General features: G+C 38.9%; 3 protein-coding genes and 2 long non-coding RNA genes across 7 annotated transcripts; 2 read left to right on the plus strand and 3 right to left on the minus strand.

Moving 5' to 3' along the window:
- Nucleotides 1-5,152: 5,152 nt before the first annotated feature.
- On the minus strand, nucleotides 5,153-7,987 carry LOC137473167 (uncharacterized). Its single transcript, XR_010998632.1, has 2 exons — nucleotides 6,244-7,987; nucleotides 5,153-5,373 (listed from the first exon to the last, which is right to left on the minus strand). It is a non-coding gene; the product is annotated as an uncharacterized lncRNA (long non-coding RNA).
- A 1,958-nt stretch (nucleotides 7,988-9,945) lies between these two features.
- Nucleotides 9,946-19,466, plus strand: TMEM33 (transmembrane protein 33). Its single transcript, XM_068188969.1, has 8 exons — nucleotides 9,946-10,037; nucleotides 10,129-10,193; nucleotides 11,477-11,571; nucleotides 12,002-12,189; nucleotides 13,153-13,220; nucleotides 13,961-14,094; nucleotides 15,983-16,066; nucleotides 17,463-19,466. Exons 2-8 carry the CDS (start codon nucleotides 10,137-10,139, stop codon nucleotides 17,590-17,592), a joined length of 756 nt encoding a protein of 251 aa, XP_068045070.1. The 5' UTR covers nucleotides 9,946-10,037; nucleotides 10,129-10,136; the 3' UTR covers nucleotides 17,593-19,466.
- On the minus strand, nucleotides 11,058-19,720 carry LOC137473166 (uncharacterized). The gene is made up of 2 exons (XR_010998631.1): nucleotides 19,580-19,720; nucleotides 11,058-11,578 (listed from the first exon to the last, which is right to left on the minus strand). It is a non-coding gene; the product is annotated as an uncharacterized lncRNA (long non-coding RNA).
- Nucleotides 19,721-28,465: 8,745 nt separating this feature from the next.
- On the plus strand, nucleotides 28,466-59,529 carry SLC30A9 (solute carrier family 30 member 9). 2 transcript variants are annotated; one of them, XM_068188954.1, is made up of 18 exons: nucleotides 28,466-28,694; nucleotides 30,523-30,699; nucleotides 33,052-33,114; nucleotides 35,852-35,951; nucleotides 36,739-36,831; nucleotides 37,056-37,138; nucleotides 38,164-38,222; nucleotides 38,930-38,997; nucleotides 40,315-40,417; nucleotides 42,223-42,278; nucleotides 43,593-43,728; nucleotides 44,155-44,194; nucleotides 44,630-44,701; nucleotides 45,159-45,266; nucleotides 46,191-46,356; nucleotides 51,736-51,865; nucleotides 54,672-54,785; nucleotides 56,272-59,529. In XM_068188954.1, exons 1-18 carry the CDS (start codon nucleotides 28,598-28,600, stop codon nucleotides 56,314-56,316), a joined length of 1,710 nt encoding a protein of 569 aa, XP_068045055.1. In that variant the 5' UTR covers nucleotides 28,466-28,597; the 3' UTR covers nucleotides 56,317-59,529. The 2 variants fall into 2 exon arrangements, with proteins under 2 accessions (XP_068045055.1, XP_068045057.1); XM_068188956.1 differs by lacking the exon at nucleotides 28,466-28,694 and adding an exon at nucleotides 29,687-29,814.
- Nucleotides 59,530-67,280: 7,751 nt separating this feature from the next.
- BEND4 (BEN domain containing 4) lies at nucleotides 67,281-98,456 on the minus strand. Of its 2 annotated transcripts, none has more exons than XM_068188958.1 (5): nucleotides 97,933-98,423; nucleotides 89,109-89,675; nucleotides 77,729-77,820; nucleotides 74,215-74,455; nucleotides 67,281-71,001 (listed from the first exon to the last, which is right to left on the minus strand). In XM_068188958.1, exons 1-5 carry the CDS (start codon nucleotides 98,294-98,296, stop codon nucleotides 70,784-70,786), a joined length of 1,482 nt encoding a protein of 493 aa, XP_068045059.1. In that variant the 5' UTR covers nucleotides 98,297-98,423; the 3' UTR covers nucleotides 67,281-70,783. The 2 variants fall into 2 exon arrangements, with proteins under 2 accessions (XP_068045059.1, XP_068045058.1); XM_068188957.1 differs by having other exon boundaries at nucleotides 70,860-71,001; nucleotides 74,286-74,455; nucleotides 97,933-98,456.
- Nucleotides 98,457-144,179: the final 45,723 nt, after the last annotated feature.

Below are 144,179 nucleotides of genomic sequence, written 5' to 3' on the forward strand. Positions count from 1 at the left end.
TGTGAATTTCAAGAGGACAAGCTCTGTGACCTGCTCTCTGTCCATATTTCAGGCTGCTAGCTCATCAGTGCCTCAGGTCCAAAGCATCCATGTGCTACTGAGGAAAAGCTGATCTCGAGATTATAGCTGACGAATGAGGTGCTGACTTCCTTGGTGCCCAAAAGAGATCCAAAAGGAAGCCAATGACTGGAAACTCAGAGAAATTTGAGAGACTGATGTTTGGAAATTCAGACAAAAGTCAAGATTTTACCTTGTGCTTGCATACAGCATTGACAGACTGTTCTCATGCCTTGTGACTTGTTTTTTAGACACTTCTAAGAGGGTTCTGTCTCCAGCTTGAAAGCAAGGGGCAAATTTTTAGGGATATTTTAATTGACTATGGAATCCACTATGCCACCTCAGTTTAGTCACAGAACCTCAGAGATGCTTTTTTACAGACATCTTGCAAAGTTGTTTTCTCTCAGAAACTGCAGAACTACAACATTACTGAGATTATTAAAATAAAATCACAAAAGAATAAATATGCATGATGAAACACTTTTGCTATGAAAAATTAGTAATTATTTATAGTTTTAGTGTGGCAGCACTAGCAGCAGCAGTTCTCAAAGGATGCACTAACTGCCGAAATCCTCTTCATTTTGTGGGTTTGGTCATAGTGTCCTTTAAAACAAAACAGTAAAAACAATCATGTCTGATGCTGTTTCATGCCTCCCAATGAATGGGTAAAATTAATTCAAACCCTCTATGGATGATTCAGAGACTTTCTTTTTAGCATCCCAGAAGGAATCATCTGGGTTTTCAAGCTGTATAAATTTACTAAAATGCATTTTAAGAGTATTTAGATGTTTTAATTCCACTGGTTTCACTGTAAGGATCTTACAGATTCTTCTTGTTTCTACTCTAAATAGATGATTAGCAATTTATACTCCTTTGTTCTTATATCAACTTCAACCTAACTAATTGCATGCCTGTCCTGCTGTTGCCTAATACAGAGCAATTATCTTCTACTGTTCTCTCATAAAATCTGCTATGCCTCTGAAGAATATAAAGCTTTACAATCTGTTTAAGTTCCTTATTTTTTAACTTATGTCACTGGCCTACACTCTCTAATATTGAGATTTTTTTTCCCTCCTGGCCATTTTAAGAGACTGGGGAAGAGATTACAGATATTCTGTTGCAGCATATCTATTTTTTTCTTTTCTTATTTTACTTTTAATTGAATTTCTCTTAAGGGATGACCTCACTGGTAATTTACTTAATTTATTGATGGATATTCTTGTAAAATATAAAAAGTGTAGAGAAAGACCTTTTGTTTATTCAATTTCTTTTGGACCATGCCAACTTGCAATTGTTTAGTCCAGTGTTACTTTCAACAAATAGTTATAATAGAACATTTTTTATTTGCAAAACCAAGACTGGTGCAGCAGCTCATCTTTTTGATGCAGTATTGATGAGGAAGTTTTGAGCTGTAGCATTTCAGAATAGCTGCACTGTATGGATACAAATAACCTGTATTCTTGTACATGTACCTTAGAAATCAACACTTCTGATAATGATGGGATTCATTAAAACATTTATTCTGTTATTAACCTTCACTGTTACTTTAATTCCTACAAATCTTTAAGACTCATTATCCTTCAGTATCTCTTAACAATGTCTGCTACTCCATGAAGTATTTGCTATCCTGACAACAGTGGGTGTCACATCCATCACTAGTTCCAGTCTCTTCATTTTTGCTGCTTAAGATCCTCACTTTGCACAAAACCAAACAAATATTCATTGGAAGGGATCCCAGGGACTAGGTGCTCCAAGTCCTCCCTTGAAGTAGGATTATAGCTGAATCTTGAAAATCTTCAAGGATACAGATTCATATCCTGCTGCATGTAAATTATTCTCTCATTTCTTATGGTTCATCTCTCATTTATCAAGCATATTCCTGTCATTAAGCCTGCTACAGCTTTCTTCTTACAACTCAACCTTCTCCAGACTGACATTTCTTTAGCCATTTTAATACCTATTAAAATAGGTATTAAATACCTCTAATTCTCTGTTTGGGGGGATTTTTAAAAATTGTGCTAAAATTAGTATACAAATTAAACTTTTCCCTTTTCATCTCCTTCTCCCATTTTCTTTTTTTCCCCACATTGTCACTCTTAATCCTAGAATGCTGCTCAAAATCCTTATCATTAACAACTCCTAGTGGCCAAACGTCTTCCCCAGTTTCCTATCTCTCTCATGAATTTACCTGCTGAGGATATTTTCTCATAGCTTCTGACTCCTCAATAGGCTGACAGAGAATTATTCTGAGAACTATTTGGGTTTCTTTTCCTTTAAGCATCTTTCCTGGGATATTGTCCATGCAGTCATTGAATTTTGTGGCATCGGGTGAACTTCCAGAACTTTTTTCCCAGCTTCTGTCAGAATTATTTTAAATGTTACAGCTGCACATTGTTTCTTGCTGCAGATAAAAGACTCTGAAGGAATCATGTGATGAACCTACCAGAGTTTTTAATATTTCAAGGTTTTTAATAAAGACCCTCTTCCTAATGTCATCCATGAAGATTAAAACAAAGTTGCCATGTGAGAACTATTTATAGTGGTCTTGGACCAACTGTAATGTAAAGCAAACTGAAAGAATATTTTTTTTAAATCTCTGTTTTATCTTTCGATTAGCAGAATTTGCTTACTTTTCAGAACTGTGTAACAGATTGAAATTCCTATCAGGAAGAATAAATAGCATAACTCACCAAAAGTCCCATTAAACCTCAGTGAAGAAGCTAAGAGTGAGTGTACTCAAATTTTCTATAGCCATACCCCGAATTCCTCGTGTTTCTCTCCCCAAGCCACTGACTGATAATACATTAACTATTAAATTTCAAAAGCTGCTACATTTGTCAGTAATCTTGCTCTGTGTTTAACTCTTAATTTTACTTTTGACCCTCTCTAGATTGCTTACAATTTCCCTTGTGTAAATGCCAAATATCTCCCTTGAACTCGAACATCCCCATGTACTTTAACTTCCTAATGAAGTAATTACTACTGGATCTATATAAACTAGCAAAGATTGCTAAAGAAGAAGTGTTAGACAGGACATTTCTGCAAAAGTCACAGCATGGAATTCGATAAAAAGTTATAAGCCTCAAAGAGTATCCTTCCATTACCAGTCACTCTGGTCAATATATAAATCAGAAGCTTTGTGACTGAGCAAGAAACTTATCCTTGACTTATCAAGTAGACTATCTGACTAATTGGTATCCTTGAGGATTTTTATATCTCAGTAAGAACATTTTCTGGGCTATGGACAGCTTGATTTTATCCAATTTCATGCCACTTCAGCACATGATTAAATCAGATTTAAATGGATGGACTTTACCTATGAGTGTTTGGAAGGACAAATCGAATAAACCTGATTGTCTTTCCATGTATTCTTTATCTTTTCTAAGTTTTAAGCTGTTACTGATTATCAGTGGCTACAAAAAGTAGTTGGATAAAATATGCATATACCTTCTTTTGGCAATGATAATAAACTTAAATTAATCTAACTAAATTATACAGAATAAAATTAAAAATACAGGGAATTATTTTGTAAACTGGAACACTTGCCTGCTATGTCTGGACTTGAATATGCTGTGAATGAATAAACACATTCCCACCTCCAAAAGAAGCAATAAAATATCTGTGGAACATGCCAGTGGACATGTCAGTTGATTGTGCTTTAAATTTAATATCCAATATCAAATGTTAAAAATACTCCTATATATTTCTATCATGTAATCACCCATCCAGTTTTCTGTGACTGAATTTCTGAATGGAATCTCACATAGAATGCAGAAAGTTACTGATTTCTGAGTTTATCTGTACTGCAAAATGCTTTTGAAAATTCAGCACTTGGAGTATATATTAAAAGATCAAGAACGATTTATGCAATACAATAAATGAGATCACTCAAACTTTCCCTGGCTAGGAAAACATACTGGATTGTGTAAAAAAGTGCCCCAAATCTAAAGCTTTTCTCTGAAGCCTCCACCAGTTTTAATAAGGTCTTCTATATGTACCTGTATATCTTTGCCACCTAGGACATTTATAATGATGGTAAGAGTACAAATTATGCAGACAGACATGATCAAAGGTCTAAAGATGCTTGTAAATGAAACCAGAGGCAGCTTTGTGGGTGCAGAGAACAAAAAATTGCAGCTCATTTGTTATAGTTGTGTGAGAAAACTTTTGTATGTGAATGGGATGGGATTCCTGACATACTGACTCGTACACTTGTGTCAAAAGAAGCCTTTGGCTTGTGTCACCTTCAGATAAAAGCCAAAATAATTCTCAGTGGTTCATTTTTATTCAGTTTATACAGCTTGCAACCCAAATTATTTATCTGCAAACTTCTGCTTGCACTGAACGAGTGGCAGAATGTAATAATAATATCTCTGCTGAAAAAACCAGGACCACAGATTATAGTGTTATTAGTTTTTAGTTATTAGTGCAGAACCATGTTAAGTGTTACTGTCATCAATCTTTATGGTGTTTTGCTCAGATCATGTAACAGACAGTATTTTGAAAAGTGAATGACTTGATTTCAGATTTCACATTTCTCTGCATAGATAGAGCTAACATTCTTTGCATTGTAACAGAACTTTTTCTTGGGAAAGCCCGCAGGTTTGGGGTTTTGTCCTTTATCCTCTTTTGATTCCCTCATTGTAGCCTGTGATCAGTATGAGATAAGGAAGCCATTTAAACCCAGTACTGAGTTCAGCATTGATCAATACACTTTCAGATACTTCTCTGAGCTTGCAAGATGATGCTCATCAATCTCTCCTGCTGTGGTATTTATAATCAAGCACTACAGGTAGTCGAAGGTTTACATCTATAATTCACTATGTTCCTCCATTTGTTGATATAGTCTCTTGCTGCAGATTTCTAAATTCTTCCTAATCTTCCTTTAATTAATTTTTAAAGGAACACTTGCCCATCTTTCTTTCCATTCTTAAATTTTCAATATTTTTCATGTCCTTAATGGGTAGGACATTGCAAATAAAATACACTGGCAAGGCTGCTCTCTGATTCAATCACATGACAATCCTTGTGCCATGCCTTGAATCCTATAAAAGACATATATGAAGTTATCATATTTCTTTGTACAGTCTTCAGCTTACACTTGAAGCTCCTGTGTCATTTATTTTAATAACATAGGGATATAACAAAATGCTGAGAATTATGAAAATGCTGACACAGAAAGCAACTGAAAGGAATTTTGTACATCTATTTCACACATCTTCAAAAACTGTGGTTTCTCTTTTTCACTGCTTTGGCACACACTCAGTAATTAAAAGGGTAATGCTTCCAGGAAGAGTGAATAAATGGAAACTCCAGCTGCGAAGGAAAAGAAAAAAGAACATATTTGATATTGCTACAGACTATCCAGCAAAAATCACAATGCAATCTGGTAGAGACAGAAGACTTCTGTTTCTTTTTCTGAAAAATGTAACAGGCATTTACCCAATGTCCTTTATTGTTTCTTGAGATTTGGATAGCCAGCTTGAGATAACCTCAAACAAGAATCAAATTGTTCATTAGAACATTGCATAAAAACTTATTTTATCTTTGCATTATACACTACTGACACAAATAATGGAGCTAGTTTGGCTATGAGGAACTGTAATCCTATCAATCTTGGAGGAATGTTCTCTCTTTTATTTGAAATAAATGAAAATTGCATACAGATGTTAGTAACAGTACCTTCTTTCAAAACAAGGACAAAAGAGATAAATCATTATTTGAACCTCAAGTGTCCCTTGCTGCAAGGTGATGAACACCACCTAAACAATGCTATACCATCATCTGTTCAAATGACTGAGAACTGACGCCACTGGAGATTGCATGCTTGTGATGGTGATGCCATTAAAAAGACAATAAAAAATTCAAATTTAAAACAACCTTTAATGCAAAATACTACTTCTATAAAGCATTTATTATGGCTGTCAAAATGCATTGACAAAGAATTATTGTTTATAAAGTATTTCCATGGTGTCTGCAATGAGGTTCTCAGTAATTCATCTGAAACACCATCAGAGCCTGCTTTGGATATTCAAACTGGCTTCGAATTGCCTATGGAGTTTTGCGTATGATTTCATCTAAAAACACATAGTGACTAAGAAGAAAACCAGCAATGCTGCTCTGGAGTTATATATTCCATTTCTACCCATATGCTACTGCTTGTGTGCCTACAAGTAAATTACTAACCACTTTGACCTAAAGTCTCCATTGAACTTCATCTAATTCATGGTGATGTGAGCATTAGTAAACTTGCACTGCCTCTGGAGAGTCTCAGCCTTTCAGTCTCAGCCTTGCTAAACAAACGTCAAGCACCGCATTCATATTTTATTCCATATAATTCTAAAATGTGTGACTTACGTTGCAGACATACTAAGGTGCTTTATTTTTTTTCCCAGGAGATATTAAATGAATTAGTGGAAGTAGATGTATATATCTGGGCATAAAAGGTCAAAATATACCCCTTTGTATCCAGAACTTTTTAAATTAAGAGCAAGCAGACCCCAGGTATCATTACTGTCAGTAATTCTCCGATAGGTGTATGCATTTTTGGGGGGAAAACATGGAAGTGCTAGTTACAATTTCAGCTGTGTCTGTGCTGATTGTGTTGTACTGCCACAGTGGAGAAATGGGACTGTACTGCTAATGAGAGAGATAAGCCCTCAGCAATTACAGTGATACTCTTCTAAATATCTGAACTATCAATTACCAATGAAAGCAAACGGGTGCCTTGATGGTATGGAAGAATCCTCTTACAACTGCTGGAAACAAAATCATTAATAACACACAGATCAATTTCTGCTCCTCCTCTCAGCTCAATCAGTAATGTCATAGCAGAGAACTGGGTAAAGGAGGAGCCAATAGCTGACATTTGATTTCTAAAAATATAATTTAATGTCTTCCTGCAAGTTAAACTAAACAGTAGCATGGTCTGAAGTGCTCAACAGAAGAGACTACATCAAACAAGAAGCAACAACAGGTGCAGAACAAAGGGGGAAAGTCAGAAGAACAAAGACTGGTATAAAGGAAAAGGGGACTAGTTGCAAAGGACAAAGAGGGATGTTTCATATTAAATCTTCCAAAGTATGACATTTTAAAATCCATTAACTTTCAGAAATAAATAATGGCTTAACATTCTATTTAAATGAAATTAAGGCAGAATTATGAAAGACAACTTTTGCTGTTACGACCAAGAGACCAGAGCAGAATCTAAAAATTAATGCTTTGCATAAAAGAGTATTGAGCACTTCCTAAATGATAAGTGCTAAGAAATGAAGAAGTACTCTTGCTAAAGACATGGAGTTGTCATCCTAAGTTCATTTAAGAAATACAAGTAATCTTGAACAATGGCCAGGTTTTTTTCCCCTTTGTGACATTTCAGTTAATCATTCAGCGGTTTTCATGTTTTGGTTGCATCTAAACAAATCTGGATATATCAATATTTCATTTTGAAATATACTAATCTGGTAATGGTTCAAGTTGAATTTACTGGGCTATATTTGAAGTCTTTATTTTGGTTTAGCAAAAATGTTTGTCAATTTTTTTATTACACACCTGAAAACGCCCAGTAAACACACTGAGAGTCCTAATTCTCTACTGCTGTTTAGTCGAGTCTCCTCCACCTGCAGAAAAATCACCTAAAAGTAGGAGGTAGTTGTGTGTCTACTTCTCAGTCACCTAAATGAGAGCTGAATGGCTGGGAGAGAAGTGGGAAATCAGGTTCGGCACCTTCAATTTAAAAGTGTTAACTAGCCTAAGATTGCTTAGATTATTTGTAATTGTTATGCTATTAGAATCCCTATCAGCTGACTCTTTTGCTCCTTTCTTGTCAACCAACTTTATTACACATTCTTGCTGAGTGTCTTCCAATCAATCTTCAGGTTTAATCACCATAAGGCAGAAATGAGGCTGATTGCAGATGTTGATTCCAGCATCCTTGGTCACAGGATGCCTTCCTGTTGAAGAGTGATTGAGTTGAAAGCCTCTGGGAGCGATTAGAACCTGGAGCAGACGGCTTGCTGTCCTGTAACCCGTGCTGCCAGGAGGGGGAACCTGCTGCACATCCCTGAGAGAAAGCCAGAAGCCCAACTACATGAAGCCATAGCAGACAAAAGTCAAAGGTGTCAGACGTCAGGCCTGCATTTTGTTTTCTTTTGCTTTGATGCCACTTCAGACGAGTTGCAGGCTTCCAACTGAGAACAGAAATATGTTCACATAGCTATCCGGCACAAATAATAAAAAAAAAGCAATATTAAAGGCAAGGGGAAGATTAATGAAGGGAGGATTAAACCTTTCCAAGACCTTGCAAATTACCTAAGCTACATGTTGGAGAGCGAACAGAAGGCTGTTTCTGCTTTGTGCCATCCTTCTGTCAGAGGTTGCTGATATACCTGTACCTGAGTAAAGCTCCCTAATTTATGGTTTGATGATTATTGACCAGAGATTTCAGAAATTTGTTTCAAAAACGCCGCTTTTTAACACAATACCGCTGACAGTCTTTAGGCCAACGTGGCTTTGAAGAGGCGCGTGTTTGGGCTTCCCCCCCCCCGCTTCTTACATTCTAGGGAACCTGAGTAAAGCTCCCTAATTTATGGATTGATGATTATTGACCAGAGATTTCAGAAATTTGTTTCAAAAACGCCGCTTTTTAACACAATACCGCTGACAGTCTTTAGGCCAACGTGGCTTTGAAGAGGCGCGTGTTTGGGCTTCCCCCCCCCCGCTTCTTACATTCTAGGGAACCTGAGTAAAGCTCCCTAATTTATGGATTGATGATTATTGACCAGAGATTTCAGAAATTTGTTTCAAAAACACCGCTTTTTAACACAATACCGCTGACAGTCTTTAGGCCAACGTGGCTTTGAAGAGGCGCGTGTTTGGGCTTCCCCCCCCCCGCTTCTTACATTCTAGGGAACCTGAGTAAAGCTCCCTAATTTATGGATTGATGATTATTGACCAGAGATTTCAGAAATTTGTTTCAAAAACGCCGCTTTTTAACACAATACCGCTGACAGTCTTTAGGCCAACGTGGCTTTGAAGAGGCGCGTGTTTGGGCTTCCCCCCCCCCGCTTCTTACATTCTAGGGAACCTGAGTAAAGCTCCCTAATTTATGGATTGATGATTATTGACCAGAGATTTCAGAAATTTGTTTCAAAAACACCGCTTTTTAACACAATACCGCTGACAGTCTTTAGGCCAACGTGGCTTTGAAGAGGCGCGTGTTTGGGCTTCCCCCCCACCGCTTCTTACATTCTAGGGAACCTGAGTAAAGCTCCCTAATTTATGGATTGATGATTATTGACCAGAGATTTCAGAAATTTGTTTCAAAAACGCCGCTTTTTAACACAATACCGCTGACAGTCTTTAGGCCAACGTGGCTTTGAAGAGGCGCGTGTTTGGGCTTCCCTCCCCCGCTTCTTACATTCTAGGGAAGCGATGACACTAAAACACAAGGGTACAACCTTGCACCGTTTTTGTCTGACACCGCCGGCCACCGCAGCACCGGGAACTGCGGAGCGCCCCACATGGGTCCTGTGACGCTACGATTCCCATTTATATTGCTGATGCTCAGCACTGAGCCTCGCCAGGTCGCTATGGCGAGAGCCCAGAGCCCTGGAAATCCAATCGGCCCTCAGCGAGCAAACGCTCCTCAAAGAGGGGCCGAAGCGAGCATTGATGTTGTTGCTGTCAGCACACGCAAGTGCCCCTGAACAGAGCCTACAGACGGAGCCGAGCACCTGATGTCCGGGCTACTGTGGACAGCGGAGAAAGGCCCAGCGTCCTGCCCAGCGGGCCGGTTCCCCCGCCATCCCCGCCGCGCCATGCCCGCGCTGCCTCCCAGCGCCGGCCCGTGACGCCGTCGGGAGCATCCCAGTCACCGCCTACATTGCCCGGCAGCCCGCGGCCCGCGGGAAGTGGCGTCCGGCCGCATCCGGGAGTGCGGATCTGCCGGAGCGTGTTCCGTGCCCGGTGTGGCGCTTGCGGTGGGTCGCGGCCGGGCCGGGAGCGGGAGCTCGGGAGGCGGCGGCTGCGGTCCCCCGTGTCCCACAAACTGAGGCGCTTCTCTCCCCGCAGGTGCGGCCATGGCGGACTCCACGCAGAACGGGCCCATGGCGGGCGGGGCCGGCGGCGGGGCCGTGGTAAGGAGCTGCCGGGCCTGGGGGCGCGGGCCGGCCGCGGTGCTGCTCCGGCGGCGGGGGGTCCCGCTGGGATGGCAGCGAGGCGCTGCTCGCCCGGCTGCGGGCAGGCGTGAGCAGCGTTCGCTTTCCGCCTGGAAGCTTGCTGTTCGTGTGCCGCCGCTCTTGAAAATGGCTGAATTGAAAGTAATTCAGTGTGCTAGCGTCTGTAGTTCACAGAATCAGAGAATATGCTGAGGTGAAAGGGACCCACACGAACCATCGAGTCCCACTCGTGGCCCTGCACAGGACACCCCAGAAGTCACACTGTGTGCCTGAGAGCATTGTCCAAAGGCTTGCACTCTGTCAGGCTTGGTGCTGTGACTACTTCCCCAGGGAGCCAGTTCCAGTGCCCAAACACTCTCTGGGTGAAAAACCTTTTCCTGATAATCTAACCTAGCCTTGACACAGCTTCATGCCGTTTCCGTAGTTATATTGTGCAAGTAAGATACGAAATCATATTGAAGATGCTTGTAGGTTTCTGGTCATTTCCATAGAGGTGCCCTGGAAATATAGAGGAAAAGAGGAATCTTCAAAAGCTGGTCCAAATTTGGAAAAAAAAGATGAACTCTATCAGAAGGAAGGAGGCTGTTGTTTTGACTCTGATGCACATATAGTCAAAAGCCTTGTGTGTTTCATTAGAGTCTTTCTGGCGCTTTGGCTATATCAGGACTGAGCAGGGCAGTGGTTAGGGAAGAGAGGTGCAGAGTACTGTGAAAGGTTTTTTGCTTTTTCAAGGCCAGGAACATGTAAGCCAAAACGATGCCACTTTCCTTGTAATGTGGTTACACTAACTTTACCTGATCCTGTATTTTTCCCCCTATCACTAAGAATTGCGGAGATTTAGCCCCAGATTTGTGCATTGAATTCTAAAAGAAAGCTTGAAGCAAAAGTCAGTCAGGTCTAGAGACCCTACATGATAATATTTGTGAAGCTGACTGTTTAGGGAGGCGTATTTGGATAGAAAAATTATTTTTCTAGAAGTTCTTACCACTGTGTTTGATTGTAATGTACAAAGGAGCCTCTTGGTTCTGAGGAAGCTGAGTTATTAACATATAGTAGCATCATATGAGCCAAGTATCACAGAACAAAAAAAAGCTTTCTGCTTCAAGCTATAATTTGCTTATATTTGAAGTTGGAGAAAGACTTGAAATTTAATAAAGTTGGGAAGAATGTTCCTTTTATGCAAGTATTAAGATACCAACTTCTGTTGGGGTTGGTCTTTTTTTTTTTCTTTTCCAATATAGCAATTTCTGATGGCTAACAAGTTGGATACAGCAATGTGGATTTCCCGCTTGTTCACAGTTTACTGCTCAGCTTTATTTGTCCTGCCTCTTCTAGGGTATGTACTATAATATTGTAAAATAGCATTAAAATTTTAGAAACAAACTAGATTCCCTTTGCATAGAATTGTTTTTTCCTTTTTACCTTAATTGTAAGGTAAATTGCTGTTATTCAGCTTACTTGGATGCTTTTTGTCAGAATAGCTTACATATTTTAGATTGGTTTGAAACACCTGTAGATGTGTTTGGAAAATGTATTGAAAAAATGTAAAGTAGTAGTAAATGCATGATTTTTTGTGTAAATGGAGTATTATATTGAGTTGTCTTAGGCACATGCAGTAGTGTTAAACAGCTTTTGAGTTATTTTTTGGGAACAGTGCTTATGTACAATAATATAAATCAATACTTGTTCAGTTGTGATGCAATTCTCAAAGGTAGAAGACTTCTGAGCTTGGTTCACATGGTAACATCTCCTCTGATGATTTGCAGGTTGCATGAAGCAGCAAGCTTTTATCAGCGTGCCTTGCTGGCAAATGCTCTTACCAGTGCCCTCCGATTACACCAAAGGCTACCGCACTTCCAGCTTAGCAGGGCATTTCTGGCTCAGGCTTTGCTGGAGGACAGCTGCCATTACCTGTTGTACTCCCTTATCTTTGTGAATTCCTACCCTGTTACAAGTATCCTTTTCTTGTGCTAGCCTGCTAATGTTTTAAAATACATTATAAACATTATTCTTTTCATCACATTTGCCATGATTTGAAAAACTAGTTGAACTAGTTTGATATGTTTGCTATTTATAGAACATACTCCATGTAAAATATGAGAGGCTTATGTAGATTGATCCATATTCAGTTTAATCAGCTCTATAATTAGAGCACTGCATTCTCTGGCTACTTAGGTTTTCTTTTTTTTGAGGCTTAAGTTTGGTGGATTTTATGACCAGCTTCCAGTGATATTTGGAGAAGATGGTATTTCATTGATTGCCAGTGCAGGGTTGATACATGTCTTCTCACTGTAGCAGACATGCATCATGTGGAGAGATAATTATTCAGTAATAATTTTCTCAGATAAGTTATTAAACCGATAAAGCTGCAAAATTTGCTCCTGTGGATTGTCAAAGGTGACATGTCAGAGCTGACATTTCTTTATGCCACGTGATGTACGCCTAATGTCCTACTCTTAAAATCTTTCTGGCAGAGAAATGTCTACATTCTTGCTCTGTAAAATTGGAATGGCTGGCAACTGCATGTTCTTTGGCAAAGAAATTAATTTTGTAGCATCTTGTAACAAAAACTACAACTGCGTGTTTCAGAGGTTTTGAGTATTAAGCTCAGCTGTGCCTTCTGTGCAGACAGAATGCATTTCAGTAGAAGCACACTGGTGTCTAATGGTGTGTTATACTTTTGCATGCTTGCAGACACCCATATTGTGAAGTTAATAAAAGTGCATAGCAAAGAGGTGTAAGAAACAGAAGGAAGAGCTGTAAATATAGGTATTAGACTTATACATATCTTCATCCAGTATAGGTCATTCCTGCCATACTTTTGCAAAGATCCATCAAGCTATCACTGGTGTAGTATAACATCATGGAGAAATGAAGCACTTGCACAGCCTGTAATTTTCCTTATGGCTTGCTTCAGTGAGTATTTTTCCAGTTCTGCTGTTCTCTTTGCTTCATGCTGCCACATACACAAAGAAGGTTCTTGATGTAAGTATGATATGTATATGTTATAATTAATACAGTTAGCATTCTTGGGGTTTATAAACAGGTTTGAGTTGTAGCTCTGGTTTGGTTTTCTTTGGCTGCATTAGAGGAATTAGAGTGAAACTGTAATATAGGCTCTCAGCTAATTATTTTTGTCACTAATTATTTTTCCTAAAATTTCTTTGAAGGAAACAAAATCTGTGGAACAGTTAAGTTGAAACTTAAAACATGTCTTTTTCAAGCTAAACCAAAGCCTCTGAATTTTATTGTTCTATTTCAGTAATAAAGTAACAAAATAAAATAAATAAAAAAAATAAAGTAACAGGGTGAGAGCAAGCAAAATACTTGCCAGTTGGACTTGCAGCTCAATGCACTGCTTTGTGCATCTTAACGTAACTCCAGGCTTTGGTGTTCCTAACTGGGCTGTCATGCTACCATGGGCACTTCCTCCTAGTGGACTGAACAAGGCTTGTGGCTGTCTCTGTGCAGTTGAACCTAAAATTGGTGGATGAGGGAATTGCAACATCTGATGCTTTTAATTGAACTCTGTAAATTATGGAGTTCAAGCCTGTACTAGTTTTTCTTAGGATATTAATCTCAATGAATGAAGTCATCTCTCTGATGAAGTCTTAAAATGTTGAAATGGGTGTTAAATAGCAATTGTTTGCATTTTGTTTTCTCTGTATTAATGGCGATAGATGTAACTTTTATGTTTTCTGTAAATAATTTTTTCTTCTTTAAAGGCACGAAGTTCAAATAGCTTGCCCTTTTTGAGAAACCTCTTAGAGAAACTGAATGCTAATCAACAGAATATTCTAAAATTCATTGCTTGTAATGAAATTTTCCTGATGCCAGCTACAGTTTTTATGCTCTTCAGGTAAGAATAATGATAAATATTTAAGTAACTATAAACTTGCTACACAAGACCACTTTTTGCAAATGAGTTCTCTGTGGCTCATAGTACTCCATTTGTATGGTTCTGGTTGACAAAGGCTTGAACTTCAAATAAAATTTAAGTGATTCTTAGGCTTCTTAAGTTGGTGCATCCTGACATCAAAAGGCATTCACTATGATGTAACTGAGCACCAAAAAACCTTCCCTTTCGTAGCGTGGGTGATGAGTCACATAGGAGTTTTTCTGGCTTGACACTTGAATTCGCCTACATTTCTATCAGTACATTGTTCAGTAAGTTTAATTTTGGTTTGTTTAGTAGAATATTAAGATCTTCAGCTTCACTGAGAGTGAACTCTTATTCCTGACAATTAGATTCCTGAAATTTAAATGGCACAGTTTCATTATGCAAAAAGTGTGCAAGTAGGAGTAGGTTGCATTCTCCTATGCTGCTTCTGAGCAGTGACCCTTCTGGGTTTTTTTATTCCATTTGATTTTTTTTTGCTGTGTTGCCTGTTGAAGTAATTTTAGGGATCTTGAACATGTTGGAATCCTACTGAAGTTGTACAGGCATAATGACTTGCCAGTCACAGAAGTTTGGGTCATTGCCTTTTAATATTTGGAGGGGGAATGCAGCCTTTGTTCTGTACAAGTTCTAGCATAGTGGGAACATTTGTCTTAAGTGGTCTCATAAGCAGTAGAAGGGAGGCTTTATCTTCTGGATAGGATGCATAATTTGTCTTTATCTTTTGATATATCAGCTGAACATTTTAATGCTTCAGCCCTCAAGGATTGTATTCCATCTGAGACCACTTACCAGCTGACAGATACACTCTATCCAGTATCTGAAACTTTCAAGTGTTTTGAACTTAGTACAGTTTTTTGGTTTTTTTTTCTTTTGCCTCCCTGTGGAGGATGTAGTATGTGAAATATTGCTGCTTGATATGTCGTCTGGTAGATACTGAAGCTTGTAAAAGGTCATATGCCAAACTTTAAAATAATTGACTTGCTAAATGCAGCTATTGTGAGATTTTGTTCTGTAATGTTGTAGCATATTAAATTGTTTGTCAATACTGTACAGGTTTCAAGATTTCCTCTTTCTTCCCTCCTGTAGCTCACTTACACTTTATATTTTTCTTCTGCCTAAAGATGCTGCTATTACTTACTCACTGGAACTTACTTATCATCATGTTTAAATTCAAACAGAATTTTTTCAATAATGTGTTATTTAAAGTGGCTTCAGTCACTAAAACTTAGGGCATTTCTGTGCTTCACTGTGTATGGTTTGTGTGCTGTGTTTCCACTATTTCACAGCACAGCCATGTCAATCAGCAATTTTGTGAAATACTAAAGCCTAATTTCACAGTAACTGAAATAACTGGGTATTAGCTTGGCATTAAAGTCTCATTATATATCTGTAATTGTGTGCAGTGTGTGTTCTGAGAAGTTTTGCAAAAGAAATATGATGCTGGAAATATGGTCCAGATATTCAAAGTGCTGCAATTAGATTGAACAGGGTCACTGTAACTGGACTGCTTATGTCAGCCAGTTTCTGGGCTTACCAGCAAGTGTTTTCTTGCTATGGAACACATGTTCACCATCATTCCTGTGATTCTTTGCACACCACCAGAAATAAGGCATATAAAAACACTTCATAAATATAAATTCAATACAAGAATAGCACTTTAACTGCTTCATTGAGCAGTTTTGTTCTATAATGTTTCCGCATTTTTAAGTATATAGTTATGTACTAAAGTACAAGTGGTTTGCTTGCTTTTCTTAAAAAAAAATATTCTTAAAAATTCCTGGTTTTGGTGTTTTGTTTTGGTTTTTTGTTTGTCACTAGTAAGCTCTACTGAACTATTCTCTTTCAGTGGACAAGGGAGTCTGCTCCAGCCATTCATTTACTATAGGTTTCTTACATTACGCTACTCTTCTCGGCGAAATCCGTACTGTCGGTAAGTACTAAATTGATTTTGGAAGTTAGCGTTAAACTGCATGGTGCTTAGGCATTCAGAAACTACTCATTCTAAAATGTACTCATAATACTACATCTGTAAATGGCAGTTGTAGAATGTGAAATATACCTGGATGCTAAATAAAACCCTGGCTGGTTAAAGGTTAGATTTATTTCATGTAAGTGATCAGAAAAGTACCACCATTCTTGAATGGGAGCTTTCAGAACATGCTTGTGTAATTAAAACTACACTTTGGGAATAGATAGTCTTCATTATCAGAGAGATATCCTTGTTTTTTGATTCTAGGTACATCTGAGGCTAAGCCCAAATATGAATAGGCACTTAAAAACTTATGTAATAAGGAGAGAAAAATTTTGTGGATGATCTTAAACATGTTCATTATTACCTTCTTTAGTTAAATTCTTATATAAAGCAAATTGTATTTGAAATAGAACCTTACTGATTTTGTAAGTTGGTCAAGCCAATATTATTGCTTTAGACTTTGAAATCATAAATATTCCTATGAGTGTTTTCTCAGGTGAGTGCTTTTTAGAAGTTTTCTTAGGAGCATTGCATAGCATAAGATTTTGTGAACAAGTTTCCAGTATACTAGATCAGAAAATGACTTGCTAGAGTGCCAAGAAAATGGCTTTGGCTGCCACAATATGCAAAGACATGTGTGAGAATCATAAGCTTAATTGTCTTCTATTCCCTATTTTTGTAAGAAATCAATTGTTCCATCCTACTACATATATTTATTTTTAACAACACCAACAACATCTATGAAGTTGCTTTACTACTTTGGTATCTAAAAATAATTTAAGCTGTACAATACTAAAATTGACATTCAGTAGAACTAGTTTATCCAAAATGTCCTTCTGGCATTTTTGTAGTTTTAAGGGAAATTGGTGACGAGGGTTTTATTTCTCATGTCTGTCTTCTAATAGTTGCTTCTGCCATGCAGGTTTCTTGCATTTTGCCAAGAAGTAGCACAACCACAATAGCCTCCCAGCTCCTTACACTATTTATGATAAAGCATTATTCCTTTTTCTCTTTTTTATAGTGCTTGTGTAGCCTTTATAGTCTTTCTTTTTTTTTTATTTTGTTTTTTTTTGCTTGAAGGTGGAGTTTTTCTGCTGTGTCTAGCTCAGTAACTTCCAGCTTAGGATAAAGTTACTTAAAATATTAATGTTTAAAAGTCAGGAATTCTGAAGCTTTTGGAAGCAGTACTGAGTTGGTCTAAAGAAATTAACTTAAAATGTGCATGTGAGTGTGATACTGAGAAAAGAGGTTAATGAAAAAGATATATGTGGATAGTACTTCTGATAAATATGTGGATAGTACTTCTGATAAATGCTGTAGGATTTTAAAACTGTCTTTAAATCTGATTTTTCAGGACTCTCTTCACCGAGCTCAGGATTGTTGTTGAACACTTAATAACGAAGCCCTCGTGCCCTGTTTTTGTAAGAAGACTATGCCTCAGTGGCATTTCCTTTATAAGCAGATTGGCACCAACTGTTGCATAGCCAAATTCAGGCACTCGTGTTTTGTGAACATTATGAGCAGCTGACACTTCTGCTGATGATTGGAAATTCCTGGTTTTACACTGATTTCACTCCAGGTGTATAAAAATACATAAATGCTTTTCTTGGAGATAATATGAAATTTAGCATATCAAAAACAAATAATAGAAACTTAAATTAACCATGCTGTGTTGTTAATTGATGAAAAAAGTAGCTGCATCCTACCTAAAACATGTCCTATCATACAAGTTTGGGGTTTTTTTGTTTTTTTTTAATCAAGGATTGTTTGAGATTGATTGAAAGTTATTATAAGAGATCTGTGCTCACTAGGTTTATGTTAGTTGGAACTATAGCTACTTTCGGATGTCTCCAGTGGATAGCAGTTGATACATATACCTATGCAGTACACTTTGGACAGTATTCTTCTGCTTACTAAATGTATCTGTAGAGCTATTTTGTCCAGTTTACAATACTCAGTGTAGAAATACAGCCCACTTTGAAGTTAACACAAGGGATTGAAATCTATTAAGCTGACAGAGATAACACTGCTTTCTGAGCGAGAGGCTATTTTTATTAATAATACTTTAAAAGAACTCTCCCATGTCTCTACCTTGTGACATAATCTTACATTACGCTGTTGGAGGAAATACCAAGACTGATCACAGAAAACTCTGTGCAGTTTTCTCATCGTAACAAGTTGTTTTACCAAGCCAAACTGCTGACCTGTAGGATTTTAAGACTAAGATGCAATGCTTGAACTTCTAACCATGTCTCAAATGATCTAATCAATGTTAATGAAGTAACTTTTGCAGAGTCATTGCAGGTTTGTTCTCATGTCCACACAAATGTGGGACTGCAGTAATTCAAGCATGTTAGCTTTTTAGACAATTAATCTGTAGGTAGCTCTGTATAAATTGTTATTCCAGTTTCTGAGACCCTCATTGTGATGAGAAATTTGCATAAAGAATTGCACCTGTTTAGGCAGCTTCTGAAACAAATGGGTGTAGGATTTCTTGGCATAAATCCATCCGATAACTGATCTGAAGCCAGTGTCATGACTACAGAGCTGAATATTAAATAAGTGCATGAATTAATTACACTGGTTGTGCATTCACCCAGCAGCTGAAGGGTAGGTCATGGAAAAATAATACTGTCTGAACACAACTTTTTTCCAGAAATTCAAGGCAAAATATTTGCCGAATTTTCTGTAGTTAGTGTTAGTATTCTAATTGCGTAAAGTTAAAGGGCTTTCATTGGCCTTTTGTAAAATTCTGTAGCACTCAACTATTCTTCCGTGGTCAGAGAAACCTTATGAGAAAACAGTTTCCAAAACAGCCTTGAAGCAAAGTATTTTCCTGTAACTATTGAGTTGTCTTGTTTGTGATACGGATATCATTCCGACTTTCCAGTTGTATTAGTTTTTAGATCAGAGCCATGTATTTATAAACTTATTTCTGGTTTTTTTTTTGCTCAACCTCTTGGTACTGATGAACCAGTTGGTAATTGAATATGATATTCTTTGATTACTTGTCTTGCTCTCTGAACTTGATTAGCTATTTATGGAATACTCGCACACTGCAGAAGCAACTGCATGCAGTTAATGCTCTACACCTGCTAAAGACTTGCAATGAGATTGATTATGTGTATATCCTGTAATTTGAGAATTTGATAAAAACTAAATTTCTACTGCAATAAAAGTAGTGTTAAATGTAACTCGCTAGGCTCTTCAGGCTCATTTTCTCTTTAACACAACTTACTGATGCTTGAACCTGGAAGTTGAGCAGAATGCTGTCCTGTGTGTATGTGCGCATGTTCCTATATTCCCACTGCTGCCTCTGAATTGGGATATAATGTCTTGTGCATTTCTAAATCACTTTATAGGGAATTTTTGCCTTCTAAAGTGCAAAAATTTATGGCCTTTCCTTCAAAACCTAACCCAAGAATAAGCACTGCAACAATGGTATCTAATCAGAGAAAAATTCAGACCTACTTATTACTGTTTCAGTTCCTCAGCACGATTCTAGACCCTCTGTCATGTTGCATGATGTGTTTTTTGAATAATGACATCAGATTCTCTTCAGCTGTTGGCACCACTGCGATGTAAAAATGAATTTGGTCATCTAAGTTGATCCCCCATACTGGGAGTGGAAGGCAAATAAATCTGTAATTACAGTAAGCAAAATAACATGTTACTTCTGAGCAAATTTGTGTGGTCTGACTGCTGCTACGGGTGCATTCTATGTTCCCTAATTGCATGATGTTACTAAATTAGAGAGGAGTCTAAACTGGATCCAGTATAATGCAGCTGTAACTGAAGGATGCTAAGTAGAGATCCAACTCAATGAATGCAGGAGAAGGATTAAAAGGAGTAAGTGAATGACAATGCTGTGAGTAAAGGGTTGGAAGACAGTGCTGTGAAGTAGAACATAGATGTGAATACTGAATTAATCTCTTTCTATTAAGTCTTGAAAATGAGGAAGAAAAAAAAAAGGAAATTTCATAAAAGGGATTTGATTTGGTTTTGCTAGTAGCATATTTTTGGCTTTGCTTGACAAATGAGCAGCTTGTGGCCTGGTAAAACTTATTTCTCTGACATGCTGAGAAAACATGGAACAATATTGTAAGAATAATGTTCAAGCCAAATAAATAGGGAAACTGACCTGTGCTCTGCATCAACTTTGATTTTTACTGTAGCCTTTCAGCTGCCTAAGTGATAACATCGAGTTTCCTCAATGCTGGCAAAAACATTCTCTCCTTGAGCCTGCTTCCTTACCACAGTTTGTGACTGTTTTTATTCTAATGATTAAATTAAATGTAAAATGCTGGTAGTGTCCTGATAGTTTGAGGTTTTTTTGGTGAAGAGAGCTGTATGTTCATGCTGCTATGCTGTCAACAGCTAGCTGTGATGCAGAGGCTGTGACACAAGTCTGATTTCTGTAGAGAAATTTTGCAACTGACCATAAAGTGCCTGCCAATCCCAAAATGAAGCAGAAGAGTTTTTGTATTACTGAAAGGTTTCCTACCTAATGTGATAATTGATTCCACTGGTATAAATCATACTGCTCATTGCTTTTTGTCATCTTAGCTTTTGTAAGTTAACTGCTGTTGCACAGATTCTGTGGGTAGACCAACCCCTTGCTGTGTACAAGCTTTCTGTAGAAGTGATGCTCCAGCTTAACACATCTGTTTTCATCTGTAGATAAAGTATCAGGAGCCATTTAGTCTGTTGCAGTAGCTAATGCCAATTAGGATTTCTTACACAAAGTAACTCACCAATACATCCATCCTCTCCTTTATTGCCTTTTATTTGATTTTATACATATATTGTCATTTCTGTCAGTTTTATGTTTTGCTCCTTTCTTTGATGGGTGTTTAGGTGGAGCAATATCTGTTAATGTTGTAAGGATTTAAATAAAAATTATTGTAATTATGAGCCACTATTTCTTCCAACGGTTTTGGAGCTGCTAACTATGTATGTGATTGTACTGTCCAAACAAATAATGTAGCAAATTATTTTGTACAGTCTGTGTTAGACCCTTTTATCGTTAGGCACCTGTATTGCAACATTTGCTGTACAGATGCCGTGTTTATTGTGAAGTTCTTACCCATTTTAAAGACAGGAATGGAGACATGGAAGGAAAGAGCACTTGCCTTGTGTAAGAGTTCTGGGAGAACAGTAAAATAGAAAAGAGTTGGACAAGTGCCCAGATGAAACTGTTTTGTTTCTGCTCTACATATGACTTGTTAGTCCTGCTCCTAAAATTATTGTACCTGTGGTCTTAAACACTTTAAAAAGTACTGTACCTTACATTGCTCAGATAAAAAGTGCTGTACCTTACAGTGCTCAGATTAAGGGTAAAGAAGATAGTGTTCTAGAACAACACATTCTTTTAAAGTCAAAATTGATTTTCATGTGCAATGCTCGGTGTGGCCCTTGTATCATCATCTCTGACAAAAAATAATGCAACAGAGTAAGATCCCACCCTTAATGTGCTAGATGGTCGTAGGGTATGCTAATCTGATTTGTCTATAATTTTTAATTGCTGTGCTACACCTACTTGTGGTTAAACTATATATACACGCTGAAATTGGTTAGTGTATCTTTTTATTGTAACTTCTGTAGCACTATAATTTTCTTAATGTCACAGGAATAGTCAGGCCTTGCTGTTTTAAAGCACCTCTTAAAGACAGAACCTTAAGCAATTCTTTATTCCAAAGATGGAAATATATCAGTATGGATAGTGTAATAGAATTTAATCTTTAATGTGGATCCAAAAATCTTTTTCATGAAATCTCAGCATTACTTTTTAACTTCTCTGCAGAAGCTAGCTCTGTGAGAATGGCAGATATTGTGCAGGTAAGGGAGTTTCATTGCTTGGTTCTGTGCCATCCAGATGGTATAAACTTAAAATTAATTGAAAATTCATATTTTACTTGTATTCAAGGACTGAGGCACAAAATGCTAATGTAAGGGCTCAGAGGGGAAATATAGTTCTCCTGCATATTTGAGAAAATGTGAAGCCCTTTCAAGAAAATCTAATAAACATAATAATCGCAGGCTGCTGACACTAAGGGAAAAGCACCTCATTCGCTCTTTCTTTTATGCAGCGATTTACTGGTCCCTACTGATTTTCAAATTGGATCACTGCAGTAAATTATCCATACCAGTACCTGTGAAAGAAAGCACTGGGATCCATATTTGTTCAGTGCTGTGCTTAAATCAGCAAGAATGATAAATTTGATGGTATGAAATTGGAAATACCAAGGGCTTCTCTCAGTGAATGAGCAAGTAGTTCCATTTGTAATTTATTGTGACCCTTTTTCACTGTATGTGCTTTGTATGTCAAATATTTATTTTGAAACATTAAATAGTTTTCTGTATTGATACCTACTGTTTTGTTGATGTTCTTGAAATCGTGTATTTCTTCTGGATTTTAAATATTACCAGTGTGTGTTGCAAAACAGCACTTATTTAAGTTTAAATCTCTGAGTGAGTTTGAGTTACTGACCAACAGCTTTGTATTAAGTGTTCCAGGTGCATGTTGGGTGTTGTTCTTTTGTGTATGTGTTTAGAATAGTGCAGAATGCAGTGAGCTACTGCAGCCACTCATTTAATTTTTCTAGAGAAATAGGAAGATTAAGGTGTATATCAAAACAAAAAAAAGAGCTGATCCCTTCCATTAATTCATTGGAAGTATTCTGCTTTTTATCTGGCATAGATTATACCAAGTCCTGTAGAAAAAAAATCTACCTATGTGCCCAGTCTACTGCCATATTTTCAGTGCAGGTGTTAGCAGAGAAAGTTGTATACCTGTGTTTTGACATGAGGAAACTGCTTTCCTGGAACAAGTGCAGATCATATTTTCATTTTCTATATGTATCCCTGTGAATATTCACTCGTGTTACTTTGCCAGTGTTAGAAGCAGTGATAAAAGTATGTTAGATGAAGATGATGCATCAGTTCAGATATTTCACAGGAAAATGAAGCTGAAAATCAGAAATTGTAAAAGATGCAGGTCTGGATTATCTGTAGGATTTAAAGCAGTATCAACTACAGTTTTCATGAAAGTAGAAATGCAATAGAAAAAAAAGGTAGAAGAATGGGGAGAAAAAGAATGAGAACACAGAAAATCACAGAATCATAGAATATGCTGAATTGGAAGGGACCAGTCATGATCAGCAAGTCCAGCTCCTGGCCCTACACAGGACACTCCAAGAGTCAGTTCTCTGATATAAAGATGTCTGGAAATCCTGCTGGATGCTCTGTGGCTGTCACAAACCCTATTTCACCATTCATGGTGTCATGTCACCAGTATCCTCTAGATAGTACTTTAATTTTCAAGCTAAATTTTCAAGTAAATTATGTATAAATTATTCTCTGTTGAAATACTGTTGAAATAGCCACACTGTTCAGGAGCTGGCAGTCTAATCTTGATTTACTTAAAATGGAAAACAGCTGCAGTGGAATTACATGTTCTTCTCTTATGTTTGAAAGTTATGCAGTGAAAAAGTAAAGAAAGAAATAATCTGGGCTTCTTGGCCTTTTTTTTTTTTTGGCTTTTATCTTTCCATGTTGCTTTGCTATGTTTTTTTTCTTGGCCATCTGGGGGAAGACTTTGTATGTGCAGCTCATGAGGTTTTGTCCTGATGTATGTTTGCACAGAACCCAATATAACTTAGTATTAAGTTATAACACGATGTAACTTAGTATTTTAATATTTTTGGATTTGTTTTTAATCTAGACAATCTGACTAAACAGATGTGTCCATACTACGATCCCTTTCAACATACTTTCTGCTGTAACAACTTCAGTTAGATTCTGACTAAAACACAACAAAAATAATTGTGAATCCTTTCAGTGATAAAGTTTAAATCAAAGCCATGGATAAAAAGTTTTTTATGATGATAGATGGAAATCTATGTTGACTTTCTGAATTTTCATGTGTAGTGGCATTTTCAGTTGTGTAACTGCATAATACAGAGAAATATTGAAGCCTTAGAAAACTACAGGTACAGCAACAAGCATCACGTTCCGCATATGTTTGAGCATCCAATGGCTCTATTCACATTTCTAATGATCTCAGGTTTTTTAACATCATTCTGGGGCAGAGGTAAGCCATTCAGTGGTATTAATATGTATGTACTGTGAGTGGATGATGTGTATATATACATGTAGATAAATAACTAAATAAAATGTAGTACTTTGGGGTTTTTTCCCCCTATTTGGAAGTGGTAATACACTTTGCACTTCATGATGAAACAGCCTCTTGCTATCCTCTGGCATCCTTCTCTCTTTGCAGAGAGTTAAACATTTTTAAGGGAATTAGCTGTTAAAGAAGATTCTTGCACAGGTGTTTCTAATATGCACTTCAAAAGTACTAATTGAGCTTATTTCACATTCTTGTAATTCTTTTTTTTTTCCTTACCAGCAAAAGAATCAAGCTGCTTTTAAGCTGGCCCTTGCTTGGCTCATGCAAGAAATTATAGGACGAGTGGAGTAGCAAGAGCTGGATGCCGGTACAAGAAGCTTCCTCCGTTCTTATGCATGTCTGTATATAACTGTAGAGAATGAGTAGTTGTTTCAGTATTTTATGTATTATGTACCTAGTATTGTTTTGAAATATTTAAAGCTAGCTTTCTTGCTTTTGGATGAAGGTATGTGCTGCTAACCTTGAGTTCTTCTTCCTTACTCAGAGGCTGGAAATTTTATTTGATTGTATGATTTATCCATTTGAAATGAAATAGAATTCTTCCTCCATGTGCTAATTTTATTCCAAGCCACTGACATCTAGTGGCTCGTTTGCAACTATGAAGCTAAAAATTTTAGTAATGTAATGTGCTCCTCCTGAGTCTATTGGCTAAAGGAAAGTAAGTTTCCATTTATATTTCTCAGGAGAATGATGCCTCTTCACAATTTACTGTCCTTTGGCAGTCACTAGCTGCTGCTGGGATTGAGGACTGCTGCCCCCAGTTTAAGAAACTGCAGATGACTGCTGATGTTAAGGTGAATGAACTGCATGTGAATAACTGAAAACACTTATCCATGTGCCAGAAATGAACATACTTTTTGTGTATGTAGATCTTTCACCCAGTGACCATGAAATAGCTTTACAGAGCTGCATGACTCAGAGTGGTGTTATGCTAGCTTCTCAAGATGCACCATTCTGTGCTTCAGAAGAGTTATTCCCCTTGTGCATCTGCCTGTCACAAAATATTGTCTCATTTTCTGTGAATTTAAATGGTTTGCATAAAAACTTAAAGGCTGTTTGGGATCACTGGACATTATGTATTCACACTTTTTTTGTACTGTTTATATGTAGCTGCTTTGTGTTAGGATCATAAAAGGTACAAAAATCAAAAGTCTTTCCCTTTTCCCCCCTTGCTATGCTATATGAGAGACCCACAAGGCAGAATATGATGGGAATCCTGAAGAGTAATTTAAACTGTATTAAGTCAATACCATCAGCTCTTCCAGTGGATCTGGGAACATTGTAAGTCTCTCTCCACTGTATGAACTTGAAATATTTAATGAATTTCAGATTAAAAAGATAATAAAATTTGCTTTATATTACTTCATTTTTCATACAAGGAACACTAAAAATCCTTCATTTCTTATTAGCTTTTACATGTCACATATTTCTTGCTAGATAGTAATACTGGAGAATTTCATCATGATGAACTGTTGTAGCCTGAGTAATACAGTCAGTTACTGAGTTATTTTAAATAAACAGGGATGAGGAAAAAAGTTTTCAAAGACCTATATTTCAATTCAGTCACCTGTCTTTCCTGGTCTGCAACCAGTTCTGTGTAAACTTTTCAAGTGTCTCCATAAAACAGGTTCTAAATCTTAAAAGGTTGTAAACATAGTCCCTGTTCTTCCTGAAGACCTGGTAAGGCAACTTATAAACCCTATAATTTTTTGTAGGCAAGGTAATATGCTGTATAAAAGAGGGTTCTAGAGTTTTTGCAAAAGGAGGCCTGAGGAAATGATTGATATGGTAGCAAGTCTCCCCCCCTCTTATGAGCAACATACCAGGATCTTCACACAATTGGTCCCTTAGACAAAGGTTCAGGTGGCACAAAAGCCCATGTACAAGCATGATATATATAAATAATATTTTTTATCAGTTTAGCATTTAGCAACTTGAATGTGAATGAGACTTTACATTTATTTTTTTACTAACTTGATTTTATGAAATACAGGCTTAAAGTAGCCAGTCTGGATGTCCTGAAATACCATACAATTTAGGATGTTTCTCTGTTCATTGCTAGTGATTGATAACTAATGGTTGAGATGCTCATAAATAAGGTTGATATTTTTTTCTTAGGATGCTGCAGCTACATGCCAGGATTCTTGGTACTTCATTATCAATTGCTTTATGTACTTGGCTGTCCCATGCAGAATAGGCTGGTATTGATGCTCTTTTATTTGCTTTTTGTCTCCATTAGTTTTCAGTGTTTGCTAATATAAAGGATCACACACGGCAGCTGATTGTATAAATCCTGGTTGACCACCACACTTAGTATCTATTAATCTGTCTGTGATATTCCAGTTTTATTATTTTCCTTACTGTTTCATACTTACAGTGCCAAAACCAGACAAAACAATTTCAGTTATTCAGATGGATAAAAGAATATGAAATAGTTAGTGGTTCCATTTGGTTTTAGAGAGGAAACAATAAACCTAAACTTTGTACCTCTTCTAGAGTATAGCAGTGACTCTTCAGGTACAAATGTTTCAAGAATTTCTATATGCTTTGAAACATCTTTACATAGGGGAAAAAATAGGGAACTCTTAACCTCCTCTTTCTTTCTCTTTTTTTTTACTGTTACCCTCTTGCCAAAAAAAAAAAACAAGCAGCCAGCAAATATATCTGCTGCATGTTAGACTCCAACATTGACCTCACCTGTGCTACTTTACAACTTGCTGTCAATTTAGTATTTAATTCCAGTGCTGTACATCTGGTACTTAATGATACAGCATCTGTTGCAATACTTCTGATTCATGTGGTATGGTTGCAATTGTACTACTGGGAAGATGAGTGTTAATTATTCTGTGGAAGTATTCTACCTCAATCTGCCTCCCCTGGGCTTCTAGGAAAACTTGTTTTGGCAATGCTGCTCACTAGGCAGCTGGTAAAGATGTGCCAACAAACTTTGTTTTAAAATCTAATTCTGTATGTTAGAGACAGGCACAGTAATAACTCTCCTCCGAGATCAAATGCTTTGTGGATTATCAGGTACATTAATTATCCAAATTCCCTATCAACCTAACTTCTGCTGAGCTCCCATGTTCCTCCCAGTGTGCAAATGAAGACAAGGAAGCCTGAGACATTTTCTCAGTCATGTAAACCAATATCAAAGCTATACTGGAAAAAAAAAATAGTGCAATACAGCACGAGTGGGACTGATTACAGGCATGGTCCTGAGCCAGGCTGCAGGGCAGGAGGTGTCACAGCTGGGCATGGCAGCCCTTACAACCCTGGAGTATAGGATCAGCCACATGACACTCCCTGGAGGAAGACATCATTTTAAATCTCATTTTATCAGCACTGATCTGGGAAGGGCATTTTAGGGGATGGCTTAGGCTAGGGGACCACATTTTCATCTAGAAATCATGCAAACAGATTTAGTGTACATGCTTTAATGTTGTCTATGTTTAGGGAAAGGCAATGAAGCTGGCGAAGGGTCTGGACTACAAGTCTTGTGAGGAGTTTTTGAGGGAGCTGGGGGTATTTATCCTGGAGAAAAGGAGGCTCAGGGTAAACCTTACCATTCTCTACAACTGTCTGAAAGGAGGTTGTAGCCAGTTAGGAGTCGGGCTCTTTCAGATAGCAAGTGACAGGACGAGAAGACAGTCTGAAACTGGGCCAGGGGAAACTTAGATTGGACATCAGGAAGAATTACTTCATAGAAAGGGTCATTAGACATTGGTAAGGGCTGTCCAGACAGGTGGTGCAGCCACCCTCCCTGCAGGTCCTCAAGACTGGCTGTGGCTCTTAGTGACATGGTTTAGTCAACAAGGTGGTGTTCGACCATAGATTGAACTCGATGATCTCGGAGGTCTTTTCAACCTATTTATTTCTGTGACCCCTATTAAAAAAATTCTCTAATGTGTTTACACCTGCGCTAAGAAATTCACCGCGCGTACGGTTGTTACACGTAGCCGTATGTACTGCCCCTCCACCAGGCACAGTAACAGAGCGGGGGTGGCTCCCGAGGCTCCGCAGCCGGGGCCGAGCCGCGGGCCGGGGCCGAGCCGCGGGCCGGGCCCTGCCCGGCGCGACGCGGCCCCGCTCGCCGGGCCAGGCGCAGGCGCGGCGGGCGGGGCGGGTGAGTCAGCGGCGGCCCCGCGGTGCCCCCGTACATCCGGGTGCCGCGGCGCCGCCCACCGCCGGCCTCCGGCCACCGCCGCCGCCCGGGCCAGCGGGGCTCCGCCGCAGCCGCGCCGGCCTCCGCCGATGCGAATCGCCGCCCGCCTGCCGGCCGCTGCCGAGCGGCCGCCGCCATGATGCCGGCCCTGGCCGCGCAGCGGCGGGGCTGCCGCGGCCTCTACCGCCTGTACCTGCGGTGCCAGGCGGCGCCGCGGCCCCGCGCCTGCCACGGTGAGTCCTGCGGGGCCCGGGCCGCTGCCCCGCGCCGGCCGGGGCTCGTAGGGAGCGGTGACGGAGCTCCGCGTTTGCCTGGGGCACAGCGAGTGCCGGCGCTCGCAGGCGGTGGTGGCAGCCGCGGTCCCTCCCGCGGCGGTAGTACCGCTCCCGGCTGCGAGCACCCGCGGTCCGGGGAGCGCCGGCTGCTTTCTGAGGGTCGGCTGTAAAAGGAAGGAAAACGTGCGAGTGTTCTGCGAGCGCGGTGCGGGGCCGGGCTGTCCTCGGCCGGGCTCTGCCAGCCCCGTCTGACGTAGAGCAGGCGCCTCATGCCCGGGCCGGGCCGAAGTTTGCAGTAATTACAGAAAATATAGCACGGCCTTACAGGATTTGTGTTGGTCCGAGGAGCGAGCCCTGGCTTTTGCTTTAGGCCACAGATCTCGTGGAATTTGACTTCTGAGCACTTTTGCCCCTTTTCGTGTAGTCACGGTTAAATTGCAGCAAATGCTCTTTTTCTTTAGCAGTTTCTTATGTGCGCATGAATTAGAAAGAAAAATGCCCAATAAATGTGTTGATTAAGTTTCCCCCTTTTAACTGCACCAGTCTGACCAAAGCTTAGGAAAGAACACTGCTCATCTTGTGCCACGTATTTATTGTAGGGTTATATAAATTCCTAATCAGTAAGTTCAGTGAACTGCGTTGAGTTCAGTATTAAGGGCTTTTGTCACATTGTGACATCTGTCAGTAAGAGCTGTCTTTTTTTGGGGAAATTTTTCCTTCAGTAAGGTTCAGGTTGGTGCATGTAGACATGCAGGTGTGCAGAAGACTGAAAAAGAAAGGAAAGCTGTTCAGACTTTTACAGAATGCACAGTTCTGGTTTTTTTTGGGTTTTTTTTTGTTTGTTTTTTTTTTTTTGTTTTTTTTTTTTTTCTTTTGTGAGAGCTGTGTTATTCATGGTTAAGTGTTCATGCTTTGTATGACTTTATTTACTGGCACCTCTTAATTATTTTTAAAAATGTATTTATTTTTTAGTGAGTGTTTTCAAAGCAGTTTCCCTGCTGCATTTCTGGTTGGAGGTGTTATTTACCCTCTCTACAGAAGTATTGTGCTCCCTAAAAGAAACTGATTGCTAATACAGGTTGGTCTGTACTGAAGCTCTGCTTTTGGCTAGTATTTTGAAATGGAAGATTGCCTACCCAGGGTGGTTTCTCAATGGACTTTTTGCATATTTATCTTGTAATTTGTCTGTTGTGAGTGCTGCAAAATTTAAGACACTTCCCTGTAAAATGTTGTCTGCTTTTCTATGTGATTTCTCTAGCAACTGTATAATTTGCAGTTATTTGCAAAATACACAGTTCAGTTTTTCTTCATTAGTAAGCCATGATTTGTACAGAGTGTGCACAGAGTGAAATGAAATGGCAGCACTGGCTAATGGTTTTGTAGTGATCTGTATTTGTTCTTTTATCAATATATGGTTTTTAAAGACTTTGAGGCAGTATGACTAGAATAAGACAATGTGTCAGAAAGCCAGTCTTGTCAAATACCTTTGGTTTTGTTTTTTTTTAACCCTTAAGATCATACAGAGGTCTCTGTGAAAAATGCATACTGGAGTGTGGGAAAAACCCTCTAGTGTTAGAATGAAATTTAGAAGTGGATGTTTGAAGGGAGGTAGTGAAAGCATGCTATGTACTCCCATTTTGGAGTTCATAAACATGGGTAAAATAAGTGTGGGTCAGTGCTTACAAGCTAACTTCCCATAACTTATGCTGCTAGAGCAGGACTGCTTTCCCTTGTTTTTCCTTCCAAAATGGCTGACTGAAACAGCTTTTTTTCTTCTCTGTGTTAGGATGGAAAGTGTCAATGAAAAGTGGGAGCCTGTCTTATATTCTACCATGTAATCGCCTGCCTGTGCAGTTGATGAGTCAAGTGAGAGTTTATACCTCCAATGGTCAGAAGAAAGATCTTGGATCTGAAGATACAAATGGATCAGCCCGTGGAGAAACCCTGCATAAAGTTGAAACAGGTAGTACTAAGCTACAATAAAGAGGATTAAAAAAAAGTAAAAGTTTAATGTATTTGCTGATAACTGGGGTTTTTTTATTGTATGATATTATGATTGCAGAATTCTTAGTATTTTTGGTTGTGGGTATCTATATAGGAAATTCAAATGCATAAGCAGGGAGGAATGCTGAAATTTATTTCTTAGTCATTCTGATATTTTAAGGGTTTAAGTTTAGAGTAATCAAATTTAAAGTGGTGATGGAAAAAATGTGGATGTTGAAAGGGCTTAAGTAATTTAAGGGATAAGAAATGGAATGTATTACTCATCTTTCACAACTTTGCTTGTTTATTTGAATTTTTTGGTAGTATTTCTGGTGTGTTGTGTCAAAGGCATTAATGATAAAGATTGAATGAGCGCCACTGTTGAGCATTGTGGCATCTCAAGGCCAGGCTATAAATGACTGGTAAAGAAGGTTGAGCTGTTTCAACTTCTGTAGCTTTCTAATCTGACAGTTGTTAGAACTGCAGCATTCACATTAAACATTTGATACAGTGTGCATAACCTGACCCTCCTTGCTGTTCGATTGTTGATCTTGTGCTTGTTAGGTGCTTGTGAAATTCAGAAGTGTCTTGTCCTTGCTTCATTGTAACATCCTCTATTTTTGATGCTTATTAACTGTGGGACTGCACAGATACAGGCTCGGAAGACTGTGCTTAGGAGATAACAGATGCTTTTCAAAATGAAAGCTCTCTTTCTTTGTGCTTTTGTCTACAATGGAGTGGTCTGCTAAAGAAATTTCCTTTTCCTTGTCAGGATAGCAGATATTTGTTCCTTCTTTAGTAACTTGTAAATTCCTGGGGCTGGCAACAGTCTTTAAAAGCTAATAACTGTAGCCAGCTAAGAGGATTACATTCTGATGTTTGGAAGTACAAAAGTGACTCTTAAACATTTTTCACTCTTGAAAGTTCTATCTCTACTTGTCTGAAAAACAGTGACTGTGAATGGAAGTATTCTGTATCCTTTTCCCTCAGTGATGCACTGTGATTTTGTTCTAAGCCGAGGTAGTAAACTTTGAAAGGGTGCTTGATGTACATAGATCTCTTTGCATTGATATAGTCTTAGTATTTTTGTGCCTTCCCAGGTAAGAAAAGAAAGGAACAACAAAGGGATTTTGTTTCTTTTGTTTTCAAATGAAAGGGGTGAATGTTTATGGAATGCTAGTTAGTTATGGTGCAACCTTATTTGCTAGGTAGTAAGATAAACTTCATAAATTTATAAGTGTTATTTTTCCAAAAAAGTATCCTTGAATTGTTATTACTGTAGTTCTCAGTTGCTTTTAGGGTATTAACTAATTGCCTGATTGAAACACAGTTATGTAGTGCAAGCTTCAAGAGAATCTGATCTTGAAATAATTTAAGTACCATGTTAGGCTAGGAGTACTTCATTACTTAACACTAACCTGCTTTAAAAAAAATCTTCATTTTTAAAAAATATATCACTTTGAATAAGGTAATTTTTAATTTCGTGAATGGTTATGAATGTGTGGCAAACCTCCAATGTTACAGAGTGGAACGACACAAAAGAGTGGGTATGTTGGTTTGGCATGTTAGAACCATAAGGTTTTTGTTCTGAAAGCTATGTTGAGATGTATGAGACAAGGATGCAATATTTGTTTGAATTTTCATGTAATACTTCTGGTTTCTAAGTAGAAATCTCACTAAAATTACTGGAATTTATAGTTTTCCAAATATTAACATTAATTTCACTATTGTAAGTTATATTTTGTTGTTTTTTTTTAATAGAATCTTATTCTCAGGTTTCAAAACCAGCTAAAAGACTTTGTTTTTGTTCCAGCTCCAGCTTATTACATACAAGTTGTGGATTTTAGTTTAAATATTCCATGTTTTAAGGAGCTAACTTTTTGTAAATGAAGAAGCTTCCATCCCTTAAAATTGAATCCCTTCTTGGAAGCTCTGAAACACTCTGATACATAGCAGCCATAAACCATATAGAATTAATTATAATTGCTAACCTAAAGTTTTGCATAACACTTGTCCCAGACCACAAGTGCACTGTTAAAATATTTTTTTTTTAATTTGGGGTGCTTTTTGAAATATGTTACAAATTTGTGTTCTTCTGCAAGCTGCTAGAAATTTATTGATCAATGCTGTATTAAATATTTACTTTTGTTATTATTTTTGTTTCTGTCTTTTGAGAGTTTTAAATGTTGGAAATCTGGCAAATACACTTTCTAATTGTCAGGGTGAAGTGCAATCTTAAGATATGTTCCAATGTTATGTCAGTCAAACTCTTAACTTAAAAAGAAAAGTAGGTACTTCCATATTTACAGTGAGCTTTAATTTTATTTTACAGGACAAGATACAAACAATGCAGGCCAAAAGCAGTCTTCACCTAAACAGCCAATTCAAGTAAAAGGTAAAGAAATACTTAGTGTATTGGAATTTTACTGCTGTTTGCTAGTAGTAAAAAAAAAAGTGTAAGGAAACTGCTGCTCCTCTACAATTGTGTAAGCAAGTTATGTGAATAGCATTTTAAAACACACTTGTGTGCCAGCTTTGTTTGGTACTGTTTGTGTGAAAATGACTCATTAAAACATCAAACATAGCAGTATTCCTAATTACTCGCTCTTCTGAGTTTGTTTGTAATTTTCATTTAAGCTGCAGAGTTCAGCAGGAAAAGACTGACTTGTTTTTTCATGTGTTGTTGCAGTCTGTCCTCCTTGCGTGTTTTTAGGCATGTCCATTTCCCCTCTCAGACATAATGTGGCTAAGCTGAATACTTGATCTTCTCCATTCCTTGTTCTAAGTCTTCCTCTGTTCTTTCTTATTACTGAGTTAATCTAATCAGTGTTGCTTCTAAATATATTTTGACCACATGAACTGCCTAATCTGAGTTCTGTAAAATTCCCATTTGTGTGTAGTGATGTGGTGGGCTTGGCACTGGCTGGACACCAGGTGTCCACCCAAGCCAGTCTATCACTCCTCTCCTTAGTTGGATCGGGTAGAGGAAATGTAATCAAAGGCTTCTGAGTTGAGATAAGGACAGGGAGAGATCACTCACCAATTACTGTCATAGGCAAAGCAGATTGGACTTGGGGAAAATCAGCTATTTTATTGCCAGTCAAATCAGGCTACAATACTGAGAAATAAAAACTGAATCTTAAAATACCTTCCTCTAACCCTTCACTTCTTCCCAGACTTAATCTTCACCTGCTTTTCTCTACCTTCTCATCCCCAGTGGTTCAGAGGGATGTCAGTTTCTTTCGATTTATTGTCTCTTAGTGTATGCATGCAGGGAAAAAAATGCAAGGTAGATAGGAGAAATTTCTGTGAAATAATGGTGAAAATAGGTATATGTTTCAGTAAAAGTTTTCCCTCTCTTAGTTAAAGATGTGCAAGGAGAAATGTTTATATTAAGGATTTTGTTAGTGTCTAGAAAGTGGAATTCTGGTTTTAAAATGCTGCTCTGACATAGAAAGGTACCTATCCAAGTTGTACTAAGTATTAGAAAGACAGTAACATTTTTAAAGGCTCACTAATCTTAAACGTGCTTTTTCAAGTGTTTTATTTACATGATCTTTTGTTGAGCTTGTCTTTTTTTGGAAACACCAAATAAGGTTTTTTCTCTACATTTACTACAGTTTTATACAGTTATTTGAACTAGGAGTAGGATTGTTGGGCTACTGTGCAATATACAATTACAGTACAATATATACAATGTACTGTAATTACAGTATCATAAATAATTACAGTATCATAAATATATGATTTATTTTAGTGAAATTTACCTGTATTTCTGAAAGGTGAATTAGTAAATTTTTGATAAATCCACAAGTTGTTTTTTAGTAAGGTTAATATAATTTGGGTATATATTTGTTTTAAATAAAAGATGGGAATTGTTCTTGATTAAAAATTATCAGTCTGTTCTAACCTTAGTAAATGGTGTACTGTTTTTAGGAAATATCTAAACTTTTTTTCATCACCTTCACTCAGGAGCTTTGTGGGATGAATGTGATTATTCAAGGACTTAAAAAATTCTTCAAGTTCAAAGTGGATGAGAGAAATCAGGTTATTATGATAGATATTGATACCTGTGCTGTTAGTGTATCATGGAGAGTCAAGCAATATATTTTGCTATTAAGCATCAAAACACAGAAATAAGACAATGTAGAACTCTGGGAAAATTTTTCTCAGAGTCTTTAAAAGCATTATCTTTCTCTAAGTATCCTGTGACTTAAGGAGTACCTCTGGACCAGCTATTGAAATCATATCAGTCCTATGATTTGCAAGAAGCTCATGTGTGCTCTGGAGTCTTCTCATCAGTAGAATCTGAGCTTTTTGTTTTCAGTTGTATTCTGTAATGTTAGTTACATTACAGTGTTAGTTGTGTTATTCTTCTGAATATAACTAGTCTTCCAATAAACATGTTTAATACATGTTAATGTATAGTGATATCGATTTGAGAATAAGATGAAGTTATGTACATACACACAAGTAGAAAATAATAGCATAAATTGAAAACTCCATTTATAATTTTTCTGAATGTGTGGTATTCTTTTCCTTGTGCATGAGAATCTGATGTGATGAGTACATCTTCCAGACATAAAAATATTATAAATAAAGACTGTATGTTTTTAATTGTTATAAATGCCCAATGTTAAGAGTACTAATTTTGAACATAGTAGTTGAGAAAAATGATGTATACAGTCTGTCTCATTTCTCTGTGTGCTCTGCAAAGGTGAAAAGTCTTATCTGCAGAAAGTGGACTTGGAAAAAATAGCAATGGAGCAGCCTGTTGCTATTTCAGTTGCTAGACCAAGGGTTTCCAAATGGCCATATTTGAATGCTATTTATGTAGCCAAGCACCATCTCTGACATCAAAGTTGGAGAGGTAGCTGACAGTGGCAGTTAGGTTTGAGAACCCTGAACTACAGCTTAGTAGTTAGCATTTTTGGAGGTAAACCATTCTGCCTTATTCATTTCCACAATGAGGAAGATGCCTTTCTCTTCACTGTCAGTTTTCTGTATCACTGATACTGTTTTTCAGATTTCCACTAAGAGCTGTCACAGTACGACACTAGATTGAATTAGTTGTTGAAATTTCTGCTGTAGTCTCTATGAGTGACTTGTGTGTTTATTTTTTTTTTTTTAAGTGAAAGCAGTCCTTAAAAAAAGAGAGTATGGACCAAAATACACACAGAATAACTTCATCACTGGAGTCAGAGCAATAAATGAGTTTTGTCTTAAATCCAGGTATGATGGGTTTTAGTTGAGATTTAAATTCTGAATATTTGTTCATTTGTACATGAGAAGTAATTATGATTGTAGAGTGATTTTGCACAACAACTTTTCTAAATGTTTTTTGGTGTACATAATTGTAAATGAGTTCTTGCTTAGTTTTACAGTGGACTAGGAGCTTGCACTTTATATTCATGTTTCAGTACTTGCTTTTTAAAGTAGTTTATTTGTACTTATGAGACCATGAATCTAGCTGGGGGGAGACACCTCTGTTCCTCTTGTTTTTACATAATGGTGTAGATGCCCTAATGTGTAGCTCAGCACAGGAAATTTTATCTGTTTCCCCAGGTAGCTTTGTTATCTTCAGCCTTTTGCAATTTGTGCTGGGAATGTAAATTTTGGGATTAAATTTTCTTGTCACATGGCTTCTGATTTCCATTTAGAGAGGCTACTAATTCATAACACCTCTTGTTTAGCATATGTGCACGTTATCAGTTGCATACAGATCATTCATTGAATGTTTTATTATTTAGTGTTTTAATGCTTTGGCTTCAGTGTGTAGTATTTCATAGTATGAAGACATGATTTGGACTTCTGGATGTGAAAAACAGTAGTTTTCAATAGCCTGCTAGGGATCACTTGCTTCATGTTGTCTGTCTGTTCTATTGGAAGTAGACAACTTCACTTTTTTTGTACAACAAATTAGTAATATCAAAATGGTGGATCATCACCCAGACATAAAAGTCAAATTAGAGCAATATGATCCTTTTCTTACACTAAACTCTTTGTCCACTTTCCTTAGTGATTTAGAGCAGCTGAGAAAAATTAAACGACGAAGTCCCCACGATGACACTGAGACTTTCACGGTGTTCCTGAGATCGGATGTAGAGGCAAAGTAAGAACATTTAAAAAGGAAGATATGAGAGAGAGAGAAAAGAGTTTTAAAAGTCAGTTTTGCAATGTGAAAGGGCAATAATGTTTTCTGTTTTTATCTGAACACATTTTATATCCTGATTATTATAATTACATCGTGCATAAAAAATTCAACAGTATGGTTTTATGCTTGAAAAAAAAGTTGCATGAATAGAAACATTATTAAGTTGCTTTTACTTCATGCAGGTCTCTTGAAGTTTGGGGTAGTCCAGAGGCTCTTGCCAGAGAAAGAAAGCGACGTAAAGAGGCAGAGATCAAGTACAGAGAAAGTGAGTATAGGGTTTTCAAATAGCTTGAAATGCCTCAAGGAAGTATGATTGCTAGAAACCCACAAGATAGTGTTACTTTGTTGAAAACATGTAAATTTGTAACTAGCAATTGCTGACTAGGTCTTGTGGCATAATCTTGGGGTAAAATGTTGCTATCTATGCAGATACAGTCTGTTACTATCTAGCAGTTTATCACCTTTGTGATACAGGAAGATCATACGTTCAGTGGAGATCTGTAGACATACTTTTGGGAGCGGCTTTCAATTTTTAGATGATAATTTACATTTTCAATGCTTTTGCATTTTATCTAATTAAGAATTTTGAAAAGAGTTGAAAGTGATCCAAATCTTTATACCATGCCGCTACTCATTAATTTATTCCTCTGAAAAGAATTCAGCTTGCCTTTGTGTTTCAGAAATAATTTTTTTTGGGTGTAGTATTTTTGTTATTCTTGCTGGTATTATCAATAACATGTACAGCCAAATCAGTAGTTTGTAATGTATTTGGATCTGTCTAGTCAGTTAAAATCACACAAGAGGCAATACTGCTTCAAGATACTTAGTCCAGTTGTGTACCTTAAAATGAGAGGTCAATTTTTTGTTTGAACAGTTATGCCACTAGAACACCCTTCTGTCAAAAAAGTTTAGAACTTCAGACATCTGCTAAGGTAGCTGTAAGTGTACTGTCAGGAGCCTCAAAATTTTTATTGACCTGAAGAATAATTTTTTGATATAAATAAAATGCCTGAATTTGCAGAAGTATATTTTGAGTTTTTCCCTCTGTGCCTTATCATTTATTGGTAGAAAGGGTAACAATGTATAGGATCATAACAGATTGTATTTGGCATTTTGCCTGCGTGTATAACAACATGTGTTTCTGATTAACAACATCAAGGGAGGAGTTCTTTCACAGGTAGATCATCTAGCTCTTATAAGAATTTGGCTGCTGCATAAAAAAAAGTACACTTCAATTCCTGAAACTACTGGTTACTAGTACATATTCCTGATGTGAATTTTGTACTGCAGATCTGTTTAGAAACCAAAGGCTGTTGTGGGAATACAAGGAGTTCTTTGGAAATACTAAGGTAAAGACGTTTTCAAGTGTTTGGCTAGAAAAGTGTAGTGAAATGTGTTATGACACCTTTTGAAGGAAAATTTGTGTAACTGAATATTACTGGAAGATTTTTTTTGCACCGTAATATACCAGATCTGTATCTGACTGTTATGCAGTAGTCATTGTTGTGATGACAGCTTGAATGGGTTCCTACTGTGACAGTGTAATCCACCAGTAAGAGGGTTTTTTTTCAGTTGCCTTCTTATCAAAATTGCAGCTGTACTAATGATTTCAAGTATAGCCATTACTATGTGTAGTGAATATACTGTTAATTAAAAAAAGCTAAGTAAATTTCTTTAAGAAAAAAGACCCCAGAAGATGAATGCTTTTTCTATACGCTGCTGGCCCTTCCTTTTTGCTTAAGTAGACATACACCCTAGATCCAGGTGCTTGGGTGTATATTGGGTGTATAGAATGATTCCTTAGTGGGCTCTGGGCCTTATGGCTGCAGTGGCCTCTGCTGGAGACTTCATTGGGTGTTTATCTTTTTAATAGCCAACCATTTGTAGAAATACATAAGACCCAACTGCAGTTTGGCTTAACATTCTGTAGTAAATTAGTTACCTTTAAGAACATTTGCAATACAAGGCAGTGCAAAGTTTTTTATTGAATTTATATGGTAGGTGTCTCATGAGATCAAGATTTAGTTATTAAATAATCTGTTATTTCTTTATGTAGCCACGCTCCAGTACAGCAGCTATGTTTTTCAAGGGACCAGGGAAGGTGGTAATGGTAGCTATTTGCATGTAAGTAAAAAAAAAAAAAAAAAGTTTTGTTTATGCAATAAAAAATACTTTATTTATATTATCCTGGGAATAGGAACAGTGTGTGTATTTAAGATAAAGATACCTGTGTCTGTAACTAAAGTTAATAGATTTATTTGTTTATTGTTGATAGGAGAGAGTTTATGTGAATACATTGATCAATACATAGAGGTCAGGTATTGAATATATCTCTGATGAGAGAAGAGCAAATTTTTTGGAGTTGACCACAGTATACAGTTTCTTGAAGTAAAACTAAAATTTTGAAGGACCTGAAGAAGCAGGTATTTAAAGTTGTCCTTTTTTATTTCTCCTTCTTGAGAGGAAGCTTTTAATACATTTAAGAGAATCTTCAATATAACCAACAGAAAATAATTCACTTTTGTCTGTATACTGTTATTTCTTTTCTAATTGCAAACTGCCTTCTCAGAAGCTGCTGGGTTTGCTTCCTCTAACTTGAATATAATTTCTGGCACGTGTTAAAATACGACACAAGAAGATGTTGTTAATAGTTTCTTATAATACTTCATTTATTTAGATACTTAAAAAATTGGCAATAAATGAAACTCATGTTGAAAAAGATAGAGGAGAATTTTATAATCCTCCAGTCTGATTTTCTGTGCCATATGTTTGTAGCAATTAACCCACTGATTCTGATAATGTTTGAAGTGAGAATGTAGACTTGGACTTTGGTCTTAATAGTTACCAATATGCAACATAAGATAATGTTTACTCCAGTAAACCTGTAGCTGTAAAAATGTCTTCACAATTCACACTGAACATCTTAATGGAGAATTTCTATAGATCATTTTTACAATGTAATCTAGTGACAGCCTTCTCTCACATTTGTATCCTACTGAGAATGGCTCAGACTGGGGGTGAAGTAGGGAACCTTGTACTAAAGTATTGGCAGAGGACATGTAGGATTTTCAAAGGATTGAAAAAATAGAAAAAGGAATTTGTAAAGACTTGTATTCTCCCCCTGGTAGAAAATTAGTTGTTCTGAGTAGTGAGTGTGATGATAGTTTTCAGGAAGTGTAACTTATTTGGAACTGCTTAGAAGTCAATGATTTCTGAAAAAATAAATTGTGTGTCTTTATCAAATTTAGCTGAAAGGACTTTTTTTCACAGTGACCATGCAGAAAATCTCTATGAATAATCTGTCTGCACAGCTCTCTAATTATTAAACTGCTGTTTGAGTTGACCCCTTTCTGGGAAATAATGCATGATTGTACAGCACTTCCTGCTTTGCTGAAAATATTAAACATCAAATATTCTGTTATTTCTTCTCTTTGTTTTCAGAAATGGGTTGAACTTTTTTTTTAAGCTACTTGCTTGGGTTTACACGGGTTCTGCAAGTATGTTTTCAGAAGCCATACATTCTTTAGCAGACACATGTAACCAGGTGGGTTTTTTTTTTCCATTCTGCTAAAGTTAGTACTTGTAATAAAACTGGGAATAAAGACAGATACTTACAGTAGTTGTAGTGCATTGAATAAAAAAATAGGATGCTTCTTAATTTGTATTAATGTAAAAATGAGAAGTCAGAATGTAGATTTTGAAGTTTTTTAGAAATAAATTGAAAGAGGGGAGTTACAGTAAGAACTGTACTCAGCTGCTTCATGGATCATGAGTGGTACTTGAAGCTAAAATGATTTTGGTTAGTATTTTGGTTAAATGTTAACTTGAAATACTTTTCCTGTCAATTATGGTAATACAATGACAGACTTTGTTACTTATTCATCTCTAGATAGAATAATGATGAGAATTTGGGCATCTTGTTTTCTTTTTCTGTTCCTAGATTGCCTATCAGCCTGTCACAGCACAAGTAGCCACATATGTGGCACATTTACTTTGAGAAGTGGAGTGGCAGGCTCAGAATTGGGCATGTAATATTAATGTGCAGGGATAAAATTAATGTTGTTTTTTTTACTGTTTTCTATAGTATACTTGAAGCATATGTTATGAGACCTTGAAATGATATTGCAAGGCTTTGAGGGGAAAAAAATCAACCCTTAAAGGGTTGAAGGAAAGGCTCCTGCAGCTCAAGCAAGGGGAGTTCTTGGGTAGCTTGTAAATCATAAAATGGAACAGTCTTGTGCCTCTCCAAATTTGAGGAATCTGTGGAACCTTAGAGCAGACTGAACATCTTGAAAAGGCTATTAACATAGTTTTGGCAAACGTTTTGCTTGAGTTGGACACTGTATGCTTCTCTGTCCAGAAAGACTGAGTTGACAACTCACATTTTGTTTGAGGGTTTCACACAACCTTTTAGCTGATCCAGATGTAAAGTGGAGACAAGGGTGCTCCTAATTCAACTGATAGTACTTAAATTTATGGGGAAGCCAGCCTTAAAGTGTGTGATTTTTTCACTTGGCCAAGTGGATCAATGTATAGGTGAACCAAGTTTGATAGTGGTATTATATACATTGAAGAGCTATTCTGTTTTGTAAATATCAAAGTTGAACGTTCCACTGAAATGAGGAGAGTTTGTTTTGTTTTTCCAAATAGAGTATGTGGTTTTGTGAAAAACACAGCAGAAACCTTGCTTCCTCAAAGCAGCTTGCTGCTGCTAAGACTAAAGTGTCTGCATTTTAATACTTGTTACTATGTTTCCTTATCCATAGTCTTAAACAAAACATGTGCTTTGCAAAATTCAAGTCTAGATTTGTAACTTCCTGCATCAACAACTTAATACATGCCTAATTAAATATATCCCAGGTAGGCAATTTAGATAGCAAGAGGTTATTTCTGCCTTCAAAATATGCTGACAAGTTGCAGTGTAAAGTTACTGCTTTAAATGTTGTCACCACCCTACTACACCAGTCTCAGTATAGTTTCTCTTCAAGAGGGATTTATTTACATAGCTTTGTTCCCTGAGCAACTTCATTCCTTCACACTGAAGCACAGCAATAACAGTTGTGATTGCACATAATGTTCATTTTCAGTTGTGATTCTAAGATTACAATTAACAGTAATTATATATACACACCATATAATTGCACATACATTATATATGTAGGTATAACTAACAATTTTTTGGGAGTGGTAAATTTAGATGACAAATTTTGAGGATTATATTCCAGCTCTAATAAGGTATCAGTAGCAAAGCATGTATGCAGTTCAACAAATTACATCTGCCTTTAACCTTTCAAGTTCAGTTGATACGGAATGTTTCTATATTTTATTTTAACCTTTTGTCTTCAATAGGCGTTGCTAGCTTTGGGCATCAGTCAGTCTGCAAGGACGCCTGACCCTAGTCATCCGTAAGCTTTTTGAGTAAATAAAGATTCTGGTAACTATATATAGCAGTAAGATTAGTTCTTGTTCATGCATCACCTTGTTCTTTTTAATTTGCTGTTTTGTGTCATTTCTGAAACATATTGTTTCTGATTTTACAACAGATAAAATAAGAAAAGGGTTTTCTTTTAAGCTCCAGGAGTTGGGGCTTCAGTGGCTTGGTGCATCTGTTGTTTTTTTTTGTGGTACACTTTTGCTATGTTTTATTTTAATTGTCATTATTTCTCTAAGTCGTGCTGGGCTCTTCTGCTTCTTCCAACTAATAGATCTACTTTAATTTAAATACTGTTCATGTGAATCACGGGATTTTTTAAAATATAAAAATTACTGTCCTCTTCCTTTTTTCAACAAAGTGCTTTTATGCAAGCTAGTTACTTGTACCATAAGGAGTTGTGTTTGACATAAACTGCTCTTTGTTTCTATCTAGTAATAGGGAGATTACTTGATAAATTCTTACAAGGTCATGAAAGTTATAAGCTGTACTCTCTGTCATATTTTCTCGGTGTTGAGCTGTTTTACTCCTCATATGTTTGGACAAGTCATTCATTCTTTAAGTACTAGTTCAAAAATGTGTCTAATTTATGGGATTAGTTACGCTTTTTTTCATTAACAGCATCATTAAAATTAAAAAAAATTTACATCTTATATTTGTGCAAATATTCATCATATCTCGTTTTTCCCTCTCACTCTTTTTCCTTCTTCCTCAATATAGACAGAAGAAGTGCACTGTTTGTAGATGGAGTTAAAACTAAAAAAAGGAATAAACGCAAACTTTTAATATTGCTTTAATTCCTCCACTGCACTTAAAAACCGCAAGTGTTGGATGTCTGTAGTTAGCTGAATTACTGAGAGATGTGTAAATTTTATTCCCATTAAATTAGCTTTATGAACTATATAGACTGGCTGCTCACAAAACTAGAGTCCACATTTAGAAGTAGCATTTCACTAAAATCTTTAAGTGATATGAATGTTGTTTATTTTGTTTTTTTTTTCAGTTGTAAAATAAAATCCTCAGTCATTGTACAAGAGCTAGTACAGATGTTTAAAAACAAGTTAGAAAAATGTTCATGCTTGATATCCTTATGTGTATTAGATATCTTTTTTCAAGTAGGGTTTTTTCCCCCTTTGGATTAGATTGGATTTAGCAGCTTTGACTTAAATAGATGCCAGGTCATATGATGATAAATTGAGACATGTAGAAATTAATAGCAACTTTGAGATATGTTTGTAGAGATGTAGAATCTTATATTCCTAAAATAATTTTCTTTTCATTCTTCTAGGTATGGTTTCACAAATATGCGCTATATTGCCTCCCTGATTAGTGGAGTAGGCATTTTCATGATGGGTGCAGGACTTTCTTGGTATCATGGGATCATGGGTTTACTCCACCCTCATCCTGTAGAATCTCTTCTCTGGGTAAGCTAGTCTTGTTTGATATTGTATTTAACACCAGTAACTTAATAAAAAATAGTGGCATAGTCTGAAACTCACTTCCTGAGTCGGTTTGAGTCCCAGCACAATTAAATCAAACCATTCTTAATGAAAATGGGTTTTAAGAAAAAAAAAATCTTTAAACTATAGTTGATCCTGCAGCAAAATGAGCTGCTCTCTAAACCCTGCATCTTCCTTTCATATCCCCCCCTCCAAGAGGTCCTCCTTTCCTGTTTTGGAATATATTGCATGACCCAATTATTTTTGGTTTCCTTCTGTTTAGGGACAATTACATGACACTGTGGGTAATGTGGTTCCGGAATGCCACATTTGGATAGCCTGTGTTGAAGAGATCTGTAGAAATATGCATATAATATAATATCATATCTGATTCTTGTTTTTTCTATACAGGCATACTGCATTTTAGCAGGATCATTGGTGTCAGAAGGAGGTATGCAGTTTCAAGTTTCTATTTAAGTATTTGTAATCCCATAAGATTATAATGTCAGTAATTACAGTAATAACTGATCTTTGCATACACAGTGAAGTTTTGAGCTCTGTTGCAAATACTTGTAAACAAACAAAAATAAACATGTGAAAACTTTTCTTTTTTATATATGTCTATATAGTAAGAAGTTGAAGAACACAATATTTGGAAAGTAGACATGGATTGCCTTTTTGGTATTAAACTATCAATGAATATAACTATTCTGATTTGTATGGGAGACACACTTGTGGAAAAAAAGCAACTATATTTAAAGTACCAATAATCAGAGCTTTCTTGATGATCTGTTCCTATGATACTATAATTAAAAGTTCCTCTTTTCAAAATGGAAACAAGTCCTTTTGCCTCTAGCAATTTTCAGCAACAACTTTGTTGTTTCAGCCACCCTGCTTGTTGCTATAAATGAAATTAGGAGGAGTGCTCGAGCCAAGGGTCTTTCATTTTATCAATATGGTATGTATCATTATAGCAGTAAGTATGCAGTGTTATTTAAAACACAATCTGTTAGCTAGTATTTCCACAATGATAGAAACAATTTTCTGTTTTCCCTTTTACTTTTCCCTTTATTGATCTCTTTTCTAGTCTACTAACAAATAACATTTTACAAATTAGGTGAGAACTGTTGATTTAAGAGCGCTAATTAAATACTTGGCTAAGTGCATGTATTTTTCAGGATAAATACCCCTTTTAATTTCTCTAACATTTTTGAGAAGCTTCCATAATTGGGCTTGTTCTGTATATGTATAAATGCTTTTGGAAGTGTGAGCATATGCAAAAATTCTCTTTACACCTATATAATTGCATAAATTGTTCTTTTAAACTGTTGTTGTTAGTATAGTTTAAGTACTATGCATAATGTAGTAAAGCTAAATTTTCAGAGCAACATAACATTTTTCTGTTGTGTGTGCAGTTGTGCAGAGTCGTGATCCTAGTACCAATGTGGTGTTACTGGAGGATGCTGCAGCAGTTTTGAGTGTGGCTGTAGCTGCTACCTGTATGGGACTGACTTCTTTAACAGGTAAAACTCTGCACAGAGGCAAGCAGAATGTGGATTTTTTCCTATGCATGATATGAACACAGAGCATTTAGTTTATATTGGTTGACTTAAATATGTCTCTGCTCTTCATTTCTGGTACTTGTACTCTGTAAGCAGATTTTTGAGATATTTTGTCATACAAACTAAGTTATTTTTTACCAAAGGTAAGATGATCTGTATGCCAAATGGCTCAAAGTATATCTTTACTGCAGAATTAAGTTTTCTAAAGAGGGATGATTACTTATTCATCCCTTTTTAAGTATTGATTTTTTTTTAAGAGAATAGATGTTGGAATTTTGTTTCTTCTGGCTTCTAATGACTTAATAGCAATTTTCACTTTTTATATGGAAGGAATTTTTAAATTTCATTTCTAGTTTCCTTCATCAGCTTAAAAACACAGTACTATTTCTATAGGTCTGAATATGAATAAGTGTTTGAAACTTAGGAAGTACTGTGTTCCAGAAATGGTTAATATTTGTGAATTTTTGAGTCACTGATAAAAGAAGACTGGATTTTATGCTGCTACCTATGTTTCAGTGTATATAACTTTGGGTATAAATTTATGTTTTCTTATATAGAAACATATACAGACAAGAGTTTACGCATTTATTAGTCCTGCAGGAGACAGGAGCGGTCAAGGGACAGAAGGGACTTAAGGCTTTTGTGATAGTTTTGTTCCAGCTTCATCATATTCCTCTGGTAGGAAAAAATTTCCACTGAATTAAGGAAAAAAAAAAGTAAAATAAATGACCAACTTAGAAAAAAACTCCACCAACCAAAAAATCTCACTAAAAAACAAAACCCAGAAAACTGCTCAAAACTGTGTTCTCTTTTAAGTGTGAAAATGGAATTCTCTGCTATGTTTTAGAAATACTCTGTTAAACTAATTTGATATATTTTGTTTAGGAAACCCATATTATGACAGTGTGGGGTCTCTAGGTGTTGGAACTTTGTTAGGAACTGTGTCAGCATTTCTTATCTACACTAACACTGAAGCCCTGCTGGGACGATCCATTGAACCTGAGCAGCTGCAGCGGCTTACTGAGTTACTGGAAAGTGATCCCGTAGTAAGGTAAGAACCTTTACAGCTCAGTCTCCACTATAAACAACAAAAAGCAAGAAAGCAACATTTAATCTGGTAAGATTACTTTTAGTGTGGAATCTTCTGTGTTGGGACTCTAGAGTCTTTATTATTTGCTAACTTCTATTTCTGTGCTAAAACTTTTAGTAAAAGAAAACTTGTACCTCTCGGGTGTTCAACAGCTAAAGCAGCATTGCAGATACATTCTAACTGTCACATTAATTACAGGACTTGACAATGACCTAATGAGAAAGCCATCACATACTTAAAACTATTTTCAAATTCATGAAATGCAAGCACTTCAATGATACTGTTATGTTTTTTGAATTGTTTATTAGCACTTAAATATTTAAATTCTGTTGCTGTTAATATTCAGTGTGTGGAATTCTGTAGCAGTTGGCAGGATGTGCTGTAGTAGTATTATGATGCAATGGATTCTTCATGTTACATGCATGTAAATCAACTCATTGCTAATTTCTCCTTCTTAGCAAGTCTGCAATTTGTAGTAAACTTATAGCTCATTGTAATTCTAAATCTTGCTTAAATGCTTTTCAATGAGCTATTTTGGCTTTACCCTATTAAACTTGATTTAGAAGCAAACTTTTTTGTTTTCTTTTAGATCTTTACTTAGGAATGTAGTTCTTTATTTAGGAATGTAGTTTATTTAGGAATGCAGTATAAATCAACTGAAGTACTGTAGTGCTTTTTTTTAAATTTGTAGTAATTTTTGAGCTGTGAAGGGAAAAACTCCAAGCCCATTAGTTTGTAATACCAGAGTACTTGAAAGAAGCTAAGTGCTGGCACCATCACAGGTCCAAGCAAGAAGTCTGGATGACATGCCCTTCATTCCAGAAGCTAAACAAGAATCCTATTTGGAATAGAATTCTTCTAGAATTTTCACATGTCAGTAAATTAAGTGTTTGTGGTGGCTCTGGATTAGTCTGAATGGTGAAGGATGTGTCAACAGTGCTGTGTTAGAGTAGGTGAGTTCACATGACTTCTGTAGTTCTTTTTTCCAAAGTGCACAGGTGGCTTTTGCTTGTCTCAGGCTGAAATAATAAAATTTCTCCTAGGCCAAGTACCATTTTATATTGTATTCCATTTTGTCGGTTGCTCTAACTTCTCAAAAGAGCAGACTTAGTTCATGTTCTTCTTGCTGTAAACACTTTTTTAAAAACAAGAAGTACCTTAATTTTTAGAAAAGCATGAATAATAAAAGAAATAAAGACTTGTGAGAAACTGCTTTTTTTTTTTTTTTGAGGTTAGAAGCTGAAACATATTTAGGTGCTTATCATACTCTCTTTATGCACTTTGTCTTCAGTTACCTCTTTCTTAGATCCATTATGTTACCAGCTTTGATTCCTTTCAGTGCCCAGTTTGTCTTTTACCGAGTTCTTGCAACAAGCCTGCTATCTCTAGCTTGGGTAACGTACATCTTCTAAGATGACACCTGGTCTTAATCTCAGTTCTCTGCAATGTAAACTTATATTACCCTTGCTTGTTACTAGGTATAGGTAGGTCTAATTTGGAGAAAAAGCTGGGAAAAAAACCAGACCAAAGGCTGAAATTAAGGAAAAAAAAATTACAGCAGCTGAAATGAGGAAGCCTTTTAACGTTAAGTATTTCTTCAAAGGGCTACATGTATATTTTCTTCAACATAAGCTTTGGACTTCTAGGAGTGTCAGCATTTTCTTGAACATTCAAACTCTCACATTTTCTTAAATGGAGCTGTGTAGTAGTGTGTTATACATATCCTTCTGAAACCAAATGTAAAAGAAGAAGATGATCCTGATTGCTGGCCTGCTTCTAATAGTGACTAATACTTGCTTTTTTATTTCAACCTTTCAGGCTTTTCATTTCTCAATGTAATGCTTTTTGCAATTCCTCCCTTATTCTTTCAGGCATGGTTTGCAATGTTGATTTTCAAATGTGTTTTGCCAAATCAGAAGGAGCTCTGTTAGGGAATCATTCAATGTTTATCAGAAAGTATTTTAGATCCAAATTGACAAAAGGATCCAGGGGCCCTGATATCTACTCCCTCAGCCCCTGTTAACACCACACTTAAGTTGCTATTCCAGCAGTAGCTTGCCTGAATATTGTGATCCACTGCTAATTATGAAGTATTTGATTATCAGACAATACTAACTGCTGTCCTACTAAAATAAGTCTCTCTGGTGGTGATATTTTTTCAACTAAATCTTGATACTTTAACTTTTTTTATAACAGGATTGTTTGACAAGACCTACATTCCCTAAAATTTAATGACTGAAATTAATGTTCTTAATATAGAGTTCTTCTCTCCACTTTTCTAACTATTTTTCCTTCAGCTGTCAAGTGAAGCTGTCCTCACTTAAATGGATGGACTTGTTTACTCTTCTTAAATTTTGGCACAGTGTTGTTCATCTGTTTTTTGTTTTAATTCTCATCACTATTGCAAGATGAAAAATTAATTTGCCTTCACAGTTATTCTTAGTTCTTTTAACTCTTGAATATAAGTTATGGAACCTATTGGATTAGAAGCATTTTCTTTCATTTCAATATCCAATATGCTTCTTTGCTTTAAGTAGGGAAATGCTTTGATGTCCTAATATAATCTAGCTTTTTTAGATCAAGAAGACAATTACTGCATGTTTCTTCCTATTCTATTTCATCAGTAACAATTCCATTTCTGTCTAGTAGCAGGCTTGTTTCTATGTTATCCTTTGGTTTTGATATACTTAAAAAAAGTTTGTTTGTATCACACTCTGTTAGCTTTTCTTCTCTTCTCCTTTCAGCTTGTTCGACTTTATAATTTCCCCTTTCTTTTCATTTTTCTTAGTTATTTCTAGTTGCATCCCATATTTAACTCTTGGTCCTGAACAGGCTTTCAGAGTTGTTCTCAGCTGGAAAATTATTTTATTTTATTTTTGCTGTACAAACATTCAAGTCTTAACTCTCATTGACACCTTTGGTGCATAAATCATTCAGTTTAACTGAACTGTGGGAGATTAGCATTTCATAACTGTGAAATAAAATATGTGATGTGGTGCAGACTCTGTCCTGATTCTGTTCTTATGGAATTTCATCACAGATTCCTAGGCATAAGCTACTTTTAGTGACAGTTTCATCTTTAATTTTACTTCATTGTAATAGCTGTTGTGTAGTTGTGCTTCTGTTGTGCTGGAAAATCTGTCATTCTGGTTTGAATGAAAACCAAAAATATTGCAACCAATTGCTCAAAACCAGTAACTTGATGTTCTCTGACAAATTTTTTATTAATTAAAAAAGGAAACTTACTGTTTTCCTGAGTTAGAGTTGATGATTTCTACTTACCATCCAGAAGCTTCCGTAAGCAACCTTTGTGGCTTAAGATTTAGAATATACATTTGTATTTTTGAATGATTAGTGATTTTTCTCCTTCTGACTCACTGTCTTTCCTGGGCAGATTATATGCACTGAGGTATACTGTTTTCCTTCATATTTATAGAATATGCATAATTTCACTGAATTTTATCAGGCTACTGCTTAATGAGAATCTCAAATGCCACTTGTTATCTTCTTGCTTAATTCTGATAGGCACTTGATATGTCTTCAACATTTTTGAATCACATGGCTCCAAATTCTCTTTATTAACCACATCTGTTATCTTAAATACCCTCTTTGGGATGAGGTGGTTTGATGCCATCTAGTTTGCTCCAATTAATACTGTTTTGATTTGATAAATTCCCACAGAATAGTTGTGTGAATTGGAATGGAGCTGGAAAGTATTGCTACCAGTAAGCTGATAGTTCTTTTAATCTGCTTAAATATTTACTAAGATATATTTTTTGGTGTTACTACCTTTAGTTCATGTACTATTTCTTTTTTAATATGCTTACCTCTTCTCCACCCTGAGTATTACAAGAAGTATTCTGTAAAAATTTCCTGTTATTGTTCATCTTAAAGTTTCTGTCTCCTGTTCTGTTTTGGCTGTTCATTCTAACAGGTTCCTTCCAACATACATACCTTCTGCTTTCTTCCTGCACTGCCTGTGAAGTTATTTCTGATTTATAAACATTCAGATGCAAAGATGCATTTCTAGTTGGGAAGAGTAAATTTGCTTAAGACAAAGGGCAGGCTAAATTTACAGATTCTGTGACATTGCACGACTTGCCAAACTTTGCCTCCATTTATTTTGCTACTTTCCATCAAGTGAGCTGCATTGCTGAATCTAAATTTTGTGTTAGAATTTACCAAATAGTCAAGAACGCATTTTTCTGTTAATAAAGCCAAAAGTCTTTGAAATCTTTTGTACTTGTTTTACTTTGAAAATGTCAGAAGGAAGAATTTAAAAAATGTGAACCTTTTGTGATTTGTGTCCAGTGTTTTAGTCTCAACTTCTTTTTTCTGACCTTGATGGAAAAATGTGGAAACTTTGCTCTGCAGTGGCAATTTAATATTTTCTTGGCTTTGAAGATAAACTGAGTTTTTGTTAATATAATTAGGAAGAAAATCAAGTCTTTTATTTTGTGTTTATTTCACTCTTGAAATTTATGACAGTATGTCTTTGTCCTGAGTTTGCCTCTTGTCCCAGAAAAATTAAGAGCTTGTTGTTTACTACTTATATTCACATATTAGAATTTGTCCAAAAAGCTAGAACAAAACTCTGCTACAGAAACCCAGAATTTTTCAAAGGACCAAAATACAAACATTAGAGCTTTCATGTTCTAGTATTTATTAGGAGCCTTTAAATAAATATAGATTTTCAGCATTTACAAACAGGTGTATTTTGGTAAGCTGTGATTAATAGTTCTGAAGAATCAAAAATGAGTTCCAAACCCAATATCTGTAACTTTTTCTTAAGTCAGATGTATTTTTGAAAACTCCAAAAGATCATGCCTTTACCAACTTTGGGAAAGGACACTTCTGTAATTGCAACGTGACTTTTCATTAATTAACAACAGGTTCCATTCCTCAGAATTGAGCTTACTTAAAGACTGTTAATTAGTGTCATGTATATACACGAAAAATTCTCTACAGAGGAAAATAAGTTGGACTTAAACTTTTAACACAGAATGGGGAAATTCTCACATTTTTAATTGTGGATTTTTTTTTAATATACTGTTAGTCTAGTTCTAAATCTGTAATGCTTCTGGTTGTCTGTTTTCTATTGCAGTGATTTATAGATATGTTGCTGTTGCAGAAACCTGTGGAAGTGATACAACCAGTTAAACGTAAATCAGTATTTAATGGAAGTGTGGGTGGGCAAAATGAGGTTATTTTGTCAAAGATTGACCTTTCAAAATTACAGGATTATTTTGTGGTGACAGTATTGTTAACATGAGAAGTCAAACTAGCTAGTGGTTTGTTCTATGTTGTTTTACATTGCCTTTAAAAATGTATGTGTTTCAGAGCAATTCATGATGTTAAAGCTACAGACATGGGAATGAGCAAAGTGAGATTCAAGGCAGAAGTCGACTTTGATGGACGTGTTGTTACTCGGTCTTACCTGGAAAAACAAGATATTGAACAGCTGCTACAAGTATGTAGAAAAAATTGCTTTTGTAACCCCCAATATTTAATACTTACTTTCCAATTTCAAGTACCTCTAAACCCAAGACTTGCAAATAGATGAGATACATCTCACTTCTTTGTTTGAAATGTTGCAGATGTTCTTACTTTAGTAAGTGTTACTTTAGTTAGTGTTTTAAATGTACTTCGAGAGAACTGTCTTATGTGCTGCTGAAAAAGACCTACTTTTGGCCTGAGAAGGAGGAAGGTAGATTTTTTTTTAACTCATTACCCTTGAGATTGGCTCAGGTGGTCAGAGCCAAGTGTTAATAATGCCGAGGTTGTGCATTTGCTCCCTGCACTGGCCATTCATATAAGTGTTGGAGTAAATAATCCTTGTGTGTCACTTCCACTCACAATATTCTGTGATTCTGTGATTGTTTTGTTAGGAAATACAGATTTGTAAAAATAAAAAAAAATGCTGAGAACATAATTCTTCCAGTACATTTATTGAATTACAAGATCTGCAGTTAAAACTAGAAGCTTGTCACCTGCAAATAGGCATCTGTTTTGGCAGAGCCATTTGCCTTGGGTGTTGGTGATGCTGGGGTTCACAGGTCCAGCCATTCAGACTCAGTGTGAATATGGATTGCCTGCATCACATGATTTAGCTTTTCGATGATGTTTAAGAATTAACCATCCTTTAGTAAGTATCAGTCTCTGATTTCAGTGTAGTTCAGAGTAGCTTTTCTTAAGCCCTCTTTTCAAGACTGAACTCTTCTCTGCTGTATTCTGTATGGTAGAACTATAAATAAAATAATTATTTATCTAAATTTAAAGGAGAGTTTTAAGTGAGAAAAATGTTTTGACAAGACTGTTTTTATTTTCACTGGTACCTTTATGGACATTTGTTTGTTTACAAAATTTCTTTATTTTCTGCCTTTTCAAAATGAAATACAGATGTCTGCATTTTGTCTGTCCATTAAGCAAGAACTTGGAAATTATGTTTACTTTAAAATTTTACATTGCAATTTTAAAAATCATTAGTCAGTATCCCCGTTTTAAAAACATGTTAATATCAAAATGAGAATTAGGTATGTGTACATATAGTGCAATATCTGGTCTGTTCATGCACTGGATTTCAATTTAATACATTTTTTGAGAGGTAGAATGCTATCGGCTTTGTACCACTAAGACACTGCAACTTTGCCTGGTTTTAGATTGCAAATTGCTTTGCTGTGGCAGTTTTTAGTACTAGTCGTCTTTTCAAGGCTTTGTTAGTTTTTATTCTTTACCTGCTATTCCCTTTGGCAATTGCATACAACCTCCGCTAGTTCTTACAATACTTGGAGTATTGTTGGGAAAGATCTTCCTGATTGATTCTAGGTTGACAACTGTTTCTTACTCAGGTCATTGTTGTTTCATGTCGTAACCTCATGTCAGCTATCAAAACATCATTGAGGGATAGCTCCTTTCAGTAGGCTTCAGCCATCTGAAGTCAAAGGCAGACAGTGTGCTTGCCTTTTGACCTATACTTTTTCAAATAAGCAGCTCATTCAACTAGCACTGCTGTCAATGTTATTCTTTCTACAGTTGTGAAATATTTGTTGAAATGCTGTCATTTAGATTACCTTGTTTTTTGTTCTTGTTAGACTTGCTGTCATTGTAGTCATGGGTTATTGTGATTGAGATATGTTTTAAGCTTGCTCAATTACATTATTCTTCTTCAGTTTTAGAGTAGTGAGAAGGGAAAAGAAGTTGTTGTCATGTACTTGTAGGCAAGAACAATTAGTTTTTTCATAATTTGTGACTTTTTGCAATAACCTATTTATCCTAAACATACTGCAGCTGAGATAAACTACAGGATAAATGGCTTCCAGACAGGTTGGTGTGAGACCTCTAAGGAAAGCTCATGGCTTTAAACTGCAAGGTGATAGACATAAAGTAGATATAAGAAAAAATTCTTTACTGTGGTGGCTGGGATGGTGAGACAGTGGAACAGGTTGCCTAGAGAAGTTGTGGATGCCCCATCCCTCGAGGCGTTTAGGGCCAGGTTGGATAGGGCCCTGAGTAACCTGGTGAGGCAGAAAGTGTCCCTGCCCATGGCAGTGGGGGAACAACTAGATGATCTTTAAGGCCCTTTCTGACCCAAACCATTGTATGATTCTATGGCAATACTGTAGTACCTGCTTTGGTACTGCTGATGTCTGTGGTTTTTTGGAGGGTGGAGTTTAACATCCTATCTTCCTTAATCTCATTCCTTCCATTTCTTATGCTGGTAGTTTCTTAGTCTGAGTTCCTGTCAATTGTCTTCATGTTTCTGATGTTACAGAGGAGTCATATTTACAGCAGCATTTGCCATAATCCTTGTGGACTTTCAGATGGGTTGGTTATATGATGCCCAGAGTAGACAGTGTAATGGAATAGCAAGAATGTAGAAAATGGAGAAATGCAAGAATGTGGAAAATGGAGAAAGAATACATGGGAGTACCCTGCTCTGCCTTGCTGTGAGAAATACCTCAGAAACTTATAGAAAATAAATGAGATTCTCTAAACTTATTTGGAAAGTTAAGGAGGAAATCAATTGAAGATAGAAGAAGGTTTTCTATTAAATGCAGGTGTAATGACAGAGCCAGCTGTTTTCATCAAATAGATGCTACTCTGCTGTGTCTTTGAGACACAAGAACAGATGATGTTTTGAGAGTAAATGGCAAAATCTGAAGTGTTTTGTTTAGGGTTTTTTTTCCTCCCTCTTGAAATATGTCAAGACCCTCTGGAGTGTTATTCCCTTACTTTCTTTTCCTCATCTCAATCTCTTAAATTTAATTTCTTCCTAGGAAATTCAGCAAGTGAAAACCCTTGAAGAATTAGAAGCCTTTATGCTAAAGCATGGTGAGAATATCGTTGACACACTAGGAGCTGAAGTAGACAGACTTGAGAAGGACCTGAAGGTAAATTTAACTGCTTATTAGTGAGTGCTTATTCTGTGATATATTTTAAACAATATCTCTGCATCTAGTTTCTGGGATTTAATGTGTGAATATGAGAGAGGGAAGGAAGTTGATATTACAAATGCAGATTTTCTTGCTCTAGTATTATTATCTGAGTTCTGACCACCAGAAAATCCTTACTTTGCCACTGATCCATTGATCCATTTGTTAAATTTTTTGTTCCATTTTATACCAACATAGAACAAATTTTCATTCAGTAGACCTGAATGTGTCTTTTTCACTTTATTCTCACAATGTCAGACTATTTACAGGTTGTTGAATTCTGTTTTCACTGTAAAAAGTAATTTTTTTTTTGTTTTAAACTGGTTCTTAGAACTGTATTAAGTATTTCTGGGTGATGGGACTGCTATTCGACATCTTTCATTCCTGCTGAATGTGTACAGTGCTTATTTTACTTTACAAAAGCCTCTCAGCTGTCTTATAATTTTGTTTCATTCTGCAATTTAAATATCCTCTGTCTGATGCAAGAAAGGGTTGTTCCCATTTTTCATTTTCTAAGTATGTTGAGGCTCTCAGTCTTACCTTCCTGGTATGAATTCAAAACTACAAGTATACTGACCTTCATATAAATGCAGTCCTGCCATGACTGTTCCTTCTGGCCATGAGACACTACTCAAGAGCATGTCTGTCCTTGCTTGTTATATTTCATAAATATTCTACTTTAAATTTCTATCCCTAGGGTTGTCCTGTTTAAGAATCAAAATATTATTTTTGATTTTAATTGCAACATCTGAATCAGTTTTTCATGCATGGTTTTTGAGGAGGAGGATCATGCCTACATTTTTTATAAACATGGATACTACTTTTTGGTATAGGCATATATATAGTGATTGTGTTGGTATTGAATATGCTTTACTAAATATACTAGTCAGGTTTACATGCTGGATGTCTTTGAAGTCATGACTTTCTCATGGATTGTACAATTCATGTAATGGTGATAACATTTCTGTAATATCAGAAAATGCATATTTATTAATAGAAGCAGTGTTCTGAATCTTTATAAATAGCTTCAGTGGCATAGAACAAATAATTTCAGCAATCTTACCCATTATTCAGGAAAGTATCTGTTAAAACTTTAAGAAAGTGAGATGTGCATATATATTTGTATCTGAACAGTTTTACATAAAACTCTACTGCCTTGTTAAAATTGAGAGCTCCTCCATACGTTATAAAGCATAAGAACGAATTTATCCATGATGTTGAATAGTATTTTTCAAATAAAAAGATGACTTAGCCTTCCAAAAATGCCTTATAATATGGACAATGTTTATTGAGACTCTTCCTCATTTAAAAATAGTCCCTATGTTACCCAAAAAGGGGATTTGTTATCCAGTTGACAGCATCATACCAGAAACACATTACTCGTAACCATGTGCAAAAATGTATTTGAATATTTTCAATACATTGTTTTAAAATTTTATTTCAGCAACGAAATCCTGATGTTCGTCATGTGGATTTGGAGATACTGTAGACTTGAACAGGAGAAATCTTCAGGTTGCTACCCAAGAAGTCATGTAAAGGGCTGAAAAGCTTCTGAGATTGCAGTGACCTCAGCACCATACCTCGCTTCCTTTGCTGTAGGCTTCCTGGACTGTTAGCACCGCTTCTGTTTCTGGAAGAGCGCTAGACTTGCAGACAAAAATTTCCATGGAAAATCAGTTTCAAAAAGCTACTTGAGTTAAATTCCACAGGAGAGTCTGCCCAAGTATATTCACTGCGATTCAGAACTTACATCTTGAGGTTTAGTTAGGCAAATACAGCTGCCTGAAACTATACAACACATGTAGTTTTTCCATTTGTGTCCCTTTGCAGTCTGTTTGCACTTCTTTAGTTTCTTTCAAGATATCATTAAAGGTTCTTGGGAGATATTAAGATTAGATAGGAAGAGTTTGTTCCAGTGGAACCTGCCAACCTTAAATTGTGATATTTCAACTGTGTGATTGTTTCACAGTTTTTCTTTTCTATGAGATCAATTGTTTCATATGGGCGCTGGCCTTATCTCAAGTACCATGACTGGGAAACCTGCTTTTTGCCACCATTACAACTGCACTTCAGGAAAACAAGGCTTTTCACCTTAGAGGAGCCAGCTGTATGGTTCAGCCAGAGTACATTGAGTTACTGTGAAAAATTAGTGTGTACAAATTTCAGTGCACTTCCTCTCTTTAAATTTTGGTTTTTTTCCCTACTTTAACACTTGTTTTCTTATTTGTAAGTATCTTCAGATGTGATCTGGGAGATATTTATGATAGTGCTTATTAAAAGTTACCTGGCATTTTTGGCTTTTTATATTTTAATAGATTCTATTACCAGATACGGTCTTTGCTAGAAGATATGAGAGATGTAGCTGGAATATATGATAGTAAAAAATTATCTATTTATAATTAAACAAATGAATGCATTATATTTTTAATTTATTTGCCTTTAGATAGTACCTGAATTCAAAACCACTTACTCTGAATTTTTGGGTAACTTGACCTTGCTTGTTTGGGAAAGTAGAGTAATTCTAGCAGTGGTCTGCAACAATCCAGAGATAAGTGATTAGTTTCTAACTTGGAAATGTGAAATTCTAGAGCTGTGTACAATTGTCTCAAGGCTTTCTGCAGTAGGTACTCAAGTTGTACCAGATTCTTTGAGACCCAGTGTTTATTAATAAGGCCATGAGTACTGAACATGCAAGTTGAAATATAAGTGAAATAACCATATTTAAGTAGCACTGAGAAAAAGTCTTTATGCACTTTAATGTAAAATAAAATTTGCTCGTGGGTGACAGGTGGTAATAAGACCATCCTAGTAACTCAGTTGCTAAGTCATGGCTGAATTGCTGAGAGAAGAAATGTTGATATGAAACACAAGTCTTCAAAAATCAATTTAAGATTCTATTATAAGCATTGCAGCAAATAATTGTGGAGACCAATATGTACAGATTTGACTAAATGCATTTTAGAATATTTTTTTCATACTAGATGTCACTTTACCAGTGAACAATGAGAATTTAAAATAACATGCCTTTTTGACAACTGCAAAGCACTTTGCATGCTGGTCATTTTAAGTAAAAAAACATTCCAGAGTTAAGTTGCAGATGGAGCTGCACATGCAGTAATTGTGGGTGAAAGGATCTTCTTGGTACCCTTTTCCATAATCCCTGTTCACTGGTGGCTTCTTTATAGCATATTACCTTATTATGGCTAATTCAAAAGAAGGCTTACTTTATCTGGTTTTCTCCTATTGCAAAACTAGTTAGTATATTTAAGCCTGATGATTTAAAATGCAGCTTAAATGTAATTTGGAAGTCTCCCATATAAAATAAATAAGGCATATTTTTAGCACACAATAAATAATTTACCTTTCTCCTCGCCCTTCTGTGTAAAATTCATCTCATCTCAGTATGCACTCTCCTGGTATTAGTCTTATTCATGAAGAGCACTGGAACCTGGTAAAGCATAACATGTCTTCTTCTCCCTGGAATATCTATATGGATTTTGAATTTGAATAAACACATTAATAAACCAGTTATTTCAGAAATCAAAAAGCTGAAGAGAAGTGAAACTGGGAAATGTTCTTCCTGCAGAGGTTAGTGAAGGCAGCCAATGTGATCCAAGTGGTTTGCATGCTGGAATTACTGATGAATGAATAGTGTCAGTGTGCACTTTGCAGGGCAGAATTTTCCCTGCGAGGTTAGTAAATATTATCTCAATAGCAGAGTGTTCCTGTATAATTTTCAAGAGGAGGTATGGCTTATATTGTTACAAGGCATCTGCTCCAAAAGCCTATAAAAATGGTTTTTTTTATTCATTGGAGATGTAATTCATCTGAATTCTGATCTTAGTTTCCTTATGTGAGTCAGAAGAATGCCCATTCACACCTTCTGTTTATATTCCAAGATAGAATTGAGTTCCTTGTCTCCCAGTTACTTTACTGATTATAGCATCACAATATGTTAAATTCAACATGCCAGGGCTTGAGTGTTTTTAGGTACATTACTGTTGACCAGTCTGAGGACCCAGTTCAATTTTTCAAAGTGACCTGGATGGTGATGTACTAAAGGTTTTGGCAGTACCTTGTGAGTTTGCATGTCATGCAGTTGGATGGAAGTACTGATTCATTGAGCCTGCCAGGTTGGAAAAGAATACCAATTCCAAGCTGTTACATTTTAATTTATATGTTATAATTTACAAATTGTTTTTAACAGATATGACGTTTTTACTGCTTTTTTTCTTTAACTGTCTTTATAGTCAAAATTTTGAGGTAATGTGGGTCCACAACTTAGTTTACTTTCGTTTTAATGTTTTTGAGGAAAATAATTAGCTAATAAATTTACATTTACATGATAGAGTCCTCAGATTAAAGAACTGTACTTGTGTGGAGGAGTGAATTTTTCTTTATCACAAATGCAATTACAAAATGGGGTTTTTTTACAGATATTAAGGAAAATAAGTGAGGATTTACCTAACAATAAAGTTATATTCTAGGATTTTTTCAATTAAGGTGTGGTGTTTTAAAATAATTTATTTCTGTAGACTGGCCTTGCAGGTTCTGTTTTTTCAAATTTTGTTCAAAGTATGGCTGCCCTCTCTGCTTTGTGGAAGATTTCTTACATGCTGTGCCGTGACTCATAATTCTGTAAAACTTAAAATGTTTGAAAAACTTGTCTTAGTGTTCCAATATACTGAATGATCTTAATGTATTTGAGGTCTAAATTGGCTAGATACTAATAATATGTTTTTCTGTGGAATTTTTTTTTCTGTAAAAGATAAAATTTTGAAGTGATTATCTTTCCCCCAGCAATGAACTTCATGTCTAAATTTTCTCCGTTATACACTGGAATTCAGCATTTGATGTGGTGTCCCTTTCCCCCTTCACTTTTACAGCATTTTTTAATACAGTTGTAGTAGTAAATACCCTGGTGGATTACTATATTACAGGGACTCTTTGGTGGTTTGTGTTCTGGTCCAGAAGTTGTGGGGGAAACACATATTTTAAGGACAAGTTTGCATCCTTTATTCCCTGTGACTCATCCTTGAACTGAAGGCTATTTAGATGTCTTCCTTGAATTTCCACACAGATTTTATTGCTTTTTTAAAATGACTCTTACTCTTAGAGAAAGAAGCTATTATGAACATCTTATATTTTTAAAAGCAGGGATGAATTCTACTCTTGGTCTGTGAATTTTGTACTGTACTTCTTGTTCATTAATAGTTGAGAATAATGATTACTGTTTTGAAAGATACCAACCATATTAGCCAAAACCAAGTTTCCTGATTCTGTCAGGGTTTTTTTCAGCTGTATCTGGAGACTCAGTTTTTGACAGATTTCTACTGCCCCCTCTTTGATAAAAGGAGAGTGCTGGAATGTTTTTAGGTATGTTTTGTCTAGGTTATACATTGATTGCAGTCCTGTGTCCTCTTTATTTGTAATAAATTTAGCTGTTTTTTCTTTTTTCTGTAACAAAGAAAAAATATACATTATAGAAGTATCTCTAATAGTGATGAGTACATCAAATAATCTTCATACAAGGACTTTTTATGCCCTTGTCTATTCAAAGTGTGGCAATCTTTGAAAATTGTCAATGAAGTTTCCTTTTATGGTCATATGTTCTTGAGGCATTTTGGCATGGTAGAATAATTGATGAATATTGACTTCTGTACAAAACCTGCCCTTCTATGCATACCTAAAGGCTTACAGAAGTGAATATAAAATGACAGTGTGCTTTTTCCTTCTAGCTTAAGTGTTGTGCTGCTTCTATTCTTATTGTTGGCTCTGAATAGAGAGTACCACTAACATCTCTCTTGCAGTTTACCTGCATAATGTAAATGAGAAGTTGAGATGTACCAAAAAGATTTTTTTTAATAGAGGGTTTGCATAGCTTAAGTAATTTTTCCTTTCTTGTTAGTGAGACACAAATCATTAAGATCAAAAGTAGACTGTATTGCATAAAAAAAAAAAGAAATAGGAATCCAGGCTCTAAAGCACAATAGTTTTGAAATGTATGTCCTTTGAGGAAAATAAAATAGAAGCTGTAAGTGGATGTATGGTCTATAGAAACTGCAGTCAGTCAGGCTTTGCTGAAGCAAAAGAAATTAAACTAAAAGTATATGATTAAAAGAAAAGAATCCAAGGAAGGTAAAGACCCAAGACATTGAGCACCTGGAAATAGGAAAGGATGAAAATCATCTAAAAAACTTGCCCAGAAATAAGAAATAATGATTGAAGAAGTAAAGAACACAAAGAAATTATATTTGATTAGAAAGTACAAAACTAGGTAGGATGATGTTTTCTTTCTTTTACCAATATTCTGATAGTTGGGTAATTCCCCCAGCAAAAACTCTTTTTTTTTTTTTTTCCTATACTGAAAATCAGAGCCTCTGTCTAACTATGTCCTGATATGGTGTTCAGCCTTGCAGGTACAAACCTATTTGTCCACTGAAAACTGCTAAGGGTGATGTTGTAATCTCAGTTTTTGTTGGTGAGGTGTGTTTGGTAAGTAGAGGGTGAGTAATGTTATTTGTGGAAGTGGGAGCTGGAGTGAATTAAAGGGAAAATTAATTGATTCTTTTAGACAGAAGATGACTGAAGCACCATACTGAATGTGCTGTGGGAAAAGAAGTGCTCTGTTGTAACGTCTACAGAATTCTTGCAGTGGACTGTAGTCATTGATGAATACATTAGTCTTTATTTTTCACTTTACTGAGATGTCTGTGGATAAGCAAGATTCCTAATTAAATCACATTCTGAAAAGGAGATAAACCATTCAAAATGTAATGTGAAAAGGATGTATGTTTTTAAAATACCACAGACACTATAGCACATTATAATAGATAGGCAGAAAATATTCTGTATTACATAGGGCGCTTGTGAACATCTTTTTCCTGTGTAATTCAAAACTACCAATTAAAATAAAAGGTCGTGGTTACTTTTTATACGTTACCCTAGCAGCAAGCCCATATAGCCAGCATTCACAGTTCTGTTCTGAGGTGCCTGTTAAAATAATGGAGTACATGTCCATAATCTAGCATAAATTTGGTTTTTGTAATCTAAATTACAAAATTAGATTGTTTAAAATTTTTGAGGTTATGATCAGCTGCTTCAAATCTGAAGTCAGAAGAAAAACAGAAGCAATGATATATAAATGATGTAATATAAAAGGGATTTTGTAAATATCTCTTCAAATTAAATATGCTGAAGGACTGTGTGAAAAGTGTTCAAAAAATGCCTAAAGCGTTTGGAAAGCATTTTGGCTGTTGCCAAGATGGCATTAAATTTGAAAATCAACAGTGAGGATTTTTCACTCGTGGTAGAACTTTCAAAGGGCAATGTCAAAGTCAAAATCCATTTTTCCATGCAATCTTTTAATCAGATTGACCAGTCCCCACCCCACACCTTGCATTTTGGTGTATCGGCTTTTTCATTCTGTGTCTTGGTTGCTCCATATTAGTATGGGGCAGTCATTTGATTTGTGAGGTGTAGACCTTGGAATGCTTACCTGCATATGTTCTTTGTTCTGTAATTATACTTGAATTCAGTACATTCTGTATCATGGCTGGAAGTTGTAATTACTCAGTAAAATGTTACATAGCCAGTAAGGGTCGTGTTCTGTTAATTTAAGCAATTTTATATGTATTGGAAAAGTGAGCAATAACTCTGGCTTTAGGCAGTTGATGATTCACTATGTTTCTGAATTCCAATTGCATATAACTATTTTATGGATGCCAAACAAAGGTTCTGTCCATCTCTTTGTGCTAGTTATTCAATCTGCCTTCGCAACGCTGGCGCACACTGTTCAATAGCATGTGCTGGGTGAAGGAGCAGCATGCCCACGCTGGCCAAGCTCTGTATTTGTTCTCTGAACCTAACTGGCAACTCTGCCTTTCATCCTATTCACTCCTTTTCCTCAAAGATGGTGGTTCCTTCTGCAGTACTGGGAAAACTCTTTCTGCCTGGCTCAGAGGCCCCACTGGCACTGTCTCCAGTTTGGACTACCTGTCCTGATCCAGATGGAAGGATGACATGAAGAAAGGTAGTACTACAGATGGGCTGCATGTCTGTGTATAGTCAAGGGTTTGAAGAATTCCTTGAAGTGGTTGGATTTATGTGTTGGGCTTGCATAGTAACCATAGTTTCACAATCCCAGCAAAGCTGTCCGAGCCTCTTAAGAAAAGGCTTGAAATTAGTCAGCTTAGAAAGGATTTAATGTACTGTCTGGTACACTTAAGTGCTGCTTCTTATCACTAATACCAATAAAACTGCTTATTTATCCAGTTATGGGAAGAACTGCTTCTAATGGGGTTAAGAAAATTTATGTGGTTGGAAAGAAGAGTCAAAAATGTCAGAAATCTGGCTGAATAAGTGGAGAAACTTGAAAAACTGATTTTTTTTTTTGTCTGTATGGTATTACATACTAGAAATAAAGGGCTCAAGCAACATATTGCAGGAAAGGTTTTGACTATGCACTGTATGTCCTCATTGCTGAAGATGTTTGATTTCATAGTTAAGAGTCTCCCCTTCTCAAGGGAAGTTTGTTGGATTCCTATGGTTTTGTTGTGCTTTTTTTTTTCTCTAATGAACCAAATGGCACAAGATCCACCTGAGCAGAGAAGTGACAGACTTGTGAGCCTCATCTCTTGTCTATTTGAGGTCAAGTTCAAATACTGGGCTGTCTTTGGGCTGTTGAAATAACTAAGCAAGTGGTCTCAGCCACTTCGAGAGAGGGAGAGAGTTCTGTCATTTCACATAATGTAACATGGAATCTTCAAAATACTTTATTTGCTGTCTGTGGCATTTATTGAAAGGGCATTCCAAAATAATTGTGTTAAACTGGGGATAACGGGTTGAAGTGGGACCTTGCAGTCAGTGGGTTGAAGGTGATCATAAAAGTCCTGTTCAAGAAGGAATTTTGTCTGTCTTTGCAAATATTTTATGAGGGACTTATTAAAAGATCATGAAAAGTAAACCTTCCTTTAGTGTTTGAATTAAACTTTTTTTGAAAACCCTAGGAAAAGGGACATAATTTCTGCTTTCACAGAAGTTGTGCCAGCTCAGCTCCCAGTAAATTACAAGTATTGATTTACCTAAGCTCTTTGTGATTTTATTTTTTTTTTAAATTTACACTTCACTTCTGATGCTGAATTGGGGCTTAGTAAAATCTTTTCTAGGTTCTCTTTCTGACACCTGAGGTGACTGAAATGTTATTCACTGCTTTAGTATAAACTGATATTCAGTGTTTTAAAGAAGTATTTTTTTTACCTCAAATACTGATTGAATAGCAGTTTACCATTAAATCAGGGTAGTCTGGATACACAAAGTATTAAGCTGAGGGTTAAATGTGGGGTTTTTATTTTTCTCCAAGGCAGTCATAAAAAAAAATCCATCTTGAATTTGATGCACATAAAAATACATTTGTATATGGACCTCTGTCTCTGCATGTTGTAATTGTATGTAAGTGTCTTTGGCTGCAGATTTGTACTCACTGATATTTCTCATGAAAGACAACTTTCTCAGCATCTCAGCAAAAATAAAAATTAAATACTGTGAAAAAAGATGCTAATAAATTTCAACAACTTGGAAAACTTGAGGCAAGAAAGACTTTCCAGTAAGGCCATGGCTTGAACCCATTCTGCTCCTTTCCCTTTATGTTTCCACTGATTTAATTGGTTTTGACCTTTATTGTAGAATCTCAGTTTCCGGGTGGTTCAAAACAAGGGTTTTAGGTATAGTAGACTAATTCCAAAATTTGTGTTCCAGGTGCTCCATCTGATGAGTAGGTAATAGGATGTTTTTGGGTCATTGAGGGAGATGTGCAGTGGTACTCTGGCTAGCATTTGGTGGGTTTACAAATGTGCCAAGGTCAACTTTTTTCATGGAAATGTCTCAGCCTGGAACAATCTTCCTGATGCTGTAGGTGGGACAGATACCCAGGTGTTTCCTTGACATTCTGTTTGTCAAGAGACTGTGTTGAAACTTGCTGCTCTGCTTCTCTCTATTATCATTTGGCAAATAAAAATTCCCTCTTTCCTTCAATAAGTAAGTTTTGGCTCTTTGAGGTTCTCACATAATTTTGGAAGAAGATTTGCAGCTTTTCAATCACATTGCTACCAAGCATTTTTGAAAGGTTTAATTAGACTTTTTCTGCTCTACTATTGACCCTATTCCTAAATGGGAACTAAATTTAATATTAACTTTTCTAATGGGAAACTACTTTGAGTCATTAGCAAACCTTTTTCTTTCCATTTTCCTACAAAGACAACCTAGGTTGAGGCAATTATATCTGTCAGATGAGTGGGAAAGTTTAAAGCATTTTTAAGGACAAAAGGGTTTTTTAGCTTTTTCCCAACATTATTGTTTAAGTTCATGTCAGATTTTTTTTCTCTCAACTTAGCTAATTAATCTGCTGGTGTGGCTTTTTTTTTTCCTTAGTGTGATACATTTGCAGTAGAAGCTGCTTTTATACTTCAGATGTTGAAGGGTCTGTGGAGGAGGGTTTTTGCATTCACAGGGCAAGGTCACATACTGAGATCTGCCAAGTATTCCATAGGGCTCCCTGGTGCAGCAGGGAAGGTTTATCCCTGGAGAGCTGTTTATGTATGAACTCTCCAGGAAATAACCAAGACAGAGCTTCTGATTTAACAAGGCCTGAAGGAGTGGTCAGGTCACATCAGTGGTGGTGGCTTGCTCTGTCAATAACTGAGATTTATGTGATGATTTCCTGGAGCTGTATTCACACTCACCTTGTGCTGAAGCCCTGGGGTACCATTTATAGTTACCGATGAGCGTAAGTAGGAATCGGGTAGGGAAAGATGAGTTCTTTTTGAGATATGGCATTCTTTTTGGGATTATGTACGTGCTTCCAAACAGAAACTCACTTTGCAAGCCAGTAGACATTGTATATTTGTCCATGCTGCCTGAGCTAGTGGCAGTCCACTGGCTTCAGTCAGTGCCTCAGCAGAGGGAAGGAGGCAGAGTAAACCCTGCCTAGCTGAACTCTTGAGGACAAAATTCGCAGCGTGAGTAATCTTATTAAAGTAACATTAGAAACACTTTAATAATATGAGCTTGCACGTGAACTTGTTCAAAGCAAATGAGGTAAAAACTAAATACCTTCATATGCATGAGGTTCAATATCTGACTTGGACCTTAAAGTTCTCTTCAGGGACATCTTGTGCCTCAGCAGAGACATAACTGCCAGCACGGGCCATTCTTCTGAGGGCACCAGCACTGCTGCACAGCAGGAGCACAGTTTAGCCATTGCCTTACCAGTATGTTTAACAGGTATTTAGTGGAAGTGATAAAATGCAACATTACTGAATTAACACTCCCCATCTGTGCTGCTTGTTCCACTGCAGTTACTTCCCAAATCTGTTTCTTCCCCAACCCAGGTACCTGTTCTGTACCCTTTCTCTCTGCCCGCCCGACCCTAGGCACTACCTCTCATGCTTATCCCCTTCCAAAAGCCCTGCTGTTAGACCTAATCTCTCTTTTTGAGCTACATAAACCCAATTGCTGCCTTTGGTTCCCTGCTTAGGTACTCTTCCTCCCTGCCAGCTTTCCTTGCTGAGTTCCCACCTGTACTTCTCCTTCACCCTCTTTGGTTTACACACAGCCCATCCCTGTTCCCTCTTGCCTCCAGATCTGCCCTCAGACATTTCCAGCCATTGCCCAAAAGTCTGAGAAGTCAAAGTTTTTCAAAGAGAAGCTAATCACAATTTTTTGTAGATGGATTAATACAGGTTTTCTACCTCCATTTCTCAGTTACCTGAAATTATTTTGGTGGGGAGATTAGTAAACAATTCTCACTAATTGTGATCTTCACCAAAAAAAAAAAAAAAAAGCACTAGACCGAAGCCCCTGACCCAGAAAATACTTGCCCAACCCCAGTTAATTTTGCAGCATTACAGGCACCCCAAAGCACTGTTTTATAATGGTACTATTTGGTAACCATTTCAAGTGGCTGACACCAGCCTGTGGACTGGCCCGGGCTTCACAGTCCAGCAGCAGTGATTTGCTGTGGTGGATGTTTGTCACTGTAATTCCTCTACAAATTATCTGGAGCCAGGATTTTCTAAAGCATTTAAGAGAACAGGATACATTCAGCCACCACTGGATTCTGAATTAAAATGGGATTTAAATGTCACTGCTTGAAAATCCAGGTTTTAAGATTGCAGATGGGTACTTCCTTCGAATAGTCTTTCTATTTAACCAGCACATAAATCTATGTGGCTGTACCTTGAGGTGAAAATGATTTATATTATATTCATACTTGAATTCTTCATAATCTTTTCCTGTGCTTTCTGGTGCTTCATACCAAACAAGCATTTAATGCAAAGGAAAATGCTCTAGCCCTTTATATAAATCTAAAACTTTTAATATGCATTTATAGTGAGACTCAGGTATCATGGCTGTCACACTGACACAAGAGTGCCTCTAGAGAAAGAAAGAGACAGGTTAACCAGAGACTAACTTTTATTGTGCATTTTTTATGCAACAGAACAAATGGAACTGGAGGTATGTAGTAATAAAACCAATATTCAAATTAGAATTAACACCTGAAATAGTAAACTGTAGGTAACAAATGTCTTTATAATTAAAAAATATTGACTGTTTAAAAAATTCTCTAAGATTTTATATTCTTTAAAAGAAATGTGTGTTGCCACATAGAAAACAATTCACACATCCTATAGAAATTGTCACAAAAACCTTACTAGTCTATATTACACTATGCACTTTTCTTTTGTACAATATCTGATAAAGGTCTATCCCTAACCTGTACTTACTCTACACAGTACAATCATCATAAGAAAGTATTCATAGAATTAACTACACCATAACAATAAAAATATCAGGATTAATGTTTTTTTTAATCACAGTTTCTCCACAAATATTTGTCATAGAAAATATAGCGAAGGCATGTTGGCACAGATGGGCGTGCGGTGCTGCTACACAAAGTTTGAGAGAAGGCAGATACATAAATGACAGTAAGATTAAAGCATATGGAAGGATAAGACAAGAATCTCTATCCTCCTGGGACTTCCTGGAGTGACATGATAGATAGCAGTTTCCTTCTGTTGCTGGGAAGGGATGTGCTGGCTTATAAAGCACACTGCCTAAATATGGATATCTCCCTCTGCAAGGGCTTGTGTGCTATCTATTATTTCAGGTCCCATATCTAACATATTGCAGATATTTAGATGCTTCAATGTGTATGAATTTATAAGACCTAATGAACAAATTAACTGGATTCAGTTGTTGTGCAAGGTTTGGGATTTTTAAAATTAAATGTGTGGGTCAAGTGGCCATGATGGCAATTAAAAACAGACAACTGACAAAAGTTTTTATACTGTGTTATTTTAAAACAAAACATGAATAAAAACATGAGCTGGTGTCTGTTAATGCCTGTCTGTGACCATGATTCATGTCACTGGCCAGTGCACATAAGCAATTGAGGACAAAATTTTGTTCATAAAGAAAGGTCCAAACCTGCAAAGTAATTTCTACTGCCAAAGTGGCTTTCAGGATGAAATTATACTTTTGGTTATTTTGCACAATGAGAGTAGAGGATTGTGAGTGGTTCCAGGATGCTGGCTATGCTTTTTACACTAAAAATAAAGATAGGCTTACTAGTTATTTCAGCAAATCTTTCAGTTATTAAGTGAGAGGTCTGTCCAGTTCAGTAATTCTATTCTGTGACTGTTAAAAATTGTTTATATCTTAAACATCATACAATTAAGCATCTGAAAGGAAACCATCACAATGTTTACAAAAATACAGCATGATACATATCGCTGTGGACAAATTTACAGTATAATGTTGACTCACACGTTCTGACATGTTTTACCAAATAGTTCTGGCATGTGTCACCACATTAAACATAGACCAGCAAGACTTACACCATCTGAGTAATGTAACATCTTCTATTATAGTTCTTTTAAAAAAGTGTAAGTTCAACACTGAAAAGCTACTATAGGATACCTGTACTGTGACATTTCTATACACTGAATTTCTCCTCCAGTGGCCACCATGTGGTGTGACCGCTCCAAGAAAGTCACCTCCTGCCTGTAATGAAGGAATGCTGTACTAAACCCCTGGTCTAGTGAGGTCCTGTGTGACGAAACTGCTAGTTGACTTTAAGAAAATAAATTAATTATTTTGGGGCCAGTGAGTACCTTTGAACCCCCTTTCAAAAAAACCACCAAAATTAAAGTGAACCGAGAGGTATTGGACATTTGAGGGCCTAAACCATATGGGGACTGAGCAAGGTCCTCTCTATGGCAGTGCATGGTGAGCCTGTGTCCCGTGATGCCGCATGGGCCAGGAGAGACCTCTCACAGCCACAGGCAAAGGGAGGCAGAGGGCAGGAAGGAGCTCCTGTGTGGGTGAGCTGAACTTGGAGAGACTGCCCCAGCCCTGCAGCCAGGCTGGGACTCGAGGAGTACTGCACCCTAGAGAGCCCTGCCTGGTCTCTGAGGAAGGGTCCAGTGCCTCCTGCCTTGCCTGGGGAGAAGGTCGGGAAGGGGAGGAGAAGGGTAAAGGGAGCCATTAGTAGCTACGCTTGTGGCTTGCACAAGGCGGTGAGGAAAGCTGGGGGAGTATGAGAGACGCACGCGTTCAGGACAGTCAACGCTGATGAGGTAGCACTAAGGGTGGCCGAAAGTGAAGTGAGCTTTCTTCCCAAAAAAACAGCTCCCTGTACCTGCCAGTGGGGAAATGTTGCCTCAGGAAGTGCTGGTTCAGGCTGTGGAGGATGCCAACCCTGGCCTGAGTGAGCACACAAAGGTAAGGAGATGGAAACACCCTGATGTAGAAAGGAAAGGGCATCGTTTCTTTGGCATTGCATGTTTCTGGCATGGATCAATTTAGAGGGACAGTGGACTCCTAAACATTTAAAATGAAACTTCTTTTTGTGGATTGACTTTTGTTTTTAAAGCTAGTATCTGCTTCCAGTGTTGCGCACCATTGTAAATTCTGCTCCAATGGCTCTTTTCTTACAGCTCTCAGTCTGGATCCCAAGGCTACTCACTACAAAACACTAAACCAGGTTCTTCTTGCCCAATCCCTGAAAGCAACATTGACCAAAACCAGCACATTGTCTCCTTTCAAGGAATGGATATAAAACACAAGTTAAAGTGAAAACAAGAAAAGGCAATTTAAAGCCTCTAAAGCTACATAATATGGCTGCAGAATAGGAACAAAGGAAAATCTGTCTTCTGAAATGGCAATTTGTTTTTAGCAATCTTTTTTTAATGAAAACTGTCATGATCAACTCTAATCCTCTAGAAATCTAGAGAAATATGCTGTCTATCTGATATACAATGCAATTTTTATCTGTTAGAAATGCCTGTTATTGTTCTGGGTCTTTGAAGGATTCTGCTGTTGATGAGTGCTGCTGTTTTACTCGGGAAGCTTAATTTCCTGACAGAGCTGGCTAAGAAAGTCCCTGGATTTTCTGTCTTGTGTGGTACTTTAAGGTAGCATTTATAATTATGTTCTTTTCTGTTAGCAAATGGGAAACCACTCCTTTTTTTGTTGTAATCGTGCAGATTTGTACAAATCTCCTAATCTCCTAGTCAGGGAAAGCAAATAGCACCCAGCTGTTCTGAGTCTGGGCCTGGGATTGTTATCAATAGGCTGAAGAGATAGTAGCTGCTGTTTCTTTTGACACTTTTGTAGTTTTTAAATGACCTTTCCTCTACAACTGGATGAAATGAACTGCACGCTCCCTTTGAGTGAGCTATGAAGGGTTTGGAAATAATAGGCACTGAGAAATCCCATAAAGCAGGTCTTGAAGGGGATTTCTTTCTGTTAACTGGGATACGGTAGGATGGAGAAGCTGAAATGTATGCAGTATGTGTTCAAACATGCTTTGGACTCCTAAATGACAGCAGGGTTAAGTATGTTTAACAAACAGTCTCTCCTAAATTAAGTGGTTGCTACTGTTGCATGATGTGGCATCAATCTCCAGATCCATCTTGCATACCTCTGTTGAAGACTTCGTCCTGTGATCCTGGGTGGTCAGTCCCTTCGTAATACGAGCTGCCATTGTGAAGGAAAGTCCCCACGGCGCGGCCCTGGCGCGCGTGTCCCACCGCGTCACTGAACACCTTGTTTATCTGCTCTTCAGATGGCATCCACCAGTCTGGGTTGGAGGAACAGTGCATCCTAATGAACTCTGCAGGAAAACATGTGAGGATTAAAAGCAACTTGTCTCTGCAGCATCTGCTATTGCCCAGGTGTCAAAAGCTCATGGGAAATAAGAAAGGAGGTATTGCTGCTCTACTTAAGCAGAAGTAAAGCCTTATGGGGGATGCCATGATAATGCCACTTAGACCTATTTTATTTCTGCATAAGTGTGTTTCTCCACATGCAGTGTATGTTGTTACACCTGAGCTACCTAGGTGACTCATGGGACCTGGATATAAAATCCTTTCTTGTGGAAATAGGAAGAACTAATTTGAAGTGAAGGCTGTGATTCAGCACGTGCAATATGTATAGAAGCTAACACAAGCCAGGACATATTTCATTAGAAACCTGTTGGTATTTATACTCCAAGGTGATTGCTGTTGGATCTTTCTGACCTTCCTCTGCTGGCTCCTTCACCACCTGCAACCTGCAGGAGCCCCCAGCCTGCTAGAAAATGTCACTACCTTTATTTCAGTTTGGTGCTCCTGTCTGTTTGGGATATCTTTCTTTTCAGCTCTGCTATTTTCATCTCCCTGTATTTTACACTTATTTTTTCAGACACTAATTTGTCCTTAGAAATAGCTAAATGAGATCAGAGAGCTGATTTGGGGAGCCTTGCAATAGTTTTCAATGCAGGAGAAAATGTATTTTACTGCATGCATTTTAGCCATTTAAATAGCTGCTGCTGCCACATACAGCTATTTGTATGTGATGATTACATTTTTTTATAATTTATTTTTCAGATTCTTTGATGTGCTATATGCCAGACTTGCAGAAGGTGCCCTGCCAAGTCTGGAGTTGTAACTGCTAGACATAGCTCAAATAGGTGCATTTGGACTTTGAAACATCCAAATATGATTTTAAATGTGAGGGCATCTTATTGGAGATACTGGATACTCTGTACCTCATATAGAAATGGAGCTGCTTATTTATTCTGTAACATTAGTTATTCCCTCATGCAGCATTGTGTGTCCCAGGATATTTTTAAATTCTATTTTCTACTGTTGACAAGCCAACAGCACAGTAAGTGGTGTAAGGTAACTTCATTACTGTCACCACATCCCCAGACAGGGAATGCTGTGCTTTTACATGAGTTCCTGTGCCTGCAAGGTATCTCATCTGTTGGACAATTAGGATGTGATTTTTGCATAGCTCCTCCAGCAGTGTGTCTGCAAAAGTGATAGCGATCTCTATTTTAAATTCATTTCCCTGTAAATCCACACAGGCAACAGTAATTCCTACCTAGTTATGTTCGCATGTGCCCCCACACTCGTCTTTTTCTCAGAGAAATGGTTACCACGTAAAGAAGTAATGCTATAATTTAAGCATGCCAGGATGTTTTAAAACTGGTTCCAGACACCAGTCAGTTGTAGGAGTATATTAAAACTGTTTATATATATTTAAACTCTGAGTGCAGACAGAGAACCAGTTTGAGCTCTCTGCTATGGTGGAAAGGGATAATTAGCTGGGTTGAGAATTAGTCAGACACTTGTTACCTTGGCTTGTAAATGAGTAGGAGCTAGTGGCCAACTCTTAGCACTGGAGAAAGTTGTCATGTTCCCACCTACGCACGAAGGCCCAAAGGGAGAACTGTCTACTCTGCTTTCTTAGCTGATCATTACATACTGCATGTTTTGGCTTCCTCTACAAGCTTCTGATAATTAAAGAAACTACATTTCTCTTTGTCCCAAGGAGTGTTCCCCGTGTTCTGTGTGTCCAGGACCCCAGAAAAGAGACTGGCCACAAGCATAATTCCATGTACAGATGAATTTACTATTAGTCTTGGGAGGTGGGTCAGAGAAAGGGGAAGAAAAGAGTAAATGTGCTTGTGGGTAAATTATTAGTTGATACTTAAAGTAACTTAGTAAATGCTAAAGCACTTGTATCCAGCCTTCATTTTCCAGGAGAACTTCTGGGCCCCTGAATGTCACTCTAGACCTCTGCAGCATGGTGTACGATGGATTTGCCCTTCAATTTAGCTCTGATAGTTCTGGTAGAGCCTCATACAGCAGCTCAAAAGATTATTTTGTAGTACAAAAAGAGCTCGTTTGCCTAATTTGTCTGTATGTAAAATCTGAGTTCATTACCTGGTTACATCAATATTGTACCCTAACCACAAGTCTTATCTACTTGGCCTTGTTGGATTCTTCTACCCTAAGTAGGAAGAGGCCCATATATCTGATGTGTATAATCACTTTGGACTCCAGTTGAATGAGTGAAGATATTTTTATCACTGACTGACCACAATACAGCTTTTTACATTGCACTGGTTAGTAAAACATTCTTGAGGTTAGTTCAACCATACTTTCATGTATGTGCTCAAAAAATATGATAAAGTTAACTATGAATTAATAAAGAAATAATAATGATATGCATTTATACAATGCAGAAGTCAAAACTAAAAACATATTTTTACTTTGGCTTTAAAAAGTCCTGTTTTGTATGTTTTATTATAAAGCTTGCTACCAGCCTTTTCAAACAATTTTAGGAAACCAAAGTACACAACATTCTTTCCAATCTGTACCCTTTCTGTGCAATATCCTCACTCTCTAACATTGTGAAATGCTTGCAAATCTCCCCACCCTTTTCACACTAAATATGGGGCAAAGTTGTTCCATAACATTTTCAGGCAATGTTGCATCAGTATGCCAAAAAATAAGTTATATTCTTGACAACACACTTATGTACACTTTGTAATTAACCTGAAGATATTCTTGACCCTAGAAGATGTTTTCAAACCTACTCTGAAACTCAGCTTCTAACTCAAATGATGCCCTGTGTTCTTGTGCATCAAATCCTTACTAGACATTGGACTGTAACTATTCCTTTGGTTGGTTTTGCTGTGTATTGGTGGTAACAAATTACCTGAGCTTATTATAAAATAGTGTAATCAGGAATGTCTGGTTTTGCTTCATTGCTTTTTAAAGTGTATTAGTGCCATGTGCCCTTGCATTTGGGTCCTCTCTTAAATAAGAGGCCTTGTTTTTTCCCATCAAAAACACCCAAAACACACATATTATACATACATACATATTTGTATGTATGTATGAAAAGAAAGTGGAGGGTTTCTGGGTGCTTGTCATCTGCCTGTGAAACCCCTTCTAGTTCTGCAACTGTCAGCCAAAAATGCTTCTACTGAGCCAGAGCCAATGTGGTGAAATGAGATCACATATGGTGGACACTGAGCGAAAAGATGCAGTACCTCTGAGACATGTTACTTTAACTGGATCCAGAGGACGTCTTTCAGGACCTGTCTCTCCTGACTGCACTGACCTTTTCCTTTTTCCAAGGCCGCATGAGTACTTAAGCTCATCGGTTGTGAAAACAAATCTGATGAGATAGCGAAGGAGCCGTCGTCCATCTTTCTTGGAAGAATTTACAGCCTCATCCCATTGTTTACTAGTGATGTAGACAGGGTAGTTGTTCAGCAACTGCTTACTCCCCTGAAAAAAGAAATATTTTACAAGGCAAATAAGTGAAGATGTCAGTTGCAATAAAAGATAAGTTTTTAACTATCCACGATACTGACAGTGAAACACAACCCAAAGTGAACATGTAATTACTCTTACAGAGAATGAGTACTTCTAAAATTACATTTCCATTTTCTAGAACTCAGATTGGGTGAGGTACAATGAATACATTTTGAGAGATGTAGCTACTGATAATTTCCACTTTCACAAGCAGGTTAAAAAGAGTTAAGAATCAGCAACTGGGCATACTATTTAAGTGTAAGGTTTCTTCTTAATATGATAGAATGCATAAAAAGGGTCTTTGAAGACCGTGATCAAATGGATCACTTCATCACAGCTAATAGTTTACTTCAGAGGCGACTCTTTTGGTCTATTTTTATAATAAATTTATTACTTCTGTAGAACACACCTGAAACTTGACAGCAATTATGTTACTGTGAAAAATGTAAAGAAAATAAGTAAAGCAACTATGAAAACTAAAAGCTGCATTATTATTAATGAATGCTGTATTAACTCAAATTATAGCTTTAAAGAAATGCCACTGTGTCAGCTGGAAAGAAATTTTGCTTTTAACCTTTCTTAATTTGTGTGCTTCAATATTCCAACATTAAATGAGTGCTGTGGGACTAATTACGGGGATTCCTGTAATCCACACACATTTATAAACTCTCTTAAGTCAATTGTACCTAAATTGTATTTAATTCTTGTTGCCCATAAAAAGCTATAGTTCAGGATTACCCAATTAATGTAAGATGGTACTGTTAATATACTTGAAATAATTGAAGTACACAATAAAAACCCAAACCACACCCTCCTAGAGACTCATTCACTTTTACAGCTGCACCTCTTTACCAAACCGCATAAATCTGGAAGCGCAATTAGTGAACTCTTTGTGTAGCCCTCAGGTTCGACAGGAGCTTGCAGTGACCTAGAGAAACCCAGGTCTGATGCTCAGTGAGGTGCTCAGCCACATGCCACACTTGGGGGCAGCTGCTGCAAAGTTCTCACTTCCAGGCCTTTGATATCTGAAAACTATTTTAAGGATTACCCTTGCCTTCTTTCACATATTTATTATAGCATCTTGGGAGACAGCTTGAGAGCATCTTTGAAGTTTTTCCTCAGGTATTTGCTTTTAATTTTTTTTGCAAGTTTGATAAATATATGGAAGATTGAAATTAGTGAAGAGTGTGCTGAGATTATCATTAGATAATCTGTATGATCTAGAATAACACCACCTCCCAGTGGGGTTAGCATCGCTGGGAGCTCAGCCTGCATGGTTGTCTGCTACTTGTTTGCCTTGCTATAAGCTGCTGGCAAAAGCAGCTACAGACAAACCTAAAACGCTGCAAAGGAAGCCAATATGTGAGGGAAGAGAGATGGGCTCTGTCTGTCTGAAGGGCCTCTCCCCCCAGAACACCTCAACTGTAGCTATAAATTCAAGCTTGTAACCCCTAAGAGAAAAACCCTTCACCTATAGTATACTCCTGTTAAGTGTGGGGCTTTGCACTTCATTATCTCCTCAGGTCACTGCAAACGGGTCAGGGTCTATTCCTGCCCTCCATTCATGACACAGGCAGCTGCTCATGTACAGGTTTTGCCCAGTACATGATCCCCTGGGAAGCCAGTAATAAGTCTGAAGACCTCTGCCATGGAGGAACATTACAATACATCCAGTCCAGCTCCTTGTCCTCTTCCAACACTGGAAAGGAGCTGGGGAAGGAAGAAGAGCAGAGGGGCAGCATGGAGAGCTCTTTGGAGGTAATACACTCTTACGCTGAAGTAGTTGCAATCACTCTGTCCCAGGGGGAGCTGGCTTGAACACTCCCTTGGCTTGTTCCACTACATCAGTACAAAGGACCATGTGATCCTCATGCTGGTACCTAATTTTTTTTCAGCAGCTAGCTTCACTTCCCTTTTATATAAAGTAAGTTATTTTCCTACCTTTGATTTCTGAAACCTATATTTTTCCTATTAAAAAAAGCCTTTAGCGAAGCAATGACCATTCTTACTGTAACCACTGCAAAGTATAAGCTGCAGGTAAGTGGAGGCACTGCCTTGCTTTTAAGGCCTGCCAGACCTGGCTTATGCAATGCAAGCCCATAATGGCACAGGGTTAGGCTCCAGGCTTGCTCATGTGCATTAAGGACAGATGCTCATGGGTGGCTTTGCTAAGCAGCAAGCTATCCTAGAAGCTATTCTGTGTTTATATATATGAAAATAGGGTGCAGAAAGGCCCAACATCTAGATTTCATGAGAGCTCACATTGCTATTAACTGAGGAGAGGGTAATACATTTTGCGTAACTCCTCGGCCTCAATTTTATAACACTTCTCTCTTGTTCACCCTGAAATGTAGGATATTTTTCCTCATTCTTCTCCAAGGCATGATATAGTGTTATGCTACTCTGTTAAACAATTACTGGATTCCTGCTACAGATACACTTTCACTGCTTCCTCAGAGAGTAAAGCACTTCTGGGCAAAACATTCTCGGTAAATAAATGATGTGGTTTGGTGTGTCCAGCAGTCATTAAACTAAAACAAACATAAAACCTCCCAGAACTGAAATTAGCAGACTCTGAAGGAAGAACCAAAAATACAAATGTATCTCTGCTTGTATTTGTACATGATGAAATTTATGAATAAAAGATTAATATCTGTGTGTTTAATTGAATAAAAGATTCTGTCACACTGTGACAAGATATTCCTTGTGAGACATTACAGAACAGCCTCAGTTTTTACAGTACTTGAAAATTTTAGTTAAGCAAAAGAGCATTGGAAAAGGAATCCTTGGAATATACTTGAATGATAACAGCTAGTGATAAATATAAATATAAATACGTACATATCAATTTGCACAGGATACAACTGAATGGAGGAGCAAAGTGACCTACACCCTGAACTGCTGCATGCCACGTGCAGCCTCTCTCAGTCACGCAGCTACAGCTGTCACCAGATAGCCCTAGCCTAAATTCTACCCACAAGTATGGCGTTCCTGAAGAAAGAGGAGAGAAAAACTACCCAAGGCACGGCAAACACACCTGATGCTGATGGAGGGAGTTAGCTGCTGCTCAGTAAAGTAACTCTAGATAATACTAATGATATGTTTCTTCCATTTAGGGGATTACTGTACTTAAGAATGACAGTTTTAAACCTGTTTTTACTGCTAAATGCCTACTGATTTATTTGCCTATGTTTGTAATGAATTATCAAGCATAAAGAGATGTAGCTTGTTTTCACTGTACACTACCTCAGTTGGATGCTCTGCTGGCTGTGGTACCATAAGCTGGTTGTGATGCTGAAGTACGGTCTTCAAATAATCTAAAACCGTCTGGCAGGGCACTGCATGAAACAAATGGCAATTACTGTATATTAGCCATAAAGCATAAAATAGATCAACAATATTAAATCAAGCAGTGTTCCTTAGTATCTCTTTTCTATGTCTGTGGCATTTATTTCATATAGGAAATACTTCTCATTTTGATTTGTGAAGATATTTAATAAATGTACAAGTATTGTATTGCCTATACTGAGATCTCTGAAATTAATTTTTTTTCTGCCCACTAGTTTCCAAAGGGTTTTTTCCCAAGTTTGAAATTATAATTACTACAAATACAAATTAGGTCAGCAGTAATGATAGTAAGAAAAAAAAAATCTGTAAACACTGTAAAAATCCCAAATCATACAAAGGAGGAAACATTTATTGGACCTAAATAATGCATTGATTAACATGTAAATATGCTTAAATGCTTTCGAAACTACAGTCTGATTAAATATATTAAAGAGATTCAATGACTCGTATACGCCAATTTCTACTCCATCCCTCCGCCCAAATTTATTATAAAACTAGGTGTTAGGCAAATTGCTTTCTTTCTCTTTGCCCTCATCCTCCCCCCTTTCCATTCCCATCACTCTTATCCATTTCAGTAGTGGTACCAACATCCTATTCCCTTCTGTTGAGGTGATAGGTTAATTAGGGATGATTCAATTATGGGTCTCTCTTAAGCAGATGCTGCCACATCCCTGATTAACTCTGGAGTATTTTTGAAATACAGCTCTTTTCTCCTGAGCCTGAAACACCATAGGAGAATTAAACAGATATTAATCCAACATTACAACTTGTGCAAAACTAAATAAGTACAGTTTTTATGGTACCTTTTGACTTTCACATTTTGAATGGGTTGTTTTTGTAAAGTATTCAGATTTAATCATAGCTTCAGCTCAAAACCTAGAAGAAAGATTTGCATTCCTTTTTTTTATTACTATTTCATGGCATTTTATTATTTCTTTACACCTGAAGAAATGTGGTGTTTTGGGCTCTATCTTAAGCTGGCAATCTGAAAGCAAGCACTGGAATATCTGAGAATGTATGAAGGTAGGATTTTTGGGTATTTTGCCCTATTTCCTTGGCATTCACGCCACACAGCTTACTATACCCCATGTCTAGGCAGACAGGGTGCAGAACAAAATTACTCTGTGCAAAACAGACCCTTTACTATGGGATAAGAGGAGTTACATCCAGCAGTCTGCATACAGAAGTCATGTGAAGTGCCTGATATGATGAATAAATTTCATGTTATTTCACCCCACGTTGACTTCTCTGTAAAGACAACCCATCAGTGTATTTACTCTTGCTTCTGTTTTTTCACACAGTAAGTAATCTCACTGCAGGCTATCCAAGGATGTGTTTACCTGTGTTCTTCCAAGGGGATGGGGCTTAATCGAGAAGACAACAGGAAATTACTTAACCTGTTGTGTCCCCAGCAGATGAAGTGCAGCTCTACTTGAACTCTATGCTGCTGATAAAATGCCTTCTCATTACCACTAAGAAACATGAAAGTACTAAAAGCTGGTCAAAGCTTATAAAAACTTCTATCCTCATAAAAGCAGCAATGTTTTGAGCATTGTATGCTTTTTTTTATCTTTGTAGTGACTGGAGGATGCTGATCACTTCTGACTTTAAAGCCATGACACAAGCACAGTTTGCTTTTGATACAAATAACCTCAGCCTTTCAAACACCAGGTGCTACTTGGAAATCCAGACTTCTTTGGGCTGCCATATTAACTGAAACCTAGAAGAAACCACAAAGAGGGCAGCACAAGGTGGAGAGTCAAAGCTTTGGTTTTGCTGCTGTGTCCCTTTTATGGCTCTGCAGATATTCTCTTTGCTGAGAACTGTTTCCTCCAAACTCTTCAGGAAATGTAACTTTGTAAGAGCCTGGGGGTCCCAGCTGGGAAGATGAATAATCATTTAAGTCTACCATTTTATTTATTTTGTTTATCTTCGATGGAGTCTCTACAGGGTTAACAAGATCATAGCCCCATGGGCTGATACTCTGCATGTTTATGCAGGTATCCACTATCAGGACATCACCAACAGGGATTTGTTCTTGCTGTAAGTAGTGGGATAGATATCAACATCGAGATAACACTTGTTATGATTTAGTAGAAAGCCTGTGGGGAGGCAGTAGTTTTCCTGCCCATTAAGGAAGAAGTTTCCACAGCCTTTACTTTCTGAAAGTGCCAGCATCTCAGAATGGACACTGGAGATGGCAAAGAAGCAGGAGAGCCTACAAGGAACCTGGTGTGCCAGGGAACGCTGGTCTGGCTAAGATGTTACCCAGGACACATGTAGGAGGTGGCAGGTGTTTGCTGTTACTGATCCAAGTTTAAGACTTTGTTGTTATTCTAGGTATCTGTATGTCGTAACAAGTGTTTATTCAGCACAGCTTGTCACAGCTTTCTCTGCAGAGAATCCTAATTTCTAATGAATAGTTGAATAGTGACTGTGGTGGTCATGCACTGTGCCAATGACAAAATCCAGGCTATGATCTCTCAGCCTGAGCTGCCACACAGCACAGCGACTCCCTGGACTTAATTCTCCTTGCCACAGACAGCATTAGTGGGTAAAACACCATAGAACTCAAGTAGTCATCTCTCAGTGATGCAGTTTCTACCCACAGGAACATAAACCTTATTTCACGTCTGCATTTTGTTTTCCTTCAAACTGGGGTTCACAAAAATCTTTTGAAAAGAAATGGAAAATGCCTGTTACTTGTTACATACTTAGTGGTAAAATAATTTCTCCCTCTTCTCTTTCCTAAGCCCAACACTGACCTTCCAGAGGTGCTGGGCTCCCACTAAAAGTGGAGTCCCCACACCTACTTACACGTCTGTACAGCTGATGGCTGCCGGTCTTTTGGCCATGCTGTGCATCGATACCCAGGCAGAAAGTCACTGTGACTTCCAAAAGCCTTTCTCAGTGCCCTGAAAGCACTCAGTGCCTTTCTCAGTGCATTTCCCAGGGGCTGAAACCAAGTAGAGCCATGTTCTCTGTGCCCCAATACACAGAGATTGGCCAGGTCTGTCACCTTGAATCTTCCTCTCTCACAGCTACCTCTGCACCTCTTGCAAGCTGTAGGCAATGACTGTATGCTTTCCCTCATGGATTAAAGTATTAAAAACATGGGCTGTGAACAGTTGCACAAAAAGCATCCCTCCAGAAATTCAACTGCATCATGGCAGTTCTCCTGAATTTCGCAAACACAAATCTATTTGTATTTTTAAATCGTGTTTTGTAATTTAATGTTATGTACCACCCTGAATAACTGCAATACTCATCAACCAAACTTTTCATCTCATCAAAACCATAATTTGGCAAGATGTAGCCTGGTACTAATGCCATTATTCTGGTTTAGCACTCTATTAATTGAAGCTGGCATCAGATGTGCAATTAGTTTGTCTCGGCTCAATATCAGGCCAATGAAACCACCATCATCCAGGACATCTCATGTCCTTTGAAAAAAAAATCAGATACTATTTCCATCTTTCAGTCTTCTGAAGCATCCAAAATATTACAAAGCATAAAGAAAAATTACGGTAAGAATTTTCTTTTTCATGTTGGGTTTAGCTCCTGAAGTCCAAACCTCATGGTTTTGAAAACAAAACATGACGCCTTGGTAGCAGCTGCCTTGTGCCTTTGGTAATAAGTCGATGTGCACTTAGGGAGGAAAAGCTGTGGTGCCCAAGCAGCTACTGCCCTTCAGTGTCCCAGCACTGAGGCAGTTGGGACAGGCAGCTGAGGCTGCAGTCCCACATGAAGCTGCTGATGAATGCATGATAACACCCAGAGTTACAGGAAAATATTTCTACCTGCTTACCATCATCATTATATTAGTGTGACTGCATTATGCTACCCTTCACATGTACCAGAACAGAAATACTCAATGAATGGTTCCATATTATCGATAAAATCTATTTCTGTCTGATAATGGTCCAATACTGTTGTTAGGATGTCATATTTTTCCTTTATTTTGCTAGAGAAAGGAAGCCTTCTCTAGACAATGCTCCACATTTAATTTTAATCATTAATTTACCACTGATACAACTGTTTTTTACGCATCACATAAACTTCCCCTGTAATCTATTTGTTATGTTTCTAACTCTTCCTTTACTTTCCCTCTAAACTGGTTGGTTTTGTAACCAACATTATACTTTTCCTCCAACAGTCTTTTGGGGCCTTAAGTGACATGTTTTTAATGTTTCCCAATTATCACCCACTCATTTTTTTTTATTTTTAAACCTTTGCCTCTAATAATTGTTTCCAAATTTTTATGAAGAGCCAAGAACATCCCTATTATTGGTTTGAGCTGGGTTTTTGCTCATTATAAATGTTACCAGGACACAGTCACTTACACTGGTATCTGTCAAAATGAAAACTCTCATTTATCCTCTCAAAAATGCAGCCTCCAGTGTTAAACATTCCAGGGCTGTTTATATTGCCAAAGCACAGCACTGTGAAGAGATGCTTGGGCTTGCTGTAAATATGGCACATCTCCAAGGTAAATAAAGTGCATCTCCAACCTCTCCTGCAGCATCAGACAGTCCCAGTGAGAAGGGATGGCTCACCCCCAGTTTGGCTGCGTGTGCCTCTGCAGTGGTCTCAGCCCCATAAACAGACAGTAAGAAATCTGGTTATTCTTTAATTAATAAGATTTTTACTTGACACTGGCTAGTATTCCTCTTGGCGCTCTGCAGAAGATGAATCCCTTAGCGCTCAAGATCATTTACCTCTGACTCACCAGAGGGGAGGAGAACTGGGAGGAGTGTACATCTACATCCACCCTGCTCAGGCCAGCAGCTGTTAGCTAAGACTGGCTCAGCACTGCACTGTGTCCTCCTTCACTTGACCTTGAGCGACGCTTCTCTCCGAGTTCATTGCAGGGCATTTCTAAATCGATGCTTGACTGTCAAAAAGATGTAACAAATGATAGGGAATGTGCTGATGAACCACAGGGCTGTGTGAATTTCTTATAACATTAATGGAGATGCCTTTGCTGCCTGAGATTTGGAGAAGTGTGCATGGCTTGGATTATTTTAGCTCATATGGACATTTATTTCAATAGTCAGCTGAAAGCCAGCAAAAGATGCATGGATGGTCCACGAAGGCAAGTTGTTTGGGGTGTGATGAGCTGGAAGAACAGCAAGGGGCAAGGAGAGATGGGGGAGGAGCTGATGTCAGTGCTCAAGAGCCTGCAAATTTGGATATTTGTGACTGGATGGTAAAATAAAACCAGCACCCATTTGTAGTGAAAGCATACAGCAGAAATCAAAAGAATTGACACCATGTGTAGGAGGGTGTTAAAGATTTCCTAAACTGACCTACATGCCAGCCAAAAACAGGGAAGGGAGGAAAATTCAAGCAAATATCCCATTACTTTAAAAATCCCTCTCGACTGTGTTTTCCAGGCAAATAATTTAATTTCTATAAATCTGCATCTGAAAAGCCATTGTACTTTTAATTTTCTTTTGCAATAGATTTCTTCCAGAAAAAAGAATGTTCCACTCCCATATGCCCCTGGGACGTACACCTCTGCATAAACAACAGATTAAAAGAGATAAAACAAGGCAGCTGTGCACCTCATTTAAGTGATGCTGCCACATGCTCCTGTGGCTTTTATTTTTGTCTGTGCTCTCTCACTTTCCTTCTACTCATTAGGAGGAGCCTCTCCTTGTGGTCCCATTCAGCAGTGAAGTCTTCCCTTTGGAAGGGACATCCTCTGTAAACCCCTCTACTACACATTTCTACTGCTGGTAACTAACAGGGAAACCAGGAAGTCCCCTGTGAGAAGGCACAGCAGTTTGCATCACTAAAAACCAAATGTTTACTTGCAAAGGCCAAACCAAAGCCGAGACCTGGGAGTTCATCCTTGACAGGCTGAACTGCAGCTCCCCACAAAACTCTCATCAGCTCCAGTTTCCCAAGCTGGCTGAGAAACCTGATCTCCCGAATTCTTGTGGGTTTGTATCCAGAAATGCAGAGAACACAGATAAAGCAAGCCCTGGTCTGCTGCAATTACATGTTTCAATAAGTTTTTGTACTCAGGTTGGTTTAGCAAAGTAAGCTGTCACCCCCAGCAGCAAGCAAAGCTGTGCAACAAATTCAAAGGGGTTCTTGTGCCAAACACTGGGTGACCGTGCTCGAGGCTCTTTCTTCTCACAGTAACTTCACACTTTGAAGCTTAAGAGCAGAACGAGGCCACAGATCAGACCAAAACATCCAGAACATCAAGGGAAACCAAAGAAGTGGTTAAATGTGAACATCAAGAAAAAGTACCAAAAAAAAGGACATGAAAAAGTGTTCATCATAACCCTTGATGGCTGCTTTATCTGTACTGTGGCTGTGGTAGGCTCTTTGGAAACATGAGGCTCTGAAAGTATAAAGGAGACAGGATTTGTAGGGAAAAGTAATATATTTTATTATATCATCATATAGTCAGGAAGAAGAGTCAAGCTTTGAGCATACAAAACCTCCTGGAAAACTTGTCTGACTTTTTCAATTACGTTGATATTAACTCTACCTGCAAATCCCACTTTGCTTTGGCTACTTCCAGCCACCATGAATGCAGGCTCTATAAGTGACCAGGACTCAACATTTGAGGGTGTTTTCCTTTCTTTCCCAATCCCTCTGCTATTTGCTGGAGTATTTTTTGCTGCTGGCCTAACAAAGTAAAAATAATCACTGTATTTGTCACACACTGCTTCATATACTTACTAAATTATACCTGTTCACTACTTTCAGACTGGTTTATCCAAAACCATGCGGCAAAGCTGGGAGCACCAGGAGACAAACTCTAACTCATGATTATAGACCTTTGCTTTAATCACCTGGAAATTTCTCCCTTTCAGATAAATAAGTGTGAGAAAATCATGCTGATAATAATGAAGAACTGTTTAATATCCTCATGGTTAAAATCCATGTCTTGTATGCAGTTCCACAAATATGTCTTTAGATTCACTACTACAAAAGTATCACAGCCACAGTAATTTCTATACAGAGGAAAGAAACAAGGAGACACTTTTCTTCTCATGTGGATGGATTACTTTGTTTTGTTCTTAATGATCTCAAAATCTTAAAGAGCCGATGATGAGTTTGCCAAACTCCTTCCAGGAATTACCTAAACTTCAATTATTTTTCAGAAGAAGACACGATAACACACTGAATGAAAATACTTCTGTTCAGTTGAATTGAAAACTGAAAATGCTTGGTTAATATTTTGCCCTAAAAAAAAAGATATTGGGAAAACTGGACAAGTTGAAAGAAGTTACACTGCTTTAAACCCCAAGCACTGAAATATGATTTTTTTCTTCATTTATTCTACAGCTGGAACAATTAAGTTTTCACACAAATTTAAGTATTGTCTCAGTCAAATCAAATAGGTTTTTTTTGGAAAAAAAATTTACCCATTCAGCATCTAAAATACATGGGATATTTTATCCATGTAATCATTTCTCTCCAGTGGTGATCTGCCAAAGAGTGATGCTAGGCTATAGGCAAAAAGATCCTACAGAAATGAAGGGCTCTACAGCAACAGGGCAGAGCCCTGAAAACTGAAAAATCTTATTTTCTGTGTCCAGAAGCTACAGGAGGATATGTCTTCTGTAATATTTGTTAAAAAAACAAGAAAATGTCATTGCCTTTACATCTGCAGAGAAAAGAAAACACTCTTTTTCATGGTAGCCTCTTTGTAAGCCTTGCTTTGCAAAGCTTCAGGCAGAGATGTATAGCGGCAACTATTTTTAGATTGCAAACTCTCATGGATTTTAAAAGGGCTTTTGCATATGGAAAGTAAAAAAAAGAAATGCAAAGTATTTCAGGGCAAGGATAAAATGATTCATATTATACAGCAGAAGGGAGGGGTTGGTGCTTTTATATTCTGCTGGCAGAGTTGCTAGTGGGAGCCTCAGCGACTGTGGGGAGGGCACGGTGCACACTGCCATCGCCCCACAGGGTCCCCTGCCAGCCTCATCCAGCAGCTCTGGACTAGCTCCCCCAAGGATGGGAAGAGAAGCCACTGTGTAAAAAAAATCCTGCCCTTCCAGTGGCTCGATGGAGACAGCATGGCAACCTTCACACTCATCTAGCTGCCGCCTTGGTTGCCTCTCCACCGCGCTTATTGCCTTCCCTGGCCCAGCTGATGGCCTGCATGAGGTAGATAAATATGCAGGGAAGAAAGTTTGTGCTCTGAGATGACTTTGATGTGATAGATGGTGGCAGGCAACGCTGACACTCTGCAGAGACCTTTCTGTTTCCCTCCTGAGGCATGTAACATCTTGATGGGGGAAAAAAAAAAATAAAAGGCACAGGAGTGCAAGCTCCTGTTTACATACAGAGCTGGGCATCTCAAGTCACAGAAAAATTTCTGCCAGCTTTTTTGGTAGTAGAAGCTCACAGGAGCAAAATGAACACTAGAGACAAAAATAATTAGACATTGCCTTTAGTTGAGTTTTGATTAACTTTGCTCAGTGGTGGCTGTGTGACTGCCTAAGGATCTCTGTTCTACCATGTGGCAAAATCTGAGGGACCTTCTGTGGCTCTCAACACTTCTGCAAACACATGGGTCACTTCAGATCTATTTGGATATGTCACCAGAAAGCAGCAGATGTATCTGATGATGATTTTATGTTGGCAGATGAAGTCCTACCTCCTTGCACATCTTTTATGTTTGTCTGCTTCCTTTGATACACTGTTAACAAGGAGTTTCATGACTCCTGGGGGGTGTAAAATGACTATGATTATGCATGTTTATCACTTTTAAATGGAGATGAAGGGTAAGTGTGATGACCCTGGTAAATACTTGCTGCTTAACCCAGCATTAATCCTAGCAAAATATAGGCAATCACAACGAGATTCAGATGACAAAGAACTAAAGAATATGAATATGAATATAATTAATTCCAGCCAAAATGGCCTTATGGAAAGTAGATCTTGCCAGACTAACCTGATTGTCATTCTTTGATAAGCGTATAGACTCGCCCAAAAAAGCTGGGCTGAACAATATAGGATACCTAGACTCCTGAAGGGCATGTTACTTACTACCATGAGTTAGTTGATTGCAAAAGTAGCAGCACTCAACACCAGCAGACCAAACCATATATATATTAGCAACCTGCTATTGACATCTCGAATATTTGTCACTGCAGGAATCATCATTAATAGACATGTTTCTAGAAAGGCCCAACAAGGACTAACATCTTCAAAACTATTCAACATTCCTAACCAGTATCACAAAGTTAATTTAAAAACAATTTGAAAAATTCTGGATGATACGGAAATTGACAAATCAGCACACAGTGGGCAAGTGGGACAGTCAGAGCAATCTGGAACACTTAGTACATGAACACAGACAAATACAAAGTACTTTTAGGAAGAAATGTGCACAGAATGAGAAGCTCAGCTATACAACCCACCAGGGAAACCATGGGTGCAAGTGTAGAGTCTATTCACCTTTGATCAGGCTCATAGGAACATATTGCATGCATTTACAGCACCCAGATTTTAAAGAAATTAGCAGAAGGGGAGGAAAAAAACTGCAAAGGATTCAAGTAATTTGAGGAGTTTCAAACAGTACTGTTTGCTTTGTTTATTTAAAATGGAAATTAAGTCAGCTTTCAGTCTGTAAGTACCTTCAATCAGAAGAAGTACCAAGACCTATAGAGCACTTCATTTAGTGCAGCAAAGCATAAAAGTCAATGGCTAAAAGCTGATTTCAGGTAGTCAGGCAGGGAACAAGGCACATATTTTCACCAGTGTAATTAAGCACTGGAACCAAGTGTCAGGTAAGAGATACAGCCACTGCTTACCAGAGACTGAAGGCTTTCTGAGATACTACTTGAGTCAAATACAAGTTATGCTTAAGTGAAAGTAAAAAAAAAAATACTGTTCATTATAGGAGACTGAATGAAAGCTGTCAGTCAGCTTACAGACCCTACAGGATCATTTCTGGTCTTACACACCTGAAGGTAGGACTCCACAGGAGTTGAAGTCCACACAATTCCCTCTGTCATGCAGTACCAGATGATGTACTAACCACTGCTGAAACCAGTGAGAGTGCACGAGTTATGGTAATTCTATATTTTTGGGAGAGGTGAGGGAGTTACTCTAAATTTTGGGTTTTCTTTGCACTGACCAATGCTGCTTATGGGATTTGCCAGTATCCCTATGGACCAATGCACAAAAGAAAAACATGATGTGATATAAATAATGCATAGTACATCACTGATACCTGGGGAGAAGAATTCTGAAGACTACTGCTTGCATTTTGCTCAGATTTTGCAATTGCCTCTATATTTTGGGGCAGTAGTTGGTTACTGCCTTCTTCCTTTCTGCATAGTTAGCACCTTTGCAGCTCATGCTGTACTAGACATGCTTTTCTGCCTTTCAGAGATCAGTTCAATTAATTTTTCATGGATCTACCCTAAGCACCTCAAATTCAGATAAAAAAGATGCAGTTCTCTAGTGTTTATACATGTCCAAAGCATGTCGTATGCTTCTTTCTTTGCTAAATTCCAATTTGCTTTTAGTATTATTATTTGATGTGTATTTTTGCCTGTGCTGAAAGTTTAGAAAATACAGGTCCAAGATACTTGGTCCTTATCCCATACCACTCTTCAAGTATCTTGGCTCACCTGAATAGTGAGAGGTCCTAGGTTTAAAGAGCAAGAGAAGCTTTTCACAGAAGGGGTTTCTATTTGCCTTCTTTCTCCCAGTGGCTTCTAGGTATTGCTGCACTGGAAAAGTTGTTGTTAGTGGTTTTTTGGGTTTTTTTTTTTTTTTTCCAGATTTATTTGAAGATGAATGGGAGATGTAGTAGTGCTTCTCACTAAGCTAGCAGCAATTTAAGAGAAACTGTTCAAAGTAAAAGCAAAAATTATTTCAGGTAAAACTATGGATGTAACTTTGAACAGTAACCAAAAAAAGGAGCCCCAAAAGGGAATTAGGCTTATAAATTGCAATGTCAATTAAAGAACAAAACAGTTATTAAAGAGTTATGAAAGTAATGAATGTTTGAAATTACTATGACAAACCACTATTGATATTTGGAATTTGCGATTACAAGTACATCCCCACCTGAACACCCCTTACTAGTGTAGGACTCAATATTCATAGAGATAAGTATCAGCAGGTAATTTTCCACTGGGTACAGATATAGGAATTTTGGCTGGAGACAAATTCCAGTGTTTGATTACTATGACTGCAACCTTTAAAAATTACTAGAACTTGAAATAAACTATTACCCACATTATTTTTATCAGTGAATGGCAACATTAGATGGCAGGAGACTATTTACCTGGAATGCTCTCCAACTTTCTACGAAGCTCTTCATTTTCTTGTTGCAATGAAATTACCTCCTGCTCTAGCTCTTGACACCGAGGGCAGTAACCTTCTTCCTCTTCCTCCTCTTCCTCCTCTGGAAGTGTAGAAGATGATGGATGACCATGAGATTCCGATGTTGCTGGAGATGTCCATCCACCTAAAGTGTGTACTGGAGAGGCTGAAAGTGGATCCACATCTGCCAAATGGCTAAAATCATTTATTGATGAGGTGTTCTGAGAAGGGAAGCTCCCAGAAAGCAAATAGTTCTGAAGGGAATCAGTAAAAACTCTCAGAAAGGCTGAGGTTTGTTGTTTCTTTTGCATATACTGCATCTCTATGTCTAAAATGTCTGATGTCTGACTATGGACCATTTTCCCGAGCTGACATTGCTCTTGTCTTTCACTATAATTTGGGTTTTCCTGCTTTATACAAGAAATCATGGACTGAGAGTGATTGTTGTCCAGCAGTTTTCCACCACAATTTAAGAGACTTAGAACCCGGCTGCATTGTTGAGCAAAGGCATCCAGAATCATTCGACTCTCTGCAACAGAAGAAAAGATGAATCACAGAAACCTAATGCAGGAGGTTATGCCAGGCAGTAGCAGCTCGATGAATGTACACAACTGTTTACAGTAGCATGCATTTTATTCCTGAACATATTAAAATTGTGGCTTCTGCTTTAATACTTCTGCAGCACTATGATTTAAAACAATCCTGACTCTGTTTCTATTTTGAGACTGCCCTTGTGCCCTTGCTGTTAATCAGAAATGCATTGTGATGATAGACACTGCTTATTGACATCTTCTTTCCGAGGAATTAAGTCAGGAAAATGGGGAAGAAAATACAAATTGCATCCAATTTGCTACAAGTTCAAGTAAGTACTGCCCTGAAAGCCTATTTCAAGCTGCTGGAGGGCATTATCTGTATATATTTGTAGGACTTTGCACTATACCTTTGTCCTATGCCCAGTTCCTTTCCAACAAGGCTTCCAAGCTTTGTTATTTCTCCTTTTTGTCTTTGATGCACTTGTTTGACATTGGGCACAGGGCACTCCACACAACTCACTCTCAATTCTATGGACTTTGCTTCTGTTCCTTTTGCTCTTAGTTCCAGATATGTCCAGGAACTACTCAGAGTGATAAGCACAAACCCCTCTTCTTAAATCAAGCAAAGGCATCCTACAGGTTTGCAGGCAGGCCAGTATGGCACAGTAGAGAGTGGAGTTCTTCAAGATGCTCTGCATAGAGTCAGGAAACTCTACATAGGATTGTGCAGCAGTTTCTGGAGACAGCAGCTCAGCTCTGGAAGTAGGATAGGGATGCCGTGCTGCACCTAGTCAGCTTTGCCTCTCATGACAGGAGGTGTCATGTCTCAGGGAGTAATAGCAGCTACAAGCTAAACCTACAGAGTAGGATGGCTCATTTCTGCAATGTCTACATGTGTAGCTGAAGCTGCTATAATACTTCCTGGACCTAGACAGAAAATGACCAAGATATTTATGATATGACCTGTCAGGCTCCCCAGTAAAAACAGTGCCTTTTAAATTTTTTTTTACCTTATTCAAAGCTAAGTTCCTCTAGGTATCTAAACAGATGTAACTAACATTCTGCAAAAGAAAAAAAAAGACTGGTAGGTTAAAGCACTGCCAATTTTGGAGAGCACTTCTCAGGCAGGCTTGACTTTTAGAAAGTGACAAACACATTTACTTTTGAAAAGGCAACCTGCTACAGATACATGAGACTAAGCACCCCAGACCTTCATTTACTGTAACTTCATCAGTAACCTCATCACACTCATAATACATAAAGAACAGAAATGTTCAGAATTCAGGCCTTTAAGGGGTGGCACTTTTCACAGCACTTCTTCAAGATCCAGCACTGTCTAGTGGAAAATCTACTTTACACTGAGGTCAATTCAGCTGACCTGAAGAATATTTGAAACAACACTAATTTGCATTTGTACCATCCTCCAGATCTCTGCAAAGAGGGCAGGGCTGAAGCAGCATACAAATACTTTCAGTCTCAAATGCAGCCAGAGGAGACCTCCCCCGCACAAAACCCTGATGTGATCTGCTGAGGACTTAATTGAAAAAATAGGAATCTGAGGTGGGCAGAGCAAGCCCAAGCCCAGTGCTGGGTTGTGAGGCTGCCTGGGGCCATGCAGGGATTGCCCAGGGACTCCATGGGAAGGACTGGAGTGGTCCTAAGACCACTGCAAGCATCCTTGCCATCAGCCTCCTGTGTTTATGAGCCATACCACACTCCTGGAGACAGGTTCAGACTAACGAGGGCAGATTTCTACAACACATCTTTGATCCAAAGCATTATGCAATACCCTCTGTCCACACTACAAACTCCAAAGGGCAGAAATGCACAGGCATCCAAGTGGGAGCCGATGAGGTGCCAGGTCCATTAACCACTACCTCCACTTCTCTTTTTCTACACTAACTTAAGGCCAGCTGTCTTTAACCCTTAAAATTAATGCAACTGCAAAACTACTCAGGAGATGTAATATGAATTAAAAGAACAGAATCCTGGTGACTTGGCAGCTTTCCAGCTGAGACCTGATAAACCAAAAGGAAACTAGGAAATTCAAGCATCACTAACAACCCCAAAATGTGCTTTCTTTGTCTTACTTCTTTCCACATTTCCCCTTTAAAATTATTACAGGATGATATTGACTGTAACTTTGCAATCCTACTAGAGAATGGTTTTTTCATTCATTTTAATCCCATAATCTGATTCCAGACCTGAAGTCATCTATACTGTTTGTATTTTAATCATTATTGTCTCTGTTCACAAAACAGTTACGTATTCTTTGCATTTTCTTGTTGCATGGGGACAAGATATGAATGAAACAACTGAAAAGGGATTAGACTCTTATAAGAGATATTACTCCAATATTTATTCTAAAAACAGCAAAAAGTAATCTGACATTCAAATTACTAGTTTTGAAGAATACCAAAATACACATTAACATCAGTAAAGATTAAATTAATTATTAGTTTTGTTTTAAAATTTAATGCATTAGGTATATTCACTGTGATAGTGGTTTAAAATGTAACTGAAAATTTATACAGAAATTACATTATTGATTTAATCTTCAGTATCAGATCTATTACAAAGACACAATAACAGCAATTACTGCTTTTTTTTTTTTTTTTTTTTTTTTTAACTTCAACCCATACTCAAAGACATAAAAATGAGCCATGACAAAGCAGGGCTCATTTGAAAGGATAACCCAGAGATGCACAAATGCTTTTTTTCTGGGTACTGCTGGACAGCAATAGTGAGGGATGCTCTCAGCACATATTCTGGAAATATCTGTCTCTGTGCTGAAGTAGGTTCTGCTTTGAAGAGACTTCTACACCAGTCGTGGTGCACACACCCACAGTCTGAACAACCCTAAATGAGAATGATAACTGCAGTTACTTCTTATGATGGATAAAAAAAATAACATTTCCCATTTAGCATATACTGTAGAAATTGGGATTTCAGCTTTTTTTTTCCTATAATTAGAAATGCAAGCACTGTGCAATGTCTAATCACTTAAGAAATGACAAAAAGCTGTTTTTATGTGATTACTACTGAATAAACACCAATCTATGATTCTTAATTGATTTAATATAATGTATGTATTTTCTATGAAAGTAGGATTCTAGCAAAATCACTGCACTGGACTAAAACAGTGTAAGCAGTTTATTAAAGTCTTATTGCAATATTCCTTTTCCTTATTACCTTGCTCACCAACCATGTAATTCTAATGTCTCAGACCTCAGAGTCTTTAGTCTTACAGAACTTCTATTGACTTTAACTAGACGTTTGCCTGGAGGTGGACTTGCTGGATAAGACCCATAAAGTGCTAAGAGAACAGGATTAAATTGCTAAAAGCATAAGTATTTCTAACTAGATTGTTTGAGACTGCAAGCAACCAGAAGATACTATCACATGGCAAATCAGGTACAAACTCCCAGATACAGCATTCCATCTTCACATCTTTTTCTCACTGACACTGGGACTAGGGGAGGTTCTTAGCTATTCAACTGCCAGACTGAAAACAGGATTTAGTCAGAGCAAATGTCTGTAACTCAGTCTGATACTAACTTACACTAACTAATGCATCAGAAAATATGCCTGGAAAATTTGGCAGCTATAAATTCAGCTTTTCCCACACCTAAGGATCTTTTCAATACTTAGATCAGACAGCTTTATTAATAAACATTGTGTTGGGTCTCAGTGGCTCTGGATTCAGGTTGTGGCTTTCCCAAATTTTCCTTTGTATTCTTGGGTAGCTGGTTTAAAAAGTCATCTTTATAAGTATTTCATGGGTCTGAATACCATACATTCTCCCCTGCAGGGAATGTATTCATTGGTATTTAATTTTCAGTGAGATCGTGACGTTCAGGTTCCTTAGCAATTTCAATCATCTCACTCTTCACCTTGCAGTGACTCAGCCCTCTCACCTGATTATTTGTATTTCTTGATCTGTTTATTACAATATTTTTATTAATTGAGATCCTGGGGCAGCAGCCTTGTACCCCTCAAACTGGCCTTTATCCAAGCATAGACTTGGTCATTATGTTTTTAGATATGACCATCTGTGCTTAGGTCACAAAATTGAGAGCATTTGACACCTCCTATAACTATGCAATGTTTTCTTGGGCATTTTGCATGAAGGTCATCGAGATGGTCCAGTGGATTAAGACTACAAGTGTCTGGCCATTTCAGTACTTATCTGAGAGATCTGCTTCCAGATGAGGGCTCGCAATTTCTATGGTAAGGTCAAAACACTGATCTTCATCTTCGCTGTTCACGGAACAAACTGTTTTTCTGTCTGGGCATAACAGAGCTTTATTAACTGGTCATTTTAAATATGCCATGTTTTTGGCACTGCTATCAGGTGTTACCAGTCCTGCTCTTCCTCTTCTGCTTTCCATGAAAGCCCACCTTAAATTTTAAGCTTCACTGTAAGGTCTACATCATGCTTTCCTAAGGAAAAGGACTTTCTTTGGTGGATTATGGTACTGTTCAATGCACATACTACCAAAGACAGATAGTTTTCATGCCAGGAAAATAATCTGGAGAGATTAATAAAGAATTGATATTTTACAGAAGAAAATGGGTATCTGCTGCTGCTTCGAATGAATCCATCAGTGTGGCTCACAGCAGCAACAGCGGTCAGAGTAACCTCTAGAGGAGAGAGAAGGATTGTGTTGCAGTGCAGCTTCACATTCCTCATTGTAAGATGACATTTCTCATGCAGGATCTTTCCCTGCATGATGGGATCTCGAGCTAAATTCTTCTTCACCATGGCACTGGGTGGAGAATTCCTGTTTTTCTTCCTTTCCCTGGCCCCTCTTCCTGCAATTCTGCTAGAGTCTGGAGGTAAGAGTGGTCTCTTAAGAGAGCAACTGAGGGAAAATCTGGTTACCCTTGGGAAGAGTTCTAACCATTAGAAAAAGCTGCAAAAATATGGAAGCATCTTTAGTCGTGACTGTGTTTGAGGTGCCCCCTTTCAAAAGCAAACTTGGAGCTGTGAATCCCAAGGGGCCAGAAATGTCATGCCTGAAGTTTAAGAATCAACTGCATTAAGTGTTTAAGTTGCTGGCACAGAGTTAGGCATCTCAGGAGTGGTATTTTACTAGCTATTTGCTTACTGTTGCCTGCACAAATGAAAAGGTATCAGCAAAAAAAGAGGTATCTCTGAAACTGAACTTAGGAAGTGGGTATCCCTACAAAACTGCTCTACAGCACTCCACCCCTTTATTCAAGTAAGCACCTGCCAAGTGCTGAGGATGAACTAACCGGGAAAAGTGTACACATCATGGATTGTTCCTGCCTTGTGGAGAATGCACGTGCAGCTGGACACCTACTAAGGGGATGATCTGTCTCTCCCTACAACACCCACCACTTGAGATGAGCCTCTGGCTAAGAGGTGTTCTGAGCCTTGCTGCCGTGAGGAGCCCAGAGACCCCACAGGTGCTGGCCAAAGTACTGGGCGACTGTGCATGGGGAACATGCAAATGCTCTCACTCTCCATGGGCAAAACCCCAACTCTGCTTCCCCAGAGGCAGCCTGTGCTATTAAATTGGCTCACATGTTAGTTAAGAGGATTTCAAGCCTCTGGACAATGGGACTTCTTCACATATATACAGCACTGGGGTCCCAACTAGCTTTCTTCTCATCTTAGTGGTGCTACAGCTCCTAGGAACAAGCTACATGGTGTTACTCCATCACCAAGCAGGAAGGATGGGCACATAGCTCAGCAAAGCATCCCTACCTCTGGGATTAAAATACCCAGGAGATCTAAACCTTGCCTACTGCTTTACAGAATCACAGAATGTTTTGGCTTGGAAGGGACCTTAAAGTTCAGCTAGTTCCACACCCCTTGCTGTGGGCAGAGATGTCTTCCAGTAGACCAGGTTACTCAAAGAGCCACCCAACCTGGCTTTAAACACTGCCAGGAATGGGGCACCCACAGCTTCTATGGGCAACCTGATCCAGTGCCTCATCAGCCTCACAGTAAATTTTTTTTCCACATATCTAACCTAAATTTCCCATCTTTCAGTTTGAACCCATTACTCCTTGTCCTGTTGCTTCAGTTCCATTTGAAGAGTCCCTCCACAGCTTCCTTGTGGGCCCTCCTAAGATATTGGAAGGTTGCTATGAAGTCTCCACACAGCCATCTCTTATTCAGACTGAACAGCCCCCACTTTCTCAGCCTGTCTTCATAGGAACATGCTCCAATCCCCTTTCCAACTTTGTGGGCCACCTCTGGTAACAACTTGTGCAAAATACTACTTGTACACACTGTAGCAAGTTTCTGGTTTGCTTTCTCCTGTTCTGTTTCTCTTGGCATTTAAACCTGAGCAAAGGGTAAGTTGCGACCCATATAGGAACCTGAAGTAAAGCCTAAATGTGCAGTTGAAGAGACAGGGACCTCAAAGAACTTTGGTACATGAATGGCAATTCCTTCACTCTCTTTAGCACAGAACTAAATCAAAGACAAGCTCTGAAGCCTGCTCTAGTGCCTGGTTAGTACAATGTACCCTGGAAAGTCTAAACTTCTGCTCATTGAAGCCCAGAGGGCTTTGCTGTGAATATGGCCTCACATATCATCTACCAGACAGTCAAATGTTTTCCATGGCATAATCTGCTTCTGTAAAGAAATGCAGGTGTCACATTTATCATCAGTGTTTTGATTGTGGGCCACAAAGAATATTTAAATACCATTTGGGCATTTCATATAAGAAGCAATTTCATGAAGAAGGATGACCTTCTTCCACGGATCACAGTACTATGCCCCAGAGATGTGAATTCTCTGGCTAATCTATTCAAGTGTTAAACTTTTTTGGTAAAGTACTTGAATTATTTGTAACAAGACATGCTGAATTCATCCAGTACAAGGCTACTTCTAAGCAAAAACAGGCATTAAAACATAGCCATATATCCTATTAACTAGTGTATCTCCCTGTTTAGTAAGGAAATGTCATCGCATTTGTTACAAAGGCAAACAGCAACATACCAAAACAGGATCCAATTTTTCTAAATAAATAAATCAATGATGTGTCAAAAATTAACAGATGAGTTAATATACCCGATGTTATCAAAACCAGATGGTGCTTCATAATATTCATCCTGTTCAGTCAAACCCTGAATATATTCTGGACCATCAGTATATAAAATAGGATGCTGCTATTTGTGATGGCAAACAAAAGCAATCATGCCTGCCAAGCACATACTATAACAGGCAGCATTTCAGCTCTGCTAGACAGAAAGTAATTAGAATGCTTTTAATGTCCAAAAGAATGATGCTGATAGGCTGCCACAGATGTGTAGATTTATGAATATTTATATGGTGGTTTATAGCTGACACTTTTATCAGTTGAAGAAGATAAAATATCTGCCTGACTCAAAAGCTTGACAGTCAGGTTAATAAAATCTCATTAAAGAGAATGACCTATGCAATTATATAGGATTTATTGTAATTCATTTTTGATTGTACTCTGCTTAAAGATGCAATTTCCCATTTCCTGATGCCAAATTTAGGTTGCATATCAAGATCTACGTGGTTTTTTAACTCCAAGCCATCACTAGAGCAAAGATATGCATTCAGCATCTCGGTATCTTACACCTTTAAAGAAAAAAAATAAAAAATAATTTGATCTCCTGTTTGTCACTGCATCTTATTGAAAACGGTGCAGGCAAGCAGCCGATCTATTTTCTTTCTGTTAAAATCACCACCTCTCTATCAGCAGCCTCTCCATCACCAGCAGCTCCTCCGGTAGCCGGCCCCAGCCTGCCGCCCTCCCCGGCGGAGCGGAGCGGAGCGGAGCGGGGCTGAGCAGAGCGGAGCGGAGCGGCCCGGGGCTCCCCCCGTCCGCCCCCGCCCCGCCGCCGCCGGCGGCAGCAGCTCCCTCCCTCCCTCCCTCCCTCCCGCAGGTGCGCACCGGCCGGCGGCGCCTGCCCCGCCAAGTCTTGCGCGGCTGCCCGCACAGCCCCCGCCGCCGCGACCCCCTGCCCACCGCCCCGGGGCGACGCCGGCCCCGCCCGCCGCGGGAACTTCAGTGATGCCCGACCACCGGACGGACCCAGCCGCCCGCCCCGTCCCCGCCCGCGTCCAGCCCCGGGGCGCCGCCAGCCCCGAGCGGGGGCACCCCGCGGGCGTCGCGCCCTTCGCCAGCAGCCCGGGAGAGGGGCGCGCGTATCGGCGGCGGAGCCCGCAGCCCCCATCCCGCTCCCGCCTGCCGCAAAGTGCCCCGCGAAGTTGCGCGGAGGAGAGAGAGGAGTTGCGGGTACCTGCGCTCAGCTCCGCGCCGCCGCCCCCCGCCACCGCCGGGCAGGGGCCGTAGCGGCCCGAGGAGCTCGGGGCCGGCGGCGGCGGGCGGGGGTGGCCCTGGGCAGCGCCGGGGGCAGCGCCGGGGCGGGCGGGCCCGTTGGGGAAGGGGCCGTGCGGCGCGTAGGGCAGCGGCTCGGCGGCGTGCGGGAAGGGCTGCCCCGCTCCGCGCCCGCGGGGCACCTCCACCATGGTGGGTCTCTCATAGCGCTTGGCCAGCGTCGCCCGCTTCCCGGGGAAGGTCTTCAGGACGCTGTAGGGACCCCGCTGCTTGTAGATTTTGGGGGTGCTGGGCCCCTCCTCCGCCGGCTGCATCTCCTCCTCCATCCTCCGCCGCCTCCCCCGGCGCGGCGCGGCCCCGCTCCGGGGCTGTGTCTGCCGCCGCCGCGGCTCGTCTCTGTGGCACGGCGGAGCCCCGGCGCGGCGGGGCGCCGGCCTGATTGACAGGCGGCCGCGCCAATGCCTGGAGGGAGACGGGCGGCGACCGGCAAGTGTTTAGGGTAATCTCTGCTAATGGCAGCGGGGCGGGGAGGCGGGCGCTGGCGGGGCCGCCGCCGCCCCCGGCACCCCCCCAGCGGGGGCAGGTGAGCTGCCGGGCGGGGGACGAGCGGCTCCGGGGCACCCCCGCCTCCGCCCGGCCCCGCCCGGCCCGAAGCGGCCCGAAGCGGGCTTACGAGACCGGCCCGCCCCGCCGAGCGACGGCCGCCGCGAAAACTTTGTGTCCCCTCGGCCGGGCGCGGAGCCCCGCCGCCCGCCGGCCATCCCTCCCTCTCTCCCTCCTCTCCTCTCTCCGCACGGAGTGAGCCGCGGGCCCGCCTCTCCGGTTATTCGGGGTGAAATAAATAATGCCATAAATAAAAGTATTTGGGAGTCCAGGACCTGTCAGAGTTGATTAGGGCACAGAGGACATTTTCTTTCTCATTATGCAAAAGCATTTCATGGCGAAATAAAAGAGGTTTCGCTGTAACTCATGCATGTCAGATTTCCAGGAATCCGGGAGATTAATCACATTTAACATTATTTGCAACGCCCCTCACCCGCTTTTTGCAAACTGCTTAAATGCGGCGGACGCGTGGGGCGCAGGCTGGTCCCGCGTCCCCTGCTCACTTTTCCCCTGTCGCCTGCCCGTGCCCTTTCAGGGACAGTTAAGAAATAATGAAACGATGGTGAAAGACAGAAGGAGAATGAGATGCCATCGAAAGACGTTTCTGAGAAATGGTGGAGATCTGGTGAGATGGGAGACAGCTGAAACCAAATGATATGTTGAAGAAAAATAAACGATAACAAACTGCTCGCTTGCTCTCTCCATTCTTTTCTGCTAAGCAATTTTATATTTTGCATTACCATTTCCCTTCTTCTGTCCCACTTCTCACCTGCTTCTGTTACTATTTATCAGGATTACAATAAACCCTCTGGCTTGTGGAAGTAAAATTGCAGAACACCTTAGCTGTATTAAGTGTCGGCAGTGGAAAATCATTCCTCTCATCACGTGGAGTTTTGGCCACTTATTGTGGTCATCGCTCTCCCATTTCAGCTTTTTTTATTTAGTCAGAGTCGGGCTCACTGGTAATGAAATGCAACCCTTCTCTGCCGATGGTAATTAACTCCTGCCCATCTACTACAGGAAAGTGGAATTAAGTTTTGCAAGCCATGCATTCTTTTCATGCAGGGTGTACCAGGAGCTGGGCTGGTTTTGGTTTTGATTTTTATGACAAGTAGCGTAAATCAATTCCTTGTAGCAGCCAAAAGCATCAAGTAAAGGCTAGTGTGATAGAAATCGCTGCTTTACCTAAGCAAAATCAATCATTAGTCTCTGTTTCCTGCCTGAGTCTGATCACTTGTGCTTTAAAAAAAAAAAAAAACAACAAAAAAAAAAAAACAAAAAAGAAAATTGTACTGTAATACAAAATAAAGGCTGGAAATATGTGTGAGAGAAACCGTTCCCACTCAGAAATTAAATATGTCCTCTATCTTGTCTCATCTGACTAGCCTCTACCGCAGCAGCTATTGGAGGTCAGTACTAAAATTGTATGAGGTTAGTATTAGGCTCCTAAAAGATAGATTCAAATAAACAGCCCAAAATTACTTTCTCAGGTGTCAACTACATTCATAGAGTTCACTACTCTTTGGTGTAGATGCCTACCCCTGAGCCCCTTGGGGAAGAAACAATCCTTGCCTAAAATGAACCTCACAGAGAAAAAAAAAACAGAGGTGACAGGTCATGTCCTCCAAGCTGTCCTCTCTACCGGGTCCAGGTAGACCATTGGGTGCCAACACAATACAACAATTGGGCAGATGCTGGCTCTCCATGGACAGGAAGAGAGAAGCAGCTTTGGAGTTAATGGGGCTCAAAGCCACTGAAATAATGTGGGGACCTCATCTGTGAGGAAAATGGAATATGCACTGAAATTTCTTTCTGCTGAGGTTTTTGACAGTGCCCATCACCACCAAAATATCACTTCAGTTGCTTTTAGGAAAGCTTGGCTTTTCTCCTAGTTTGCTCTCAGCAATTCTTTTGGGTATGTATACCTAAAAGATCTGTTGATGTCTCCACACCTTTCATTTTATGTTTTCCCCTGAGTTTCAGATGAGGGACTCTGGTGTTGTGGCCAAAAGATTGTGTTTTGTGCCTAATCTGATGAGTTCCTGCAGGTCAGTCCTGTGATATAAAAGTGTTTAACCCTAGTGGTCCCACCTTTTCCTTTGTGGAATGCCCTTTTAAAAGGAAAACCCATTTTGCTCCCGAGCTCTGTACAGGTATGCAGCCACTCTTGCAGGAGGACTATGTGCCCTTTGGAGTGGAGGAGCGTGGCCCTAGACAGCAAAGAAGCAGGCTGGGTGACGTGATGGTCTCCAAGTATGGGAAGATGCTGCTGTATCTGCTCTGAGTGGTTTTGGGCTGCCCTTTTCCATGGCTGCTCCCTGTGGCACAGCCTACTGCTCCCCTGTGGTCTCAGCATGTAGTCATGAAATTATTATTAACCAAACAACTCTGAATTACAGACCCAGATTGGTTGCACACTGGATGAAAACAGTTAACACATAGCGTTTACCTTGATCAAATAAAAAAAAAATAAACAAAAACCTTAGCTGATACCAGCAGCTCATTTTCAGAAAGCCAAACACCTTCATTTCCCTTAGACTGTGCCATGACTTGGGATTTGACCCTGAAGAGAAGGTTGTGTCTTTCCCTACCTGTTTACTGATTCAAGTTTTCACTGTTTCACTGACACTAGGGGCTGGAGATCTGTAACAGGATTATTGCAGAGCACTCTAAGTGGAAAAATGATGGGAAGTAACTGACCCTCAGTAAAAAACCTAATCAAAACAAAGACAACAGGCACAATGAAAAATAAGAAACCCAACATTGCTGCAGTATACACTTCTCTGCTCCGAGAAATCATAGCAAAGAGAATATTTGTCAGTATATAGAAAAATACCCAATCTAGACACAGGCCATCAATCACTGAACATGTCTGTGTTGAAGGTACTGTGAGGTACTCAAAGAATAAAAGTGTGATTCATCCCTATCTTCCGAGCAGGGGCTAAATCTTGCTCCACTTATTCATGGGAGCAGTGCTCCTGTGATAGCTAAAGCAAGCAGGATTTGGCCATGAACTGCCAATATTGCTCTGCACATTTGGAGTGTATGATGAGAGCTGAGATTGGCAACTCTCCTCTGTAATCTAAACCACTCTGCAGGCAGGCTAGCCATAATTTGCTGCCCTAAACATTTAACCCCAGCTAGTTAATTTAAGCTTAGCTCAGTTGCTCATGTTTATGGATAAAGAAACAAAAGGGAAAGCATCAAAAGGAAAAGATGACTGTGGAATTCAATATTTCGGCAGCTGTTGATAGGTAAATCTTATTGAAGTGTAGCATTCAAAACCAAAGGCCCGCATTTATGATAATGAGCCTAACAAGGAAATGAGATTGACACAGCAATTCTCTGTTTTTGTTGTCCCCTGAGGTTAGAGATTATGCAGTGCACGGTGCTGTTTTTAGCCTCTTTGGTGATTCCAACTGTGAGAGACAACGCTGTGCATATTTGTCAAGGTTGCACTTTAATCAGGTGACTCAGGAGCTTTTTGAGGGAGAATGTGAACTGTTGGTCTCACTTAAACCTTAATCCACATCCTATGTCAGAGATTCATCAGCCAAGCAGTACAGCTTTTAGCCCCTTCTTTTCCCTTATGCTTACTCAGTGCTCTGCGAACATGCTTTGAAATAATTGAAATGTATCTATCATGGTTACACTGTATTTTGAGAATTACTGGAATGTTTCTCAGTGACATTAATTGGTTTTAAAATATTTTTGTCTTTCTAATTAGTAAAAGATTGATGAGCAGTGGAAAGGGCATTTATACACAGGCAGACACATATTTCCATGCTACATTTGTGTCTTAATAAAATGGTTGCTAACTGGTTTCTTATGCCTAGTAAACACTGGAAAGATAGAAAATATCCTATAACTTTAGGAGGAGGAAATATCCTCTGTTTTAAATGGGATCGCATGGTGTAAAAGAAACCCCAAGTCTCCCCGAGGGCTGGAAAATGGATAAATTAATTATTTAAATATAGTTAAAGGATACACAGGAAAAAGTAATGGCTCTGATACCCAATGTAGGGAAAATTATTAATATTTTAAAGAATCAATTGTGGACACATGAAAAAGCTTGTTTTAATTAAAGATAGCTTACATACAGCAGTTTCAAGCAGGGAGAAACAGTATAGGATTCTTGTTGCTGAGCATTTTTTAGAAATACATAATGAATAAAATGAATGACATAACACAGTCCAAACTTCCATCTGCCCTAAAAAATTTTCACTGTCTGTGTTGGAGAATTTTAGAATAGCTTCACCTTTCTGGAGTATTAGCTCTTTCCCTAGCCCTTGCCCAAGCTTGCTGGTACTTTCTCTTGGTATTGGCCATCACCATATAATGTAGAGTTGCTCTATATTGTATAGCTGCTTTTTGCAATGTTTAGTTCTCATTTTGCACACTTGCCATTTTGAGACCAGCATCTTGAGAGGTCTGCTGGATGTGGACCTAAAGGCAGAGCTGGTGTTCCACAGGCTGGGACCCAGCTTCTTGACTAAACCTGGCGGCTCTCACCGGTCCTGTTGGATCCTGCACTTCATGTACTTTCCAATCTCTGTTGCCCAGGCTTGCAAAAAGGTGGTCCTTGCAGGTCAGAAGTCACACTGAGCTAGAACTCAGAGTAGAAAACACCAATTTCCCCAAGCAGAGACTTCACTGATACTTTGCACTCAAGTGTTACACTTGGGCCCAGCACTCACACAGCTTGGTGGCTGTTCAAAAATGCGGTCAAATTTTGTCAAGCAAGCTGTGCACATCAGTTACAATGAAAACACGGGTGGAATGGACAGAGGAAAACAGCTGGAAGCAGAATCTTCCTTAAACTGATCAAGGTGGGGCACCTGACTGTAGTTTAAGGACAACAGGACACAAATTATCAGCCTTGTGGTGTCTACTAGCAGAGTCAACTCAGCTTAATCTGAACAAAAACATGGGCCTGAAGATACCAACGGTGATGGAGGTGTGGGAATGACACATGATTCTTTGCTGAAATAAGGCTTCAGCCCATATTAGATGTCTTTTCAGCTTTAAAGGGAGGCTAGGAACAGAAGGGTACAAATTCTTCCCTCCATTTCCCTTCATCTCTATCCCATTCTCAGGCAGCCCCTAAAACTTACATGAAATAATGACAACAGCTTCTCTGCATCCTTAAATTGAGAGTTCAACCACTTCATGGAACAGAAACGAAGGACTTCCTCTACATTAGTAATCATGTATAAGCAGCACTAGTAATCCTGTGGGAGGTCCTAAAAAGCTGGGGGCAAAATAATTTATTAGAAGTCCAGAAAAGAAGAAAGTGATGGGCAAAACCTGGAGTTTCCTGAGACCTCAATTGCACACTGACTGGTACATCACAAAATGGCTCAGTTGTGAGAGGTTCCAAAAACTTTGAAACATAAACTGAATTGAATTCCACATTAATAGAAGTGGGGGAAAAAAGGCAACAGCACATACAGGCAAAATTTTCAGGAAGTAGGGCCAGGAGACTACCGCAGTTTCATGTGAGAAGGAATTCCATACCCGTGCAAGTCTTTATGTGTGGGAATGTGTCCACAGCAAGCTACATTTTCTTAGGGAAAAAAAAAAAATAGGTGAAACCATGTTTGCTCAAGGGTAAATGCAGAGATGCTGTATTTGCAGAGGCTGGAGTTCTTCCGATCATGACCCACCTCTGGCTTTCCAGACACAGATGAGTTGCTACCAAAAGTCATCCAGAGGTGATCTCAAAACAGCACTTCAAATAAGTAACGTTTTATGAAAATGTATGCTTTTACTTGCTTAAATGTAAAGGATTTAGGGGAAAAAAATTGATGAGATGTGTGTGGCTGTCTCAGAAAATATGAGAATACCCTGAGCATCCATCAGCTTTACTTTTGTGATTACTCTGTCATGAGAATCTATTTATATCCTGAGCATCCTCATTATTCTCTTCTTGTTTCTTTGCTATGTGACAGTGAGTTTGTGGCCTACAATGGAAGAAATTGCCCATTTATACCAACAGAGAGGTGAGAGTTAACTTTAGCTAATGCTCTTTCTCTGAATCCTAATTTAAAATTGAGGAAGCCTTATATTGGCCACTCTCCTTGAAAGTATCTACTGGGTTTGATGCTGGTTCTGCCATCCTTAGGTAGAGTAGATGATTTCAGAATTTAGATAATTTACATTATTTTAATTTAGAATAATGTTTAAAAATTTATTAAAATCTTCCAAGCTGGTAGAAGAGTGTCTCTACAAGGAAGCATTTCTTGCTGTCCCTCTACAAACAACCATTTCACTTATGTAGAATTAACTTGTTAAGAAAAAAAAAGCTGGTGGGTTTTGTCTCTGTACTTCTTCAATCAATGTACTTTTTTTTTTTTTTTTTAATACTATGGTTACTGTAATTTTCTTTTGCTGGGAAAAAATCCTCTCTGGTCATCTCTATTATTGATGGTGTAGACCATGATTTCCAAAGAAATTGTTGCTTTCTAACCATATATATGTATGAAAGCAAGATACTGTGGCTCCTGAAAAACGTAAGTATCAAAAAAGGCAGCTGTCCAGGTTTGAAAGAAAATCCATTGCCCCAGTACATCTAACCAAAGCATGAGCACAGACATAGCCTTTCTTTCTTTACAATTGCAGACTTGCAGACATACACACTTACCTCCAGAAAACTGGAAAACTAAATATTAAAACCTGACACACATTTAAGATTTCACATGTTCACTTACATAGATTAAAAATGCAAATGAAGCTGGCTTCAATGAGATGCTGACCTGAGATCAAGCTTACTGAAGACAGTCTCTTTCCACTTTCTTCAGAAGAAAGGAAAAAAGAGTTGAGAGGTTTTATTCACCTGGATGAAAAAAAAAAGTGTAAGAACTATTTATAAATATGTATGAATAAATATTTAATTATATATGTGCTGAATGGTTTAGCTGTTGTTCAGCAAATACATAATTTGTTAATTTTGCCTTCTTCCACTGAATAATTTATTCATCAGATCAGCTCTTTTAATATTCACTAGATGATCGGCTGATCAAATCCTGTTAGCTGAATATGTTATTTGATTTTTTTTTGCCCTTTTCAAAAATCACTTAGTCTATTGGAAGAACATTGCTGTGATTTATTAGTGGTATATTCCATCCAGTCCATGGTGACATTCTTCAAGAGTAACCTCCAAAGACAGTAGATATCTTGCTCTTGTCATATGATATTAAATGAAGCATTTTGTAATCCTGACATGTATTGGGTGTCTTTGACCAGGGAAATAAAAGCTTATTTCCAATGGTACACTTTCATGTCACAAATTCATGACAATACATGTATGGTATGTTTTATTTTTTATTTGATGATTAAATATTGAATTATTTAGATGAGCTACATCAATCATTCCTATATTCTGGTTTATCCAAGTGTCTACCCTGCATTTTTTTTAGTATTCTGTCTTTGTAAAGGATTTCTTCTAACCTCTAAAATTGCCATATAGCTTCAGAGATACCCTGACATTACAGTGTGGAACAAGATGGAGAAAGGACAGTGTCTAATGCTTTACAAGTCAGCCTTGAAGTCAGTCATCTTATAGCCCTTTGTAGCTAGAAAAGGACTTCTTACACTTACCACTTGAAAGGGGAAATTCTTAGCTTTCGATTGTACTGTCTTCATACCCAGGGAGGTCTGCCGAGATCAGGAAGTAAAGCTATGGTGTCATTCTGTTTGGAAAATTATTTTATGTTTTTATAGTATTCTCTGACATTTTCATAATTATTAAAGCTTCTGAGGACATACTTTTTCTCTTAAGCTGCTGAAACCTAAATATTCAAATAAGGCTAGCTTTGTAAAAAGGAGGTTGTAAAAAGTATCACCAATCCATTTAAAAAAAAAAAGACTTCTCAAGCTAATTCTCTATAACACTCCTGTGTAAGAATTACAGAAATACCAAATAAACAACAGGGCAGTGACACTCAAAAACATTGAGACCACCACTCTGAAACGATCTGTGTAGTTTTGAGCTGGTGCCAGTCAAGACTAGTGCTGACATCTAGTACACAGATATGTGTGCCACAGTCTGTGTGCTACAGCCTAATGCATTCCAGATTTCAAGATGCATGCATATGTAATAGCCTATATAATATTCCATACAAAAATTGCATTAAGAAAATGTTAAAGTTGCCTAGTTCGGCATTTAAAAGTCAGGAAATAAAATTAAGGTTGTACATGCAACATTAACTCTGTTCCCTAGAGCATTTGCCTATGATACAGTCTAATTACATGATCAAATATTATTTCTCAGATTATACAGTATAATATCTACATTTTTTTTTTCATTTTGCAAAATATGAGGTGCATTAGGGAGGCTTCAGCTTCACCTTCATATAAAAAGACTTCAAATAAACATGGACTTGTCAGTCTGGAGAAGGGATACCTGGAAAGAGTTATAACAAGAGGTTATAAAAGCATGAGTGGTGTAGGAAAGGTGAATGAAGAATGATGATTCAGTACTACTTCAACTGTAAAAGTTGGGGAACATTCATTCAACTAGTAAGTTTAAAACACGCTTATTTTACATGCCATACGCATGGACTCAACACCGTAGACTCTGAGAAGATCCAAATTATAATGCATCCAAAAGACATCAGAGAAATGTACAAACCATAGATAGGGCTATTGCTGACTGCGTACATGTGAGCTAGAGTTACACTGCCCATGCCAAGAAGTCATTAATTGCTGGTGACCAGGGTCTGGGAGGATCTACCTGTGAAGGGCTCATTTAATTTTTCTTCTGCTCTTTCTCCAAACAACCACTGCTAACCACGCTTTCAAAGCATTGCAGTTACCAGTGTTTCCATACAAAATAATGAGGACAATGATGACAGTAATACCCAACATTTGGGATCCCTGCCACAAGGAAAGGAGAGGTGAGTGTGACTCCTTGGTCTGTTTACCAGCTGCGAACCCCGTCCTCGGAACTACTCTTTACTGGAGATGCTTCTGTGCACACCAATAACCCAGCCTAAAATTTTTGCAGGATTGTCCTTGTAACACTCCTTGAACACTTGTTCACTGCTCCAAACTCAGGCAGGATCTTGCCTTAGAACTGGATGTTTTTAGAACTGGGCAGAGGACAGCTGAATCCTCCACAGTGTTTCTCAGCAGTTTGAGGCATACATATCTGCACCTCAGAGTCTTCTCTCCATGGCTGTAGTGACGGGCACTGATTGTGAAATTGTTACAGTCCACTGCTGGCTGGGATGGAGTGCCCTTGGCCAGCCAGTGATAGTGAGCAACCCTGGGAGCTCTGGAGCAGAGATGCCCAAAGGGACACAGGAGCTGACACACTCTCCAGGTACAGGCTGTGTTCCCACATGAAGCACAAAACTGAAATGGGGCCATTTTCCTATGACATGGAAGTGTGTGTCAGACAGAAATCAGGTGGAGATGACAGCCATGTGATTGACCATATTTACAATCTATTCCATTTGCCCTGCATATATTATCTGCCTCCTTCACCTGCACTGTGACTGCTAATTCATTTTTACCAAGAGCCTTTTTCTTATGCTAATGAGGTTCTTTAAACAATTGTTGCTAAAAACTCACTGTGTTGCAAAAGAAATGGTCCTTTCTTTTCCCAAAGTGCAGAACAGTCCTTCCTTTACTCCCTGACAGGCCTGAAATGAGGGTGTTGCTCCACTGAAGGTTTAAGGTCTGTTATTTCACTCTTCATTGGGTCTGGAAGTCAGTATTTTACATAATTGAAGATCATGAAATACTAGTTTGGGGAATGAGATTTTGACAAAATCTTGACAGATAGCAAGGTATTATGTATAATTAACACCAAACAATCTACAATTAGAAGATTTAGCATATACAAATGTTATTTTTAGGAAATTAATTATACTTTACCAAATATGTGAGTGATGATTTTTATACCCTCTGAAGTCTAAGGCTCTCCATGCCTTTTCAGATAAAGTGACATAAAAACAGTGCCAATTTTCACTTCAAAAGACCTGACTTCTTCATTTTGTATTTTGTAAAATGTCTGTAACTTTCTGTAATGCACATCTATATGTAACACCTCAAGATTATATCTGGGTGAAGCAAAATAAAAAAGCTTTTCAGTTTTTATTGAGGGAGGAGCTTTCTGTATGTGGGGAAAACCAAGCTTCTGTATGTGGGGAAAACTGGCATGCAACAGTGACTCATACAACAGGATTTTCAAGCAGAGAGGGGAAAAGTAAGTGTGAGAGGAATTACAATTTCATTGTAAGGACATAAACTAAAGTGCTGACCATATACAGCTGTCCCCTTACTTACCTGTATTCTGAAAAAAGGTCATTACTTATTTGGGGACGGGGTTGTTTTGCCATTTATTAGTGGTATATTGTGGTATAAGTGTGGGGTATATAGTGGTATATGTGTGGGGGTATAAAACACAAGCATTGCATAAACACTCTGCACTGCAACAAATCACTGCACAACACCCTCAGCATTGGGGAAGGTATCTCTTCATCCCATTGTACATCTTTAATGCAGAGATTGTAAACAACTCTTGTCTCTCTGTTTAATTTTCTATGGTATTTCTCTTTTTTTCTTCCAAACTGGGGACTGACCATTCCACTAATGGATAGAGAAGAAGCCATCAACATTTTTATCTCTCTGAGAACCCAGCTACCAGCAGCTACTGTCTCTGGAGAGCATGGCAGCCTTGCTCTGCTCACAGTCCACCCATGGGGACCTGTATGAGTTCTCTGTGGACTCTTCCCATCTTGCAAAGAGAATTTCTTTCCAAAATAATCCTGGAGGTATTAAAAACTCATCTCTGCTGGCTGATATTCCATCCAGGGCCAGATTTGTGGAGGACAGCTGTCCTGAAGGGCTGACAGGGTTGCAAGCAGCTCTGTTTTCTAAGATGTGTCTCCAGTGCCTGTCCCATTACACTTGTGCCTTGCCGTGGGCAGGATTTTGCGCCTGCCTTGCAGATGACAATATCAAAGGAATACAGCACATTTGGGCTAGCAGAGCTGCTGTGATAGCAAATCCATGGGTGGAGCAAGTTTAAAGGCACACCTGCAGAGGGAATCTTTCCCAGCACTCTGAAAAGTCTACACACCTGAGCCAGCAGTCTGATGGGGCAAGGCAGCTTCTTTTCAGAGCTGCTGGAGGAAGATGGGGTACAGGCAATATGATGAAACCTTGGCCATGCTTAGGCACAGATAGAAGAGCACTGGAGATGTGTTTTGAACATTCTTATTGAAGTGTCAGGGTTTTTTTGGATGGTAAATCCACTTTTAGGTCAGCAAGTCTGCAAGTTAGTCTGTCCAAAAAATCCCTGAAAAAGAAGTTCAAATGCCTGAGACATCACAGTCTCCCATCTACAGGAAAAAGCAGCCAGACACTGCTTCTTCTGAAAGAAGCAAAATCTGGGGGGAAAAATAAGATATTTAAAGAGGCAAAAACTTATGGATTCATTTTTTTCAGACTCATAGAAGCCATTAAATGTTTGCAAAGCAGTTTTTTTTCTGTAACATTAGATTTAATGGGAATAAATCAGCTGAAAGACATGATTGCAAGAATGGTAACAGCAGGATTCTGAAGTATGAACTTTGAGTTTAGGCAGTCTTTTTTCTACTCTTCCATAAAGGAAAAAGCTCTTAATATGTAACTTCTGAGGCATTATAAACAAATAAAAGGTGACATAATTCTTTGCCATTAAAACTGACATAAGTTAGATGATGCGCAGACATAGATAACTCTGAACTACAACATTCTTCAGGGCTGACAAAATTCTTGTAAAGTAAGGCTTTTTAAAGCAACAAAATGAACCTGGTTATAGCAAGTTAGAAGAGGTTACGTGACCTGAATTCTGATTTAAATTGGTCAAATGTTGGTAATGGGTAAGAGAATATAAAAATATACTATGGAGAGAGTATTAATAAGACATTCACAGGAAGAAACAGAAGAAACTGCTCCCAAACTTTAAAGGGAACATTAGGGTTGTGGGATAGTTATCAAAACTGACACTGAGTAAAGCATTGTGGCTTCATATGAGAAGACAAACATCTCAGACCCTAAGTCTGAGATCCCCATCAGAACATGCACTGACATCCAGCTCCATGCTGCAATGCAAATGGAATGTCTCTGATGCTTAGTCTTCAATGTTGCATTTCTAAATTTGCTGTGTTAAATAGACTGCTGCCACTCGTAACAACACACCTCAATCCTACTGCAGCAAAGAAACAGCTGAAGATATATGATTTCAAAACCACTATCTGATCTTGTGTAGTCAATAAATGTTGAGGGCTCATATGGTGCTCTGCTCTTCCAAAAAGTAAGGTTTAGGAGTTTGCCCCAGACCACATAATAAGGCTGGCAGAGCAGAATAGGATTTAGGATCAACCACCTACCATATGGCACTTACTTCTCCATCCTATGCTGCTTCTTGATCATGCTAAGTTAGTCACAGCTCCAGCAGCAGAAATAGGAGGAGTTGTTTATTATCCTCAGCACAGTAATGATACCTCAGGCCACAGTGATAAGTAATTGAAACAACAGGGGTCTTAGAGACTTAAAAACAGAGATCTTAAAATACACAGAATCTGGTGTATTAAATGGAATGTGTAACTAATAAATTGCCAGCTATTTGCAGTATAATACAGCATCCCAAATTCAGTCATTCTAGAGACTTCGACTTGCACAATGCTACTTGATACTCTTCAGAATGTAAAACCCCATCAAGATGAGGCTAAAATAATAGCAGTAATAATAATCATAACAGCAACAACAACAATAACAATGTTATTCACACTTACTTTTCTTTAAAGGGATTTCCACTTGTAAATGCAGGTAGATGAGTAATTTTAACACCAAGGTGTGACAACAATCACGTGCAATTAAGGACCCAGTGTTATGCAGTGCTGAATATCTATGATCTAAAGCTGATAAGGATTTAATTGAGTAAATAACAATATTTATAAATATTCTTGGCTTATTGTATCATGTTCTTCTGGCCTGAAAATATATTATGTCATATTGACTATAGATTTAGGTATCAAAAACAAAACAAAGTGATTTCTCTTCAACTGTACTTGTCTTAAACAGGTGTCATGGAGCCCTCTGAGGATGGAAGAATACAACCTTCAAAGCAAGTCTTATGCCATCAGACCTGCTGATATGTATTTCTCTGTGTTCTTTATTAAATGAAATTGCATTTGATATTTTTCATTTGTCTTTATGATCTATTAATAACACTTTACCTACCCATCACTCCGTATTTTCTGCATCATTTTATCTAGTTCTTCTGTTTTTAATATGGTCCTAGAATTTTTAGTGTTATTCCATGTACTGTATGAATTTTGAGCATATACTTTATGCAGCTGAGATATATCATACTTAACAGAAAGTTTTCCAAAACCATTGTCTCACATTGTAATGAGATACAGAGAGCTTAAGGATATTTTAGTACTTTGGCTACTGGATGGCACATGAAGGGCAATATGATTAAATGCAAGATAAAACTGTGAGCTGAGTGATAAAACCAGACAAGTACATGAAAGATTCTTCTGTCAGAGGTTTTTCTTATTTGTCATGCAAATATTGCCTGAATGTACTATTACTGAATCTAAAGTTTGTAATTGTGCAGCTAGTAATTTTCTATTAGGGGTAGTGTTTCATTTATCACTGCTGGGTTGTCTTTAGAAGACTAGGAAATAAGAGAGTCATACAACAGTAATCTCCCTTGACCTGTGCTAACCTGGCTGCACTGTTTATTTCTAGTAGAGTGCAACATTGCTGGGGTGGCATCCACCAAGGTTCTGCAAGTGTGGCTTTGCAATGTATAAAATCAGCTGGCTCCTACAAAATGCTCCCAGGAAAAGGAAGAAAAGAAAGAAAATCATACTACCAGGCTCTCCAGATCTTCAGGGCAGAGATATGTACATCTGCTGTGTGGTTAATGTGCAGAGCAGGCAAGCACCAAGACTTAGGATATGCTGGGCAGCAGGAACTGCTCAGGCATTTTTGTGAGTGGTTTCTGCCATTGAAGAATGGACAAGTGGAGGAGAAATGAGTTTGACAGCCCAGCAACCTCAGCTGACCTCTCTCAGGAACCAAGGGGGTATCTGTTTTGGAAAGGTGCCAGCTGGCTCAACCTAGCTCTGGGGGTCCTGGTGCTGCACTGGGGAATGCAGTGGCTTAGGTTCCACCAGCTTCACCCACTGCCCCAGAGCTGATGGGGAAACTACCCTGATTTGGGGATGTCAGTAAAGAATGGGGATGTTAAGGGTTTGAGTTGTCTCTTGGTAACAGCATTCACATAATGAAAAATAGGAGAACACTTGCCCAGCAATATTCCAGTTCCATTTTTATATCATAATGGAGAAGTTCAGTCTGATCCAGGCTTTTGGGATGTGGCTGGAGCACCTAAGCATCACACCACCAGTGCACACTGGTTCTAGGAAGGGCCAAGTTGTGCAGAGATTTGGAGAGGTTGCTGGTGCCTGTCAATGAAAGCTTGTGCAGGCTGCCTGCCTGCTGATGCAGCTTTGAAGGAAGACAGGGCTCACCATAAGCTACTTGGGAAATCATAGGCTCTGCGTAAGTTGCACAAATTACTGGCCAAAGATTTCAAACAATGAATACATTTGTTCTCAAACTATTTATGAACAGGAAGAAAACAAACCTCACAGTAAAGCAGTGATGTGTTGAATATGCTTTGTTTGCCTGGCATTAATGGATATCTGAAGGAGCTGGGTTGTATGACTCATTCAGTCAAGCTGTAGAGATAATCAAAGGGGTGAAAAATGCTTCCAAAGGATCCCCTTTTGCATTCTTCAAACATTCTCTCAAACTCCCAATGCATTCAGTACAGAAAAATTAAGATGAGGTTTACATCCTTGCAGGTCTCCTGTCACCCTGTGCAGCTGAACTGAGACCAAACTATCTCCCAGAGCTCACATGGGAGCAGCACAATTGTCCCTTTCTGTATGCCAGTAGTCACATGTATTTTCAGTCCCCGGGGTAGGTCTCTGCAGGCTGCACGTGACCTGCTGCCTGTCCCCTGCCACACTCTTTCTACAAGGCCCTTCCTGTCACCTGGGGATGGAGATGTGCTCTGCAGTCCCGAGTGTCTTGGTAACAAGATATCTGGCTGCTCTTGGTGAAGTTCTGGGGTCCCTCATGGATATGTGACGCCCAGGAGTAAAAGAGAATTATCACTATAAAAAAAATCAGATCTTTTCATGTGTATAATTTGTTCCTGTGTTTGTGCTTTACTGCATTGCATTAAGCTCTCTCTAAAAACAAAAAAACTGCAATTCATAACCAGAAAAAGGGGAGAGACACAGAAAAAGAGAGAGGGTGAGACAAAGACTAATGCTGGGAATCCCAGATTGCTGAAAAGAAGAGGAAAAAACCAACACAAAATTGCTACCTGAGATGATTAAAGACACTTCAACGTTTTATAGGGAACAGCCTGCAAAACTGCTACAGAAAATGGTGGGAGATAAGGCACCAAAGGAGATGGTTATCAGAGCAAGAAGTTGGCAATCTTTTTTGAAAAATAGTCACTACATGAAAAAATCCTCTCTTGTCTCAAGAGAAAAAAAAAGCCAAGAGCAGATATAACCAAGGAACATATAGATGATCAGTGTCCTATGCTTCATTCAATCAGGCAATCAAGATAATTAGAAAGTATGGGGAAGATTGATTAATGGCCAAGACAGACATTGAGTTGACCTTTTCTATATTACTACAGCAGTACATTTAAATAGTCTCCACTTAGTAGGGTTTAAAATGGAAAAGTGAGCTGTTACAGATATACTAAATGTGTAACTAAGAATGCATGATCTATTCTGTAGCTTGCTTTCCACCTTTAATCTCCACACCATCTCATCTGAACATGAATTAGTTTAATATCTTGAATCCATGCTCTACCTGTTACACTAGTTACTATCTTAAGAGAAACCAATGTATTTAATGGTAGTAAAATAGATTCAGTTTATAATGTTTTAAAATTGAAAATATGAAAACATAGGGGTCAGTGCTACTTTGTGAATTAGCATCAGTTTTGTTATGCACAGGAGCAGGACAAGGGAAGCTGAACCAGACTCCTCATGCTGAGATCCCCAGATTCAGTGATAAGTGAGGGAACATATCCAGGACTTCTTTGTGGTACCTTCTGCTTAGGAGAGCCTGGCATGTCCACAGTAGAGTAACCTGAGCCTCTCCTTCATTATGTCAGAGATTTTGGCTCAGTGACCCAAGCTGGGACCAGTGGAGCTGCCACAGCACCGATGCCAGCAGCAAGGGTCAGGGCACAGGGAACAGACAGGAGCCTCACAGGGAAAGAAACTTTGTGAAGGCATCTCTACAGCTATTAGCCAGTCTCCTTGATGTGAGGGGAGGGCTACCAAGCAGGCTACAGGGCAGGCACAGCACAAAGAGGACATCATGCAGGAGAGGCTTGCAAGGATTTCTGGTACCTATAAAAAGGTATCCTGAGCAAAAATGTGCAGCTTGCAATGCTCACCTGAGAGGGGTTGTAAACAGCACAGGTCACAAGTTTCACGAGCTGGCTGACTTGTTCCTCTGGGCTAATGGTGTGGAGCAGACTTCAGGGCACAGGGATGCTGCCTGCGTCATATAGGAACTCTGGATATGTCCAGGGAATATCCCTTTTAGGAGAAGGGTTTAATTTGCCTTTTTATATAAAATATTCTTCTCTCTGGTGAGAAATACAGTGAGCTGTGCTCCATAAGGTGACCCTAATAGCAAATGTAAATGAGAAGCAGAGGTAGGTACAGACACTTCTCGGCAGCAGAGTGTGGGAACGAATGCTGCAGGATTTTGCCTGGAGGCAACTCAGGGCAGAAGCGTTGTCAGATCTCGAACAAAGACAATGCACTGTGTATCCTGCCATCAACAAGGGCTGGACCACAAGCAATGTGGGCCTGAGCACAGCTGAGCCAGCTGTGGAGGGCCCAGTTTCCCGCCGAGGTTCAGTGATAGCTGCTAGAGTCACAGCATTTTCTCAGCTGCTGAACTGAAGAATGGCGTGTAGTGCTCAAGGCTGTTTGCTGAACAGTGCTTTTCCTCACAGACAAATCTGCAGGGGAAAGGGAGAGGAGTTAATTAGTAAAACTGGAAGGCATTTAGAAAAATAAGTCTGTATTTGGAAGAAAATTCACACCAACCTATTTGATATAATGCAGGTGAAATCAATGGATTTCTACAAAGAGAGGCTTTGCAGAATTTTAGAAAATCTAGAGGGAAATTATGACATTAAGCAATGTTTATAACTACAGAGTAGTGTTTCAGGGAAAAAATGTTATATGTTGTTCATTTGCAGTAGTCAACCCCCCTCCAACTACAGAGTTAGCCTTTTAATTTTGTAGAGTTGAAAACAATTGACATATTGTATGAAAAGTTTTCTTCTGTGAGTTATCTACTAAGCAGAAATAATCTTGATTGCCAGCCTTGGGTCAGGCATTCAGCTCATGTAACCCAGCAGAACTCCTCTGGTGTCAATAAAAACACCTTGATTTACAGTAGCAGAAGATCTGAGCAGTGTATAGCTTTGAAAAATTGAGGTGTAGGTTTATTCATTATTTCAAAGGTAGAGGCTTGATCTGCTCTGCTGAGACATAACCTTGCTGTGCCAGACAGCTATGCTGAGGTCTCCACAGGCTCAGGAGGACCAGGGTTTGCTCCCAGACTGTACTTTGCAGGAACAGCTCCTCATTGAGTAGGAGCAAGTCCAGCATTCCCTGTGGAATGCCTCTTTACCCTAGCTCATCAAAAACACACTTGCAATGGCAATTAATTGGTTCTGGGATACCCTCCAATGCAAATGGCCACATCCAAAGCCCTCTATTCTGCTGCCTTCAAAGGGCACCAGCTCAGTCTCAAGGGTGTCAGTTTTGAGACTGGTACTTTATATGCATCTAGGTCAGATTTCATCTGTGACCAAACACGTGAACAGTGCTCCTGTGCTGATCTTGAAATGGGTGTAGGGCCATGTGGGGACTTTTGTAAGGCCAGTGCTCCACTTGCTGCAGTGTGGGTGTGAGAGTGGTGAGGGTCTATGTGAGCACATGGAGGTGCTGGTGCCTTTGCTGGGCTGGGCTGAGCCTTCACAGTTCTGTTCCTAGAGCATTGGCAGGGAGGCAAGGCTCCAGAACTGGTCTTACTGACAGTGGTGCTCCAATTTAAATAAAAATGTTTAACAAAGGTTAATAAAATATAAAAATGTACTTGCCTTTGAAACAAGAGGGCAACAAAAAACTGCTGTGAAAACTGCAGAAGGTGCCAATGGGTTAGAGCCAGGTTTGGTTTAGTGTTTATACTGCATTAAAGGCCATAGAGCTGGGAACTCAGTGTAGTGAGATGCAGAATACTTCTATCTAGTGCTGAGCATTTTCCACTCTCATTTGACTTTGCTGGAGGAAACTCAGGGAGCACCATACCTCAGAAGGTGACTGCAAGCTCTGACATTTGAATCACACTAATAAAGTAGTTTCCTTTGGTGGGATGTGCATTCCCCCTTCCTGTAAGTTTCAAATAATACTACTCCTTAAAGTAGGAACAAACATTTTACTTATGGCTAGAATGCATTTATTGGTAATTTTCACATAAATCAACTTATATGAAAATGTATTCATAATCCAAGCCTTCTCCGTAGTGATAAAATGTTTCTGCTTCTGTGGTAGAAAATAGCTTATTATGCAAACAGCATTGCTAGTGTTACATTATGCATGGGACTCACCTGGAGAACATCACAAAAGCTTCAACCAAAAGGAAAAAAAAGAGGGGAGAAAATCGGGTGTTCCATTTACTGCACCACTTGCCTATTATAATTAGCTGTAAATGAGCTGATATCTGTACTTTGAAATGTATTTCATATATGCCTTGGTAACATTATACAAATAAGAAAAGCCAAAGAGAATGAAAGGATATGAAACTCACCCAGAAATGGCCTTGCAAAATGTCACCCCAATTAAGAAAGCAAAAGCCAGTTGCCATTTTTAAACTGGTAAGTTGTATTTACTTTGAGAATACCTTCGTTATATTTATATTCTACTTGATTTAATTCAGGATGCTGCAAGTTCCCACTGGACTGTCATCATTGTGAATGACATTGTTGAGAAGTCTGATTTAATAAGATCTGCTCAGGCTAAAACCCATATTACTTCAGATATGTTTAAAATCATCATGGGGGAAAAAAGAATTAGTCCCAGCACAAGCATTCAAGGCCCATTGTCTTATGTGGCCTTTCTTATTGAGGGATAAAATAGTGGTTTTTAAAAAAAGTGGAAGAATGAGAGCAGCCCTGTGGGGAAGGGTTTGGGGGATGATGGTTGTTGAAAAATTCAACATGAGTGGGCAGTGTCAGAAAGCCTATGGATCCTGGGCTGCACCAAAAGCAGTGTGGCCAGCAGGTTAAAGGAGGTGATTCTATCCCTCTGCTCTGCTCTATGAGACCCCACCTGGAGTACTGGGTACAGTTCTGGTGTCATCAACATAAAAAGGACATGGAACAGTTGGAGCAAGTCCAGAGGCAACCACAAAATTGGTAAGAGGACTGGAGACATGACTGGGAAGAGATGAAAAATACCACAGAAGAATAACTTGTTGCTAACATTGTATGATATATTATATATGAACATACGTGGTATGGTCATATATATATAAAAATGCAGGCATATGTGTATGTATACCTAACTATGTCTATATCTAGTAATCCAAGACTCGAAAAGAGGAACATAGTACGTGACTCATTTAAGGCCAGCAATCCTGAAGTCCAACATCTTTAATAAGGGACAAGATCATGACAAGAATCTGGGGCAAATACTCACAGGAGTGTTTGAGAAGTTAGAATTAATCTGTGGCAAAAAATAGTATTTCTGGAAGTGGCAACTGAATTTGCTTTTTTTTTTCTCATGGAGGCTACATGAGGCAACACTTTGGCTGCTAAGAGAAGTACAGAATATTAGAGAAAAAGAGAGTGACATAAAGTCCTGGTCAATAAAAATAATGTATAGATTTGCAGTGAAAACAAATGTAAGCAATAATAATACATGATATTTGGGAAGAAATGCTAAGTTGAAATGGATTATGTTACTTTGCCAGAGTGCATATGCCAGCAGAGTGTGTACAGACAAAGCAGGGACAAAGAAGATGACAATAACATCACCCGCTCAGAAAAATTCCCTCTGACCAATGGACACTGCTGCAGAAGATGAATGGAATATTAGATTGAAATCAAATGGAACTTCTATGAATTTTAAGTTGGACACAGGTAGACAAGCTGGTATGAAGCCAGGAACACAGATATTCTCACGGACATAACAGCTGCAGACAGTGGAGAATCTGAAATGTTGGGGCTCACAGTGGGAAACGTATCTCTACTAAGAGTGTGTGTGAACTAAATGTATAGGCAAATACTAAATTAATAAAAAAGGACCTGCAGACGTGCCAAAGATGAGGGGATCTATTTTTGACATTCAACTCCAACGTAATAAAGAAACTATGGTTATTACAGTGAAAAAAATACTAAATATATTTGTTAAGAACTTGTGGGGTTTTTTCAGAGGACAGGTAAGGAGGAGAAAACCTCCAGACTGAATCTGAATAAACCCTTTATCCTCCATCTAAAACTTCCAAGTCAGGTTTTTCTCTCATCCTAAACCAGAAGGCAAAAGCTCAACTAGTGAATTTGTTGCTACTGAATCACAGGGTAAGTGAAGCGTCCCTCTAGAGTGGGTGCAATTTCTGGTCATTGCAGGGAAAAAGAGAACCTGTGGCTATTTATTGGTGTATTAAATAAGGATGTGGGAGCTGAAGTCCGCTACTTGGAGAGAGAGGGCTCTGGAAACATGGACCTTGCCAAAAGTACTGTGATGTGCCAGTGCTGTTCAGCCTTTGTGAAAAAGTGTTTGTTCTCCCCACATTGTGCCTTCCTGAGGAGCTGCTGGCAGTACTAGATCATTACAAATGCCCACAGGTTCAAGTTACGTTCCTGAGGAGAGTTCAGTAGAACCCTCCCCATCCTACACCCAGCTTTTCCCTTGTCTTGGTTGAGAAATTTGTCTCCACTTTCTCAAGCATTTCATCCTATGTCTACCTTGTTTATAATACTACCTATCTTACAGTACTGATGAGTTGATTTTTTTTCTCTTTCTGACCACTATTTAATAAATTACCTAATAAAAATGTAATTAATGTAAGAATACATCAAAGCCATGCTACTCTTCTTGAAACTCTTCAAGCTCTGGGGGGCTGTGGGTGCTCCTGGTTCATGCTGCAGTCTGGGTTACAGACCTCTCCCAACTCCATCTTGCTCTTAGCTTGTCTCAGGACAGAGGTTTATGTGGCTCTCAAAAGATTATAGAGAAGTCTTATCTCAGCAGGAATTCATTCTTCCATTTGTGTCTTTACCCTTTCAGCATTGGTGATGGGCTGCACTAGCTTTTAGTGATAAATGTGCAGAAAATGATTGAGTAATATTAACTGAAAACTCACCCTGCCCCTAAATCAGCATCACAAGTGCCCTGCCTGGCTTTATGAATGAAATGACAGACTGGTGTGAAAACCAGCAGCAAGTATCAGGCAGTACATATGCAGATGGCAATAACGAGCTCTTAGTTACAGCATGCTGAAGATCCTGCTGCTTTCTGACTCCAGCATAAGGAAGATGTTTTTTTTCCTGAAACACAAATGGTGATGAGCATCCATTGGAGAGGGCATTGGACTGGATGACCTTTAAAGGTTCTTTCCAACCCAAACTTTTCTATGATTTTATGAACCCTCCTGTGTGATGATGCCCAGCTGACTTTGCTTTGGCATGAAAACTTGTCCTGTGTTCATATTCCATCAATCTCACAAATTTTGTCTTGACTTTTTCAGAAAGTTTTATCTCATAACCTATAAAAGTGAAAAGTCCTTTAGCATTCAATATACTCAACTTAGTTTAATTAGAAATTAGAAAAAATGTGTTTGCGGCAAACTAGAGAGGCAGAGACATTTCCGTAGAATGACCCTAAAGTTGTGACATCTTTGGTAATGGATTACTTCTGGAGAGAGGCAGTAGCTGAACTGGAAAAGGCAGAGTCACTGCGTCCTTGCAACCACCCTCCAGAGAGATGCTACAACGTAAGCCCACTGCAGGCCTTCAGGTCCGGCATGGAGGCCAGAGGGATCACAGTTTTTACGATACAAGCTCATTTTCCTGTTCTTTTTTTCAGCATTCAAATGCTAAGTGCTAATGTGCTTAAAAATTCACATTATTTTTCTGGTTTTCTAAGGAAAAGGATGTGTGTGAAAAGAAATGGTCTGGTACTGACATGAGTTATAGTGAGGTAAAAAACAGCCAGACAGCAAGAAGTGGCTTCAGGGACTGGAGACTTCCTATGAGAGCCTCCCAGGGAGCTAACAGAGATTTTATGATGCTGACTGAGAGTCAGAGACAAGCAGGAGTTACCTTGCAGGGATGGAGGAAGGTGGAAAGATGCCTGTAGAACCATGATATATGGTGTCCTTTCAGGCTGTTAGATGAGAGAGAGCAGTGCTGTTTCAGGCACAAGGCTGGGCTCATAGGGTAATAGCTTGCTATAGTCAGACTGTAGCACGGGATTATTATGGCTTTGGAAAAGAGCTATTAACTATTGTTAAGGTGATTGATCACTTTTATCATTTTGGTTATGGAAGAAATTTCACAATCAGAGCTAATCATGGGGCATTGCAGTGCTCCTGTTTGCCTAAATGCTGAAATCCAGAGAGAGTTGGTGAGATGATTACAAAAATTGCAAGACTTTTATTTCCATATTGAACATGGACTGGGCAAAAATCATACCACGTGTATTGCTGAGACACCGCATTTAGGGGAAAACACTTAGGAAGCTTGCTTGCAGCTGCCTCCAGAGAGGGAAACAAACAAGCTTGCTAACTCTTCTGTTTAACTTCTCCAACACACAAAGTTTCTGCAGTTTTAAGATTGTGCTGCTATGCAACTCCCATAGTGTCTGGATGTTTGGGTTCTTTGGCATGGACTTCTGCTACTACTTGTAAGATTCACTGAGGTTTCATTGGGGAAAGCTCAAAGAAAGATTTCCCTGTGCCTGTGTTTGAAGTAAGAGGTCAAAAAGACACACGTCACATGCGGAGGAATGGAGTCATGTTAAGTGTTGCATGGGCAAAGAGATGCATTCAGTTGTCTCCAGAGCAGCAAGATGCTTTCCAAGAATACAGATTTCCATCTTACTTTCTTGCATTGGTGTTGTTATGGCCTTTTAAAAAGGTTTCATCTGAGAATACTCTCTGATGAAAAAAGAAAAATCCATACTAGTTAAAAATCGAACAGGTTTTCAGAAAACTAGTTGGATCAGACATTTAAGTTCTAGGCATGGAAATCTGATCAGAAACAAAAGAACTAATCCATGAGACACTCTGCAGAAACACAGGCTGATCCTGCATTAAGATTTGAGATGCCCAGAACACATGAAATTAATTCACATCTATACCCTGATGTTCTCACTAGCGGTGGATAAGAGCAAAAAGTGCAACTGTTGCCTACACACTCAGCATCAGGAAGGTGGCATGAAGGAAGCAGCTCTTTCTGTGCTTTTTCAAGGCTCACTTTCTCTTCTTGGGAGCACCATGAAGATTTGCCTATAAAAATAATGGCTCTCCACCATAAGCAATGTAATGATCAGTTCCTAGTGGGAAGTGCATGTTCAGCTTAACCTTGCAGAATTTTTGTTTTTAATAGTATCACAATAGAAATAAGAGGCAAGAGACTGCATCAGAACTGGACAGAATGGGAAAATACCAATGCCACAGGCATGGCAAGTCAGGCTTTGATTGATTAGTACAAATAATAAATGGTGCAATTAGAATTCTGCAACTAAGCAATGTATTATCATGTGCAATATTAATAACATGCCAAAATAGCGGTGCATGTATTCACCAGGGTGGTCTCTTGAACTGCTGTTTTCTATAATGACTGACTGCTACAGGAAGAAAGACATCTCCCAGTGCAGCTAGTCTGCATCAGAGACCTCAAGCAAAGAAACCTTTACCTGTCACTGCTATGCTTGTTTAGACTCTATTAAATAGAGACCTCTGACAGATCTTACGTCACATCTTTCCTACTATTTTTCCATTTTCTTGCTAGGAACACAGTCTCTTCTGTCCCTAAACTCCAATGTTTACAGGATGTGTTTCTTCATGACAGACCTAGTTCTGCCTTGAAAATAGCACCATCATAATCCATAAATGGCAACATGAGTAAAAATATAAGCATTGAGTGGTCTTCCTGGAGCAGTGGGTTCCAGCTCAAGTCCATGTACGTGAAGTGCCCGAGAGGCATTTATGTGGGTTCTCTTTGTGCTCCTTTGACATGGATGACCACCAACTAGAATTTAACCCATCAATTCATGGGTCATAACACATTCATCTTTCACTGATGCAAAAAAAGTCCTGTTCATAAATGTTATACCAGTGGATAGAGTGCTGTGTACGTAAGATGAATTTGAGGTTATTTTCTATGACTAAACATATCTGCCTTGGGACAAGATAATTTTACAGGGAATGGAGAGTCAGTGTCAGCTGGTGTGCCCAGATTACAGACTGTTTCCCAAGCAGAGAGGAAAACCAACTCTAAAGTCTGTGAGTGTGCATGCTAGCTAGATTAGATTTGTACTGATAGCTTTTGTTTCCGTTCCCTTCTCTCTTGCCTGGTTTAATATGCAAGGCTATATATGGAGAAAATGTGTCTCTGTGCTGGCATAGCAAAGATAACCTTGAAGAGTATAAATGAATGTACGTATTGATGGAGCAATTTGTGTTTTTATTGATTTCTTGCTGTGTCTCGCTGAATTTCTAGTATGTAGCATAGGCTGTAACTATTTTGTTATGAAGAATGCTACAGAATGTATTTTCCCACACCAATTCTTAAGGGATATGGGCAATTTATACATGAAAATATGAAAGAAAGCATACAGTATATATTGATTATTATTATTCATTACTATAAGTAGGGTTTAGGGCTGCAGCTAGAGATACTTGAGATCAAAATAGGGTGACATACTTTCTGTATAGGAAGGCTGAGCTTATGACATACCAAGATTTTAAGCCTAAAATATATAGCTTTTGCCAATGTAGAAAAAGTTGAAGGTGAGATGGTCACACAGTGACACATTCCTGAGAAGATGGGATATTTTTGTGGATTGATGATGTCAAGGTGATTAATTATGTCAAAATGCAAATAGGTGGCTATTAAAAAAAAAAAAAGTCTGGGCTGGCTCTCCTCTGTGCTGGGGACTGGGTTGCACTGTAGGACTTTTTCCAAGCAGGTGAAGTTGGACAAGATGTCACCAAGATGAGGATCTTGGTCCTGAGGCAGGAACCCCTCTAGGCCCTGGTCTTGCGTGTTTCTGCATCTGTGTTCCTTTCTTGAAACCAGTTATCTTCAATCATCTACGCAGGAGTCTGTAAATTAGGGATCTAGTCTGCATTGGTCATACAGCGATTAGCAGCTGAAGACTGCGGATGTCTGTATGTGTATCTTGGTTGGATTTTCTTCCATTGATCTGTGTTTTGCAATTCCTGCTTCTGCCACACACTCTGCCTTCCCTGAGTAGAGAAACAAAGCACAGAAATGTGTTGAGGACTAGTTCTGTGCAGCCTTGTGGGCTTTGAGAATGGGTACTGCTAAGGCAACTCTATTCAAAATTTGAACCATGTCTCCCTTCAGCTCAAGGAGTAGGAACGCTTCTTCTCTGGTGGCTCATGAACAAGTGTGTCCATCCTGCTCTGGAAATGAATGATATCAGAGACACCAGGCTGGGAAGAAAGCACCTGCATTTGGTCCAGTATTTGTTCTCTGAAAGTACCAGAAGTGGAAGCCCAAGGAACAACAAATAACAGTGCACATATAGCACGAGCCTTCCTTTTAGATACTGAAGGATTTTCTAAGCTAGCTAACCCATGTTTAGTAGGCAGCAGTAGCACCACTGTCCATGAATGTATCTGATCTCTTCTGAGCTCATTTTTACTTGGCCTTTGTAACATCATCTGGTATTAAATAGCACAATTTAATTAGATTTTCTTTTGTAGATCTAGGCCTCTTTGTTGTAAATGATCTTAGATGTCAATTAAGAAGGCTTTTAAAATGGAGAAGGGAAGGCATGAAGCTGCTCACGCAGATTGGATATGTGAGGGTGAACACTGAAGTGTGCAATGCCAAAGGCCTGAGCAACGGAAGATTATGACTGCCAAAATGAAACAGCAGTAATTCCACAGTTCTTGAAGGATTTGCACTTACAGGAAATAGAGAGATTAATTATGTGACAATATGAGAATGTCAGAACAATGATTTATTGCATGATGTACATTATCAATATACATCAATGAAGTTTTGGGTCATCATGCAGGTAACTCTTAGGATGATTGCCTGTAAATGAAGATGGTTTTATAATATTACCTTTCCACTCATCTCCTTACTAAGACTTGAACTGAATAGTCTTCCAAATTTGTTTATATCATGGGTTTGTACCACTGTACTGAGGTAGAATATGTTTATTCTCAGCCCTTTGTAATTGTTTCTTTCTATACACTACATTCCTAAGGCAACTACAGAGCCTTATTTTTGAAGAGTGACAATCTAAGCCTAGGCCAGCTTTTAATTAATGTATTAATAGAGAAATCCATGGATTTAACCACAATGACTTAAAACAGAGTGGTTTTTATGCCTAGGTGAGCTGTGAAGCTGTAAGTATGTCAAGGCAGCTCATCAAGGGGATCACCAGTGGACAGAACTGGTGATCCTTATCGTAACCTGGTGAGCAAAACATGTTGGCACATCCTTGCAGGAGAGCAGCAATGCTGCTGACCTCCCCTGAGCAAGTGCCGAGGGGGGCTCCTGCTTAGGCCTGGCACTTCTCTTGTCAGCTTGCTTGATTCTTAACATTGTTTTGTTAGAACAACCTGTTAGTGTCTAAAAACTGTTCATTTCCTTGACTCCCTTTCTCCTGGCTTAGTGTTTTGCAGGGGTAATATCAATCTCACAGAGGGAGGATCTCCACTTGGTGACAGAGGCTGGAGAGGACCCAAGGGCTGGCTACCTTTGCTCTGCCTTTGGCCATGCCACTGATCCCAGCTCTCTGAGCACTTGTACTTGGAGCACTTTAGAAAGGCAGATTCCACTTCACAGCACTCGTGGAGAGAAACTGGAGAGAGGTGAATGGACCCACAGCAAATTTGATTGCATGGAAAAGCTTTATTTTCAGTATTCTGTTTTAGGAAAGAGCTTGTGGATCTCAATCCAAAGGAGAGGCAAGGCACCCTTCTGACAGGCTTCCTGAGGGCTGCTCTAAATGCTTCCTCATCTCCATCCATACTGACTCAGCTGGAATGGACTCCAGAGCCCTCCTGCAACTGCTCTTGGGCTCTACCTGGCTGAGCTGATGGACTCAGCTGAGCTAGCATCCAAAGACATCTTCTTTCAGGTGTCTCTTTGTGGAGGGCTGAAGCCAGCCTTGGAGCAAACTGTGTCCTAAAGCTCTGAAACCTGGAAATTTTCTGATAAACTGCTGCCCTAAATTCAAATCTATCAATTTTGGAGACACCACATCTTCATTAATACTGAAGGGAGCAGAGAGGTGATGCTAAGGAGCTTGGGGCAGCAAATTCCCACAGAGTTGACAGTAGGACTGCTGTTTTAATTAGAGCTGTGCAGAGTCCTGTTTCTTTGGGAGACTCTAGTGGCAGTTCCATTCTGTGTAAGGCAGAGAAAAAAAATCCTATGGAGAACGATAGCTGAATGTTCTGCTTGACAAGAATTACATTCACAATTTTATTTAAAATTTCTGAACTAAATAAGTTGAGAATGAAATTAAGTTAACCTAGATCAAGTATGTTGCAACAGATGTTATAATTTTTGAAAATGTTTTCTTAACTGAAGCAAAATGTTATAGAAAAATATTCTTGGAAGATATTTCAGTATTGAGTTGGAGAATTTTTCGAGTTGAAACATATTCTGACAGAATGCTTTAAGCACACTCTGTATTTGTTTTGAATGCCATCTTTAAGGGGTTTTAATGCACTTTTATAATTTCAAAGGAAATGAAAAAAGAATAATAAAGATAAAACAAGCTCTTTCTGGGATTGGGAATATTTAACAATAATGGGTAACACAAACTCAGAAAGTATTTTTAAAATGGCCTGTACACTCTTACTGTTTCACTCTGAAAAGTAATTTCTTTTGAAAACTACCGCCCTTATTTTATATAATGCTCAGATGTTACAGTGCTTTCATTAATTTATGCTGACAACATTGTAATACACCCCTCCAGAAGTACACAGGAGGGGGAAATTTCCTGGGAATGTTTCACATCTCATGGACCATTGGTACCATTTGCTTGCAACCATAGAAGAGAGTTTCCTGTTTTCATATATTTCTCTTTAGAAAGAGTGGAGTGGGTTGGTGAAAAAAATGCTCACAAAATACATCAATGTTTGCAAGGCAGAAGTATAAAGCAGCAATTTGAGGATCTTGAGGGCACTATGCATACTATTAAACTAATGGAACAGATGTTGCTGACAGAGGGGCAAGGTTTTCAGGGCTTTGGGAAACTCTTATAATTATTTGTTAGGCTTGGTAGATTTGTTGCAGATGTTGAAAATTCTGACACTAAAGTTGTCGTGGTTTGACATGGAAGTGATTTTTTTCAGGAAGTTGAGTCAAACCAATCAGTGGTCAAGTTTGGATATTGGCACCTGAAGTGACCACTGAAGATAGGGATATGCCTCTGAGAACACAGGGGGTTAAAAGCAAGAACTCCCAAGAGCTCGCTCTCTTTGGTTCCGGTCAGGGTGCTGTGCAGATCTCCCCTGCCCAGCCATGGGGCTGGGTGGGGGAGGGGGAGCTATGAGGCCTGGTCGAGGTGAGCCGAGGGGTAGAAGGACTGGAACCGAGCCAGCTCCTGTGGACGGAAGGGTGGAGAGAAGCGGAGATGTCTTTGCCATTCCCCCCCCAGTAGGAAGAGACAGAAAGTCTGGACGGCATCTGTAACTTTGCTGGCACGGAGGAGAAAGAAGGGGGGGGGAAGGCGCCCAGCCTTGGCCTTGGGAATCGGCTGCTGGGCAGAGATATCAGCCGTCCAGGGAGTCTGAGCTTTTAACCCTTTCCTGAGAAATGAAGGCTTTGTGAAATATTACTCCTCCTTGATTTGAAGTAGAAGAGAGACAGTCTGGGATCCGAGATGATGGAAGAAGAAATTCTCGAGTTGGAAGGAGATGATGGAGTGGCTTGTGGCTGGACTATTCTTGTTGGCCATAGACTGAACCAAATTCTCCGAACAGAAGATGCACTTAGGGGGGTGCGTTGGTGTGCCAGGAGACCTGTTTCAGTGATTACCAGCAGAGGAGTAGAGAGAACAGAGGAGAGTTGGAGAAGGTGTGGAGAAGCCCTCTATCTTCAAGGAAGAAGAAGAGGAGAAGAAGACCTCTGTTCTTGGACCCTCAGCCTCAGGGGAAAATGGGGGGGACTGTAGTCCCAAAATGAGAAACTGAACTGTTGTCTCTTTTGGTCCATGGCAAAGCATTCTTAAAGGAGCCCTATGAGCAGTCTGTCCATGCACGGTGGTGAGAGCACTGTGACATGGAAAGGAGAGTGTCACCATGGCAGATTTTCTCCGGGCGGTTGCCATGTGTGACATGGAAACACAAGGGTGGCAATTGTGTTTCCTGGGGAGTCTGTGGCACAAGAGAGACTCCCGTCTCCCTTGAAAGATTGAGTATTTGATTATCTGAAGGGTGGCAACTTGATCAGGATCCTGGGTGGTGTCTCACTGTTGAGTTTGTTTAGAAATTAAGTGGGAGGAGGAGGGGTGTTTTGGAAAGTCTTCATCCAGGATTTAGTGTTTGTAGTTTTTATAGTAGTAGTAGTTTAATAAACTTCTTTTCTTTGTTACTAAGTTTGGGCCTGCTCTGCTCTGTTCCTGATCACATCTCACAGCAATTATTTAAAAAGGTACATTTTCATGGAGGCACTGGCATCGCGCCAGTGTCAAACCATGACAAAAGTGAATATTAAAAAAAAACCCACCCTGAATATTCAGGGGGGATGTATTGACCAACAGGATGATTCCAAATGACATTTAATGGTCACTCAAAAAGTGATGCACCCTCCTGCCAGATCACCAGCTCATCCATTCAGGGCTGTTGATTATTACTTCCAAATCAGAGTCTTTCCTCCTGCTAAGAATTTACACCAGTTCCTTGAAAAGATAAAGCAGAGACCATTGTATCTCATTGTGAGTTTCATGTCCCCCAGAGCATGAAATGCAGTCAGAGGGCTTGCTATTGAGCAATACTCTGTGGCTGGAGAGGGCAACATGAGAATGGGAGGTCTGGGCCAAGAGGCCCATTCAGCTTAAACCCGCAGCTCCAGCCCAGCAAGAGAGTCCCGAGAGGCCACTGGGTATGAGCTACTCTGCTTCTGACCGTGGCACAGGACCCCCACTGTTGGCTGAACTGACCTGCTGATTCTGGTGGTGTGGTTTAGGCAGGTTCAGAGACTAGTGGGCAGGAGATCTTTGGGTTGTAGGGAGAAGAGTGACCACGTTTTGGTGGTTCATTGTTCTTACAGAAGAATGTAAGGCTTACAGAAGAATGTAAGAATCTTAAACTAATCTGTGCCTAACTGGAGGTTCATCAGAGCTTCCCCAAGAATGACATTGCACTAGGCTAGCTGGATACTGGGTGTGTGTCTTTGGATTTTAGGAGATTTGTGGTGTTTAAGGCCATATATTGTAAAAATAACAGATTTGGATCGGTTTGGGAAAACCAAGACCTCAAAGCTTCTTTTTGATCATCAGTGTTCAAGGCAAGTGTAAAATTAAATAAAGTAATGTGAAGAAGTTTGTGACTTGAGTTCATAGTATCTTCCATAATCTCTCTCTGAGAGAGAGTGATCTTTTCTTGTTCCAGGACCTTTCCTGTGCTTCTACCTGACAGTGGTAACACAGTACCTGGTGCTGGGACTTAATTAATTTGTGATTTGGACAGAGACAACCATGACAACAGAAACTGCATAAAATTTTCACTTATTTCTACATAGATTTCTAAAGAAAGATCCTTCTGCTGTGAGATAATTGTTTTTTAAGTACTTCCTGGATGACTGCTGGGTTAGAATCCCATCAGTTTGGATCTATCTTGTACAAATCCATAGAATAAGCAGCAGTTTGTTATTCCAGACTGGGAAGGAAGCTCCTGAAACACAAGTCTGATTTTCACTGTAAATGCTTAGTACCCCCCCTACTGAACTTAAAAGAAATTTCTGGAATAATAGGATTGTACTTTTTTTCCTTTTTCTTTTTTTTTATTTTTTTAATGATAATAGAGCATTTAACAAAAAAATGCATCCAAATCCAAGTGAAAATGAGTGTAGATAACTCAGAAAATTAAGAACTGAAAGGCTGTATTTATATTGATTCTGTTTTTTTCCTAATAATTATATGGTAACAAAATGCTAAACTAATGGTACCAAATACAAAAGAAAGAGGAAAAAAATCAATACTTATTATATTCAGACTCAGAATGGTCAAACAGCTATGACCACTTTTTGACACATTTGCCAATATTTCCTTCTGGCCTCCTGTTAGCAGCTGTCTGGTGAAACCTGATGAAAGGACGCAAAGAGATAAATCCATCCAGGGTATAACTTGAGAGGAATGACTCTGGGGACATGTTCAGTCCATTATGGAGCAGGGAATGTCAGATGATTGGCATGTCTCCAACAATAAAATATTGTATCCAAAGATGGAGAAAATACATTTAGCACATATTGTTTTCCCCCAAAATATATGCAGAGCAATGCATATTGTGTTTTCAAGAATATGATTAGCTTTAAAATATAATTTTCTTGGCTATGTTTTTTTATTCTTCTTGTTTTTGGATTTGTAAGTTGAGGGAGACTCCCCTCAGTGGAGACATTTTTATTTTATTTGTCTCTTCTAGGAAGCCTTTCTTTTTATGATGAGAAGGACGGAATCTTTAGGTGTTCAGTTAGCATAAAGTAAAATGTAAAATCTGGTCACTACATAGAATCAAGACAATTTCCTCAGTCTTCTCCTTGCCTAGAGAAACAATTTAGAAATTCCAGTAGATGTATTTGTGACATGGCTAATATCAAACCTAGAAGATATCCTCTTAAATAAAATCAAATGCACTTGTTTACAAATGAATCCCCCAAGGTTTCTGAACTTTAATTATTTTAAAATTGTCTCCCTGGAAGGTCAATGAGCCAGAGTAGGAGCCACCCTATTGCTCTCTGCTTGCTCTGTGCCTTGTTCAGAGGGTTCCAGGTGATGATCAAGCCACTGAAAGCACTGAAGTGCTAAAGAGATGAAAAGAAATGCCATGTTCCTTGCTCAAACTTGTGCTTTGGTCTAATAAAAAATATAAAAAAATTAGTCCTTCCAAATTACAGTTATGGGCTTCGAGGGACTGACATACAGAAAGCGAGCTAGAATTGCCAAGAAGGGAAAGGTTGCTATGTGTGGGAGGATATGTTTTCACACCTTTGGAAGAAACTCTGATTGAATCTGAAGTCAGGATGTGTAGACAGACAGTTGTTCTGATTTTTTGGGCATGTTTTGAGACCCTGCTTTACACAGTATGATGTCCTCTGACCTACACTTCAGAGTGACAGAGAAATAGTAATGTTACAAAGGGCCACAATGCCATCACCTTCCTTTTCACACGGTTTTCCTCAAGAAGTATCTGGTACATAGTGTTACTGATAATGTAGCCAGCTGTCCAAGATTCATTTGTACCAAGGTACTGTGTTGTTTTATGTCGCTGAGAACTGGGAATGTCACAGGAAAATGTCTTTGGCCAGCAGAATCCAGGTTTCTTTTAAATCCTACTTCTATAACTTCCATAACCATTACCCCTTGTTCTATTGCAGTAGACCCTGCAAAAAGGTTTGTCCCCATCTTTCTTGTAAGCCCCCTTTAAGTCCCCTGAAAGACTGCAATGAGATCTTCCTGAAGCTTTCTTTTCTCCATGCTAAACAGCACATTGCCAGGTCACGTCCAGCCTCGCACCCACCAGCATTCCCAAGTGGTTCTCGGCAGGGCTGCTCTCCAGCCATCCATGCCTCAGTCCGTGACGATAGTGGGGGTTGTCCCGACCCAGGTGAGGGGCTTTGCATTTGGCTTTGTTGAACTCCTGAGGTTCCCATTTGCTCACTTTTTGAGCTTGTCCAGGTCCCACGTGCATCCCGTGTCTCCGGCACGTCAACCTCAACCTGCGAATTGCTGGCGGTGGCCTGAGACAGTGCACCCGACCGCCCAGGCAGCGAGTGAGCAGGTGCGCATCTGCCAGGGGATGCTGTCCCGGGGGACACGCCGGGACAAACCGAGGTGCGACCACGAGCACGACGAGGTTTCGGGCGCGACCGTGGCCGCAGCGCGGCCGGGCCGGGCGGCCCGAGGCGGGCGGACCCGCACGCTCCGGCAGCGCCTCCAGAGGGCGCTCCCGGCCCCCTTTCGGGGCGCCCCGCGGTCCCGGCAGAGCTGCCGAGCGCGCTTCCCCAGCTCCCGGCGGGCCTGGGCAGCGCAGGCTGCGCGCCTTCCAGAAAAAAAAGCAGCAGCGTGTGTGCAAAAGGCGGTTTGCCTTCCCCCCCGCTTCATTACATTCCATTGCTTTGATAAATTGTGCTGGTTTTGGCTGGGATAGGGTGAATTTTCTTCATAGTGGTTTGAATGGGGGTTTTGCCCTTCCAATTTCCCTTCCGATTTCCCTTATCCCACCCAACAGAGTGAGTGAGAGGCTGCGTGGGGCTGAGCTGCCGGCCGGGGTTAAACCACGACATGAATACGCAAAACATTTGAAATAGTTGTAGGGTCACTACTGCAAATACGGTGCACAGGGAAAAGGAGCTCTTGTGTTTTTCCATAAGCTCTTCATTTTAAGAAGTAACTAGCAACAAAGGAAGAAGAGGTGGTCTGAGTCTCTTGTGGGATGCCTGTGGGTGGGAGTCGGGATGGATTTCCTCCTGTTCTCCTCTCTCCCCTGGTGCTTTAACCATAACTAACTGAAAGGAATTTCCTATACTTGGAATAGTTTTTATGGTGGCTGAAAATGCAGATGCTGAGTGTGCTCACCTTTACTTCAAATAAAAGAAGCTCTGGGTGAAATAAAGCCTCAAAGAAGATTCAACACTTCATGAAATTTTGTGAAAACTACAATGTTTTGAATTCATACATCGAATAAGAACATAGATTTCAGATAGGCTTTTTTATTTCATTATTCTCTATGCCAGAGAATTTGGGGTGTTGGATATATAGGTGGGGTATACCGTACTTTCCAATTCCAATACTTTTTAATTGCATCAATACCTTTGGGTTGATCTTACTGAAAAGATGCCTGTGTTTTAGCTAGTAGAATATAACGTTTGTTTCAAATAAATACGGATGCTCCTGTCCTAATGGTGAAGTCAAACCTGCCAAAGTACTAATCTGACTGTCTGAAAATAAAATAATATCAAGAAAAGCTCAGTGGTTTTCATTTTTTCAGACTACAAACAATGTGAAAAACTCTTGTAAATGTTTGGGATGCATTAATGTTTTCCTGATTCTTCTAGTTATGGTTTTTCAGGGCACAATTAATATTTGTTTGCAGACATTGCCAGGGCAGACGGTGTGCTCTGAAAAGCTGCAGGCACACACTGCTTCAGCAGATTCCAGGAATTTGTTCTCACTGTTTATTCCAAAAATAAGAACATCTCCTCCTAATAAATGTTGTATGCAAATGTGGTTCAGTCATTTCTACATGAGATTCTAATTCATTCATTTAGAGATGTTCATTTTGTAGTGTATGCAAATTTGCATATGTAATTCAGCAAAGGCAGAAGCAATCTTTTATTCTTATCACTTCTGACATTTTAATCAATGATTTATGTCTTATTCTTACATTTTTTAGCCCTCCCTTGGAATGCCAAGGCAGATTATTATGCATTGATATTTCTATACATATATAAAGCTCATTAAGGCTCTTTGACAGAAAAATGGACAAAGTGCAGGAACAGGGGGCAGGCATTTGGGGGCTTATGCTTTACCTTCTCTACAGGCTAGTTTTGCTCATTTGATAAACAGCTTCCCCGTGTTAATGTTGCTCCATCTGTGCAATAGAGATAGCACTGCCCAAACTCAGAGGTGAGACTAATTGTAGTTTTTGAAGCTTCTTGAGCTCCCTGCCTGGAAACTGCTCCCTGGCTGGAAACTGCTATATAAATATTCTTCTGGTCACAAAGAAAATGAATGAGGTACAGTCCTAGGTAATGGAGATATCATCCATTATTTCTAGGTTTTGTCTGTGTCAAAGGTGTCTGCAGAAATGGTAACCTCTTTTTCTAGAGACTACCCCTTGTAGGTATTCACAGTCACACACTCACTGACTTTTTGACAAAACACAGATTTTATTGCGATTTTCTTCTTCTGACTTCATTGGCTTTCCAGATCTGAGGGACTCAAGTGAATTTTATTACTTCCTAGGCACCATCAACAGAATAATTTATCTAGTCTCAATGCCACTCAGTCACTCCTCTGTGAATCCTTGGAGGGCAGTTGAGCTACAAAGATGATTGGGAAAGGCCGAATTGTAAGACAAAGAATTATAGAGGAGTAATTTTAAAGGCCTGATTTAACCAACAGACCTTTACAGCTGGGATGAATATGTGAATAGAAAGAAATCAGCTGGGATCCCAGATTCCCTTTTGAGTCTGAACCTGGGTCGCCATATTTAGAAGAGTGATGAAATAAAACAACAAAGAATTTTTCAAAAGTGTAACTTCAACTTAAAGGGTGAAAATATAGTCTGCAATTTTTTCTGAGTTAGAGCTTTGATTATGTGATTTTTGGAAATACATTTGTATTCTTACATGCAATAAAATCAGACTTGCACCCTGCAGGAATCCAGTTCCAATCTTCACAAGTGTAAATCCATCAATGGTACTTGTCAAAAGCAAAATCTCAAGCATGTTTACACTTAGAAATGGGAACTATAAACTTATACTTTTTGCTTAGAGGTATGTGTTTGGTAAATGCCACAACATATTTCTGGAGAACACAGGCACATATGAGAAATCTGTTCTTTATTCTGTAAGACTGCTGCAGCTCAAGTTCACAGTGTCCCTCTGAAAAGAAAATTTCTGGAGGACATCCAAAGTCAGAGTCCAAACAATTTTCATCAGAGTAATTCCTGAATTACTCCTGCTGCACACTCCAAACTACTCCTGCTGTACACTCCAGTCTGCATCCCATATTTGAGTAAATCTATGTGACTGCAGTTGATAAATAGTTGGCCCAAAGAAAGGATGGCAGTCTAAAGAGTCCCAGAAGATACAACTGGGTATTTTCATTATGAGAAAGTGCAGCCTGACATCTAATTCTACACAGGTATTGGTAAGAGTCCTCTGATCCGCAAATATACCCAGATAATCTTGATGTCATGTTATCAAGCCCAGGATAATGAGAATAAACAAGATAAACAACTAGCACAATGAGTTTCTTTCTAGTAACTATAGTAACAAAAGTAAACAGTTTTGATCTTTGTGTAAAACTAAACAACCTTAACAGAGGTGAGTGCACACCTCTCTGATCTTGGACATGTAGCTTAAAACACTTCTTGTTGCTCCTAGTGAAGAGAAGTATAAATTCTAGGGAGGTGCTCAGGAGTCAAAAAAAGGTGGGGAAAATAGGCACCGAAGTATCTTATCTGTGTCACCTCTTCTAAAATAATTACTCAGACTGTTGTTTTTTCCCCTAAACAAAGTAAGTTAAGAGTTGTCTAGTTCCACAAGGATAGACAACTATCTTGAAAATAAAATAAAATATGTTATTTTCAAAATGATTCCAGGGCCTGGAGCTCTAAAAATGTCATTGTCCATACCCTTTCTCCTTGTCCTTCTCCTGACAGGCCGGAAAAAAGAGCACTGGTGTTAATACTGTCAGGAAATACATTTTATTCTTACATTGCATAAACATTTCCTGTATTATACAGACATTCCAAACATTTTTTATCTTATCTCTCTTTATTTCAGTTTAGTTTATATAAAATGTGTAAAATAATAATAGGGATTGATGTACTTGTTTTCTGTTGTTACTGAAACCAGACCTCAGAACCACAGAGAGTTGGTAATGTGGAATAAAGGAAATAAACTCAACTGTAACTGTAATGGTTTATTATTTCTTAACCTTTATCCTACAACACCCTCCAACCTTCCACTTTCTGAGAAGCAGAAGAACACCAACTCCTGTAAATGAGAAAACAGGAAAAGGAAAGAGATTTGGACTGTGTAAAGTGCAAAGTGATTTCTGCTTCTGTATCAGAGGCAAACAAAACAGACGCATTTTCAGTTAGGTACGCAGACTTTGTGTTTTTAATTGCAGGATATATGGTGTCACTGGAAAGTCAACCCAGAACAGCACGTTCTGGGCTGCTGCTTCCTCCACTGCTCTTATGGAGCAGAGCTGCTCAGCCAGTGCCCCAGCCTCTCAAGCCATTTGAACGTTTCATGAAAAGTTGCACTTCTGGAAGATTTGATATTTTTTCCAGTACCCACACAGGCCCCAGCAATTTATTTTTTGGTAGTAAGTACTCATTAATTGAATTTCAGAGTTTTCCTGTGTGGTTTTAAAGGTAATTTGGCCGGAGGTAAGAATACAGACCCCAAGGGCTGCAGCCAGCATTTGTTTCACGTAAGTCACAGCTTGCTTTAGGTTATATTTTCTTTGGAATGGAAATCTAATTTGTTTAGTTATGTTAGTCTGAGGGCATCAAATTGGACCATACTGTCACTGGTAACAAAAACAAGCTCACAGACTGCTCAGGACATCAGTAAAAGTAATTGGTCAAATTACTTCAGCCAGCCATAACTCTAAAAGTAGACGTCTGATAAGTAAGTCTTCACCTTTCAGGAGTTATCAGTCCATACATCATTCTTGACATGAAATGGGCCTCATTTCCACAGCTTTAGCACCAGAAGGGTTTTTTCCTCCTTAAAAATAACAGCTGTGCACAAGATAGCACTGAAAATTTTATGCCAGTAACTATTATCTTACCGAATCATACCTTAAGAACAGTTCTCATTGGATATTTGAGTGGATTTTGTAATTGTACTACTCATCCACTGAAGCAACACCTTTCAAATCAAACCTTAATACTAACTCCAAGCAAAAGAAGCTATCACACTTCCTGCTAACAGTAAGATGAAATAAGTTTAATTATTTAGTAAAATTGTTTATGCACACGTGGCTTCTCTTTCATCATTATGTCTCAGACTAACAGAACAATTTTCTTAAACTAAAAGAGTATTTTTAAACATATGAGTTATGTGGCCTCTCTTCTTAAAATTTTTATGCTGCATCTCACAGCAATGTGAAATTATTATAAAGAGCAAGACAGTAGGCTTGTTCATGAATAACATGAGGATGTTCTCTCTGTTGCTGGAGCAGGTACCACCCAAACCCCTCTGGTGAACAGTGCAGGCGGGCTCCAGGCCTGGAGTCCCTGGGACTTTCTTCCTTTGCTTTAAGATGGAAGGAGCCCTGCCACAAAGGGCTATCTCTAACACATAATACTGCATATAGATCCAGATACTGTGTTTCTCTCTTTATATTGACTTTGATGAAGAATTAAAATTTAGGAAGAATAAAGACATCTCTGCCCTCGAAGTTTAGTTCTCTTCACAACAGAAAAAGTTGCACCACCATGTTACAATGCATTCACCTCCTGGCTTAGGAATTTTTTTTTTTTTTTTTTTTTTGCTATTGTAAAGATTTAATAGGTCTGGCTGCATTGGTTTTGACAGAATTAATCACTCTAGAGGATCAAAGGTGTTAGTATGACCATGGCTTTTTACAGCATTAAAGGATAACCAACGTACAAGATTTCAGATGCAAAAACTTCAGCCTCCTAACTCTGATGATCCTTTAATGTTGTCAGGAAGGAAACATTATGTAAGGCATCTGTAACTCATTAAACTTTTTATTCCAACACCATTTCTTATAAATGTTTTTTACAATTGAAGTGACCTAAGTAAATTCTGTTTCATATTATCTTATCCCTTCTTTGATAGGAAGGAGGGGAAAAGAAAGGAGATCATCCTGGGTCATGCATACTTACTAAAATTCCTTCTTTGGCAAACGGTGTAAAAAAAGCAACTGCTCCTAGGCATATCACTGGTGAAACAAAGATCAGCTCAAGTTATGGGACAGACAGAATTTGTGACCACCAAAGTCCCTCCCCTGAATAAGCCTCCGTGGATACCTGGAGCTTGGACTGTAAGGCACCACAGAGGGAACCTGAGGTAAAATAAAGGCAGTACTCTTGTCCAGGTGTTACCTCAGACCAAGGGGGAGGTAAACAAAGCTGGGGGAGATGATAATGGACAAGGAAAGCCAACACAGCAACTGTGCTGAAATCAGCTGATTTTCTAGCTACCTATGTGTCTGCAGCACACAGTTTTCAATCGAACTAATTTTGTTTGTATCACTAAGCAGAAGTTATTCCACTTTACACATAGTGTAGTATTCAAAGAATGATACTTCTGCAGTATCTAGCTAACATATAAATGTCCTGATGATAATCAGAAATGGACAAATCATCAACTACATCCCAAATGGATTTCAGCATGCAAGCCTTGATTATACAGAGTTTGATATATATGGGTACATGGGAAATCAGGCTGCTGCTTCTTGAAAATCTACGATATAATGCTGAATTACAGCCGCTATGCAAGAATATGTACAGACAGAGGACATAAGCTTTGTTACTCTCTTTGTTCAAATTTGGGTACAATCTACTGAAAAACTAAACAAAATACTATGCTTTTAGCTCTTCGCATTAATGGCTTGTTTCACTTTTCTACCTGTTTTCACATTTCAACAAGTCATTCTAATATGTCACCGGAAAAAGAAAAGGGAGACATTACAATACTAAAAAACTGCTCATCTGAGTTTAATAGTTCTATTTTTATAATTATTTATTTAAAATTACTGTCTCTGCAAGTTATTGAAAGATGTTTTCATGATACATTTTTCATCAAAAATGCTAATCTTCCTTCTCAATAATTTTGCTTTTAGTTTGCCTAGTCCTTCATCAGCTAAAAGGAGTCTCCTTTGTGAGACACTCCTCCGTGCAGCACACAAACACACCTTGCTCAGCCATTATTTGTAGTAGAACTGTTTCAGAGGGTCACTGAGATGAGGCAGATTAGAACAAATGCTATTTTAAAGTGAACGACAAGTGATTCAAGGGGGTGCATGAGTACCAACCACTTGGTAATCACTTGATAATCACAGGTTAAGTTGGGCTTGACTGCATGTCAGGGCTGTATGATGCTGCCTGTGCCTGGTGCATCCTGAGAGGCACCAAGAATGATCTGATATGGAGATCTGTGGGTTGAATCAAGGGCTATTTTGTCTTTTGGATTATCCAAGTACCAAATGCAAGAGTAATCCTTTGCCTGAGCTTGACAAGCTGGGAGTTGACAGTTCCTCATCTTATTGCATGTCTTGGAAGGTTCTGCCTCGCTTTAGTGCAAGAAAGGGTGCTAAGGGACCCTTTGCTATCCAGGGCCTTGAACTGCTCACCATTGCCTTCCTCAGTATCAGCAGCCTCCAACCTGGGGAATGGAACTATAAACACTCCAGTGAAATATTTAGTGTGAGAGCAGATCTGACAGAGACAGGCACTGTCAGCACTGATGCAGGTGCTGGTGTGACAGCAAGAGAGCAAACGGCAGGGAATTATGAGGAAGCACCATTCCCAGGGTCACTGCAGCCTGGCTGACAAAGAAGTGTCAGTTTTTGTCAGAGATGTGGCTTTGTGCTGCCTCCCAAGTAGGGAGCAGAGAGAGCGCTACTCTCCAGCTGCTAGTGGGCTACAATTTTTCCACTGAGATGTTGCTTCCAGGGATTGCTGTTACTTCTTTTGCATTTGTAGGCATCTTTCCCATTACTATTATGTGTATCAGGTTGTCCTGAAGGCTGTCAGGGTCTCAGATCTAAATCCATGTAGGCATTGGGTAGTGAATCTCAAAAGGCATTTTGCAGTTTATGATTGTCAGGCATTTGTAAATTACGTGGTCACCAGGAGTTTTGGTACATAGCAGAGATCTTTTTTTGTATGCACCTTGAAAAGTTTTGCTCCCAAAGGATGTTGATTCAAAATTTTAGTAGGGGTTTTAACAGCCAAGCTACAAGAAAATGCTCTGCCTTTAAGTGCTGTCCCCAGCATTAATAAAATTACTGTGAATACACTCTGCATTTGTGTTACAATTATCCCTCAGTTTCTATTTTGTTCCTCTAGATCATCTTGCTTCCTTCAAGTACCCTGTCTCCGTGATTTATTGCTAGATCTGCTTTGTCACCATCTGCTCTGCTATTGCTCAAGAAAGGACAAATCCCCTGAAAATATTACTGTCCAGACTAAGCATCATATAAGCATCCTTTGCACATTCAGCCAAACATTGACTAATGGCAAACTAGACTATAATCACAAATTCCCTTCTTTCCTGTTCACTACGGTTGAAATTCTTACTAAAAGCTTGGTGGAATTCAGCTATCCTCCTTGTGGATATAGGTTACCATCTGTCTGGTTTCCAGTGGTACATTTAAAAAACATTTGTCCCATTTTCATAAAACATCCTGCTGTACAGAAACAATTTTAATATCTAATTACACAGCATTATGTATCACATATGTCACAACCAGTATAATTTGGCCTAAGTTTCTCTTATCTAGCTTAGTCTGTTTTGCTCTTTTAAATTAAGTTATCCAAACACCTATAAATCCAATAGCATGCCTCTAGCTAGAGTAATTAAAAAAAAATAAGTAAATACTGAACTGCCTGAAGAATATTTTGGATTTAATTTGGTAATTTATATAAGATCTTCATTTCAAAAGAAAGCAACATTTTAAACTAAAGGTTAGTGTACTTACCATTGCATTAAAAAAATCCAAATTAGTAAAAGCAGACAAGAGAATGGTAAAAGGTATCAGTTATTATGGAGCCTGAACAAATGCCAAAAATTTAGCAAAATAAATTATTCTTTCATACTTCTCAAATCTTTCTAGTTGTCACCAGAGGACAGTCACCGTGTAGTCAGTCAGGGGACGGCCTCTTCCCAAGCCACATCTACTCTGGGTACTTGATGTGAAGCCTACTCAAGCCTGTGGGAAGCTTCACCAAGCCATGGTGCTGTCAGGGACCGTGGGTGAGGGTCTGGGAGAGGCAGCCAGGCTGCATCACAGCTGTGGTGTGGTCACACCCCTGGCCAGCCCATATGCCATCAGTAACTGTCCCCCTGAGCACTTGTACAATGCAGTTTAAAATGCCCTGGGTGCAAAGATGCTCTTGGGAGCATTGTGATTTCAAGTGAACATGAAACTTCTTGACACCAAAATCCCACAAAGTGGCAGCATTCCTTGTCCTAGGCCTTGCACCACTTTGCCTGGCTGAGCTGTATTTCTGCCCTGCTCATGCAGGGATGATGCTCCAGCAGTGGAGGCATGATGCGTAGAGCACCCTGCTTTCCCATGCCCTGGCCAGGATCTTTCTTTCTTTCTTCTTGTCCCCCAGAAATGAGGCCATTCCTCTTGGAGAGCTCCAGCCTGAATGGGATGAAACTGTCGCAGGAGCTGGAGCTGAATGAGAAGAGAGACAAATTTAAGTAAGAAAAAAAAATCCTTCCTTCTTCTACCCAGAAATTCAAGTAGAAATTCTACCCTTGGCCAAAAATTATGGTATCCAGCACCAAGTTGTGTCATGATACTTTTTTATGTTATCAGGTTCTGGAAGACTCAAATAGCATTTCCCACAGCTACCCTAAGAAGAACCCTTGCAGCAGACCACTCTTGAGATGAGATACAGATGATGGATAGCAGCAATTAATTTTTTGAGAACAGATTTTTTTCTGTCTGTATCTAGTCAGAACACAGCTATCTTGTTCACAGCTATTTGTCTAAGAGAAGCTATAAATTTAACTAAAGTTCACAGGAAACATACATTCTGAAGGGTGGTGGAATTCTTCCCTGTAATCACATTGGTTCTGTCACACTGAAACTGAGCCAAATTACTCAGAAGTCTCCCTCAATTTCTCTGAGTGTTCCAGATAGATATGACACGGTTGGTCCAAAGAACATTGGTAATGATGGAGTGTGTAGTATATGATTTCCCCCCAAAACTCAGAATCATCTTAGAAGAACATGCAGCACCAAGAAGCTCATTCTGAAGGCAGCCAATCTTGGTTAACCAGCCTGTCTCCACTGAAATGCCTTGTGCTCTTCCATGTGAGAAAGACTCTGGCTGCTTTGCAAAGAAAAGGTCTGTTCTAAGGAAGTGTCTTCTTGGAGTGAGGAAGAGAGGTTGAGACACAGAGATATTTTGAGAGGCTTAACTCTGTCATTCCTAGAGGGTGAATGGACTTTACCTAAGGCCTGTGACTGTGGAAAGGAGAATCACATCCCCCAGGACTGGTCATTGTTTGGCTGCACATTAGCAAACATCAGTTGTCTGATGTCCTGAGCACACTGTGGGCACCTGACCGGGTTCCTCATGACACAGAGGGAGAGGCAGGACTGTCAGCAGTGCAGCACCAGAGGCATACATGTGGTCAGAGCTACCCATCTTTTGGAAACCATGATTATTTTCATGATGTTATTGGTGTTAAACTGAATTCACAGTGGTAAATATCAGACAGAAAGTGATGTAATTTTAAAAATGGACATGGAATCCTCAGGAAGAATTGCAGAAAAGAAGGGAAAGTTTGCAAATCACATAGATTTTAGAGAACTTGCTCTGTTCTAAAGACAATCCAGTAGGACAGAAAAAGCTCTTTGTAGGAAAGACTTCATAGGCATTAGATATTTCATTATACTGCTGAGCTAGTCAATGAGATTTAGAAAGTATTCAGCTATCAATACCAAAGCCTATTTGATAACTACCCCCAGTGGTATTATTATAGTATCAGGTGCAGCTAGCTAGGAGAAAAATAATCTGATAGCCATGAAAATTTATCAGCTGTTTCAGGACAGATTATCTGACCAAGAACAGTGTAACTCTGAAGTTATCTCAGAGGAGACCTCCTGAGTTCTATCATATTCAAACCAACATATAAATGAGTAAAAAAGAACACAGTTAAGTATCATAACTCATATTTCATTATAAGTCTATTACCCATGTCTCTTACATCTTCAGCTATCCAATAAATATATATATAAATACAGAAGGAAAATGACCTCTAAATTTACCTTGCTGTAACTTTTCACTTTTTGCTGAGCGACAAATTTTTTAACTTCTTGCCCAGAGCTTCATTTACACATCTGCTCCTGAGCACATTCACTCATACAAAAACTGTGATTGCCAGAGCAATCATGCATACAGCCTGGGTACAAAATAATCTTCCATTTATGACTTGCCTATGCACAGTGGTCTAAGCGCTCCAACACAGGCAGGATTTAACAGGCATCTCACTCCTCATCATGGAATTAATCAGGACAAATGATGGTAAGGCAGGCATTTAATAGGCAGATAACAGTCATGATGTTTGCACACATAAAGAGTACCTGATGCCCCTGACCTGTACAGTGGGACAGAAGTCAGAGGTTTATGTAAACTTATTAGAGATGAGAATGGAATAAAACAAATAAATTATCTGTGTGATTAAGTTGGCTGGTGAAGGAGAGTGGCCACGAGAGGCCATTGTTTTAAAGAAGTCTTGGCTCTATCACAGTAAGGAACTGCAACTCTGGGCACCTCCATGTTTTCCATAGAGTTTCTTGTGTCGCCAGTTCCCTGCTGCTCATGTGCCATTAATTCACCAGTGGGATGCACAGCTTTGATCTCAAGGATGCTTCCATTTTATTTAACTCAATTAGGGTTCAAATAAGTCTCAGCATATTTACAAATCCTTTTTTGTGCTGAGTGTCCACATGGCTATGCAAGGAACTAATGTATCTAAACTTTCATGCCTAAATGATGGGAATACTTGGCAGCACTCTTTGCATAAATCTGAAGTATGCACTAGGACAATATGTTAACTCCATTTTATTTGATTGCTGGCAAATGCAAGACAGGGATACACCTATATTCATACCAGAACATACATTAATAAACTTAATGAGCATTTTAAGAATCTCAAATGACTCAAAACAAGATAATATACAATGTTTTTTTATGATTTTAAAGAATTATAATTATTTTAGTGTCTCTATCTCAGTTCAACTTCTCTAACTAAATAAAAAGCCCTAGCTGTACAATAAACTTCAGAATATAAAAGGTGTATTCAATTTCAAACATATCTCCTGTTTACCAGAAGGTGACTTAATTAAAAAAATTTGTTTAAATCTTGATTAGTTTATAAGAAGGTACTAAAGTAAGTCTACAAAATACAGATGCATCTTTGATTACAAACCAATATGACAAGATGATTGTCATTATTTAGTAACAGTGAACCTGAGCATTTTTATTCTTACTGTACTAAAGACTGTGATTTCCTGTAGTGTGGTTTTAATTCCTACGGGGTATTTGATGGAGGGTGTGGGAACAAGCCGTTACAAAATC

This window comes from Anomalospiza imberbis, chromosome 4 (genome assembly GCF_031753505.1).
Source record: "Anomalospiza imberbis isolate Cuckoo-Finch-1a 21T00152 chromosome 4, ASM3175350v1, whole genome shotgun sequence".
Taxonomy (NCBI): domain Eukaryota; kingdom Metazoa; phylum Chordata; class Aves; order Passeriformes; family Viduidae; genus Anomalospiza; species Anomalospiza imberbis.

What these genes read in the sequence shown, in the direction of transcription:
- BEND4 (XM_068188958.1), bottom strand. Translation starts at nt 98,296, where the DNA reads ATGGAGGAGGAGATGCAGCCGGCGGAGGAGGGGCCCAGCACCCCCAAA. An exon ending in CAGCAGAGCATCCAACTGAG is followed by an intron (nt 74,456 to 77,728) that starts GTAGTGTACAGT and finishes TTCTTTTTTCAG; the next exon opens with GGGAGTAAGCAGTTGCTGAA. An exon ending in TAAAGTAACATGTCTCAGAG is followed by an intron (nt 71,002 to 74,214) that starts GTACTGCATCTT and finishes GTTTTCCTGCAG; the next exon opens with AGTTCATTAGGATGCACTGT.
- TMEM33 (XM_068188969.1), top strand. Translation starts at nt 10,137, where the DNA reads ATGGCGGACTCCACGCAGAACGGGCCCATGGCGGGCGGGGCCGGCGGC. An exon ending in ACAGTTTTTATGCTCTTCAG is followed by an intron (nt 14,095 to 15,982) that starts GTAAGAATAATG and finishes ATTCTCTTTCAG; the next exon opens with TGGACAAGGGAGTCTGCTCC. An exon ending in CGGCGAAATCCGTACTGTCG is followed by an intron (nt 16,067 to 17,462) that starts GTAAGTACTAAA and finishes CTGATTTTTCAG; the next exon opens with GACTCTCTTCACCGAGCTCA.
- SLC30A9 (XM_068188954.1), top strand. Translation starts at nt 28,598, where the DNA reads ATGATGCCGGCCCTGGCCGCGCAGCGGCGGGGCTGCCGCGGCCTCTAC. An exon ending in GCGGCCCCGCGCCTGCCACG is followed by an intron (nt 28,695 to 30,522) that starts GTGAGTCCTGCG and finishes TCTCTGTGTTAG; the next exon opens with GATGGAAAGTGTCAATGAAA. An exon ending in AGTTCTTTGGAAATACTAAG is followed by an intron (nt 38,223 to 38,929) that starts GTAAAGACGTTT and finishes TTCTTTATGTAG; the next exon opens with CCACGCTCCAGTACAGCAGC.